At 39.5% G+C, this 121,896-nt stretch overlaps 1 protein-coding gene and 1 non-coding gene across 3 annotated transcripts; one reads left to right on the top strand and one right to left on the bottom strand.

The window, feature by feature from the left end:
- The first annotated feature begins 3,937 nt into the window (after positions 1-3,937).
- LOC124721534 (ras association domain-containing protein 8) lies at positions 3,938-89,282 on the top strand. Of its 2 annotated transcripts, none has more exons than XM_047246559.1 (9): positions 3,938-4,385; positions 36,708-36,818; positions 36,915-37,568; positions 41,219-41,356; positions 47,199-47,300; positions 58,960-59,099; positions 60,016-60,190; positions 80,689-80,818; positions 87,750-89,282. In XM_047246559.1, exons 1-9 carry the CDS (start codon positions 4,314-4,316, stop codon positions 87,848-87,850), a joined length of 1,623 nt encoding a protein of 540 aa, XP_047102515.1. In that variant the 5' UTR covers positions 3,938-4,313; the 3' UTR covers positions 87,851-89,282. The 2 variants fall into 2 exon arrangements, with proteins under 2 accessions (XP_047102515.1, XP_047102514.1); XM_047246558.1 differs by having other exon boundaries at positions 47,199-47,315; positions 87,750-89,280.
- On the bottom strand, positions 20,874-20,947 carry Trnat-ugu. Its single transcript has one exon. It is a non-coding gene; the product is annotated as a tRNA-Thr (tRNA).
- Positions 89,283-121,896: the final 32,614 nt, after the last annotated feature.

Raw genomic sequence — 121,896 nt, 5'->3', positions numbered from 1 at the left:
ATCCAAAAGTGTTTCACATATTGGGCTCCGTTTATGGGTGTTACGATCATTACTTGTTTTATGCCACTGTGTTATTTGTGAGTAAACTGCACTTCCAAATCCGACATTTATGCTTACGCTTCTTCTTATTCGAGTTTTGGCTTAGGTCTGATACCATAACCTGAATGAAAACGCTAATGACTGCACGAATGTCCGCCCCCAGTAGCTGAGTGGTCAGCGCGACAGAATGTCAATCCTAAGGGCCGAGGTTCGATTCCCGGCTGGGTCGGAGATTTTCTACGCTCAGGGAATGGGTGTTGTGTTGTCCTAATCATCATCATTTCATCCCCATCGACGCAGAAGTCGCCGAAGTGGCGTCAAATCGAAAGACTTGCACCCGGCGAATGGTCTACCCGAAGGGACTCCCTAGTTACATGACATTCATTCACTGAACGAATAATTCCAGCTGACACCATATAGGAAACAGTGACACTATGCGAATTCGTAGGCTTTCCCGGCGTAATAATTCTTGAAAGTCTTCGGGTTCGCTGCCGGCAGGAAACCTGAAGAGATTTTCAGTGCCGCAATGGTTTTCACAAGACATTGTGGAAACAGCAGTACATGTTGCCATTGGTCTATCAGTCGTCATTTCACTTGCTGTGGCGTCACTTTTGTTGCATGTGGAAACCCAGCTTTACTTCCTGGTTGAACTATTTATTCATTCATTTGCACGAAACCAGTTTGTGGGAGCAACCAAATGGAAACAGACGACACAGTCCACTGCAGTTTTGCATATTTAGTGAATTATTTTTCTTTCTTTTCATGTTAAACTAGTCTGTAGTTTTTCTGTCAGTTGAACCATGTATTCGTTCTTTTAACTGAAGCCACTCTTTAGTGTATTTGGTGACTGACTTATCCTCTCATTCTTCATACTGAAATCAATGCACAGTTGAAAAGAAGTGGTGGTATACAACAGAGGTACACAAATCTCTGAACGGAAGCCATACCAATGGGTGCATGTGAAGACACCTCAGAGGTTATGCCAAAATTAAAATAATGTTTATACATATCCCTTTAATTATGTACTGTATAGACTAGTTCTTCATTTAATGAGTTAAAAATTATCAATGTATTGCTGTGTATCAAGTTATTCCAGATGCAATTAAGATGTAACTAATTAAGCTGATGTATCACTGGGGACACTAATTTGAGCATAAAGGTTCCCTAGGAGGTATGTGAAGGACAAAAGAACTTTACCAAATTTTAGGGACTGTTTGAATTCTGTTTTATTGAAAAAGTGTGGTGATGTCCATTAATTAAAACCTTTTCAATGTAGCTCTTAAATACTCATTCTGCTATATATTTGTTTAGAAGGTAATTACAGCGTGCAGGAAATTATGTTACCAGCTATGTAAATATAACTCATACATATGCACACAAATCTGTTTAGATTTTACAGCCTTTGAAAAGTATTAGGTCTTGTAATCACATGCATAGTATTTCAGTTTCATTGTTTAGCCTATCTCCAGGAACAACTGTAAACAGTTTGTAAGTACGTTTGACCCCCATAGACCACTCCACGTGACGGTTGGGGTCGCCTGGTTCATGGAGCACTCATTTGATCGTTTTGGCATTGTTAAATCAATATCGTTGACTGCACTTCCTTATCGCCTGTTGTCACTGTTATTGTCATTCCAATATTTACCATAGATTGAGGGCCAGTATATTCTTTTAGTTCAGTCTTTTGGCTTGATTGTGAATATGTCTTTACTTAATAGTGAACTCTGTGTGTGGGTCTAAATGCTGAAACGCTCACAGGTGTGGAAATGGAAGAAGTCTTATGACTGGACACAAAGTGATCCTCAAGATACATTCATTGCTATATATGACATATGGAATGATGAGTCATACCCTGAAAGTGTGTCATATCTTAAACTCACATAGCGAAAAAAAAACCTTCACGGCTCTGGGGGTATTCGCAACCCTCGCCCCCCCCCCCCCCCCCCCCCCGCCATCGCTATATCTACGTCCCTGGTGGACAATAAAGATTAATGTAAGCACTGAAATTAAATTAATTGTGCCAAAGCAATGTTTCATAAACTAGTAAATATCGAGGTTTTCCAACTGACATTTAATAGAGTTCTGAAGGGGATTATGTAGGTGTCTGTTAGAATCCTGCAGTCCTTGGTATGCACTGCGTTCACATTGCATGCCAGTATGGGTAGGGATGGGATGCACTGGACAAACGTGCACTTGAACCATCTCTCAGCATTCTCACCGTGGTCTAGGAAAGGACACACGTCTGCTTGAAGAATAGGAAAATAATGCTTTCCTGATTTTCACGCTGTAAAGCACTTAAAGCTGTATAAGACTACGCCACATCATTTTATGAATTTATTTGTTCATTAAAATTTTTACTCTACTTCTGAAGAACGAAAACGCCTACGTTTCATTTCGCATGATTCTTTTTTTTTAGTTCCATAACGAATCTCAATAGATTTTGAAGAAAATAAATGTAGTGTTGTAACATTTTAGATTCTTAATAAACTATTTAACTTTTTCAGTTTGTAACAGTCATTCCGCAATAACGCTGTTTGTGAAGCATTTTCAACTGATTCACAAATCTTGTATTGAAAAACTGTGCTAGCGTGTAGCTGTCAGTTTCGTAATGTTTTAGAGCACACAATACTGTGAGTAAAATATATCTAAATGCACGAACGAGTTTAAGAAATGGTAGTGATATTGATATCTGTCTTCTTTCACAAATAAATGCGAGTTATTGAATGGCGTCACTGGCACGACTTGAAGCCAGTGGAGTCCCTGTGGAGTGGGCGTAGCATCAAACAAAGCAGGATCGAAAACGAATTACTAGCTATCAGTGCTAGCCTCGTGTTGACCTTCATGTGATTTTAAACATCCATGAGTCACTACTGGATAGCAGATCCACAACTAACATACCTAATGTCAAGGAGTTCACAGTCAGTGAATCAGTTTTGAAATATTTCATACAGTTCACTTTGTGGGTAGGGTAGCCACAACAGTAGAAATCCATTTGAATAAATCAGTAACCACAACAGCTGCCATGAGAAGATTTATTGATCTCCTATTAGTTCACTACTAGTTGTGTATCGTCAACGGCTGTGTATCGTCAACTGTGTGTTCCGTCAGACATGCATGGAAGTATTACAGGCATAAGCGGGCCCATGACGATAACAACATTGGTCTCGATTCCTCGTTGTCTCATTCTACTTACATAAGTAATGTTGCAATAATTACGTGATGGATTTAGTTGACTACGGTATAAGGTTGTAGACAGTGTGACATACGGAAGTTTGGGTTGGTCACTGGATTGTGGGTTAGGGCGTCTCCGAGTATGTGTGTGTATTATTGCTAGAAAAAGACGTAGTGCTCGAAAACTAGTGTGCATGAAGATTTCTGTCGTGTTTTACTGTGCATCACGCACCGATCCGCTGTTGGTGATTGTTTGCCTTTCCCTTATTTTTACATGTTGTTCGATCCAAGAATTTCCATTGTTGTTATTCATTATGTGTGTGTGTATATTTTGAGCTATTTATTTTCATTGTACAAATCATATATAACGGTGATATGATCGCTAAATGAATAAATAAATGAAAGCGGTTATCTGCGGTTCAAGAGCAAAATCCAACGTAGTTTTTTTATTGTTGTATTATCTACAAACAAGACGCCCGTTGTGTTGATTGACATAACTAATATTACGGTATCGGAGTTCAGTGCAGCTACTTCATATGACATGAAAACATCATTTCTTGAGAACTGAAGTAAACACCACTGTTTAACTTACTAGGGTAAACACATGGCCAATATATTGGAACACTCACCTATGGTATTTAGTACACAAAGCCTGATAGAACCAATGAGCTTAAGGGACTGAAAGAGATTCTGTTCACGCGTTGTATCGCTATTGATGAACATTGTTTTGGTTTGAGGGCAGTGGAAGTGAGGACAACATCTTGCTGAGCGTTGAATAGTTGTGTGTAGCTATGGCGTCGACAATTTAAAGCAAATATGTGTAATATGGCTGTGCATCAAGAATAAGTGGATTTTATTTTTTATTTACAATCTGTATCGTGTGTTCTATTTAAATGCCCAAGTGCCTGATGTAACTAAGTCCTGCGTTCTGTGATTGTTTATCGACACAGTTACACATAACATGAAGGCGTTATACTAGTGGCTAGCAATTTTGCTGTGGCAGGGTAGTAGTAATGAAGATGAGCCCAGGATATTGCGCTCAAGCGAATGTATGTAGCCCGAGGGGGGCACTATTTTTTTGTTTTGTTTGGGAATAAGGGAGGATGGAACTAAAAGTTTGGGTGGAAGGCATTCAGCGCATAGTTTGTGGCGTCACTGACAGCACGACTTGTCAGGTGAGTACATTTTCAATTTATAAATCATATACAGTAGTCTTGTTTAGATGTGGCAGGACCAGCTTAATTTTTACGAACATTGACAACAGCATGACGTAATTTACAGGGTAATATGAAATAAATAACGTCTACAATTGCTGTGTATGAAACTGCTAATAGAAGTAATTAGGTATATGAAGTAAGCAATATCATGTGGTAGCCGTATTGTAACTTCACAGTGCTGCTGGGGGGAAAAAAAACTTCTATTGTACTGGAAGGTTTACTACTCCGCGATGTGCTTGCCCAGACCATATTTTGTTAATGAGAAAAAGAGACGTTGAGTTGTTTCAGTTCTTCAGATACCAGTACTCCATATACTCTATTATTGTTGGAAGAAGTATGTGTTGTGTGTGCAAGTAGAGTAATTCTGTAATATGCCAAGTAGATAACTGGTAGAGTGATGGGAGGTATGTTACTCTAATCCTTGTTTGACCATCCTGGGTTACGTTCTCCTAATTTTCATCCCCTAGTTCCAAGTGAATGCTGATAGGATAATGTAAAGCATATGTTGTGTAACTGTCTAATGAGTAAATTTACTCAGTGTAAAGTGAACTTAGTGTGTGAGATTTGAATGCTCCCATATTGGCTCTCACAATACCCCAAAAATAACATTTTTCTAAAGAAATGCATTAACTACACATTTTATTGCCTGTCAGCTATAAATGCATATTTGCATATTGTGGCACTGCTGAATGATTTAATTGTTGATATGAAGTACTAAATGTAATTTATTTTGATAGAAAACATGCAAGCATAATGTTTGTCAGTTATGCCACACAACATACATGTAGACTGATATCCATATTGCTACATGCACTGTAAATGCACTGCACTATGTACTTCCCTAAGTCACTAAGGTGTATGGTGAGATGAACCCATTGAGAAGGCCACAGGTCAGTTTACTGTCCTATCCATGTCCACAGAAACTGAATGATGTACATTTTTGTATATATGCTTGAAGTTATCTGTGATGTCTCGTACTTTTTATGTTAAATGTGCTAAGGACAAATATTAAAGGGGGTGTGGGGCCTTAGAAGGGCTGTAGACTCAGGCCTCCAGGTGGGCAGAGAGAGGGCGGAAGGTTCCACTCCGATCAGAATCTCAGCTAACTGTCCAAAAAAAAAAAAAAAAAATCATACAAGATGCAGTCATCATCATAAAATAAAATCTGAAACAAATTTCTTTGTTACTCCTTCGTCTTAATGAATTTGCGTAAATCAGTTTTAAAAATATAAGATTGAACATAGTGCATTAAACTTGTGTTTAATATTTTCCAGTGAAGCAAGAAGGTAGATAACTCGTAACGGGAATGTCAAAACTTTGTGAAAAATATTGAGGTGATCTTATTGAAGACAGTTTTCATTCTGAAATTCTTCATTTTCGTGAGTATTTGAAGTGTTTCCTCAAAGAACAGGCTGCCAATATTTGACTGCTTGAATTACATGAATTAGTCTTTGAAAAGGAGCTTGGTGATGTTTTTCCACATGTAATGATTGCTAAGTCATGAATTGTGAGGCTGAGAGGGTATCTTCATACTAACTCTTATCAAGAACAAATTGTGTGCTACAATGCAAGAGCAACACATTTCCACTCTTGCCTTGTTGTCATTTGAGCAGGAGGTGACCAGTTCTCTTGATTTCCAAGATGTGATAGAGGACTTCACTAGGCTTAGAGTTTGTGTTTATGTGATAGGGTAACTTTGTACGGTTTTTTTATGCACTTGAAAGTTCTGTTATGCAAGTTATATCATCATCTAATGCAATGAAATGAAATGGCATCGTTGATGTTGTAGAATGACATGTATTCCTTTAACTTTACTACTGTACTTTCACAGAAATGTATTAGGCTTGCTTGATGTCAGCAGGGGCCACACATTGGGCTAATGTGGCCCTGTGTAACATGTTAAGTTCTAGGCAATTTGCATATTTTCCAGATACATGATTGAAATCTGACATGCAAAGAAGTTGAAAATTAGAAACTGCAAACAAATATAATTCTAAATTCAGAAGCTCAAACGAAATTATACGGTATTTATCTAGTCAGATCTGTTGTTACATACAGTAATGAATACTCATTGAAACTGATTTGTACATAGGATACCTTCTTAGTGAGCACCATAACAGAGAAAGGCTTCCCTTAGGTTTGTTGTTGCGAATGACAGTGACTGGAAATCTTTTGTTTCTAGTAGCTGATTTCTGTCATGTGTCCTTTGTTGTTTGTGACATGCATTAATCATCCATTGATTGCTCTGTCACAAAATTTCCTTCTTTTTTCAGTCTTTTTTTTTTTTTTTTTTTTTTTTTTTTTTTTTTTTTTTTGACAAGACAGCTACAAACATGTTTCTGAATCCTTTCATGCTGAAGCTAGTGAATAGATAATTTTTTTTTTTTTTTTTTTTTTTTTTGGGGAGGGGGGGGGTAGCTGTTGGGCCTGCAGAGTTGCACGATTTACTGTGATAATAGTAATAATAATGTTAATGTTTACTCTTACTTTCATCATTTTGTACTCTGCACCCATCCTACACACTCAAGTTAAATCATCGGTATCACTCTTTGCAGGGATCATATCAAAAGTTTGCTGGGTACCTAATTGCACTGAAACAATAAAAATATAGAGGAGTGACAAAAGAAGTCTACTTCATGTGAATATTAGTTCAGTCTGATATAGCATTCTCTTTTGATAGTTGGGCCTTGCTATGTACTTCACCTTTAAAATCATTCCTATTTCTAGTTCCATAATTAGGGATGTGGCTGTTGAAAACTGGAAATTGTCTCAGAAATTTCAGGTAACACACACATTTGTGTGTTTGTGTGTGATTGTTTGTTTGTAATCGTACAGGAGTCATACTTTTAAATTCTATAAAATATTCCAGTCCAGTACCTTGTTGATAAAGCCTCTCTTTATCCTTATTGCTCGTTTTGGACTTTTAAATGATTGTCTTACTAACTTGCATTTCCCCCATACTCTTTAATGGGCTATGCACATTCACACAATAAGCACATAGCACTGCTGGTCTCTCAACAGTCTTTAGACATTGCATGGACCTTTTCCTATTCTTTGTCATTCTTACAAATATATCCACTCAGTCTGGATAAACGTCTGTTTCCACAACAAACATTTACTTAAATACAGAGAAATATACACGTTTGAAAGCACTGTCTGAAGAATGTTCTGATAAGCAACACAATGCAGATAAAGGCTCCAAAAGTACTGTGAAGAACTCTTGTATGTGCTAAAAGTGTTGTACTGGTAGGGAGCCTTTCAGCTCTTAGGTTAGAAAGTTTGTATTGGAGACATTTTTTATTTATTTATTCATCCATCCGTCCAGGATTCATCTGATAATTGTATTGCATTTGTCGTCATAATACAATGAAAATAAGGGAGTTAAAATATACAGATTCATAGAATAGGTAACAATGTTTTTATGAAGGAAGGAAAGGTGGTTGGCCATAGCCTTGCTGAAGGAACTGTCTCAGAATTCGCCTGAAATGATTTAGGAAAAGCTAAATCAGTATAGTCGGACAGAGTAATCTCCATCCTCCTGAATAGGAGGTTCGTGTGTTAACAGCTTCACTGCTTCGTTCTGTTGGTACCTATTGTACAATGGTTTTTTTGTTGATATACAGTTTGGACAAGATAACTTACATTGTTTTGGTCTTCAGTTCAAAGACTGGATTGATGCAGCTCTCCACACTATGATATTTTGTGCAAGCCTTAACATCTCTGAATAACTACTGCAACCCGCATCCATTTGTACCTGCTTATTGTACCAGTATTAATCATTCTTCTATAGAACCGCACTTCAAAAGATTCTATTCTATTCTTGTGTGAACTGCTCATTGTCCACGTCTCACCTTGATACAAGGCTACATTACAGACAAATGCCTTCAGAAAAGACTTCCTAACACTTAAATTTATATTTGGCGTTAACAAATTTCTCATCTTCAGAAACGATTTTATTCCCATTGCCAGTCTACATTTATATCCTCTCTACTTCATCCATCATGAGTTTTGTATTCCCAAATAGGTACCTCAGTCACCATTGCCAAAAGCTTTCTCTAATTTTACAAAACATATGGAGATAGGTTTGAATTTCTTTAACCTGTCTTCTCAGATAAGTTGTAGAGTCAATATTGCCTTGTGTGCCCCAGCATTTCTCCAGAAACCAAACTGATCTTGTCCGAGGTTAGCTTCTAGCAGTTTTTCCATTCTGCTGTAAATAGTTTGTGTCATTATTTTGCAACAATTATTTATTAAACTGATGAACCATGGACCTCGCCGTTGGTGGGTAGGCTTGTGTGCCTCAACGATACAGATAGCCGTACCATAGGTGCAACCACAACGGAGGGGTATCTGTTGAGAGGCCAGACAAAACGTGTGGTTCCTGAAGAGGGGCAGCAGCCTTTTCAGTAGTTGCAGGGGCAACAGTCTGGATGATTGACTGATCTGGCCCTGTAACACTAACCAAAACGGCCTTGCTGTTGCGGTACTGCGAACGGCTGAAAGCAAGGGGAAACTACAGTCGTAATTTTTCCCGAGGGCATGCGACTTTACCGTATGATTGAATAATAATGGTGTCCTCTTGGGTAAAACATTCTGGAGGTAAAATAGTCCCCCATTCGGATCTCTGGGCGGGGACTACTCAAGAGGACGTCGTTATCAGGAGAAAGAAAACTGGCATTCTACGGATCGGAGCTTGGAATGCCCGATCCCTTAATCGGGCAGGTAGGTTAGAAAATTTAAAAAGGGAAATGGATAGGTTAAAGTTAGATATAGTGGGAATTAGTGAAGTTCGGTGGCAGGAGGAACAAGACTTTTGGTCAGGTGAATACAGGGTTATAAATACAAAATCAAATAGGGGTAATGCATGAGTAGGTTTAATAATGAATAAAAAAATAGGAGTGCGGGTAAGCTACTACAAACAGCATAGTGAACGCATTATTGTGGCCAAGATAGACACGAAGCCCACACCTACTACAGTAGTACACGTTTATATGCCAACTAGCTCTGCAGATGATGAAGAAATTGATGAAATGTATGATGAGATAAAAGAAATTATTCAGGTAGTGAAGGGAGACAAATGAAAGAGGAAGCCGCCTGGTAGAATTTTGCACAGAGCATAACTTAATCATAGCTAACACTTGGTTCAAGAATCATGAAAGAAGGTTGTATACATGGAAGAACCCTGGAGATACTAGAAGGTTTCAGATAGATTATATAATGGTAAAACAGAGATTTAAGAACCAGGTTTTAAATTGTAAGGCATTTCCAGGGGCAGATGTGGACTCTGACCACAATCTATTGGTGAAGAAACTGCAAAAAGGTGGGAATTTAAGGAGGTGGGACCTGGATAAACTGACTAAACCAGAGGTTGTACAGAGTTTCAGGGAGAGCATAAGGGAACAATTGACAAGAATGGGCAAAAGAAATACAGTAAAAGTAGTATGGGTAGCTTAGAGGGATGAAGTAGTGAAGGCAGCAGAGGATCAAGTAGGTAAAAAGACGAGGGCTAGTAAAAATCCTTGGGTGACAGAAGAAATATTGAATTTAATTGATGAAAGGAGAAAATATAAAAATGCAGTAAATGAAGCAGGCAAAAAGGAATACAAACGTCTCAAAAATGAGATCGACAGGAAGTGCAAAATGGCTAAGCAGGCATGGCTAGAGGACAAATGTAAGGATGTAGAGGCTTATCTCACTAGTGGTAAGATAGATACAGCCTACAGGAAAATTAAAGAGACCTTTGGAGAAAGGAGAACCACTTGTATGAATATCAAGAGCTCAGATGGAAACCCAGTTCTAAGCAAAGAAGGTAAAGCAGAAAGGTGGAAGGAGTATATAGAGGGTCTATACAGGGGCAATGTTCTTGAGGACAATATTATGGAAATGGAAGAGGAGGTAGAGGAAGGTGAAATGGGAGATATGATACTGCGAGTTTGACAGAGCACTGAAAGACCTAAGTCAAAACAAGGCCCTGAGAGTAGACAGCATTCCATTACAACTACTGACAGCCTTGGGAGAGCCAGTCCTGACAATGCTCTACCATCTGGTGAGCAAGATGTATGACACAGGCGAAATTCCCTCAGACTTCAAGAGGAATATAATAATTCCAATCCCAAAGAAAGCAGGAGTTGACAGATGTGAAAATTACCAAACTATCAGTTTAATAAGTCACGGCTGCAAAATACTAACGCTAATTCTTTACAGACGAATGGAAAAACTGGTAGAAGCCGACCTCGGGAAGATCAGTTTGGATTCTGTAGAAATGGTGGAACACGTGAGGCAATACTGACCCTACGACTTATCTTAGAAAAAAGATTGAGGAAAGGCAAACTTACGTTTCTATCATTTGTAGACTTGGAGAAAGCTTTTGACAATGTTGACTGGAATACTCTCTTTCAAATTCTGAAGGCGGCAAGGGTAAAATACAGGGAGCGAAAGGCTATTTACAATTTGTACAGAAACCAGATGGCAGTTATAAGAGTCAAGGGACACGAAAGGGAAGCAGCGGTTGGGAGCGGAGTGAGACAGGGTTGTAGCCTCTCCCCATTGCTATTCAATCTGTATTTTGAGCAAGCAGTAAAGGAAACAAAAGAAAAGTTCGGAGTAGGAATTAAAATCCATGGAGAAGAAATAAAAACCTTGGAGTTCGCCGATGACATTGTAATTCTGTCAGAGACAGCAAAGGACTTGGAAGAGCAGTTGAACAGAATGGACAGTGTCTTGAAAGGAGGGTATAAGATGAACATCAACAAGAGCAAAACGAGGATAATGGAATGTAGTTGAATTACGTCGGGTGATGCTGAGGGAATTAGATTAGGAAATGAGACACTTAAAGTAGTAGATGAGTTTTGCTATTTGGGGAGCAAAATTACTTATGATGGTCAAAGTAGAGAGGATATAAAATGTAGACTGGCAATGGTAAGGAAAGTGTTTCTGAAGAAGAGAAATTTGTTAACATCGAGTATAGATTTAAGTGTCAGGAAGTCATTTCTGAAAGTATTTGTATGGAGTGTAGCCATGTATGGAAGTGAAACATGGACGATAAATAGTTTAGACAAGAAGAGAATAGAAGCTTTCGAAATGTGGTGCTACAGAAGACTGCTGAAGATTAGATGGAGAGATCACATAACTAATGAGGAGGTATTGAACAGAATTGGGGAGAAGAGGAGTTTGTGGCACAACTTGACTAGAAGAAGGGATCGGTTGGTAGGACATGTTCTGAGACATTGAGGGATCACCAATTTAGTACTGGAGGGCAGCATGGAGGGTAAAAATCGTAGAGGGAGACCAAGAGATGAATACACTAAGCAGATTCAGAAGGATGTAGGCTGCAGTAGGTACTGGGAGATGAAGAAGCTTGCACAGGATAGAGTAGCAAGGAGAGCTGCATCAAACCAGTCTCAGGACTGAAGATCACAACAACAACAACAGTTCGGTAATATTCATAGCTGCCTTCTTTGGAATTGGGATGCTTACACTCTCATGGCTGGCTCTCCCAAGGATATCAGCAGTTCTCAGGGAATGTCATCTACTCCAGGGATCCTGTTTCGGCTTTGGCCTTTCAATGCTCTGTCAAATTCTTCTTGCAGTAGCAAATCTCCCATATTCTCTTCATTTACTTCTTTTTTCATTTCCTGTATAATTGCCTTCAAGTTAATTTCCTGTGTATTACCCCTCTGTATATTCCTTCCACCTTTCAGCTTTCCTTTCTTTGCTTGGTTCTGATTTTCCATCTGAGCTCTTGATAATTGTATAGCTGCTTCTCTTTTCTCCAAAGGCATCTTTAAGTTTTCTGTAGACAGTATCTATCTTTCCCCTAGTTATATGTGCTTCTGTACACTTAAATTTGTCCTTTAGCCACTTCTGCTTAACCATTTTGCACTTTCTGCCAGTCTCAATTTTTAGATGTGTGTGTTCCCTTTTTCCTGCTTCCTTCGCTATATTTTTATATTTTCTCCTTTCATTGACTAAATTCAATATCTTCTGTGATTTCTTCTAGGTCTTACTTTTTTACCTATTTGATAATCTGCTGCCTTTGCTATGTTATCTCACAATGCTACCCATTTGTCTTCTACTGTATTCCTTTCCCCTGTGCCAATCACTGCATGATGCTTGCTTTGAAACTCTCCTTAAGCTGTGATTCTTTCAGCTTATCCATGTGCCATCTCCTTAATTTCCTATGTTTTAGCAAATTCTTCAATTTTAATCTACAGTTCATAACCAGTAAATTATAGTCAAATTCCACATTTGCCCCTGATGATTAAATTATATTCAGTGCAAAATTCTACCGGCAGTTTCCTCTTTCGTTCCTTTCCCCTAGTTCATATTCTCCTGCTACAGTATTTTTCCTTCTCTTCCTCTCCCTATTACCAAATTCCAGTAACTCATCACATTAAAATTTTTCTCTCCTTTAACTACATGAATAATTTCTTTTATCTCATCTTACATTCTTTCAATCTCTTCATCTATGATGCTAGTTAGCATTAGCTTATCCTTTTGTAGTGGATGTTGGCTTTGTGTCTCTCGTGGCATCAATAATGCGTTCATTTTGCTATTTATAGTAGCTTATCGTATTTTCTCATTAATTATTAGACCTACTCCTGCATTGTTTTGTGTTGATTACCTTTTACTGCCTTGACCAAAAGTCCTCTTCATCATACCATTGAAATTCACTAATCCTTTATATATCTGACTTCAATGTATCCATTTCCATTTTTAAATTTTCTGACATGCTGACCCAATTGCACTCTCTAGTCGATAGAATGCCAGTTCTATTTTAGGAAATCATCCTGAGTAGGCCCCACCTGGAGGTCCAAACATGGAATATTTTACCCAGAAGGACGCCATCGTCATTTAACCATACAGTAGAGCTGCATGCCCTCTGGAGAAATAATGGCTGCAGTTTACCCTTTCTATCAGTCATTTGCAGTACCAGCAAAGCAAGGCCATATTGACTGATTTTGCAAGGCCAGAACAGTCAATCATCCAGACTGCCCTCTTCAGGAACCATATTTGTCTCACCTCTCCTCATATATGCCCCTGCATTGTGATTGCACCAATGATACGGCTGTCTGTATCGTTGAGGCACACAAGCTACCCCACCTCAGCGATGTGTGTGGTTTATGGAACAGATAACTTTCGGCATAAAAATAAATTTTCATTGTTTCTTCATATATCTGTAGACTATCACTGCACACACTATGGACACCCTCTGGTGACTCCAGGACCACAAACACTATTATTCTCAATGCACATCTCCATTATCCTCCTTTCAATCTGTCTGGAAAACTGAGTCAACATCGGAAGTAAACTACACCTGCATGCGGTCAAACTATATCTTGATTTTAGTCTGATTAAAAAGGCTGGTGGTTTTATGTAATTGTAGAGAAATGATAATCTGTGTGTTTAGTGTGATTTTACGAATATTGTTCCCTTGACAGCGACCCAAAAGAAAAACATTGTAGTATGTCTGAGACATATCTCAAATGTTGACAGAGTACTCAGAGTTCTAAGGGAATAAAGAAAATGATTAGTAGTGTTTAGAACATAAAATAATATTTATAGCAAAATCTTAAATGCCGTTTCAGCTCATGTATCCATTCTACTCAGTAATATATGAATTTTATTTAAGTCACAAGGTTTTTTGTGACTGACTGAATACTGATTTTTGTTACCTCTCTTTTGAGTTAGGTGTTATAATATATCAACAATTATTCACGTCTGTCTGTACTAACATCTTTGTCACATAATGCAACAGTTAAATATTCAGTAATAGTCTTTACACACAAAAAAACTGAGCAACAACACTCCCAGTACTACAGACAAGCTGCTGGGTACTAAAAAAGACTTGTCCTTCAAAAATGATATCTGGATCAATCCACATCGTGCTCTCTCTCTCTCTTATAAGATCATTGTCAGTATATTATATCCCAATCCTCCTCCTCATAGGTAGCTCTCTACTACTAATGAAAATGCAAGAATACCTATGGCATTTTCAATTAAATCATGTTGAAAGGTGTGACTCGTGTTGTAATAGTACAACTCTGTATGCGGGTCTAGTGCAGCAGGGGATACAACCCGTCGGCTTTGGACAATGGCGTCACAAGTCGCCAGATAGCAGTTTACCATTTTCGCTTTTGCTGTTATGTTTCAGTTTCGTTTTTTTACTGATTGCTTAATAAAGTGGATCTGTTTATTCTATCTCGTGAGATTTTTTTTTTTAAAAAGCCAAAAAACACTTATCAGCCACTGAAGGGAGCTACAACACTAAGAAGAATCGCTTCTCGATTGGCGACTTGTGACGACAGTGTCCAAAGCCGACGGGTTGTATCCCCTGCTACACTAGTCCCCTGTATGCAGTACTGGGTTACACAACACTATATTGCAAAGCTGTGTGGTGACAGTATAACAATTTCTGGTATGAAGTGTGCCAAGAATTTTATTTTGATTTATTCACTGTTAGAGACTAGTGACACAAAAACTGCCACCATGACACTCCATTGCTAAAACATTTCACAGTGGTACCGGGAAAATGTCAGTGCTGTCTGTTCCTTTCGATGAAGAATTACATCAGAGATGCCATTGGAAGCACTTCATGTGGACTCAACATGAATGCTCTCGATGCTTATAAACTTTGGGCAACCTTATTACAATGATAACTAATCAGTGGACTGACAGTTCTCATAAGAGCAACTTTATTGGACATGATGATGAACACATAAGCAGTAGGCACAAACAACTTTGGCAAGTCCCTTATACTTCTTAGAAATTACTACAGCAACTCTTATAGAGTGAGCTTATGCCGTGGTAAGACAGTGTGGACTTGTGTTCAACTCCCTATCTGGGCATCTGGATTTAGGTTTAGGTTTTCTACCATTTCCCTAGAATACTTAAAGCAAATACTGAGACTGTTCATTTGAAAGGGCACAGCTGATTTTCTTTCTCTCTGAATTTTGCTCCACATCCGATGACCTCATTATCAATGGAACATTATACCCTAATCTTCCTTCCCTTTTTTCTGTAACCCTGTGCTTCATTTAATACAGTCACTAAAATAAAAACCAAATATGTTTGCCAATAAAGTACTTGAACTTGCTCCTCCTCAGTCCTGTCATCCAGTCATCACATGGACCGTCAGGATTTTTTTAGAGGGACTGAGTAGAGTACGTTCCGCTGTAGTTACACAAACAAGTGGGTGTCCTTATGAAAACTGCCTGTATAGGTTTTTGTTTTAAATCTTGTCTCTGCCCATTATCATTTAATAGCAATATTCATACATGTAATATTGGGAATAAAAATCACCTCGACTATTTCCAATTTAATCTCAACTCTTGTACAGAAAGGAGTGAATTAGACAGTCTTCATTTTCTGTCCCTTCCTTCCTGTAAAGAAGCATAATCTGTATGCAGATTGTGTGTGTATGCGTGTGCGTATGTGCATGTGCGTGCGCGCATATTTAGCTGTCTTGTTTCATATCATTGTATTACTCACAACTTCTGAAATATCTTTGAGTGAAAAGTCACAGAAGACTTTTGCAGGTTATGAGTAGTATATTGTTTTGAAACTAGAAAGTGAAATATGCAAGGAATCCACTTGCAGAATACAAAAGAGTGTGTTTTTAAAAGTGCAGAAGAAATGAAAGTAGTGAATGGGTGCAATGAAAATTGGCTCTAACTCAGCCTTGCAACAAAACTAAATGCGATCATCATCAGAAAGTGTAATAAGGAACAAATAGTGCTCCTAACCACTGTGAATATTTTGCCACTAAAGGAAAAAAAAACAAAATTTTTAATATGTGGTGTGTGGAGGGGGGAGGGAGAGGAAATAATAATCATTTTACAGCTGCTGCAGATGAAGCCATTTAATCAAATTAATAGTCATACATCCATCCATTTATTGTTTACTGGGTGTATTTCCTAGTCCCATACCTCACTCTATGTGACCAAGCAAGTTTTCAAAACACACCTGACTGTTAGTCAGAAGGCACATGATGTAGATTGTGTTATTTTTCTGTATCCCTTGAAAATTCAAAGATGTTAGTTTAAAAGAGGCCACAACGGATGTGAAATTATGTTCTACCTGTGATGACGTTCTGGGAGTGCCTCTTTATCCCGGGTGAGGGCCAAGCCCCATAGTCTACTGGCCTTCTGAAGATCAGCAACTGTTCCGGGTCTTCTCCTGTGTGGTGCTATTTGTACAGGTGTGTCAGTTCTTGCTGAATATGTTGCATCAATTTTGCTGTCCTCTTCTTATCTCTCCACCTTTCAACTGCATAAAAGACAAGTTGAAGATATCCTCTTATCCTTAAGCCCTCCCAAGTCTGAATTATATAAAGAAATTTTCACTGACTGGGAACTGCTTGATGCTCTTGACTCATGTTAGGACCCCAGGCCTGGATTTGATTCATAATTGGCTAGTCAAACCTCTGAATGTGATTGATAGACTCTATCTACTCAGAGCCTTCAATCATATTTGACCAGAAGATGTTTTCCTTCACAATGGAGAGGCAGTGTAATTATCCTAATCCTTAAACCGGGAACAAATCCAATGTCAGTCGATAGCTATTGACCAGTTAGCATCATTAATGTGCTATGCACATTACTTGAAAGGGTGCGAATCTGGTGATTATGTTGGGTTCTCGGCACAGAGGGATCTTTGTAAATTTTGTTTCTGAAGAACAGCATTCTCTATACATTAGCATCACAGTGCAGTTAAAAAAAAACACTCGTATGGGGTGTGACACCACTTGGTGTCATCTCGTTTTGCTTACCCTCTGTGACTGGGACTTTCAAGGCTCACAACTGGTTTTTTATCATCAGTTTTTATCCCCACAGTTGTTTCAGATCTGAGTTGCTACATTGCTTAGCTCCCCACAAATCCAAGAGAAAAGCATCCCTCAGCATTCTGTGCTGATTGTTACTCTCTTCCTCATTACTATCAATGGGTTAGCGACCTCTTTCAGAACAGTAGTTATCACTGCACTGCATGTTGACTACTTTTGCATTTTGTATAGCTCCAAGTTCGTAGCTTTGCCTGAACTCCAACTTTAGGGAGCTATTAATAGGGATTGTGCTTTTGAACCCTTTCCCATGGCTTCCAATGTTCTCATGTGGAAATGTGAGTTGTACATTTCTGTAGTCATGTATCCTGACCCAGAACTGTGTTTGGACAGCTGTTGCTTGGACGATGTCCCACAGCCTTGAACTTTGGGACTCCTCTTTCATTAAAAACTAACATGGTTGACCCATATTTGTGAATTTAAGATTATCTGAATTCAAAAGCTTAACACTATTTGCTTCCTTGTCCATGCCTCTTGGGGTTTGGATCATGGTACCCTACTCTGTATTTACCAGGCTGTGGTCTCATCCCAGCTTTATTATAGCTGCCAGGTTTATTCATCCTTGAAATTATTGGACCCAGTACATCATTATTAAGACAGGCCACAGGCACTTTCTAGATGAGTCCTGTAGACAGGCTCCTTGCTGGTGTGGTGATATTTTTTTTTCAGTCCCTTGCTCACACAATCATCACATGACAATTTTGTAATCATGCAGTGTAACATCCTTTTCTTTCGTACAAGGGATCTTGAACATGACGTTCTTGGGTGGTTTACCAGTTGACGTGTGTTTCAAGACCCTCTGCAGGCACCTCCACCTGCCCTCCATAGATTCTGCTCCCTCGTGGATTCCTGTGCATTCTTCCTTATTTAGCACCCAGACCATGAATTAGGACCAATCTATTTCAAGGATCTAAAGTTTCAGATGCCCTCATGGACTTTTAGGGTCTATTCCTCTCAGTTCTTCTGGAATATCAAGGTGTGTCTTCATTTACATTAACTGAGACACTGAAACAGTGGACAGAATGGGATATGCTTTTTACGTTGCTAGCTGGTCAGTAACAACACTCACTTCCTAAGGTGTACAGCATTTTTATGACTTAAGTGATGGCTATTAACAGAACCCTACATTTTATTAAACAGTTCTCCCTCAACCATTTTTTAATTTGTAGTGACCAAATGGGCAGTCTCTAGCTATTGATCAATGTTACTCTTGTCACCCTGTGATATCTGCTCTCTGACATGAGTCATACTACCTGTTCATTGGTCTTTTGGTCCTAAGTCATATGTGTTACTCGGAGAATAAACTGACTGAAAGTTTGACTAGAGATGCAATTACTCACCTAACATTCGCTTGGGTGATGCCAGGTGCAGATCTTTTGATGCAAAGAAAAACCCCACTCACTCCGAGATGAAACATCATTTGGTGGGCTACTATCCTCTGTAATAAACTCTACACTATCAAGAAGGCTATGGCTACATGTTCCTCCTCTTTCTGTTCTTACGGGAAGAAATCCACTATTGCATGTTCTCCCCTCCCCCCCCCCCCCATATCAGTCATACCAGAGTAACTCATAGTTTTATCTTGTATAATAAGCCAAACCATCCATATTATTGTTGCAAAGCTTTACAGACAGTCCCTCACATCCTGGTTGAATGCATACCCTGCTTCTGGCTCTTAGTGGATTCTTTGCAGTTTATGTTGGTGGAAAATGTATGGGCAGTTGAACTGTTTTTTCATTTTGTTTGAGAAAGTTGTTTTTATTGTCAGCTGTAGCATTTTAAGCTGATTTCAGGCCAGAGTAGTTGGGTTGGACTGTCCCCCATCGTGTGTGCTGGGCCAAGGGCCCTCCACCCTACCTCTTCTAGCAGCATCATCTATTTTGCACTTGGTTTTAGTTACTTCTAGCTGCAGTTGGTCTCTCTTACTTTTTTAGGAGTGCCCATTATAGAACACTCCGATGAAGGCAAGACCTTAAGGTTTTCTATTCCTTAATGCTAGCTGATAACAAAAGAACAGGTGTTTATGCTTCCTCCACGAGAATGGATTCTATTCCCATCTTTAAAACTCTGACTATAATGGATCAGCATACACTGCCCGCCCCCCCCCCCCCCCTGTCCTCCTCCAAAAACGAGTAAATCCTTATGCTTTTGGTGGGAGAAATTTACCTGAAGATTGGATAGCATATGCAAATGACCTGCTTGTAAGTCATGGTTTCAGTTACAGTTGACTCTAGGGCAGTGTTGAGAAAGGAGTCAAATACAATTTTGATAAGGTATGATGGTTCTGTGGGGGTCTCTCAATTGACAGTTGCTGTTAATAAAACAACATATTAATGCAAAGAGAGAGATTTCATGGCCAGGCAGAAAAAGACTTCAACTTAGTCACCTTTCAAGTCAGCCCAGTCTGTCCAGTGTTTTCCCAGTTAGTAAATTCAATCAGTTAAATGAGATTTTCTAAAGTTTGCAAAATGCTCATCTAGGGCTGCCCTAAGTTCATCATTAATTTCAAAATGTTTCTTAGCCTCAAATTTCTTTTAGCTGGGGAGTAGGCTGAAGATGGAGGTTGCCAATAATTCACTCTGAAAATCTTTCAGTTTTTTCCACTGCCAAAAGGCATTAGTTGGCAAGTGCATTGATGTGATCATCTTCGTCACTTTTACAGTCCAGGCATCTTCTCACATGCTTTTGCATCCATTTGGTCCAGAGGACATTTTTAGTAAATACTAGTTATTGTTTCGCTCTTTGCAAGTTGATCATTAAGAAAAATCTTTTTTGAATCCCAGGACAGACTGGCCTTAGTCTTTATGGCTGGTGATATGGGCTTCTCGTTTGCTGCAAGGGTGTAGATTTTCACTAACTGCCTTTATTGTCATTCGTCTAAGTCGTGAAGTGGTAGACTAATGTCTCACCCACAGTAAAAAACTGGGATATATAATAAGTTGGTTCCAGTTTAGTATAATTCTAACATTGTTAAGAATTCAATTTTCTTTTGGTCAGAATTCACCAAATGCAACGCGTATGTGGCACAAAGCTTTGCAATACTTAAATTTTCGTGTCAAATGTGCAATATTCTTTCTTTTGATATACCTATGACATTAGCAGTTTCACTCACCTTTAATCACCCATCACCCAGTACCATACTGTGTACTTCCTTAATGTTTTTTTCCCATCATTTTTGAGGTGTCATCCACATGGTTTGAGAGAAATATCACCAGTTTTAAATTTAACCACTCCAATCCATAGCTGTCGGAAATGAAGGCACAGACTCATTATCATCTATAAGAAGTATGGAAAAAATTATGTTGACATAAGTGATACAATGAAAACCCTTCTGCTCATCAAGTTGTCACTTGAATCAAATTATTGTCCAACATGTTCCATTATAGCTAAAACACTATTTTATTTATATCAATGCCATTTCATTCCCAGACCGAGGAGTTTTCTCCTAGTCTTAATACATACCACTGTAGTATCCCAACTGTCTAATTAAGGGATAATTCTGTACCTTGTCATCCAGCATGCTAAATCTTATAAATGATGACTAACTGAAACCATCAGCTGCCGACAGGTGTTGTTGATATACCTCGATGTGGACAGCTGAAATTGCGTGCCCCGACCGGGACTTGAACCCGGGATCTCCTGCTTACATGGCAGACGCTCTATCCATCTGAGCCACCGAGGACACAGATGAATAGCACGACTGCAGGGACTTATCCCTTGCATGCTTCCCGTGAGACTCTCATTCCCAACTGTTCACAATTCTACATATGTAATGTACCTTATAGACATTCGCCCATCCACTCATTACTCGCGCACGCTTTGACGATTCCTGTAAGAGTGTGGGCAACCTGTGCGCATTCGCACAGACGAAGGTCAATGGCTGGGTAGCCTTTAACTATATATATATGAAGACAGTAACTGTTCTCGAAAGAACAGATACTGTTGATGACTGTGCAGCTTTTCCCTGGAATAAATGATGACTAACTGAAACCCTCAGCTGCCGACAGGTGTTGTTAATATACCTCGTTGTGGACAGTTGAAATTGCGTGCACCGACCGGGACTCGAACCCGGGATCTCCTGCTTACATGGCAGACGCTCTATCCATCTTAGCCACCGAGGACATAGATGAATAGCGCGACTGCAGGGACTTATCCCTTGCACGCTTCCCATGAGACTCACATTCCCAACTGCCATGTAAGCAGGAGATCCCGGGTTCGAGTCCCGGTCGGGGCATGTATTTTCAGCTGTCCACATCGAGGTATATCAACAACACCAGTCATGAAGTTTTTAAAGATAATTAACTGTATATCAGTTAGCGGCATATTTTGAGCCGCTAGTGCTAGTCGTCAGGCATTGAGGCATACACATTATTTAAATGTTATTTATGCTACTAATACTATTCGCTGGCTTATTGCTAGTTTGTTGCATATCCAGGTCTTTGTTATGCCAATTACATACACTTTCTGCATGTGTGTACAATGCATGCTCCAGTGGTCGAGCATGTGACCTCATTTTTGTATAACTTTTATGGACTGTTTAAAGTCACATTGCACTTTTCCATGATGTTTTGAAAGTGAAATCTACATCTACATCTATATCCATACTCCGCAAGCCACCTGACGGTGTGTGGCGGAGGGTACCCTGAGTACCTCTATCGGTTCTCCCTTCTATACCAGTCTCGTATTGTTCGTGGAAAGAAGGATTGTCGGTATGCTTCTGTGTGGGCTCTAATCTCTCTGATTTTATCCTCATGGTCTCTTCGTGAGATATACGTAGGAGGGAGCAATATACTGCTTGACTCTTCGGTGAAGGTATGTTCTCGAAACTTTGACAAAAGCCCGTACCGTGCTACTGAGCGTCTCTTCTGCAGAGTCTTCCAATGGAGTTTATCTATCATCTCCGTAACGCTTTTGCGATTACTAAATGATCCTGTAACGAAGTGCGCTGCTCTCCGTTGGATCTTCTCTATCTCTTCTGTCAACCCTATCTGGTACGGATCCCACACTGCTGAGCAGTATTCAAGCAGTGGGCGAACCTACTTCCTTTGTTTTCGGATTGCATTTCCTTAGGATTCTTCCAATGAATCTCAGTCTGGCATCTACTTTACCGACGATCAACTTTATATGATCATTCCATTTTAAATCACTCCTAATGCGTACTCCCAGATAATTTATGGAATTAACTGCTTCCAGTTGCTGACCTGCTATTTTGTAGCTAAATGATAAGGGAACTATCTTTCTATGTATTCGCAGCACATTACACTTGTCTACATTGAGATTCAATTGCCATTCCCTGCACCATGCATCAATTCGCTGCAGATCCTCCTGCATTTCAGTACAATTTTCCATTGTTACAACCTCTTGATACACCACAGCATCATCTGTAAAAAGCCTCAGTGAACTTCCGATGTAATCCACAAAGTCATTTATGTATATTGTGAATAGCAACAGTCCTATGACACTCCCCTGCGGCACACCTGAAATCACTCTTACTTCGGAAGACTTCTCTCCATTGAGAATGACATGCTGTGTTCTGTTATCTAGGAACTCTTCAATCCAATCGCACAATTGGTCCGATAGTCCATATGCTCTTACTTTGTTCATGAAACGACTGTGGGGAACTGTATCGAATGCCTTGCGGAAGTCAAGAAACACGGCATCTACCTGGGAGCCCGTGTCTATGGCCCTCTGAGTCTCGTGGACAAATAGCACGAGCTGGGTTTCACACGACCGTCTTTTTCGAAACCCATGCTGTTTACTACAGAGTAGATTTCTAGTCTCCAGAAAAATCATTATACTCGAACATAATACGTGACTTAAAACAGTAAACCTGCCACTAAAATGAGGACAGATGCCGAACCACTGCAGCCCGTGGACATAACACACAGAAAGCGAATGTTCTGGACCTGTCAACACAACAAATTATTGATAATTTAACTAATAGTTTTAGTCACATAAATAATATAACTTTATGCGATGTGGTTCACCAGCCAATTGGGCATAGCACCTGATTGTGAGCTGCTGTTAATAGAGAGGAATATGTGAATCTGGAATTGTTGATTCTACAGAAAATATTGTGTTGAGTGTTAATATACACTCCTGGAAATTGAAATAAGAACACCATGAATTCATTGTCCCAGGAAGGGGAAACTTTATTGACACATTCCTGGGGTCAGATACATCACATGATCACACTGACAGAACCACAGGCACATAGACACAGGCAACAGAGCATGCACAATGTCGGCACTAGTACAGTGTATATCCACCTTTCGCAGCAATGCAGGCTGCTATTCTCCCATGGAGACGATCGTAGAGATGCTGGATGTAGTCCTGTGGAACGGCTTGCCATGCCATTTCCACCTGGCGCCTCAGTTGGACCAGCGTTCGTGCTGGAAGTGCAGACCGCGTGAGAAGACGCTTCATCTAGTCCCAAACATGCTCAATGGGGGACAGATCCGGAGATCTTGCTGGCCAGGGTAGTTGACTTACACCTTCTAGAGCACGTTGGGTGGCACGGGATATATGCGGACGTGCATTGTCCTGTTGGAACAGCAAGTTCCCTTGCCGGTCTAGGAATGGTAGAACGATGGGTTCGATGACGGTTTGGATGTACCGTGCACTATTCAGTGTCCCCTCGACGATCACCAGTGGTGTACGGCCAGTGTAGGAGATCGCTCCCCACACCATGATGCCGGGTGTTGGCCCTGTGTGCCTCGGTCGTATGCAGTCCTGATTGTGGTGCTCACCTGCACGGCGCCAAACACGCATACGACCATCATTGGCACCAAGGCAGAAGCGACTCTCATCGCTGAAGACGACACATCTCCATTCGTCCCTCCATTCACGCCTGTCGCGACACCACTGGAGGCGGGCTGCACGATGTTGGGGCGTGAGCGGAAGACGGCCAAACGGTGTGCAGGACCGTAGCCCAGCTTCATGGAGATGGTTGCGAATGGTCCTCGCCGATACCCCAGGAGCAACAGTGTCCCTAATTTGCTGGGAAGTGGCGGTGCGGTCCCCTACGGCACTGCGTAGGATCCTACGGTCTTGGCGTGCATCCGTGTGTCGCTGCGGTCCGGTCCCAGGTCGATGGGCACGTGCACCTTCCGCCGACCACTGGTGACAACATCGATGTACTGTGGAGACCTCACACCCCACGTGTTGAGCAATTCGGCGGTACGTCCACCCGGCCTCCCGCATGCCCACTATATGCCCTCGCTCAAAGTCCGTCAACTGCACATACGGTTCACGTCCACACTGTCGCGGCATGCTACCAGTGTTAAAGACTGCTATGGAGCTCCGTATGCCACGGCAAACTGGCTGACACTGACGGCGGCGGTGCACAAATGCTGCGCAGCTAGCGCCATTCGACGGCCAACACCGCGGTTCCTGGTGTGTCCGCTGTGCCGTGCGTGTGATCATTGCTTGTACAGCCCTCTCGCAGTGTCCGGAGCAAGTATGGTGGGTCTGACACACCGGTGTCAATGTGTTCTTTTTTCCATTTCCAGGAGTGTACATTCAATATGTACCAAATATATTTACCAGAAATCCCTCAAATGTAATACAGCAGTTAAAGACCCTGGGTTGTATGAAGTTGTAAATAGCATGACATTTGTCTTCCCTAGTCATTTGTGTATTGAATATTTAATTAGATAATTAAGTAACTCACAAAATACACTGCATGAAAATTACACACATTGTGTGATTTTGAGTGGTTACAGAAGTAGTACAGTAGTTGATAGGGCAATGTTGTGTGTGTCAGACCAGTCCTCTTTCCTCACCTTCACATTGCCGTGATCATCTTATAGGCCCACTTTTCACAGTTCCCTGAGAGGTCAGCAGTCACAGGCAGCACAATGAATGGCTTCTGAGCTGACAGACAGCAGTTTAGAATGTAGCATTTTTAATTTAATATAATAGTTTTGCTAATTTAGAAAATACTATAGGAACTTTCTTTTCTCGTTGTAATTAGAGTATGCTGTAATAATCACTCAGACATTCCTCAGATACGATGATGTCACATAGTGTTAACGTTCTCACTCGTATTTAAAGTAGATGCTATCACTTCTGCTAACTCTGGACGTAAGGAATCTCACGCTAACATGCAAGCTGGCCTGAAAGTATAATTGCAATTAACTTCTTTCTTGTTATTAGAATTTATTATGTTGTGTGCAGTCCACCGTTTTAGTTATTTGGCCAACTAATTTTATTTAACTTTAGTGGCTAGATGCCAGCTGTCAGTAATCAATTCCACAGATTTGACTCAGGCATGGCTCACCTCCATGCCTCACAATATAGTCCAACTGCTGTTAAGCTGCATGAACAGATCAATTCAGCAATTAACTTGCATGTGGTTATTAAGAAAAGTGTAATACATTTTACCCTTATTTCTTATACACACCTTACTGCTACTGTCTGAACCTACTTTCCAACATAATTTCTTAAAAATTAAAGCACATTTCATAGTAGCGGATAAGCTCCTGTATACCTTTGTTCGAGAACTCTGCTGTTAGATTAGATTAGTTTTTCATTCAATAGATCCGTGCTGACGAGATCATCACGGATGTGGAACATGTCATTTTTTTAGCTGAAATAACAATACTAATAGTTATGAATATATAAAATACATCATTTGTTTCTATTAAAAAATTCGTCAGTGGGGTAGAAGGAGTTTCAGGCTCCTTTTAAACTGATCTTTATTTGTAACATAAATTTTTTATGTTTGCTGGCAAATTGTTGAAGATGAGTGTTCCTGATTAGTGGACCCCTTTTTGAACTAAAGTAAGTGCTTTTAAGTCCTTGTGCAGATCATTTTTGTTCCTGGTATTGTATGTATGAACTGAGCTGTTTGTTGGAAAAAGAGATATATTATTTAGTACAAATTTCATTAAGGAGTAAATATACTGAGAGGCAGTAGTTAGTATACCCAGTTCTTTGAAGAGGTTTCTACAGGACGTCTGTGAATTTACTCCACAAATAATACGTATTACACACTTTTGGACTCTGAAAACTTTTGTTTGATTTGAAGAGTTACCCCAAAATATTATACCATATGACATTATGGAATGAAAGTAGGCAAAGTATGCAAGCTTTTTAATTTTTATGTCGCCCTTGTCAGCTAACACTCGAATTGCAAATACAGATTTGTTAAGGTGTTTCTGCAGTTATGTGGTGTGCTCCTCCCAACTGAATTTATTATCAAGTTGTAATTCCAGGAATTTAAGACTGTCAACCTCTTCTATCTGCTCTTCTTTATATTTTATGCATATGCTGGGTGGAAACCTCTTACAGGTTCTGAATTGCATATAGTGAGTCTTTTTGAAGTTTAATGTCAGTGAGTTGGCTTTAAACCATTTATTAATATCCATGAAAATATCATTAGCAGATCTTTCTAGAACTACACTTGGCATACTATTTATTGCAATAATTGTGTCATCTGCAAACAAAACGAACTCTGCTTCCGGCAGTGTAACTGATGAGAGATCATTAATGTACACAAGAAAAAGGAATGCCCCAAAGATGTGTCCTTGTGGGACACCAAATGTAATTTCTTCCCATTCTGATGATGACTGCTGACTTAATTCACTAGTCCCTTGCACTGACACCCTTTGTTTCCTATTAGCGAGGTATGACTTGAACCATTTTGCAGTACTGCCCGTGACACCATAGAATTCTAATTTATTTAAAAGGATGTTGTGGTTCACACAATCAAATGCCTTTGACAAATCACAGAAAATACCTGTTGCTTGTAATTTGTTGTCTAATGAATTAAGTACATTTTCACTGTAGGTGTAAATAGTCTTCTCGATATCAGAACCCTTCAGAAATCCAAACTGTGTTCTTGATAACATGTTATTTGTGGTCAGATGGTTGAGAAGCTGCCAGTACATTACTTTTTCTAAAATTTTTGAGAATGTTGGCAAAAGTGAAATTGGTCTGTAATTTGATGGTATTATCCCCTTTCTTGAATAGAGGCGTAGCATCTGCATATTTTAGCCAGTCAGGAAATGTCCCAGTTATAATTGACTGGTTACACAAGTAACTTGAATTGTACTAAACTCACAAGAACATGCCTTAATTAACTTTGTTGATATTTCATTGCAACCACTAGAATGCTTTGTTTTTAAAGATTTTATTGTGGAAGTTATTTCTTTTGGTGAAGTGAGTGACATATTCATGCACCTGAAGCTATTTGTAAAGGCTAGTTTCAGATATTCAAGGGCATTATTTACTGATCCTGACAATCCCATTTTATCAGTTACAGATATAAAGTACTTGTTAAATAGATTTGCCACACTATGCCCATCGGTTACTAATGTGTCATCTACCATTAATGCTATTTGCTCCTGTTCCTTTCTGGTTCAATCAGTCTCCTCTTTCACTATATCCCATATTGTTTTTATTTTGTTCCCTGGCATTGCTGTCTTCTTCTCGTAGTACATTTGTTTAGATGTCTGAATTACATTTTATAATATTTTACAGTATTCCTTGTGTTTAGCTATATCATCAGCATTGGAGATATTCTTCATCGACAGATACATTTTCCTTTTTGTCTTACAGGAAATCTTTATTCCTTGTGTAATCCATGGTTTTATTATAGACTTCTGTTTAATTTGAGTAACTTTTAGAGGAAAACAGTTTTCAAACATGTACTGACATTGTTCATGAATGTGTTATATTTTTCATTCATGTCATGAGCACTGTAAACATCTTTCCAGTTCATATCTTTGAGCAGTTTTCTAAAACACTCAATTTTTGGTTGATTGACTACTCTCCTGTACTCAGATTTAGCAGTCTTGATAATCTGCTTAGAATTTACATCTAAAACAAGTAGCTGCATGTCATGATCTGATAGTCCATTTATTGTTCCTTTGATTTGTCTATAAAAATGTTATCAATGGCTGTCCTTGAGGATTTAGTGATCCTAGTTGGAAAGTTTACAGTGTGAGTTAGATTGAAAGACAACATTACTAACTGCAGTAAATGTTTACTGGAAGATTGCATTAGAAAATGTGTATTAAAGTCACCAGCAATCAAAATTTCTTTGTTTCTTCCTGTTAAATAACCCAAAAGAGCTTCTAGATGATTTATGAATAGAATATAATTTCCTGCAGGTGCTCGGTAAATAGTTACTATTATATAGGATCTGTTATGGAACTTTACTTCTGTTGCACATGCTTCTAGATACTGCTCTAAACAGAATTTATTAATGTCAATGTTCTTGAATTTATGGCAGTTTTTAATAAATGTGGCAACTCCTCCTCCATCCATATCTACTCTGCAGAAGTAGGAAGCTAGCTTAAATCCTGAAATGTCTAACACATCTACACCAGTGGTCACTTGATGTTCAGAGAGGCAGATTATGTCAATCTGGTTAGATGAATTCATTTCATCAATACAAATGAGTAGTTCATCAACTTTATTTCTGAGTCCCGGAATGTTCTGGTGTAATAAAGATAACTGATACTGCATACTAATGGGATTATAACTGCTTTGGCGAAGATGAACTGGCAGTTTCTGATTATTTTCTGTTAAACATTGTTTAAATGGAGGCTGTATGCTAAAATCTGACTCCTGTTCATGTGTGTCTGCCAATCACTCTTAAAACTCGTCTTTCTCCCTTTCCTATCCTAAAAAAGGCATCCCTCTGACACCTGTGACCACTGGTATTTTACCACTTGTGACAGTGTCCTCCCCTTAAGTTTTCTGCAGTCAACCCAGACAGTTTTACCTTCCCTTTCCTATTGAGGTGAAGGCCATGCCTAGTGTAGTCCCACCTATTGATAGCATCCACAGGAATCAAACCAATATGGGACCCTATATCCGTCCTAAGCAGCCACTCCAACTCCAAGCTCACCCTCCCGACGGAAGAGTTCAAATGAGGCTGATCATGGCGTCTCAACACAGACACAAATCCCACACTCGTATGCTTCGTTGCTGATGTTATCTTCACCAGGTCACACTCTATGGAATATTCAGAGTCTCCGCCAGTGCTGTTTCCCGGACCACCCACTATAACCGTGGCATCCTCCTTTGTGAAATCCTTGCATAAAGATCCTACACCCTCTGTTACCTGACCCAGATCTGCACTAGGCTTGAAAAAGTTTGTGACCTGGTACTCTGGACCTAGATTTTCCTGCAGTAGTTGGCCAACACCTCTACCATGGGAGCTACCTAACAACAGAATTACCTTAAACACAATTCAACTATATCTTGAAGTTCATCTTTTGTAAAACAGTCTGACAATAGCAATGATTTCACATTAGCAAAAGAGATCATAATTACTGGAAACCAAAATGTAGTAGTACAGTGAGTGTTCAAACAACTTCTGATGTTGCTCTATGCTCACAACTTGTTAATGCCTGTTGATGAATTACAGTTGGGTATTACTGTTTCATTCAGTGGGCATACTACACAATCTCTATATGAAATTTCTCATGAGCTAGTATTGTTGTGCATCAAAAGTACACTGGATGTCAGTATGCCAGAGTGTTTGTTTTGTAATGTTCTTTGAAGCTTTATTATTAGTTTCCTGCACACTGTAGAATTGATTTTCGTATGTCATTCTATAAAAAGAACAAGCAGCGCACCTGTACTGCCCTAATAGACACCGTTCATTTATTTATTTGTTCATTCATTCATTCATTGTTGTCCTCTTTCTAGATACAATGGGCTGTAACATATCAAATTATATTTATGTGAATTATTGTGACAATTTTTCCCCTATTCTGAAAACTGAAGGAAATTTATAGTATCTAGCTTACTATTCTCTCTCTCTCTCTCTCTCTCTCTCTCTCTCTCTCTCTCTCTCTCCATTTCTGTTACTATCGCTGCAACATTTAGATGGTTACCTATACAATACTCGACTATGTGTGGTCATCCTGTGGCCTCTATTCCCCTCTGTAAGGTCCTAATAGACAGTGACTGTAACCTTCTTCAAAGAGAATGTCTGATGGAATTTCTCAGCCTTTCGCCATGAACTGATGTGAGCTCATGCCGTAGATTGCTGTTTTGTCTTAACGGTACAAAACAGGTTCAGAACCAAACCCATTCTGTTGGTGTTATAATCATTAGAAATAATAGTAGGCATCCAGAAAGCACACACCTTTTTCTTGAGTCAATGATCATTACTCTGTATATGTAAGTGCACTTCTAGTGTGTTGCTGGGTTGACACACTGACAAAGTTATAATTCAGTGCTAATTAAAGAATTTCCCAATATAAGAGCTTGTTGTTGAGCCATTTATGGCAAAAAATATGGCACTGTGTTAACTATTCTTATTCATTGTAGCCCATTTATATGACTTTTTGAATCTGCATATTTAGTCTGCTAGTAACTTTAGATATTTATCTTAGTGCACATAGTGTAACAGTATCATCCCTCCACCTCCTCTCTGTTTTCTGTCTCATTCACATATGCTATGCGGGAAAATGGCTGTTACGGTACTACCATATGGACCCAAATTAATCTGATGTCACCTTTGTGTTCTTTACATAGGATGTATGTGCGAGGAAGTAATAAGTATCTTGTCTCTTAATGGAACATACACTGTTGGTGTTTTGAGAGTAATTGTTTTATCATACATATATTTCTTGTAAAATCCACTGTTAGAATTTGTTAAGCATCTTTGTGGTGCTCATGTATTAACTAAATATACCTTTGACGGAATTACGCAGCTCATTTTGTCATATTTTCTTCCTCTTCTAATTAATCCAACTATTCAAGTGTTCGTGACAGACATCACAATATTGAAGAATTAGTTGAGTGTGAAATCTGTAAGCAACTATTTTGAGGTGTATGTTACACTTACTGAGGTTTATTCCACCGAATATGATTCTGGTGTTCATCTTCCTCACAACTATAGTTATCTAGTCATTCCATTTTAACTCGTGATGGGTGTATATTAGCAAATTTTGACAGTTGACTGATTGCTATCAGTAAAGATGTAAAAAAGAAAAGGAAAATCTGTCCTCAACCAAAAGGTTGATTTGAGGACCATAGTGTTTTACTAAGCGTGGGTCTACTGGAGGTAATATGTCCTTACATTCCTGTAATCTTTGAACTGTCTTACCTAGCCAGCTGTAAGGGAACCTAATGTTTAAAGTCTAATATAAGTCACTGTGAAGCTCTACAGCTCTCATATAAACAAGTAATTACAAAAGATGAAAGACGTAATCAGTGACAGAAAATAATCATACAATTTAACCCCACACTTTTGTATTAGTGGTTTAAAACTGGCTCTAATAGAACTGTATCAGTGGTGTTTGCAGTAGTAGCCTTAGGGTTTTTATTTTTACTTTTTAGCAATCAGTTGATTCTGTAAATAATGGTCTTTCAATCATAAGATATAAATTTGTCACGTCTGTAAGTAGTATTGATTTAAATTTCCTCTGGATATTATTCTATTGTCAATATTATTTGTGATTTCATTGTGGAGTGTTTTCATAATCATGGGTGTGACACATGAACTCCATAAATTAACTATAAAATAATTTTAAAATATCCCATACTAAAGATTTCTCTTTCAATATATATCATTTAAAAGGAAACTGATTATTTTTTTAAGCCTGAATATAATTTTTTCTGTAATTGATGAAAACCTATGTTATTAACCAAAAACAATGTGTCACAGGTGTGACAAAATTCAGGAGTACAACATAACACTTTGACCTTCACCGGACAAAATCTGTGAACTGAGTGATTATATGTAAACAAAATAATAAGTGTATAATACTGAAAACTTACTTTATTAGCCATGAAAATATCAGAAAGAACATAATATTATTTTCAAAATAATAACATAATTTCCGTTGTCACGGGTGTGACATAATATTGTCACAAGTGTGAAAAGTGCAAACTTCTCTCAATATTTCAGAGAAATGAAGGTTGAAATTGGATTAAAATTACATTTTTGGCAATACAATAAATCAGTTTGCTCAATTAAAGTGGTGTTGTTGTTAAATTAATAAAAATATTCAATTCCTTAATAGAAACTAAGGAACATCTCCCTTTTAACTGAAAAACTCTCTTGGTTGGTTGCTTTGTTAGTCAGTTGATTTGGTGGGAGGGGCCAACAACGAGGTCATCGTTCCCATCAGATTAGATGCTCTTTCAAAGGAACCATCTTGGCATTTGCCTGAAGTGATTTAGGGAAATCACGGCAAACCTAAATCAGGGTGGCCAGACACGCACTTCAACTATCGTCCTCACGAACACAAGTCCATTGTGCCACCTCACTTGGTCCTTTGTGTTCTTCAGCATATTACACAATATGGATAATGAAGCACTGTCATGTTCAGATAAATAAAGGATTGAATGCTTAACAAACTAAAGGAACATACACAGAAATACACACATAAATAACTTTGTCATGAAAATAATTAAAAAAAATCAACTTCCTTCCGTTTGAAATGTAGGAGGATTCAAAATTTTAACAACATTCTTTTGTAAAGAAAGAACTGAAATGTAATTTTCATTGATGCTAAACAGTTTCTTTTCTTTCTCACATGGTATTAAAAACATGATCTTGATTTCACCAGCCACACACACTGATTGGCAAACAGCGAAAAAATTCTGTCCATTTCCCCCTCTCGCTCTGAATCTCTGTGATCAGAAAGGTTCTGGCTTTCATATCCTTAGTTGGGCTTATGGTTGCTGTACTTCATTTTCTGATTTTGCTTGATTATCTTCAATATTAGACTCTTCAGAATCTGAATAAATGTCAGAATATTTCAGCTGTTTCTTAGATTTAGTGATTTCCCAAAAGATTTCGTATCTTATCATTTCACTGCCAGATGTTTCTGCAGATAAAATATGATGATTGCCATAGTTTCTAAAATAATGGTTGGAAAGCACTTTAAGAATTGGAATGACATCTTTCCAAAACCTTGACTGCCTTTTCTTTGTCTTGTCTACATCACTGCTTGAAACGAACAGTACTTGAATGTCATTCAATTTACCATTAGCATACTCAGAAAATTCCTTTGTATTATTCACTGCCACTTTCTTACTAATGTTTCCTCTCCAGATGGTTCTCTTCACTGTTCCCCCTATCCCATCAGCAGCCACTTTGCCATGTGGCAAAAAAATTCCACTTAATTTCAACTCTCAAACATGATTTGTCGTGGTAGATTTACAACAATGTAAATTTATTTATCAGAAAACATGATTTTTTGTAAATTTTTACATTAAAGAAAAGTTCTTGGCGAAGTCAACTTGCATGGCAACATCATTCTTTGTAAGCTCTTTCTTACAAGATTCAAAATATTTGGCTTTTTTCTCCTTATCCAGAAATGCCTTTTAAATGTTGAGATCTGGTCCTCTAGTTCTTCAGTGACTGGTTTCGGCGTTGATATATTTTCCATCAACTTTGGCACTCCATCTCAGTCTGTCCACTGCTTCCATGAGAGAATTTTATCTTGATTTTCCTTAGTCAGCCACAATGAGAGGTCATGTTTACACTTTGTACATTTTCCTGCCATACAATCCTCATTTTGTACATAACAAGCAATTTTCCTGAAGCAACTCTTTAGAAGAATTGGGAAAATCTGGAATCACATGTGAAATGCTTTTGGTTGTAAATTTAAAATTTACGTGGTATTTGCAAATGCACACATTGTGAGGTCTTTCTGACACTGCGAGTGTGTGACTTGGCCTTAGTTAATAAAATGTTGACGTTCCTAATGGAGTATCAGGATTTGTATTCTTAAATTCGTCGTAGGCCTCACCAAGTCATAATCATATGCTTCTTCTGAACCTCCTCTCATTTTCCGCTACTATGATCATTAACAGATTTTATATCAGAATACCAAGAATAGTTAGACTAACATCATCTCAACAAAAATACTCAATTAGTTAATTTTTTTGTTGCAGCTGACAAACTTCTGGAACCTTTTGTGGGTCTCTTAACTTTTTTATTTCAGCAAGATCCAGTTCCTAAATCAGTTTCCTATAAGCAGGGGTCTGTTTGCTTGGACTATTTGGAAATGACTTTATTGCCTTATTTACAGCCTTGCATAATGTTTGCGAACATTTGTAACACTGTAAGTCACTGGCATGGTTTGTTTCTGACATATTTTTATGTTTACTGCCCCTACACAACCTTTGTCTAGTTTCATCCTTCTCTGTCTTTTTTAGTAGACTGTGTTTGTTCATCAGCAGTTCCTCCCTATTCCTCATTCTTCTTATTCTCTCTCTCTCTCTCTCTCTCTCTCTCTCTCTCTCTCCTTTTAAGTATTCTTCATTTTTCAGTTGTCTTCCTTCATTTTATGCTGCAGCTTTCTTATTCTTTCTGTTGAAGAAGTCATTATCCAGGAATGCAAGATACGTTATTTACATTTATTTCCAATGTCAGTAGACCTGTATTTGTTTTGTATCTCACCAGTTTTAACATTTCACATGAGCAGAAGCAGCTTGTTTCAAATTTTACATACTGGTATTTCATTACATTGGAATATTTTTAAAAATGTGTGCATATTGTCACACCCATGAAAAATATTACTGTCACAACTGTGACAGCATTCCGGGATAAAATACAGTTATTCTCAAAAAATAATAGTTTTGATTTGGCAATTAATATATTTTCTTAACATTACTTCCCTAGAATATTAAAAATTATGAAGTACTTGTTGAAACAAGAAGCAACTTTGTCTTTTTCGTCACAGGTGTGACAGTAATCCCTGTCACTTTCAAAAAGAGAAGAAAACTCAAAAGAAAAATCACCTGGAAAAAATCATTTAATGTAGGATATCAAGGAAGTCTGTTGTTACGTAGCAAGTTGCTCAATTTTGCATCATCTGTTCCACAGAAAGCAAATAAGTTCAGCCAATATAACGTTTCGTGGTGTTCATCGAGTACATTAACGTAAAATCTTTGGGGTGACAATTCATAACTAAATATCTTGATTACAATAAAAATGAGTTTCAAATCATTAAAGTTTATATTTCATTAGTGCATTCACATGCCCAAATACATACTTCCCTGATTTTCTAAAAACGGCAGTTTGTCTCTTTTCATATAGAATGAGCCTGTGTCCTCCTCTGCATGTTTGTGTGCACAGTACTAAGATAACTGTAACATGATGTATCTGAATAATCTGTCTCAAACAGCTGGATTGGGAGAAGTATTTTTATGAGATATTTGTCACAGAAGTCCGATGGTCATTCAGTAAATGATGCCCCAAATTTTTTTACAGCTGTTAATGTAAATAGGAAAATGTCCCTTTAGATGCTTCAAATTCGATGTTTCTTCTGCACATGGGTGCAGTTTCGAACAGTTCACACAGATGGCAGAGCTGTAGTGAACCCTCAAAATGACATATATGCAAGGCACACTTTACAAACAGTGTGGCTTAATTGAATTCTTTGTTACAGAAAAATACCATTGTAAACATCCATAAATGGTTGTGTACAGTGTATGGTAATGATTGATAGCAATAATCTTGAGCAATGGGTAAAGAGAGTTAAAGCATCAGTAAGTGCAGAAACTGAGCTCCAAGCTATAATCTATGTTCGGAACATCCTGTCACAGCCACTGCTCCTGACTTGGTGAATCACACGGATGCCATTATTCATGCAATTTGGCGCGTCACAACTTGACAGTAGGCTCTGCAGCTACTGGCGAGTGCTGTAAATTTACATGTTGTTACTGAGACTCACAAATATTCAAAGGTGTGCCCAAGGTGGGTTCCATGAACGTTGACAACAGACCACAAGATTCAGAGTGATGCCATCTCATCTGAACTGTTGGAGCAGTTTGGGGCCAATGGGAAAGCCTTTCTTTCATGCATTGTTACAGCTGTAAACAAAAAGGCTGTTACTGGAGTGGCACCACTTGCAGTCACCAAAAATGAAGAAATTCAAGGCAGTTTACATTGTTGGCAAAGTTGTGATGACAGTCTTTTGGGATAGTGGTCGTGTCATTTTCATGGATGAGTTTCCAAAAGGGGGTAAATAATTAATTCAGAGTCTTGTGTGAAGACTCTGAACAAATTCAAGAATTGTTTCTGACCTGTTCGGTCTGACAAGAATCCAAAATAAATCTTTCTTCAGCACAATAATACATGCCCAAACCCAAGTCTCGGAGTTCGGAAACACATCACAAAATTGGTTTGGATTTAATTGCATTATCCAGTCTATAGCCCAAATGACCCTCATACAGTAAATATACTTTTTAAGTATATGTATTCATCTTTGAGTGTACATAGGAGTTTTCTGTAATTAAGGGTGTGCCATTTGTTGCTCAGTTTATGCGATTAACTCCGTAAATTCGTATGCTTCTCTCATTCTTGTTGGAAGTGGAAATGTGTATGTAGATATGCTCCATTTCTTAGAGGTTGTCTATGGTTTCTTTGAGTAACTTTTATTTAAGAAGAAATTATTAGACTAAGAATTGGTATGACATCTACAGAATGTAATATATTAGATTGGATTTTGTTTTAGGATGTTGTTTATGCGCTGGCACATGCCACAGGGAAGACTGGTCGGTTCACTCTGATTGAAAGGTGGAGAAATGTTGATAGACTTCTTGCACCACATGAACATCCACTTGAGGTGTGTTGGTAATGTTGGTACTCTTCAAAAGTATTTATGAAAGCTTTTATTCTCTAAAATGAAAAAATTCTCAAACAGTTCTATTTTGTCCTATAGATCTTGACAAAATGGGGAGAGTATTCAAATGATGTGCAATTCATTCTGGAACGTTCAAAGTTGGAGGGACCAAGAATAAGTGGACAGCAACAAGTACGTCAAAAACCGGTGGATCCCCTACGAGGCCTAGTTACGACAGCTACATCACCATCTTTGGGGCTTAACGAATCACCCGACTGGCGTACAAATTCACCACATGTGCCAGATCGGAGTAAAGACATTAGGAAATCACTGACATTCAGTGGTGGCCATCATGGACATGTGCTAACAGAAATAAGACGGGGTGACAATGTAGGTATAGTTAAAGGTGTACCTCAAGTGAAACAACCACTGGAGGTACGAGATGACCAAGATTTGCCTAATAAGGCATTAGACAATGGTTCTCCTAGTCAGACCGTGAACTCTTCTAATTCTGATGGCACTGCCTCACCTTTTGGTTACCGCAGTACTGGACAGGGAAGACGTGACGCTCCTCCTCCACCATACAGAGAACCACCCAGACCTTCATCTCCACCTCAACGCTGCCTTCCGCCATATCGTGACCCACCTCCTCCGGTACATACTCCACGAAATGGGCCTTCACCGAGCCGAGAGACAGCAGTTTCACCTCCGCCATCAGCTAGCCGTAGTAAACCAAAGAAGAATCTGCTCAAGGTAGGTTACATAAGCAAATATCAATGATGCACAGTTTGGTCCCGTAATACAAGAAAATATTTTCAGATTTGAGAACAAGTCAGAAGTTGGAAAGTGTAATTTTAACAGTTTCATTTACTCTGTAAATACATTGTTTGTTTTCTGTAGCAATTTCATATGTATTTTTTCATCTGTTTTTATTTTGAGATCTCATATTTTTGTAGGTACACACAGTTTGCTATTCTTTCTATCACCATTTTCTTTGGGGAGGGGACAGGGGCTCAACTGTGGTACATGTTGCTGGTGGTTGCTTTACTTTTGCCGGTGTTGTGTACATTTTAATCTTAACAAATTTTCAGAATCGCTGAAATTTAAGAAAGCCCCAGGGCCTGGTGGAAACCTTATCAAATTGTATATCGAATTTGCAGCTAAGTTAACTCCTCTTTTAACCATAATATAACATAGAGCCTCAAATAGAAAAGCTGTGCACAGTTGTTGGAAGAAAACACACATCACAGCCATCTACAGGAAGGGTAATGAAAGTAATCCACAAAACTAGCATCCATTATTATTGACATCTTAGAACATATTCTGCAACCAAATGTAGTGAGGTATTCCAAATAAGATAACCCCTTCTATTCTATCCAGCACGTGTTCTGAAAACATCAGCTATGCTAAACCTAACTTTTGCTTTTCTCACTTGACATCCTGAAAGCCTTGGATCAAGACAGTCAGGTAGAAGCAATCTATTGATTGTGTTAAACGTTTGACTCACTACCATACCAGCACTTACTAAGAAAATATAATCATGTGGGGAATCAAGAGACATTTGTGACTGGGTTGAGGAGTCCTCAGTGGGGAGGGTGCAGCCTTGCAGTCTTAGGTGGAGAGTCAGCAACGGATGTAGAAGTAACATCGTGTCAACGTCGTGAGTGCCCCAGGAAAGTGTGTTCAAACACTTACTGTTTATCTCGTATATTAGTGACCTTGCAGACAATATCAATATTAACCTTAAAAGTTTTTGCAGATTATGCTGTTAAACATGTTGACTTTTGATACAATATCAGTTATTCGCAATTAGAGTAAGTCAGTTTGTACAAATACTTGGGTATAACAATTTGTAGGATTATGAAATCGTTAGTGCGCTTGGAAAGTGTTTTCAGGCACTTGCTGTTTATCTTGTATATTAGTGGCTTTGCAGACAATATCAATACTAAACTTAAACTTTTTGCAGATGATGCAGTCGTGTAGACTCATAGGTAAGGCAGGTGGCAGACTTTGGTTCATTGTCAGGGTCAGGATATTGAGAGAATACAGTCAGTCTACAAAGGATACTGCTTACAAATTACTTGTGCATCCCATCTAAGAATATTGTTCCAGTGTATGGGACCAGTACTAGATAGGACTAATAAGGGATATATTGAGCCATGGTAGACCATTACAGAAATGCTGATAAAACTGAACTGGTAGATGCTTGAAGATAGATGCCAACTATGCATTGAAGGCCTACTTACAATCTAGAAACATACTACAACCCTCTATGTATTGTTCCTGAAGGGACCACAAAAACAAGATTGCATACACAGAGAAATTTAAGCAGTCTGTCTTCCCACACTCCTTACACAAGTGAAATGAGAAGAATACCTAATATGTGGTGCTGTGGGAAGTACCCTCTGGCAAGGACTTTACAGTGGTTTGCAGAATATGGATATAGACATAAAGAACATATTAAAAATAATAATTGTTTGTTGTGCAGCTCTTCATTTTGTTTACAAATTCTTGTATATAAAAATTCATGATTTTGTAAACTTCGTAGTAGAACTCTGACATTTATTTGATACCACTAGATATATACAGTGTGACAATTATTGAACTATATAAATGTAAGTTAGTTACAAGCTAAGGCATGTACACATATTATTCAACATATAAATGTCATTACAGATAATCGAATTTAGGTTATGACATGTTCGATGTGCCTGCCTTCATTGACAACAATGTGATGCAAAAGAATAGCGAAATTCTGCATGACCATCTGAAGTGTAGGAACATTGATGACATCAATGACCTCTTGAATGGCTGTTTTCGGGTCAGCAATGGTTTTGGGGTTATTGCTGCACACATTGTCTTTAATATATCCCCATGGAGTCGCATGTGTTCAGATCCGGATAATATGGCAGTCAATGGAGGCTCATGCCAGTGGCCTCTGGGTACCCGAGAGCCAGAATGCGGTCCCCCAAAGTACTCCTCCAGAACATCACTCTTCTGCTTTGATGGGATCAAGCTCCATCTTGCGTGAGCGACATCTAGTCGAAATCAGGGTCACTTAGGATAATGGGGGTGAAATCATCTCCCAGAGCCTTCACGTACCATTCAGTAGTCACCGTGCCATCAAGGAACATCACACCGATTATTCTGTGACAGGACAATGCACATCACACAGTCACCCACAGAGGGTGAAGAGACTTCTCGATTGCGAAATGCTGATACTCAGTCCCCCAAACGTGCCAATTTCGCTTATTGACAAACCCATCCAAATGAAAGCGGGCTTCATTGCTAAACCAAACCGTACCATGTGCATACTAATTCCCATCATATCCCACAGCCAATCATACAGATTGAACATCTGAACTCAAACCGTTCAGAAGTAATTTTATTTCATGTAGTTGAATAATTGCCACCCTGTACATTTTCCTGGTACACCCAGTGCATATTTTATGTAAATGTAAGTTTTGTTTTGACCACTTTATGTAATTTTGGTACCCAAAGAGAATTTAATCTTTGCTCCTACAGTATAATTATCAAGTTTTTGTTTAATACTTCATTACTCTCAGTACTTGAGCATTTGTTTTATTTGTACTGCAGCCAGATTATTCCCTAAAAATTAAGTTCATTCTGTTTGATAGTTCTGCTAGGTCTTGTTTCATCTTTTTCATTCACTTACTGGACTTTTGACATCATTTACTAGTTTTTTGACATGTACAGTAAACCATTCAGGTGATAATCTGCACTTATTAGAATGATAATTTGTCTTATTTTGTTGTTGCCAACTAGTACACGTGAGCAGTTGTCTGCCTTGCATCTCAATTTCCATTTATCAAGAGTTCTACCATCTTTTCTACTTTTTCACTGTGAAATCAATTTTTCCAGTTGTATGATTCCTTTCATTCTCTGATTTGTGTCAATTCTGTTTGCAATAACTTGTTTCTAATTGTTTCCTCCATTACCACCCTTACTAAAAGTGATTTTGCTTCTTGTACTTCTGGTTGCCTGTTCTGTAAACTAATGTTCATGTCAGTTGTTATTGTTAAAGTTCACTGTAATTACATTTCAGTTATGTCATACAATTTTAAGGTGTTATTTTTCTCTACTTCTCCAAAGTAGATAATTATATTGATTGGTATCTATTCTTTCTTGTGAACCTGGCATCATTGTAATTGTATTTCAGTCTTGTATTTGCTCTAATCAAGGTTTCAATGTGATCAGATGAATGTAATTTCCTAGCTCAGGTACATCGCAACTAAACCTTCCCTTAAGGCCTGATTCTTTGGTTATAATTAAGTTACATAATGGTTTGAATTGTACATAAATACGATGTCAGGCTTTGTATTTAGTGTAAAATTGTGATACATTTTTATTTATTTCGTAGTGATGTGTAAATGTATTTGTAGGATTTTCAGCAGTCTGTGGAGGGGAATGGCGATTGCCATCAAGAGTCTGTTCTTTACAATGCCCAGTACAGAGATCTGATGAGGCTTGTCAATTACCAGAGAGAAAAACTTGCTGCCCAGCAGGCAGAAATTGCAAAGGTATGCAGTTCATTGGAATTTATAGTATTTCAGCCTTTAATATATTGGTATTGCTTAAATATGTCTTTTTATGTTCATAGTGAAATTATTGCTTTTAGGCTAGAAGCACATTTCCCTACCAACGATTTCTATTTAGGTTTTTGTGGCAGCATTGGTCCTCTAAACGACAATATTGCCAGTTGTATCTCCCATCCTTATTCAACCAAATTTGTAATCTGTCTACAATGATCTTATATTTTAAACACTAGATTTACACATGTTTGTTGGATTTGTTGGCAACTGTAACTAAAAAAATTTGGATTGATGATAATTTTATTACTTCTGTAACAGGTATAAGAAGTGCAGCCTTGGGATTTGATGCACAATAGTATGGGAGATGTAAGAACATCTAAAGCATAACACATTAATTTTAATACAAATCTTACCCTTTTAATAATCTGCAACGTTCTCACAAATGCTATATCATCATTAGATGTTTCTCATCTGCAGTTCCCAAGAAGTACAGTGCGTAAAATAAAACTGACTTGAAAAATGTTTTCTATATGTTGTGACAATGTAATCTAAACAGCAAAGAAATAATTAGAAAATCAGCTGACTTGAGTTAGAACACTGCAAAACATTGCTGAAGTGAAAAATAACCTGTAGGAAGATATGGAAAAATTTCTATGCCTATTAGATGTCACCAGTCGCTAAAAATGTGTTTTATCAGAACATTATCAGAGAGGTTCTATATTATTGGTATGTCTAGAAATTTTCTGTTGTAAATGAGTTAAAGTATCCTGATCCACCTTCACCTATTCAGCTCTGTTGGTGATTTCTGAATGAAGTAATAGCAGGACATTTGGATCCTTAGACCTTTAAAGCTACATGGCGGCAGAATACTTCTGTGAGAGAGGCTGGCATATGATTACTGAAAGGATAATCGGTGCCTGCAATGGCAGCTTTAATTGTGGTGCCTCTAGTGGTGGAGCTGGTACCACGAATTACCATGGCAGCTGTGAGTGCGGTCGATAACAGACATGGTGTGCTTATGCTTGAGGTTGTACTGTTTACACGGCATCTCTGTGGGGGTATCGCCAGTGGCCTTGAGGGGCAGCAGCAGCTCACAATATACGTCTGTGTTGTGAACCAGTGACTCCCAGGGAGGATGCTATAGTTGGTTATATGTTTACTCCCTGTACATCACTTAGTTTAAAATAAGAGAAACAGTTCTACATAATTTTCTTTCCATATTACTGGAAAAGTTTATCGTCTCTAATTGTCCACTATAGTTTGAAATTCATGTTGTTCAGTAGATTTTGTTCCAATACATATAAATGCATTTTCTCTTCTAGTCTGGTTATTCATCCCAGCTCTTCAGCTCGAAAAGCAAACAATGTTCGGTGTTATACAGTAGCATAGTTAGCTGTTAGATACCACAGATGTACCATAGATTATCTGTCCCCTTTAGTTCAGTTGCTTACAATACCATTTTTTTCCTTTTACAAGAGTACAATTAAAAGGTCTTGTTTCAGGAATTAAAAAATCAGAAATACTGTGATATTGACCTACTTTACTTGTGCACGTAATTAAGCTACTGCATTGAGATGCTGTTATCAGTACCCACTACTTTACAGAAGCATTTGTGTCACTGTTGCACCCTGCCATTCAGTCACTGTTATCCATGAAATAAATGTGTGTGCCATGAGCAGATTATCCCATTGAAAATAATTTATAATCTTGGCTCTAATCACACTGTTTGCTGCTTTAGAAGTTCGAAAGAAGGAAACGTGTCCAATTGCAATGATTTGTTTTACTGGACATAATATACATCTAGGCCTATTTCATAAGCCTAAATACAAGATGCACATTGTGAAATAGACATCCATCAATCATAAGCGTTAGTCTTGTTAGTGATGAAGCCTATTATTTGCACTCTGTAATGGCCTTAAGATTTGAGCCAGTCAAGCCCATTAAAACAAAATATTGCAACTGTAGCTGATAACCATCCTTTAGTGAATATCACTAAATTGCAATGGAGGTAACACCTGTCAAATAAATTGAAATTTCATTCCATGATATGCTTCTGGGCTACACAATTCACAAGAGCTCTGGCATCTTTTTCTTTTATGACTCGGTTCGCCTAGACAATGCAAAAGCTCACACGTGGCTCACTAACAATCAATCTCCACCATCTCGAGAATGGCGAAGAGCAATTCTAAGGTGGACATCAATGTTACAGTGTGTTTACAAACTATCATGTTACACACATATTGTCCATTCTTCACACATACTGAAAGAAATTTTACTACATTGGGCACTGTCACTAATCAGTCTAATTTTCAGGTATCCATCTTGCACTATGGTTTCCATAAATTAAACCCATGATAATTCATGTTGTATGCTAATACAGTCAAACAACCTACTGAAAATGTATTGTGGTCTACAATTGCATGTAGGTTTTCTCTTGCCGTGCTCTCCACCTGTCGTGTCTCCTGCCTGTTTTCGCTGTAGGCCATGGTTCCCAAACCTTTCCTCAGATGAAACACTTTGAGAATCCTGGCACTTTGATGGAACACCTTCCTTATTATGAAGGTTAATAAAATTATAAACTTTTAAAAATGAGAAAAAAACTTGTTTTATCCAGTGGTTACTTAAATTTAACTCATTACTGTAACACAGAAATTACAGTATTTTTTTTAATAAGAAGAAATGCCGTTTTAATAGTTTTTTGTGGAGGACACATTCACTTCCCATGGAACACAGTGTGATAACCCCTGCTATAGACTGAACGTCCCGTCATGCGTTCTAAATCCTGAGGTGAGGTGAACATTGCCTCCCAGTTCTGCATTGTTTAAAGTAATGAATGATTCTCATATTTGGGCATTTATTATTTTTTAAATACATGTTTAACAAAAACATCTTACCTGCAGAAATTTACTACAGTGTTCTTCTCATCTTTTGTACGCATATCCAACTATTTTCGTTCTGAAATTGGACACAGTAAACAATGAGTAGTGTAGCTTAGTAATTCTGAATGGTATATGAATGAATTTCTGCATTATGATGATGATGATGTTCGTTTTGTGGGGCCCTCAACTGTGTGGTTATCAGCGCCCTTACAAATTCCCAACCTTTGCTCAGTCCAATCTCGTCAGTTTCATGAATGTTGATGAAATGATGTGGACAACACAAACACCCAGTCATCTTGAGGCAGGTGAAAATCCCTAACCCCACCGGGAATTGAACCTGGGACCCCGTGCTCGGGAAGCAAGAACAAGACCGTGAGACCATTAGCTGCGGACTGATATCCTTGGGAGAGTCAGCTGTGATAAAACTTTCAAAAGTATGTTAGGAACAACGGCGGCAATCTGTATCTTATTTTAACGAAAATTATCACAATTAATGATTTATTTCATTACCAGTGACCGATTTCAGTCTTAGTAGACATCTTCCGACCGGAGGATGACACAATTGGTGACCCACGTAGACGATAAGCAGAGCTGTAGTATATGCCGGGAGGCACCAGTTGCCAGCTGATGACTGTTGCCTCCCAGAGTATTCTACAGCTCTGCTCGTCATCTACCAGTCGTCAACTGCTGATGACGGTCACCAGGGGTGTCACCTTCTGGCCTGAAGATGGTCTACTAACACAGAAACTGTTCCACCTGGTGTGTAAAATATGTGAGACCGGTGAAATAATCTCAAATTTCAAGAATGTAATCATCCCAATTCCAAAAAAAGGCAGGTACTGACAGGTGTGAATATTACCAAACTATAAGTTTACTAAGTCTGTTTACAAAATACTAACTCAAATTATTTACGGAAAAGTGGAAAATCTGCAGACTTCAGGGAAGATCAGTTTGGGTTCCGAAGAAATGCAGGAAAACTCTAGGCAATACTGACCCTGAACGTATGTTAGAAAATAGATTGAAGAAATTAAACCTACATTTATAATATTTGTAGATTTAGCAAAAGCTTATGGCAGTTTCGACACTTTATGAAATTCTGAAGGTACCAGGGATAAAATATAGGAAGCAAAAAGTTATCTACAACTTGTATGGAAACCAGACAGTAATGAAATGATAATTAAATGGACACCCTAACTGCAAACAGGCGTTGATGTACTTCATTGGGAACATGTTGAAAATGTGTGCCCCAAACGGGACTCGAACCCAGGATCTCCTACTTACATGGCAGACGTTCCATCCATCTGAGCCACCGCGGGCACAGAGGATAGTGTGTCTGCAGGGACTTTTCCCTTGCACGCTCCCCATGAGATCCACATTCCCAACATGTCCACACCACTACATTCGTAGTGCGCCTAATAGATGTTTGCCCATCATACTCATTACTCGTGGCAGATTAATCTACCAAGTCCCGTACGAGTTCGGGCATATTGTGTGCGTTCGCATAAGAAGGTCAATGGCCGGAAAGCCATATTTTAACTATATATGACTGTAGTGTCTGTATAAAAGGCCATTTAAGCAGGAGATCCCAGGTTCGAGTCCCGTTCGGGGCACACATTTTCAACATGTTCCCAATGAAGTACATCAACACCTGTTTGCAGCTAGGGTGTCTATTTAATTATCATTTCATTTCTAGCAAAGCTGCATGGTCATCCACGGTAACTGTTCTTTTGGGAACAAATACTACCGTCATATATAGTTAAACCAGACAGTAGTTATAAAAGTCGAAGGACATGGAAAGGGAACCACTAGTTGAGAAGGGAGTGAGGCGGGGCTGTAACCTAGCACCAATGTTATTTGATGTGTATATTGAACAAGCGGTAAAGGAAACCAAGGAAAAATTTGGAAAATGATTTGAAGTTCAGAGAAAAGAAATAAAAACTCCGAGGTTTGCTGCTGAATTGTAAATAGTCAGATATGACAAAGGACTCAGAATAACTGTTGAAATAAATGGATAGTGTCTTGAAAAGAGGTTATACAATGAACATCAATAAAAGTAAGAGAATGGTAGTGGAGTGGTGTTGAATTAAAATGGGTGATGTCATAAGAAATAGATTAAGAAATGAGACATTAAAAATAGTAAATGTGTTTAACTATTTGTGCAGTAACTGATGATGGCTGAGGTAGAGAGGATGTAAAATGCAGATTAGCATTAGCAAGAAAACATTTCTGAAAAAGAGAAATTTTTTAACACTGAATATAAATTTAAGTATTAGGAAGTCTTTGCTGACCGTAGCCCTGTACAGAATTGAAACATTTATAATAAACACTGCAGACAGGGTGGGGATAAAAACTTTTAAAATGTGGTGCAACAGAAGAATGTTGAAGAGTAGATGGGTAAATTGAATAACTAATGAGGAAATTCTGAATTGAATTAGCAGAAAATGAAACTGCATGCACAAAATGACTAAATCAATGGAGTGGTTGGCAGGACACATCCTGAGGCATCAAGAAATTGTCAATTTATTAATGGTGGGAAGTGTGGAGGGTAAAAGCTGTAGAGGAAGACCAATGCTTAAATACAATAAGCAGGTTCAAATCAATGTAGGTTATGGTAATCTGCAGAGGTGATGGAGCTTGCACAAGATAGACTAGTGTGGAGAACTGCATCAAATCAGTCTTCAGACTGAAGATCATAACACATCACAACCTTTATAAATTACTCATACATTTTGATTCCTTGTAGCAGTTAGTAAAAGTTTCATTGTATGACTCAAGTATTGCTTGATTAGATTGTGTAATTTGCAGTCTTGACTGATTGATCTGCTTGAAAAGTGGACAAGCAACTCTTGAGATGAATTCACTGCATGAATATTTACATATTTACCTTATTCATGTTTTTTGTGTAAGGCTCTTGGGTAACTTTTCATTTTTTTTTTCTTTCTTACATTTAGTATGATGCTGAAATATCATTTTGGGAAGGTAAAACACGAGAACACCAACAACAGATGGAGTTCCTTTCACAGGAAATAGCAAGATATGAAGCAGCAGCTCGCGTAAGTGAAGAACAAGTGAGTAATGAACTGAATATTGTTATCTTCAAATGGTGGAATTTGTGGGTTACATATTTTAATTTGAATATTAGTCAATAGTGATTTATTCTTCTCATAAAATACGCTTGTTAGTCATGTGATAAAGATATAGGAGCCTCGCCAAAATTAATAATATAATTCACTGATATAAAATTATATCTGCTGAGATGGTACAGCAGTCTAAAGTTAACAATTTTTTCCCCTGAGAATGAACAGTTGTAGTTACAGAATAACGCTCAGTGTCATCCTGCTTAGAGTAGCAGTTCATCATTCAAGAACCCTTCCACCAAATAGGAACATTTCTGTGGGAATGAATCGTGCAGCTTTTATATTTTTTGGTAGACCTAACTTTGTGTTCGGAATGTTTTATCTTTTAGCCTCTTGAAGATTTTTCAGTTCTATCTATTTAGCAATCTCTAAGTATATAATTCCAATCGGTGAGCAAACACATAAAATTATCTTAATTTATTGTACTATATAAATGATCTAAATAATTTTCCAGAAATAATTCTAGTTACCTGTTTTAGAAGTTTGTCATCTCATAGATGTGTGAGGTGGGGACTGTTAAACTTAACATTTTTAAATAATGGGTGACATGGTTTCCTTGGATCCGCAGTATGCACATTTCTGATGACTTTTTTCTGTCTCTTCAGTATACTTTGTATATAACTAGAGCTTCCCCAAAAAACAATGCCATGCCTAATTACTGATTCAAAATAAGTGTGATATGCAATTTTCTGTGCACTGGACAATATTTGCTTTGCAGATGCAAAGCTACATAATTTGCTTGAAAGGTACTCAGTATTCTAGTTCTAAATTGTACCTTCATTTAGTTCTAGAAATTTGCCACATTCGGCTTCTGCTATGTCATTTTTAAGATTTATTTTAATTTCCTGCCATTTTGACTGTTGTGTCCTAAACTGTACCGTATGCATTATCATGTCTATAATTTGTACAAGGTGGTTGGGCCAACCATGAACATGCCAAACATACAATAAATGAATAAAACATCAACATACGTATTTACAGTGTGTACAGCGTAATAAAATTGTACATGTCTTTTGTATAACTGCTTGCTTCTGTTCCACACTGCCCAGGAAATATTTAATAACATCATTCTATTTTCATAATTGCCTCACTGCAAGTGTTCCAAGATCTGGACCGCGTCTTAAAAAGTAGTGCAGTTTAGATGCATTTGCATATAACGAGTGGGAGCAGTGATGTGTGCATTTGTGTGCATTGAGTGGAAGCAAAGACTCCATACTATGGTGGCATTCATAGTGCCCTCCATAAGAATATAGCGAGCTCTGCAGATAGCAGGGCTTGTGGTGGCACATGCTGACAGTGTGTTTAAATGACGTATGACATGTCTTCTAAGGAGATGTGGTTGTCACGTTGTGTGCCATCTGCAATTGACATAGACACCATCAATACTACATTCCTCCTCCCTCCCTCTTGAGCACCCCTTCCCCCCCCTCCCCCAAAAAAAAGGCACCGTCTTCACATAGTGTGGGTGCAGGTGACGATGTTGGGAGCTCTGTGCCATGGTGCAGCTGACGGAGTTGGATGTGGTGCAGTGGCAGATGATGCCAACCGACCTGTGTTTCAACATTTCACCTTGCAAACCATTGGGAACATGTGCCAAACAATTGGGGGTAGGACATACAACCAGCAGCACAGGTGGGTGCAGCAGTGGCACTGTTAAGGATGCTGAAGGCTGGGAGGCTGACTGATGTCAGTAACTGATGTCGCTGTGAAAGACAACAGATTAGTAGCTGCATTAGCAGCTGCCTAGGCAGTCAGGCTACCTCTATGGCAGAGTTGGCTGCTTACTCATATGTCCAGAATCAGGCAATGGCAAAGGCTGCTCAGAGGTGTTTGCAATGTTTCTGAAAAATGATATTATATGGCAGGATCACAATAATCACAAAACAAAGTTGGTTTTCATGCCACTGGTGGGTGCTTGTTTTGCTGTGAACAGTATAGTGAGCTCAAAACTTTGTCCTTCATGTTGAACTTCATTGGAAAGTTAGCATTTGAAACAAGGTGTCTAGGTTGGAATACATGCAACAAAATTACGGTGATGGTGACATTTTAACAATTTTTCTGCTGAGGCATCATGAAAAGACAGAGTGCGAAAGGCACTAAGAAACATTAAAAAAGCATTTTCTCTTGAGTGTGAATCATGAAGTTTGGATGTTTGAGCCTTGAAAGTGTGAATAAAATGTTCAGCTTCACCATCCTATTGAGGAGACATGTTGAATCCTATTTTACCAGCAAAATTTGTTGAAATTCCAATAAGGTAAACTGCAAACCATTGTCCGAATCAATAATTTGTGGCAAGCCTTTTAAACAAAAGACAGAAACAAGTACCTTTGATTGTGCTAGCACTAGTCCTCAAGTTTGTTGGAATGACAAATAGGTATCTACTGGATGCATTGACAATGTACTCGTAATGTGTTCCATAAAAGACTGGTAAAACCAATATGAATGTTTCGCCAAGGACCATCTAATGGGGTTAATTGTAAAATTTTTGATGCGGCACTGCTTGGTTGTCTATGCAGTGGGTAGTAATCTATTCATTCATCGTATCAAGACAGTGCGACATACAAAGCTTAGTGATTCCCTCATGTCCTCTTTGTAAAAATCGGAAAACATTTTGCTGTAATGTTGCGGGAATCATGAATAGAGTTTGTTCATTAGAAGTATGAAGTAAAATCACACCATTTTGAAGAGAAACTTTGTTCCATTGAGCATGATATTTTAGCACTAATGCATCTGAAATTGATTTTGGATTTCAAGGCCAACCCATCTGAATATAGTACTGCAGCAATTGTTTTATAGGGCCTTCAGTGTGATCTCGGCTTGATTACAGGTGCACTGTGCATGGGCATGCAGGAACTCAGCAGCCCACTGCAGCCTTTCAGACCAGCCCCATTCTGAGCATTTGTGCTGAGGATAAAGTGAGCTGCCGCTTCACATTAGGTGATGGCTTCTCATGGTGTAACGGACCTGTAAGAAGCTGTCTATTCGATACACATCTGTGTATCATACCTTTGCTTGGCCACCAATGGAAAGGCTCTTTCATACTCTACACTGAGCAATGAGTCCCTATGGGATTCTTGTGAAGGATTGCCTTTTAGAGATGAGTGTGGCTGGTTTTAGTGTTTTACACCAAGGTCAGAGCAGATCTCCACCTTAGCTCCTACTGAAGCGCAAAATTATTTTAGACATGATGCATTTTAAGAAAGATTGCATTCCAGATTTTATGTTTCAATCTCTGTTTTTTGACATTTTAGATAGGCATCACAGTTTTAAAGTTGTGTTCACTGACAGCTCCAAACAAGGGGACTCTCTTGGTTGTTCAGTAGTATTTCACAATGGTGTCTTTAAGATTTGCCTTCCCTGTAACTATTCTCTTACTGTATTTACTACTGAACTTTTTGCGACCTTGAGGACACTGGAGCAGATGAGGCGTCTTCGGGGCAAACATTTTCCCATCTGCTTCAATTCTCGTAGTGCCCTACAACTGCTGCAGCAGTACTCCCAGCAGAGAAAATTTCCCAGTAAACCCATGACCAACTGTACGTCCTACAGTGGTGAGAGAGGCAGATCTTATTCCACTGAGTACAAGGGCATTTGGGAACTTGGGGAAATGAACAAGCAAAGCTGCCAAGGAGGCTTGCAGGGAATGTGCCATTTCTGTACAGGCTCATTTTGCTGGAGAGTTTGATTCCAAATCTATGCAGAGATAAATGAATCGGTTGCATTTATTACGCTGAATGTGATTGTCAGTTCTGAGTTGAGGGCAAAATTTTGCACTGTACATGTAGCTTTGTGATTCTGGAACTTGTATCTACGGTTCCAATGAGTATTGCTAGGATGAGAGGGTAAGGGTTCAGATCTCTGTGTGTGTGTGGGGGGGGGGGGGGGGGAGGGGGGGGGGGAGGGGGGGGGGGAGCAGAGTTGGTATTCTGTGTGGCAGAAAAAGCAGTGTCTGCAGTCAAGCGTTAAATAACACTTAACCAATACTTCGAAGCACGTGAACTTACAAGAAATCTGGCTCGGCATTTCATGCACTGATTATTCCACTGCTTTTGATGCTTTAAAATTGCTGCCTGTATCCTTTTGTCAGCAAGGTTCTGAATAATTACATTGTAAAACTTTTCATTACATTGTGAAACTTTTCCTCTTGAAATGAAGCTCCACAAGCACCGTTAAATTTAAAATTCTTAGTGATACCCATGAGTTCAGTGTCCATTACTTATAAGACTGATTACTCTGTCAACGGTTATGCAAAAATTTTAAGTGAGCAGCAGCTACGTGGATCTGTGACTCAAATTTATCTGTTTTCCCTTAAGAGTTCCTTGTAAGATAGGGATTGATATTCTACTAGAGGGAACACTTTTTGACACCATCACACAATTTGTACTCCCACCCACAAAAAGAAGAAAGGATATTATGAGTTGCCTGAGATTTTGTAGACTGTAAAGTGCTGCTCCAGTTGAATTTTGTATTCTGTCCATACCTCCTGTTTTGCATCAAAGGAATGGAAGGTAGGGGGCAGTACCTGTCAGCTGGATTTCTGTTCTTCAGTAGTAATTGGCTGCTGGGCTTGTTGTGCTCAACAGTAATGTTTGTATTTGTTGGCTCTGAAACTGAATAAGTGCAGTGAGTGATGGCTCTCCAGTGGTTGCCGTTTTCTATGAAACTTAAGTACACTTTAAGACATAGAGAGAATAAAAAAATTGATTATTTTTCGACACTCCTGGAAGAGGTAATTGATTTTTGTTGACAGATGATGTTTAATCATGTCCCTTCGTATTCATCAGAAATGTTTGTTGTGTCCGTAGTTTGTATGAAGTGGTTGGACAAATCTTGAATACTCCAAACATTTAATAAATGAATAAAACATCAACACATTTATTTACAATATGTACAGCATAGTAAAATTATGTGTATCTTTTGTATTACTGATTGTTTCTGTTTCACATTGTGTAGGAAATATTTTTGCATGTTCATTGAATATTAACATTTTACAGTGGTCATAGTAGTCTCACTGTGAGTCTTTCGATATCTGGGTGGTATAGCTCGGTGTGCAGGGTCTTAAAAAGATGTGTGGGTGGTTACATTCCCATGTAGTGCATAGAAGCAAAGACGGCATACTCTGGTTGCATCTGTAGTGCCATCCATAAGATTATAGCAAGCCCTGTACATAATTGTTTCATGGTGGTGCCTGCTGGCAAGCTTAAATTATGTGTGTTCTGTGGAGCTGCGGGTGGCATGTCACTTGTGATTGACATAACACTGTCAATACCACATATATCTTTGAAACAATAGCTGGAGCCACATTTCTAAACTATTGAATGTATTAATATTGCAGTCAGACATTTTCTGCTTCACAGTTTTCAGTTAAAACAAATGTATATCTGCAAACAGAATTGATGTTGATGAGCAACTTATTAGCATAGAACAGAAAAAATAGGATGGGAAATATTTAGTTGTACATTCAGTATTAGTTGATTGCCTTTTAGATTGATTTCTCAAATAACTTTGTAAGGAGGAAAAAATCTGAACATCACAACTGTTGGGAATTGTGATATTGAATTTTATTGGTCAGTGTTTAGTACGTCAAACCATTGTCTTACTGGATTACTCTTTAAGTTCTGTAATAAAAAAGTGCTTCACAATAACTGTTGCAGTTTGAAATATTGGCAACACTATAAAATTTGTTTGAAATACAACTTCCTCACAGCTAAATTTTGTTCAGTGATACATTGTTAGCACAGATTGCTGCTTTGAAGTACAGCTACTTGAACAGATTCCATATGAACTTTGTGGTAAATGAACTCTTACATTCCTTGAATTATATCTCTTCTTCTTCTTCTTCTTCTTCTTCTTCTTCTTCTTCTTCTTCCATGCCATATTTCTCATGTCTCTTTGGGTCATCCCTCCCAATCTTGTTACACTATTATGATCGTATTCGTGTCATTTCACAATGCATTCCCCTTGTTTTCGAGTAATTCTGTAGGATCCTAATCCATACATTCAGTAGTTATCTGGGCCCCCTTTTTGGTAATTTTATCTCTAGAACTGTTCTTGGTATATGATTAAGTTCATGGTACGTGGAATGTCCATACTGGTGTAGAAGATTCTTTTGGAGCTTTTCCTCCATGTTTGCTACCTTAAACGAGCCCCAGATGTGGCCATATCTGACTCGCTGTCTATTAGGGTCACTGCTCCAGACTAGAGACAGGCAAATTCATTCACTCGTTCACCATTCCTTTTTTTTTTTTTTTATCCAATTGTGGATGCTACATGGATTTTAGATAAATTTCCAGAAAAAAATCGGGTATGCACAGAAATTCATTGATTAGCTTATGTAGACATGTTGTATACTTCAATTTCTATAGCCAAATGGATTAGTCACTTGATGTGATGGACCAGTGATATACAAGCCAAGTAGAGAGAGGCTAGAGCAGTCTGAACAGTACAGATCACGGAACATGCTTACAACCCAGTGCATACAACCCTAATCATTATTAACTTTTGATGGGTGTTTGTAATAATAGAAAGTACAGTGTCTTCATTTTCACATTGTTTATAGAAAATAATATTTACTTCTGTGGGCATTACTAAAATGAAATAATTAGAAGTAAACTGTCATCTGTCAAACCAACATTAGACTTCAGTTTTCTTGTACAATGAGCTGGCGAGTAAATTAACTACACATCAAAGTGTCATAGTATCTATGTGGGAAGTAAAGATTTACTGGGAAAAATCATGACTTCAGCACAGGAGTTGAAACTGTATACTAAAACAGAAGCTCTGTATTAGCAACAGGGGGCAGTTACATAAATATGCTGGGAGATGGCGGAACTTCATAAGTAAAATAAATAAATAAAAAAAACTTTTCCTTATTGAAGACCTTGGCAACATAGCCCACATCATTGCTTCGAATATCCTTACAGTTGGAAAAAAGACAACCAGTTTTTGATCAGCAGTCAGCTGAAAGGGTCTCCAAGGTTCATGTTTGGAATCACTCATCAATTATTTGAGAAAGAGAATTCCTGAACAAGCACAGGCAGCCATTAACAGACAAGACTAAAATGGATATGAAATTCAACAGTTCACTAAATAACATATTAATGTATGTAAAATATAAATTTTGTGTCCAAATTTATTTGAAATGAAAAGTTCACTACTTGCTCAATGCTGATAATTTTAGGCATATTTATATTGTGTAAATTACTGCAGAAAAAGGCATGGAAAAATTGTCCATGAGACTCGCACTGAATGGCGGTTTAGTTAAATCATTAGTGTTTGTCACAACAGCTTAAAATACCCCAACTTTTCGATGAGTGAGTGTGTTTTGATTGAAGGCATTTTGGTAAAAGATCTCTTGTATTTATCTTGAAGGCATAAGAGATATGAAGGGATTATATTGATAAATTTTGAATTAACTGCAAAGACTCTTCTCTTAGAACCATCTCGTAGATTATCTTTCCATGCTCCTAGGGCAGGGCTTAACAACTAGCCAGTTTTGAGTGCGAGTACTCGCGTCTGCTCAGGCACGTGCTTACGAGCAGGTGCAAGGTCCCGGAGTAGGGAGGGAGGGGAAATGCGCGCGCACGTTTGAATAGGGCCGCAACGTGCCTATTGAATTCGTGTGGACTGTGTAACGTTTAAAATACTACGATCAGCTCTAACAGTCACTTCGCTGGTTAAGAATCATGTCAAGTCGCCGTTGTGTAACCCCAACCATGCTTTCGCAGTTCAACCCCCATTGGGAGGAATTGTATCTGTTTACAGAAAAAGTTGGTGTTGCAAAATGTTTGGTATGTCACTAAACGCTGAATTCTTTTAGGAAATTTAATTTGCAGTGACATTATATGTCGTACCATGCGAAAGACTACGGAAGTGGAAAATGTGATGGGCCAGATCGTACACAGGAAGTTATTAAACTGAAAAGGAAGCTATTCGAAGAAGATCTGGATGACGAAGAAAAATCAACTGAGGCAGCTCTCAGAGTGAGTTACAAAATTGCTTTCCTTTTAGCAAAATCCCTGCGGCCCTTCACTGATGGCGATTTAATAAAAGAATGTTTGGTAGTTGCAGCGGAACATTTGTGTCCATCTCAAGTTGAACAGTTTCGGATTGTACCATTATCTAACATGACCATTATGCGTCGCATACAGGACATGGCAGACGACTTCCAGAGCCAGCTTGCAAATATCTGTAAAGATTTTATGGCGTATTCTCTAGCTCTGGACGAAAGTGTTGATATCACTGGAACAGCGCAGCTTGCCATATTTATTAGAGGTGTTAATAGAGATCTTCAGGTGAGGGAGGAGCTCCTCGATGTAGTAGCCATGAAGAACACTGAGGTGATATTTTATGAAGTGTTGAAGAAAGTGTTGAAAATATAGGACTGTCATGGAATTCTTTAGTTTCAGTGTCTACAGACAGTGCACCAGCGATGACAGGGAAAAAATCAGGTTTAGTTGCGCTGTTGAAGGAGAAAATGCAAAAACTGACTGTGCCGAATGAAATAAGGGCGTTCACTGTGTGATCCACCAGGAAAACTTATGGGCAAAGAGTATCTCTCTAAAAAGTGTGATGATTGTTGTTGTTCGTACAACCAATTATATAAGGAAGCATGGGCTACAACACAGGCAATTTAAAAGCTTTCTTGAGGATGTAGAAAGCCAGTATGGTAGCCTGCCTTATTACAGCGAGGTCCGCTGGCTTAGTCATGGCGAATTATTAAATTGATTTTTTTGCCTATTAGATGAGATATATATGTTCATGGAAATAAATAACATGTGTGTTCCTGAATTGAAAGAGCCTTCATGGAAATGTGATCTCGAGTTCTTAGCAGATTTAACTAGCCATCTGAATGCTTTGAACATTTCAGTACAAGGTAATGATCTGCGAATTCTCATTTCATAGATCGAATACGAGCTTTTAAAATGAAATTGACACTTTGGGTGAGTCAGCTGGAAACAGGAAATCTAGCTCATTTTCCTAAATTATTATGATGTTCACAAAGACTGTCAACGTTATTCATATAGTTTAGTTGCTCTTAAGGAAGAATTTGATCTACGCTTTCAAGATCTGACAGCACTAGACAGTGATTTTGATCTGTTCTCCTCTCCATATTCAGCGAATATTGAAGAGATTTGTCCTGAGCTGCAACTAGAAATTATTGACCTGCAGTGTGACAGAGAATACAGAGACAAATTTGAGAATAAGAAAAACATTTTGGATTCTACAGACATTTCCCTCAGGATAGATTTCCTCGTTTGCACAAACTGGCGGCTACAATAATATCAATGTTCGGTTCCACGTATGTTTGTGAACTGTTCTCTGTAATGATATGTAACAAGACGCGCCTGAGAAACGCATTGTCTGATGGAAATTTAAACTGCACGCTGCGCCTACAATGCACAAGAACAATTACTCCAAACATAGACGCAATTGTAAAGGGCAAAAAGTACAAGATAACTGAGAGTCCCACACTTCAGTGACACCTTTTATTGTGTAACAGTTCATAAATTAATACGAATGTAGAGGCATACACCAAGCTAATAAAATTATGTGGCACGTGTACATTCTCCTTTATTTGTTTCATTTGTCGCAGTAATAATTCGTGAGTAATATCCCTGCAGGTGGCCGCGGATTTACATTGACTGGCGGCAGCTTTTGTGTGCCCCACGTGACTCTCCCCACTCTCCGCTCTGGTCCGGTAGTGGGGGTAGCGTGCTCGCGCTGCTCCGTGCTCGCGCCTTGCTGCTCACAGCTTGCTCCGCAAGCACGTATGTTGTGAAGCCCTGTCCTAGGGGATCCATCATGCAGGGTGGATGGCAAGTGCCGTTTGCGTATTGAAAAAGTTTTATGTTCCCTGATAAAGTTGAATTATGACCACAAGAAGAGACTGCAGTTTGTTTTATTGCTGTTTTCCTTACCAGCATGTATCCTGTGCCACTTCCGAAGGCAAACCAATGTAATTAGGTTTCAGAATTCTTTCAAAACTTTCTGTGTGTATATTATGTTGACAGTAGTATACCTATAGTATAGCTTTACAAAAAACTGAAAAATAATTTATGGTCCCTGTCCTGCATTATACTGTCTGAATCTCCTGAATCAAAAATGAAAACGGCCACTACACTGAATCGTGAAACAAAACCAGTGGATAAAAGTATATAAGAATTCACTGAGGAATCTACCAAATCCCAAAAATTGTGCCTAATGGGATTGAACAGTTTGTTTCTAATAAAGTAAGAGTATTCTTAAACAGGTTTGATTTGAGTGAAGAGTTCTTACAATGAAAATGAAGATGATGTCAACACTCTACACCTAGTTACTAAACTAAAGGTTGTAAGTTATCTGGCTGAGACAGTGAAATAATTATGTACACACGGTATTTAGTGCATGTTTTAATGTATATTTTGGAGTGTGATAGTGGACAGATTACTATTACTGTGCCATTGCCAATATTTTGACCGTATGGATCCATGTTAAAGCTGAACTGTTGGTATTTCTGGAACAGGCTCATTTGTATACCTCATTTACACAGTAGTAGTTTGTCTGCTCATGAAATCAGCTTCCTTGTCACTAATTCCCACCTTTTTGATGCCCAACTCATATACTTAAACACATGAACAAACAGTACTTCTTATTGTTGCCACCTTTCCATGTGAAATGTGCCCTTTCCTACAGAAGTTGATTTGTTATGTGAATTCAAAACCAACCTCATCAATGCAACAACTCTTTGAGTTACTTTGTCATCTTCATACACGAGCAATTTTCTTGGCCATCTCATCCACACACAAAACTAGTGAATCTTCTCAATAGTTACATAGATGAGTATCCATAATCATATATTTCTGTTATACCTTGAAATCTATCTGTTAATACTCCCATGATGTGTAAAAGTTTTAAAAGTCAAATCCTGAAATGAGGCCTACAATACTGTGTATTGTCCTCAAACCACCACAAATAGCATTTTGTTGCCACCAAATTGCATAACTTTTTGGTCAGCTTCTTTATCACTTATTTATGTATTCACTGTGTTTGCTGTTTAAAGTCAGTATTTCTTATGAGGAAATGCCTGCTACTTTTATTGACATTCCTATTCAACCTCTGAAACAAGCAGAGTAACTGATAGCTTACGCATCACAAATTCTTATTGAACCTGGTTTTAAAATCTTGATTTACACATGCAGATATTAGATATTACATTCATTTACATTATGTGTCATCAACATTAGTTTATGGTTCTGCTGAATTGGAACAAACCGTAATGTACAACATACTTGAAGCATTAATAGTGATTATAAAAGATACGTTGCGTCACCAACAGTACCTCTCATAGTCATAAACTACACTTTTCCTTGTTTCTAATGAAGTAAGTCAACAGGATATTAAAATTACCTTCCTTTTGGTCTTTTCATGCCCCTAGTTAATTCAGCACCAACAGTTTTACTACTTTTGTATTCCTTACTTATGTATAATTATGCAAAACATGTATCCCATATTACATACACATATAGCAAGGTATTTCTTCCTCATGAGACTCACTTGTAGCTTAAATATTGATAGATTGTCCTCATAATTCCAGTTACGGCAGTTGGTGAATGTAGAAGAAGAGAGTGAGATTGTGCGTCAGCAAGAGAAGACTTTGAAATCTGAACTCACATTGTTACGTTCAAAACTTGCAAACTGTGAGACTGAATTGCTTCAGTGCAAAAACAAAATAAGGTAAATAACAAATGAATTGGTTTTTAAAATGTTACTTTGTATTTGCACTTGTGGTATTGAAGTAGCAGAAACCACATGCTATGTAGCTGTCTCATGCTACAGTTATAATCTGATGATTTTACATAGGAGTAGTGAAATTTTTAAAGATAAATTCTTTATTGACCAAGAGAATGTTTTCTTGAATTCCATATGAACTAATCCCAAAAATGTTGTAAACGGACTTGATTACTAAATTCACTTCTGACGCGGGTACTGCTGACCTTGATGTCATACACTCTAAAACACAGCAACAGTAACCACCAACACCAACACTTCAGGCCCTTATGTTGTTTTGTCTGACCACCTCCATGGTCTAATAGTAACTCACCGGCAACTGATGCAGAGAACCGAGGTTTGATTCCAGGTGACAACATTAGATTTGTCTGTCAAGAAACCAAAACAAAAAACTACTTTGTGTCATAAGACATCTATTTAATTTTGTTTATTTTGGTTCATTACGTTCATCAATATTTTACAGTTTTAAGTTATCACTTTTTTGAGCACTTCATAGAATGTGAGTTTAATTAGAAGCATTCCTGAATTGCCACCTGTGGTTTACATGGTATATATTCTTCTATTGATCTCAGTTTTGGTTATAAACAGGCCTCGTGTGCATTGAATAGCCCTTCATTTCAACTTAGTAGCCCCCCCCCCCCCCCAATTGTGTGTGTGTGTGTGTGTGTGTTTCCCAGATAGGCATATCATGTGTAACCATCTCTCATAAATTAAAATCTGTTAGGTTCTTGTATGGATGAGCCAGTACCATTTTAAAAAGTTTCAGCTTGTTTTCAATAGTGGCACTATATTTCAGTCCAATAAATATAGTTAATAAATTATTTTAATATCATTTAAAAATAATATTTGTGTGCCTATCCAGGCTCTTGCTAGAGGAATTGCAATTGGAGCAAAGATATGTGCTACGGGAATATGAAGATAGACAGTCTCTGGAGCGATCATTGTTGGGAGAGATGGAACGTTTGCAACGGGAGGTGGAACAAGCACGTCAGAATGCTGAGATGTCTGCTCTTTGTGCTGAGAATTTGAAGAGAGAGGTATTAACTGGTATTATGACTGCTTTTATCCTTTTTGTGTTAAATCTTAGAGCTATAAATTATGTTATGAACAGTTTGGTATTACTAATTGTAAGTCATAAATTCTGTTATAATGAGATTTGTAGACTTTTGAAACAGATATACTATGTGAAAAAAAATTGCCATACTTGATGGTCAACATTCAATTCCTCATTCCAGTTCAAAACAAAAGTGTGTCTTGGAAAACATAGTCCTCCCAATGGGTTTAATATAAATGCAAATTAAGAAACGAGGCTCTGGCAATGCTGTAACTGCTTGCAGCATGGCCAAGAACAGGTAGCATGAACTCTGTGCTGTGCTGGAGCTGTCCCATTTGCATGAGGCAATGCAATGGGGAATAGAAATGCAGACTCATCAGTGTTACAGTCAGTTTTACGCCAAACCTTGCAGTTAAAGCATCAAATTGTATCCATTTTACACCTCCACAGTACAGTATCTTGTGTGTTTCTTTCTATTACTGTTACCTTTATTTAAACATTAAGATGTAACATAAACTTCTTGCATATGTAAACGACCACTTTGTTTTGTCCATGACACAAATAAAGCCAATACAAAATAATCATGGATAAATGTATGATACAGTGATGCATTAAAGTTGTTTGGAAATAGGCAAGGGCCCAAAATCACTCCTCCCACAATTCCATCCTACAGGTTTATGCAGTGTGCCTGAAAGTCATGTTCATGGGTTATGTGTGGGTTGTGTTCCGATCAATAATGGCTGTTGTGGGGGTTGAAAATACCATCACAAGTGAAACTAGATACGTCAGTCTGTATTATGTTCTTCATAAAATTTTTGTTATCTTCCACTTGGTGCAAAAGCCATTCACAAAACTGTACTCATCGAATGCATTCTTCTGGCCACTGGTGTTGAGTTAACATGTAATGATACCGATGCAATTCATCATCATGGAACACTTAAACAACCAGTCTGTGAGGTATCTGGAACTGCCTTGCTATATCATGGGTACTTTGCTGAGGTGATAGATGAATGGTTTCAAGAATCATGTCCTCTGTGGAGTACGTCTAGTCCTTGGACAACATCTGTCCATTACTTGTGGATGAAGATTACCGGTTTCCCAAAAGCATTGCTTCAGTTGACATTCTTATCAGGATGCCACCATTGAGGGCACTGTGCATCATATACACATGCAGCAGCAGTAGCTTGGTAATCCGATGCACACAGCACCAAAAGCACATCAATGTATTCATTGCTGCCCTACATGTACTGCACAGGACCAGTTATGATTGTACACTGTGTGGTTAGTAGACTCATGCAGTGTAGTGGTTCCCACTGTCAAGTGATGGGCAATTGTCCTGTTACAAAATGATGTCCTGCTCTTAAACAATGAGAATTGGGGAATGGATGTCTAAAAAATAAAAAAGGAATCTGACAAGGATTCGAACCATAGCTCCATGATGGATGTGGGCTTGATTTCTCAGCAGTCTACTTAGTGAGCTATGACAGCTGGTACAGTAGTGCAGGATGATACACATTTCTCTGTTCATTATGATGCACTGCACAGTGTGACAGTGTTGCCAGCTCCTCGTTTTCATACGTGTGTGTTCAGAATGCACCAAATCTGATTTTGCTAGGTAAACTTTTGTCTTGAATCTGGATGAGGAATCACATGTTGACCTCCAAGTGCTGCAGTTTTTTCTTCAGTCTGTATTATTTGGGAAACATGTAGAAATATAAATTTCACGCCAAAATTTAAGAGTAAAGAAGGAATATAGGGGAATATAAACAAACCATCATTTGTTGTTGGTAAAATATTTTGAAAAGTGAAAGAAACAGGAAATACAAATTTAGTTGAGGCAAATGGCCAGAGAATATGGTCTGAAGAAAAAACAGGGTAAGCAGATCAAGATACACTTAAAGTGTATAAGATGAGCAAACAGATTGGGAGTTCATGATAAGAGGAGTGCAGTTGTACCAAATACCACAGTTGGAATTCAATGACAAGAGCTGCAGTGCTGCTGGTGTTCAACAGGAGCTACTTTCAGTTTCCCATGAGAGCATCCAAATTTATGTTTTCCTCACCACAGATGAGTGATAACCGGGTTATCTTGAATAGTCTATGGCCATTTGCCTACTCAGTTTTTGTCTAACTGATCCAGTGTTCCATCTAATGTCCACGCCAGCAGTGGGTGTTAAACTCTTGTCCCCACCCCCAAATCTAGACTTTTGATAAGTGCAAAAGAAAAGAACATTACTTACTTAAGAGATAAAATTATAGTAAACCACGAACTCTGGACAAAACTAAATAAATGACTTTTTTAAGTTATAAAGTTCTATTTTTAGAATTTTGACCATGATATAACATAAATTGGAAGTAATGATCTGAATAATACCATAAAGTTGTGATAACTGCTGGACATCCCAACTTAGATTATTTCTAACAGCAGAATAATAATTCACACTTTGAAGAAATATAAATTAAAAAATTTAAAATTATGATTAACATTGATTATGGCAAAGCTCAGAAAGTTTTGTAGCCATATTCCCTCCTCCTTTAGCAGCTTTAGAAAAGTTTATCAAATTAATGTCTTGATACAGGCACTGATCATAGAGCCAAGCATGAAAACATGGTCTTGGCCCTAAACTTGCTGTTTTACTTTCATGTACTTCCCAAACTATGGAATTTGGAACAGTTAAACAACCCAATAGAGCTCTACAAACTTCAATATGCACCAAAATAAAAGTCTGAACGTATTATTCTTAAAGCTTTTTGATCACGTTTGGACCCACTCACTGGCATTTCTCCATGAGTTTCAATACTATTGTGTGAAAATAAGTACAATGATGTTCCCATCTCAAGACACTCAAACATTTTGTGAACCAAATTGGTGATTTATTTGTGTATAAATATGCAACCAGTCCCTTCTTTGTTTTTTTAATATGGTTTATTGTACCATTAACTAGTTTTGGAGTCGCCGCAGGCTCATCATCAGATGGACCAAGCATAGCTAGACAGTGCAATGATGGTGCAGGCAAAAATGGCAACGAAACATTTGACAAGTGGAAAGTTTATGTTTTAGGTACTTACAGTGCACTGCATTGTGATATCTGTAGGAAATCCATTCCCATAATGTACATTATCAGGCAATACACATAGATATCAAAGTATTGAATGGCACTTGGTTTTACACTTATTCACAGGAGGTAATCACTGGATTTAATTACAAAGACTAGGAGTATGATAGAGATCACATTTTGCCACTTCATGATCTTTGACCTGGGATGTATTGTACAGGGTGTGTACGACCCAGGACAACCGGGAGATCCGGGAAAAACCCGGGAATATTTTCATCTGGGAGAAAACTGGGAAAAACCTGGGAATTTTTCATTATTTTAGATTCCAGTTAAATTTTTGTGATTTTGACTGGTAAGAACCGATACTCTAACAGAAAATGTTACTGTATCCCGCTACTGCAGAATAATACTTCAACAATAAAACATAAACAAGAGAAAAAAATGAAAATAACTTAAATTGTAAAGGAAATGCACCATATACGACGACACACAGTGCTCATGCAAGTGTCTGCCAACAGCAAAGTGTGTCAAAGGCTTTAGGAAGACTATGCAATGCTTCATAACAATAAATTGCCTCCGATGAGCGTGAAGTCACAACTGTTTACATTAGACTCATTTTTGCAGTTACGTGCAGGCTCCTCCGCATGCACAGTTGAGTCGCATTTGAGTAGTAGATTCTCCCGCTTCCGGCTACAGGAACGTGGCTGTTGGCTGTGCAAGCAGTCACAGCAAGCAGCTAGATGCTACCGGGAAAACGGGGCACCAAATTCATATTCTTGAGGAAAAAAAACTTGTTTCACAAAGTGCCTAGCATCGAGCGCATGTCTGTCTATCGATTATTCATATGATTTTGAAATGCTTCCCTGTTGGTTTCTGAACATTTTTGAACACATTTTAAGTTGGTTTCTGAATGAATCATAAGTTGATTTTTGAATGCGTGCATAGTGTACGTGATGTGTCTGTCAGGAGAATCCTCGTCATATCTAGAAATAAACTTTCCGCAGACAAAAGGGGATGGGGCTATATGAACTGAGCGGAGTAAAGCCGAACAAATGAATGCCAATTGCTGTCTGATTATGTGGTTGACTGGGTTTGCGAATGATCAGCGTTGTTATAATTACAAGCGAAATCCATAGATTCAAACTACCAGAATGGAAATCAATGACTTACGGTAATAACAGGTGAGAAAGATTACATATTATCTTCTCGGTATATCCAAGAAAATGAAATTTTGACAGAAAATTTTTGGCCAGATCGCTACATTAGTAAGGACCAGTTGTACAGTCTCCGGCTAACAGCCGCTTAGTTCTGTTCTGGAAGTAACACTGAAAACGTGTTGTACAAACACGTAATAATGCCTAACCGAAAATAACTGCGGGATAACTGAACCTGTGACTCTGGCAGGGTTAGTGAAGTTAATCAGCGAACAAATTTTGACAGTGGCAGGAATAGCTACAGAATTAGTGATGACAAGATCGTTTGTAAGAACGAGGAAGGAGAACAAATGGGGACATCACACAAATTATGGAAGAATAAAATGATTTCAAATTTATATAAAATTTTCGTAATACTACTTTTTGATCTCATGCTTGAGAAACTGGTGCGTATGAATGAAATGTGGAAATATTTCCTAACATTACGCTTTTTGCTTGTAGTAGGCCTAATAGGCATTTGATATTGGTACTTCATGAATTATATTCTGTCGTGCTATAAAAATAATCATTTGTGCCAAATGTGTGTGTTACAAAATTGCTGCAGTATTAGAAAAGCCTATTTTGTTTTATCTAGCAGACAGTGACAAAATAGACGTAATCAGATCGAGAAACCACACTAGTCTTGGGTATTATTTGTGTTAACAGCTTTTTCTGTAATAGATAGCGATATTTTGATTTTTCATGTAGCAAAACATTTGACGAACTCTGATGAGGTAATAGATTCTTTCACAGAAAGGAAAGCACGCCATGTAAAGCTGTAGCAAGATTAGAGGGAAAAAATGCTAGGAGCTGAGGATTGAAGAAATGTGTACTTTCTTGCTTATCTCTTGTCTTTATTGGTTTTATGTATCCTATATTTAATTTTATGTCACGCAAAACAGCAAGTTATTTGCTAATAGGCAATAAAGAGTCCAAATTTTCTAAAGAGTTCTTGTTCTCCTGATTACAATTAATCCGATCTGCTATTGATTGTGAGATTCGCTGCATTTTAAGTGGATGTTTTCATCTTCTAGCATGTATGGCATTATGCCATAATAAAGAACCAAACATGATATAATACAGTACTGGTGCTCCAAGAAAATTTACATTCCAAAAACTACACTGAAAAGCTTAATATCAGGTTGAGATCTACTTCATTGGGAATCTGGACATACAAATGTGCACTTTAAGTATGCACTTTAAATGTGCACATTTTAGTACGATGCTCTTGGAGTATCCTCTGGTGTCTTGTTTCTTTTATGACATAATGTATGATCTTTCAATGTTTTACACATACGTACATACGGTCTTCCTACGTCATGACAGCTGCGCAAGTGCAGCAACTGCTGAAACGAACCTATTTCTAACAGGTCGTGGGAAAATATTGCGAATGGTGGTTTGAAAAGCGTTACTTTCAAAGTAAATATCCTTTTATGTAAGTTGAACTATGTGTGAGAATGTACCATGAATTTATTAAATCACAGAGCATTTGACTCTCATTTAAAAATCAACTCTTTGATGACGAGCCATTTGGAAGAATTTTGAACCCTGAAAATCAGACATGTATGTCATTATTAAAAATTTTACTGGCACATTTGTATGATATATCTTAAAGTGTAACACGGGCAAAAAAGATCAACATTATATGCAAAAGCTTAGCTTCTCTTGCATCTTATTAACCTTAGAGACCAATATTATATGTGAAAGCTTTGTTTTTCTTGTAGCAACACTATGTATATTAATTTAAACTATTAACTTTCCCTGCTTGTGTGTTCGTGCTTCTTAATGGTGATGTTGCTGTTGGCTTACTACATCACGTGTCCTATGCTCTGAATATCCGTTGTCATCAGCTGGCGAGATCACGTGACGTGAGCTATGGCTGGCCTACAAAAGCACATCACAATCTCGATTTCAATGATTAGGAAAGTAACATGCAGTGTTTGGTGGAATTCCAATGTATACTTTCGTAATACAAAAATACACAGCGTACATGTTGCTACACATCAAAGATATTTCCAAAATGTGTCTTTTTCCCTGAGTTTCATTTTCTAAAGTGCCGAGAATTTCTACGTCCGTGTATAAAACCTAACCATTCAAAGGATTGATAAGGGGAAATATACTGTCACTTAACGTGGAAAAAGCGTCTTTTCACCGGGAAATCCTTGTCCACATATTCACCCTGATTGTATTACAGAATAAATGTTTACAAGTACATATAATGTATTTTAAGTGGATCTTGCTAAATGCAGATGTGTTCTTATATTGGCGGTATTAATGTGATGTTGATTACAAGTTATACAAAAGGTTTACGGATAGGTGGCTGAGAATTAAAGAGAGAATAAGTTACAGAATGCTACAGTTGTTACATGACAAAGAGAGTGAAATATTTGCTATGTAATTAAAGAGTGAATGAGTTGAAGAATGCCACCGTTGTTACATGACTAAGAGAATATAATTTATGCAGGAGTATGAATATCAGTGTTGAATTAATAAGCAACAGTAAGGATCTAACTGTGCCAGACATGGGAACTTTCGCTTCCATTGACATAGTAAACCTCTGCACAAATATCCCTTGGAAAAAGACACACTCAGTACTGGCAATTTCTGCATGTGAAACTATGGTCTGGAAATGAGTAGCAGCAATCTGGAAATGGGTAGCAGCCTTGCAGTTCACAGCACCATGTCTGTTGCTAGCTACATTTGATCCCTCTGTTGTCCATAAGGCCCATGTGGTTATCATATGCCCCAAACACTTCAAGCACTCCTTTGCTCCTCACTTCTCATCGTAGGCCAGAAAGCACTTCTTCCAACCTTCTTACTTTTTATTAGTTCCCATGCATTAAAAACTAACCAGGTGTCCACTGACTGCTGGTGGTTACTACATATTCGTGTTTTGTAAATAGTACTGTGCTCTCCAGTTAATGATCCAGAAGTGCCCACACCTTGCCCCTGATGAAGAGATGTAGTACTGTCATGGCTAGAATCCCATTCGTACTTAACCATAGTGTACAGCAACCTGAGGACATAGACAACAATCACTCTCCCTCCCCCTTAAAAAAAAAGTCTACTTCTGTTACTGGTTTATGCTGTACACACACAAGCATAAAACGAATCCTAACCAAAATACTACAATATTACTACACACATTGCTTGCTATGAAACACAAAACATTACTGCCCATAACTCCTTACAATACCTCAAAGTCTTCTTATCACATGATCACATTATTACAAGTGAAAATACACTGAATTTTTCTCTCATTTCCTTAACCTCAATGCATGTGGTGCCTCTTGCATTGGTTGTTCAATATCCCTGCATTCAGTCCTTTGTTTCTTCTTCTTTATCTGCTTTCCAGAAGTAGTTCCCGACACGAGTGTTAATGTATCCAGAGTGCCTCAGAAAGATTGTAAGCATCCAACATGTACTGTTGTTGTTTTGTTGACAACTGCAGCCTCACATTAACTGGATTCATGATCTCTACCACCTGGAATGGTTCTTGGCATCTTGTGACAAACTTTCTTGTTTTACCCTTCGAGGAGTATCAACTAGGCAATATTACCCATTGCCCTACCCTATAACATGGTAACCTTCATAACCTTCCATTGTGTCCCACTATTGTTTTCAGTCAGTCCAAAGCCTTTGTATTTGCCCTCTGCTCTTGTCTTCACATTTTTCTTAATGATCTTGTGAAATTATGCAGTGACTCTTAGTCTCTAAAGGCCTTTGTTTCAACCATGTCAAGTGGCAGTGACATTTTCGTCCCATATAACACCTTGTATGGGGATAGCCTTGTACTTCTGTAAACCTTCAGATTGTAAGTTGCCACTGTAAATGAAAGATATATGTACCAGTCATAATGCTACAGGTTCACACAGTCACTTATCTTCCCTATCCATTCTACCATTTGTCTGTAAGTGTAGTAGGCTAGTTATTAATTTCCAAATTTGTAGCAACATAAATAACAGTTTCATCAAGTCGGACATGAAATTTGTCCCCTGGTCCACGATTATGGTCTAAAGCACACTGGTGGTATCCACTTCTCAAATCCATAATGGAGAGATACCAGCACTGCCCTAAATTGTCAATGGTCTCCATGATATTAGGAATGAGGTATGCATCAGTCACTGTCTTGCTGCTAAGTCATCTGTAGCCACAGTGAAACCTACATTTCTTGGATGCGTATGTTGATTTCTTTGGCATAACCACAGCAGCGGCACCCCATGGACTAGCACTTTCCTCTGTTATCCCATTGGCTAACTGTTGGTCTATAAAGTCTTCCATAAGCTGCTGCCGATAATGAGACAGCCAATTTTTTTTCTGTTCCGGTCCCTTGCAGATACTCTATCTTCTTACATAATACAATTCTAGCAGCAGCATATGGCTGACCATGGTTCACGTTCTTTGTGTCCAAATCATAGTGTAGGATGTCCAGATTCACTATAATTGTGGTGTCACCGCCAGACACCACATTTGCTAGGTGGTAGCCTTTAAATTGGCCGCGGTCCGTTAGTATACGTCGGACCCGCGTGTCGCCACTATCAGTGATTGCTGACTGAGCGCCGCCACACGGCAGGTCTAGAGAGACTTCCTAGCACTCGCCCCAGTTGTACAACCGACTTTGCTAGCGATGGTTCACTGACAAAATACGCCCATTTGCTGAGACAATAGTTAGCATAGCCTTCAGCTACGTCATTTGCTACGACCTAGCAAGGCGCCATTACCAGTTACTATTGATACTGAGTCATGTACAGTCAAGAGCGACGCTCATCATTTATGGATTAAAGTTAAGTATTCCACCAGCTACATCCGTTTTTCTAAAGTCTAATTTCCTTGTCCTGTTCCAGACCTCATGCCAGCCTGCATGAGCTAAAACGCGTGCCTTTCGGCTTCCTCTAATAATACGGTGTTGGCTCTCCTGCCAACCCACAACAATAATCATTCTCTTCACCAACTTTATTTCCTAGGCACTATAATTATTGAGATTCACACTTACTATTCTCCCACTATCTCCCTCTTGCATGAGTACAATATTCCTCCTAACAAAATGCCATGACATATCCAATATATTACTCTTTTTCAATGATTCTACCACACACAATATACCAACCGATAAGTCTGGCTCCACACTTACCCAAAGCGACTTTCCAGCTCCCTCAGGCACAATATCATGCAAATCAAGCCTTAGTGGTCTTGTATGCAACTTGGATGGCATGTCCTTTAAGATAGACACCACTTTGCGACAACATTCCATTGGCAACAGTTTCCCCTAGGTGAAATGTTGTCTCATGAAGTGTCATCAAAAGTCAGTTTTGGCATCGTCCTCATTCAAAAAGTCCAACCCTGTGATTATGCAGTAACTGTTACTGTGTAATCATCAGCAATTGATACCATTAAGGGGGTATTATTCCACTATATGAAGTTGACCATAATGGTTATGCAGGTTACTACGAGAGGCAGCCATGAGCAATCCCTTCCTCCAACAGCTGGCTGCCTGGGGGACACGCTCCCTTGGATCGGTGCCATCAGCGTCGTGCATCTCGCTAATAAGAGGCCACTGCAATGATCCTCTAGTCTCTAGTGTTCGGGCTCCAGCATTCTGGCTGCAGTGTTTGAGCCTCCAGAGTCTTCAGTCTTTGGTCTATGTCCGAAGTCAGCTTAGCTGAGATAGAGTTGTGAGTACAAGTGTAACAGACTCAAGTCAGTGATTAAATTTCAAGTAGGACTTGTTAGGAGCAATACCCGTACATACTTCCGGCTACTATCTGGATTCATATCAGGATATTCAGTGGAATCATTGCACCATATGAAGTATCGAATTATATTAAACTTTCGCCAGTGTATGTGTCTATATTTGTATGTACATGTCCATATTCCTGCCATAGAACCCAATACCATCCCGACAGGGCACAACAGTTACATGAGGCACCACTTCCCACATTGTTTGTACTGAACTGTCCCAATTTAAAAACTTAATCAATCCAATCCAGTTAATTTTATATCAGTGTCTCCTACCCACACAGCCTGTAGGGTGGTGAGTTCAATTGTTTTTGATTCACAAGGTCTATACTAGCTACTGACATGGTCACCCCAACAAAACCCTATATTTTATGCCCTTCACATCCACTATTATAACACACTCCACCTCTGCTTACATGTTTGCTGCATCAAAATTTACTGGGAACACCACTTGGTGGACTTGGGGCTACCTTTGGTGTTTAACACTTGCCTATTATCTCTGTGTCTACCTCTCCTGCACCAAGGGAGTTGGCATGCATTTGGGAGGACAACGATTCATACCCATGTCCGACTATCCTGATTTAGGGTTTCTGTGATTTCCATAAATCATTTCAGGCAAATTCCAGGATGGTTCCTTTGAAAGGCCATAGCCGACTCCCTTCCCCATCCTTCCGTCACCCGATTCGACCGACGACCTCACTGTTTGGTACCCTCCCCCGAATCAACCAACCAACCATCATCTACCTCTATGGCCATTTTTATTATTCCACCGCTGATAACCATCCTTCCTACCCAGTGAGGTTGTTGACACTGCATCTGAATGTGTGTTGATCAACCTCACTTGTAGCATTTCAAATTATCGGAGAATACCCCCACGGTTATTGCATACATGGGCTGCTGTATTACTTTCTTTGAGTTCTGTTGCTAATCTAACTACAGAATATAGATCTTCTTGGATACATGTCCGCACTTGTCTCAACATGTCAAGTGAAGGCCCCTCAGGAAATCGTCAAGTGCTCCATGCTGAGCATATTGCAGTATTTATTGCCTTATTCATTTCATTGATCTCCCCAACTCATATGTCTGTACATTGACGTCACATATTCTGTCCACAAACTTCTCTATCATTTCACTGTGGTGTTTTTTTATAAACATACTCAGTTGCTCCTGAAGGAACCTTTCATTATTTCTCTTCCTGTACCGTTACAAGAGACCGTGCCTCAATTGTTAAACCTTTTTTTTTGCGCTTCCATACATCTAACAATTGTTTTTGCCTCACCAGCCCATCACATTTTATCCAACCAACTACCCATCTCTACTGATGTCTTCAGGTTCTCCAAAAAAAGACACCATATCAACAGTTGCCCTACCAGAAAAGGGAGTGATCACTGCAGCAAAGGCTGGATCTGCTTCAGGTACAGGTAGCTGAGCAAATGCTAAATGTTCATCCCTAACTTCAACTTGTCTCTAACTCTGACTTATCTGTTGTTAAACTATTTTGCCTAGTAACATCCTCACTGCCTCAGATTTGGACACACCTTTGTCTCTGCATCCTATCCACATTCACAACCATTCATACACTAATAATTATAACCTATTTATAATTCATGCCTTATTATCGACCATGTAGACCCTGTACACTGCCTGGCTGTATGCCCATAGCGGTGGCACATACGACATACTACTGATACAGATTCGGTACATAGTGCACTACGCCATAGCAAGTTACACTGCGTACATCTAACAGCATGTAAATAATTCTCCTTACAGTTACCAAAAAACTGTGGTACATTTGCAGGTTCTATTGTCCTGAACAAAGTACTCTCAGATTACGATGTACTTCTTGTCTAGACCCCACCTCTTCTACATCCAGAAGTAGAACAAAAGTTTTCTCACTCACCGCATTGTGATAGTACTGCCTGCTGCAGTTGCGACATCGTGCTGCGTGCAGGTTGGATCTTCTGACATCTACTGGAGAGGACACCAGCTGAAGTAGATCCTGGGGCGTCGGTGCACTACTTTTATTGGGATAGTTGGCAGCTGCTGGTTGAGCCGATGGTGTTAGACAGAGGCTTCAGTGAAACAATTGCAACAAAACAAGTTCTTTATTATGACTCATGTAACTGCAGACGGTCGCTGCAGTGCAGCGGCCAAGCCCCCCCTCTCAGCATGTGGTCAGTCACTGTGCGCAGTGTGTTGACACTGGTTGCACAGCCTGCGGCTGTGACGTGTGCCCAGGATTACCGACACGAATGTACAGCTTAGCAACGTGTGACCCAGTACGACTGGCTGTGTGGCAAACTGTCAGCATCAGTGGTGCTGCAAGCAGCTGGAATGCTTCCAGGGGAAGCCAGTTTCTTAGCGAGAAGCTTTGCTTCGACAAACGGCAGTGCATGCAGCCACAGCCCCCATACAAATGAAGACAAGTGGGCAGTGACACTGTCCTGGAATCGACCCACTGGCCTGTTGGGCAGGAGTCAGCTGCTGCTGCTGCTGCTGCTGCAGTGGGCCAGGAACAGCCCTCCTCCCCATGCCACACACCCCGTCAGTGGTATGTTACTAAGTCCCAGGAGAGAGATCAGTACCAGTAGATGACTCTGCAGTGGCGAAGGCCCCAGCTGATGGTGGCTGCTGGCTGGTACATGTCCACTTATCACCCAGCTGTCCCAATAGCTGCTGGTGGACTGCTTTGACCTTAACTGAAATCGGAGAGTTTATATACGAGTCAGTAGCTCAGTTTTTATGGTGGTGTACTGCTTTGGGACACATACAGGACAACAATTTCATGCCCTGAAGGTGAAATAATTGCCTGTCTCAGCCTGCTGAGACAATTATCCTCTGTTTCAACAAGAATGGGGTGCCAAGCTTGGCCTATCTCTGAATGAATAAATGACCTTGTTGCTGCAAACGACATGCCAATGTACTGTGCCTGCTGGCTGTCTCTGGCGTCTGCTGTGCTTTACTACTAGCTTCCAAAGAATAACCAGAAACCCTCTGGGGCTGCTACAATGTTAAAAATTGTGGAAAAATGTGATGATCCAGAATTTAATCTATAATAATGTGTCATAAGGATTTTTCCAGAATGACTGAAGTCTGCTATCACCCCCACCCCACCCTTCCCCTTCCGTCCCCCACCCATTTGGTAGTTAGGGGCACATCGGTCGCAAAACATCTACTTCGGGAGGAAAAAGGCCCTCCCCCCCCCCCCCCCCAAATGCCGGAACATCGGTCCTCCCCTCAGCTGGAGAAGCAACAGCTTCCTCCAGCTCCTCTCGCATGGAAGGGGTCCCTTGGGACTCTACCTTCCAAGGTCACCACCTCTGCAAAAGTGGACACCACCCAGTGGCTAAAGGAGTCACAAGCTGCTGGTCAAAGGGCTTCATGGTCATCCTCAGTACCTGAAACTGTTTCAGAGAAGCCCTCTCAGCAAGCCCCTAAAGAGCAGCGAGAGGACAAACAGAGTAAGAAGAAGACAGTCAAGAAATGAGCGACTTCGGTGGCCCCACACCACCGCTCCTTAAAAGTTCTGCTTCTGAGGAAAAGATGGAGAGTTTAGCATCCCACGAGGACCTCGATCTCTCCGACACCTCAGAAGCAACGGTAATGGCTACAAGCACTCAGCCAGTGGCAGTAGGAGACCCTAAGGCCTAAACTCCCTCCTTGGCCCCTTCATGCATTCCCAGACTACAGAAAGTGTCATTCTCTAGTGGAATTGCATCAGTTTTTCTCCCACCTGGCTGAGCTATGACAACTCTTAAGTGTTACACTTGCTTTTTGCATTGCCCATCAGTAAACTTGGTTTCGAGCAATTTGCCCCTCCCCTCCCCCTGAGCAATTGAGACCCCAGCCCTTAGTGGCGGGTATTACGAAAATCGTAATGATTGTAACAGGATATCAGGTGGAGTATGTAAATATGTCCTTATCTCTGTATGTAACGAGCTTGTGCCCCTTCGAACACCTTTAGAAGCTGTGGCTGTCAGGGTGAGGACAATGCAGGAAATTACCAGCTGCAACATCTACCTTGCTCCAGACAGTTAAGTACCACTGCACTAACTTCTCAACTCCCCCACACCTTTTCTGTATCTGGGTGATTTCAATGCCCATAGCCCTTTGTGGAGTGGAACCAAGATTACTGGCCGTGATACTCAACTCAACCTTTGCATCCTTGCCCCCACTCATTTCAGCCACATGCTCGGCCATTGATCTCGCAGTTTGCAGTCCTGGCCCTCTACCGTCTATCCGCTGGAGAGCTCACGACAACTTGTGTGGTAGTGACCACTTCCCACTCTTCCTGACCCCCCCCCGGCATCACCTAGATGCTTGCCCAGATGGTCTCTTACCGAAGCTGAGTGGGACACTTTCACCTCTACTATCACTGTTGGATCTCCATTGCTTGCTAACATCGATGTTGCGATCCAGAATGTTACTACAACCATTGTTTCTGCAGCTGAATTGGCAATCCCTTGTTCCTCAGGTTGCCCCTGGCGGAAGACAGTGCCTTGGTCATCACCGGAAATCGCTGCGGCTATTAGGGACCGTAGGTGGACCTTACAATGCCATAAGCAGCACCCATCAGTGGGGCACCTAATTACCTTCAAATGGCTCCAAGTCCGGGTCCTTCAACTAATCAAAAGATGGAAGAAGGAGTGCTGGGAATGGTACGTCTCTACCATTGGAAGACGAACCTCTCCTTCCCAGGTTTGGACTAACCTCAGACTCCTTTACAGATATCAGACCGCTGCAGGTATACCTGGGATTTCCACACATGGAGTTGTATGTACCGACCCAGACACAGTTGCAGAGCATTTTGCCAAGCAGTATGCTCGAACCTCTGCGTCTGAGAATTACCACCCCTCATTTTGTACCCTAAAACAGCGGGTGGAGCAACAAGACTTATCTTTTACTATATGTCACCCTGGGCCATACAATGAATGCTCCATTTAGTGAGTGGGAATGTCTCAGTGCCCTTGCACATTATCCTTACACAACCCCTGGCCCTGACAGCAGCTATCACCAAACGCTTAAACACCTGTCAGTGGATTATGATCTCCTTGCCATCTTCAACCACATCTAGAGCAATGGGGAATTTTCATTGCAATGGCAAGAAAGTATTGTTGTTGCAGTGCTAAAACCTGGTAACAAACTGCTAGATATGGATGACTATTGTCATATTAGCCTCACTAATATTCTGTGCAAACTGCTCGATCATATGGTGAGCCGGCAATTGTGTTGGCTCCATCCCAGAGCAGTTTTTGCACTGACAACCCGGTGTACCTGGAGTCTGCCATCCGAACAGCCTTTCTCCGCCATCATCACCTTATTGCCTCTCTCTCTCTCTCTCTCTCTCTCTCTCTCTCTCTCTCTCTCTCTTTTTTTTTTTTTTTACTACGAAAGCCTATGAAACTACTTGGCAACACCATGTTCTCACTACATTGCACAAGTGGAATCTCTGGGACCCACTCCCAATTTTTATACAGAACTTTTTGTTACTCTGCACTTTCAGAGTTTGAGTCAGTGCTGCACACAGTTCCCCCGCATATCCAAGAGAATGGGGTCCTGCAGGGCTCTGTACTGAGTGTCCCACTCTTTTTTAGTGCCAATGAATGGTCTCGCAGCAGTTGTGGGGTGCTCAGTATTATCCTTCTTATATACTGGTGACTTCTGTATGCCCTTTTGCTCATCTGCTATTGATGTGGCTGAACATTGACTGCAGGGAACTCTACGAAAGGTGCAGTCATGGGCACTCGCGCATGGCTTTCAGTTTTCAGCCGCCAAGACTTGGATCATGCACATCTGTCACCGACATACAGTTCACCCACATCCACAACTTTACCTTGAAGACCATCTGCTTAATATAGCGGGCTATTGTTGCTTTTTAGGGCTGGTTTTCAGTGCCCGCTTAACTTCGATTCCCCATCTTCCCCAACTTAAGCAAAAGTGCTGGCAGCACAATAACATTCTTTGATGCTTCCCAGCATAGCAGATGGTGGACCCTTATACATCACTGTGAAGTTTGACTTGTGACGGGAGCTTTCCAAACAAGCCCTGTGAACAGCCTACTCACAAAGCTGAGGTTTTTCCATCACATCAGGCGGCAACAACTGCATGCAAATTATACTACGCACATTCGTAGCTTGCCTAATCACCCAAATTACTGTCTCCTTTTCCCTAAGATGGTGAGCCATCTCCTACAACGGCAGCCCAGATTGGGCAGTACAATTGCAGTCTGTGTCTGGTCCCTTCTCACTGAACTCGAGTCTTCCCTTTACCACCTCTCCTCCGAGTCCATTCACGTACATCTCCATGATGTATACCTCAACCGTAGTTTCATCTAGACATCTTACAAGTGCCAAAAGACTCAGTTCACTACGCACATTCGCAGCTTGCCTAAACATCCCAATTACTGTCTCCTTTTCCCTAAGGTGGTGAGCCATCTCCTACAACGACAGCCCAGATCGGGCATTACAATTGCAGTCTGTGTCTGGTCCCTTCTCACTGAACTCGAGTCTTCCCTTTACCACCTCTCCTCCGAGTCCACTCACGTACATCTTCATGATGTATACCTCAACCGTAGTTTCATCTAGACATCTCACAAGTGCCAAAAGACTCAGTTCACCCCGAGTCTCTCTGTCACATGTTTCTCTCTATTCTTGACATCTCCCAGGGTTCAGAGGTAGCTTACAACGATGGCTTGATGGATGAGTGTCACGTTGGGTTTGCTTATGCTCCTGTAGGACATACTGGAAAGCACTCCTTGCCAGATGGCTGCAGTAATTTCACTGCAAAACTGGTACCCATCTCTCACACTCTTGAGAATATCCATTCCTGCATCAGGGAGTCGTCCTTCATTTGTAGCAACTCCTTGAGCACCTTACAAGCTCCCAACAAGTGCTATCCTCACCATCCTTTGGTGGTGGCCATCAAAGAGTCCATTTACATCCTCGGACGACATTGACGCTCAGTGGTCTTCTTATGTACCCCAGGACACATCATAATTCCAGGAAATGAACTTGCGAACAGGGTAGCCAAAGAGATTGGAATACTAGACACTGATCTGTGATCGATATTCCACCACAAGGTTTTGGGCTCTGGAATACAGAATGTCGCTCCCTGACTTTGCGGAATAAGTTACGTTTAGTAAAGCAGACAATGAATGTGTGCCAGTCTGCCATGCGAGCCCCTCACAAGGAATCAGTTGTCCTTTGCTGGCTCCGCATTGGATGTACTTGGCTGACTCACGGTCATCTCCTATGTTGCAAGCATCCACTTCAGTGTTGCTGTGGTTCAAGCTTGACAGTGGTCCACATCTCGTTGGACTGTCCAATTTTAGCCACCCTGGGGCAGACTGTTAACCTTCCTGATGCACTACAGTGCCTCTATGGCTGATCTAGTTTCAAGTTTTATCCGAGAGGGTTTTTTTATCACTCATTCTAAGGGTGGGTGTCTGGCTTTCTATCCTAGGCCTTCATCCTACCTGCATTTTAACTCTTCCTCACTGCCTCTGGTGCTGTCTATTCAACTTGGTGTTCATCTTTCCACTGTCTGTGTTTCTCTTACCTTGTGTTTTTAGGCTGGAGATTTTAGTGTGTTGCAGAGTGGCTGGCTCATCCTTTTTTATTCTTGCGATCAGTTAGCCCAGGCCATCTGCTCTATTGTTTTAACACCTTCTCTTGCTTTTTTTCCTTTTAGTTAATGTTTTCAATTTTGGGTTGCTACTTTTGTTTTCTCCTTAAGTGTGGTTATACTTAGTTTTCCGTATTTTGCTCCTTCCCCAGATTTCAGGCAATAGTATTCTTTTGGGGTGTGGTTTTAATCTGAGACCTGTGTGATTAAGGGAAAAGCGGCTAATGACCATGCAGTTAAGTCCCATTACTGTATGAACCAACCAACCAACTGATCACTAACACTCATATAGTTCCAAAAAAAGACAGCCATGAATCTAACAGTGTGGATTATATGATTATGAAAATATTTGAAGCACAGGTGGTTACAGGAGAGAAGTGAAGAAGATTAAAAATATCATGCCAGTAGAGAAGGAAAAAGGATGACATGTATTATCTTGGAAACTTTCTTAATAATTGCCCTTTACCTTCCTTCCTCTACCCCCTTCCACACTCTGAAATATTGGCCTGACCTCCCGGGGCCCCCGGTATATGGCCCCATTGTTTCACTCTAGGTAATGAAACATTGGTTCACTATTTGAAGATAGAGACAAAACTTCAATCTCTTACGTGGTGGGACACAATACACAATCATCCAGAAACAAGAAATTCAAGGAAGCGCTCCCTGCTGGACAAGACATTGTTATCGTCTTTGGATCTTAACTGTGAATGCAGTGCTAAGAGGTGCAATTATTAATTTACAGGTACATTTCACCACACAGGAAGAGGTCAGTGACAGTTCCAACTGAATTTGCCTCAGGAAGATTCCAGTACAAGTGTTTCTGTAGCACAATAATGTGCACCTTCACTGAACCATTATTGGCCAGTCATCCTATAGCTCAGATGTGGTGCCATTAGACTTGTATCCACATGGCCGTGTGGTTCTAGGTGCTACAGTCTGGAGCCGAGTGACCGCTACGGTCGCAGGTTCGAATCCTGCCTCGGGCATGGATGTGTGTGATCTCCTTAGGTTAGTTAGTTCTAAGTTCTAGGCGACTGATGACCTCAGAAGTTAAGTCGCATAGTGCTCAGAGCCATTTGAACCATTTGTATCCACATGGGCAGAGAACTCCCTTTTGAAAATAACTCCTACTGCTGCAATGAGGGAGTAGATAATCAATCCGGGTTACAACAGGTACCAGTGAAGGATATTTCCACTTCCTGCAACCTTACATTGAAGCCATTCAAAATGAAAGAGACATAAACAAAAACTGTACAAACATCTATTGCCAGCATCACAAGATTAAACAAATCAGTAAATATGTGGGAAAATGGGCAGTGAGTGAGTGGCTGTGGTGGATGGTGTAATGTTACTGTCTGAATGACACTGGTAGATACTGCAGTACTGCAGATATACTTACATAAAAGTGCATGACTTTCAGAACTCCTATATCATTCTCTATGAAGAGAATGGATAGGTAGGGGAAAGTTAAAAAGGAAAGGGTAGGCCATTCAGTTTCCAGGATGAGAAGGGGCCCACCTGTTATGTGGATGAGGGGTCTGGCCAGCAATTCTCCCTCATAATTCTATAGATTTTTCAAATGAATTTTCCTTTTTATACACAAATGAAGGCTTCAGTAGATACATCATGTTCAGTTCACTTTATTGAAGTTAAATCTCCTTGAAACTACGGACACATTTATATTGTTGTTCATAGTTGTCATGGGTATTATTTGGAGCATACTGCATCTTCTTCTTGCATGGTTGGAATGCTCTGTGGAAGATTGTTAACATCAGTGCGCATATTACTTGTACCAAACATTTACCTGAATTACTTGAAGTAGCTTGCCACTTTCATATAGCTTTATTTATGGCAACATGCGTTTTGGTTTCCAACCATCTTGTTTGCATAATACATTTATATCTTCATCAGTACTGTGTTTTTTTATATTTATTTATTTAATTTTTTTTAATTGCAAGTCAGTTGGCCACGTTACAAATGCAGTGCTGCATCAACACATCTGTAAATTTAAAAGTGTGTGTGTGCTATGTATAAAAATGCAAACCATGGAGCTACAAGCTATAGAAAAGAGGCAGATGCAGTCAACAAAGAGTAGTATTGATGAAGTATGTGTGTTATACACCAGTTGAAAATGAGTGAAGATCTGAAACATGTCTTGACATAAATAAGTTACATAAAAGTGGCAGCTTGTTGCATCTTCATGTAGTTTAATTCACAGTCATGGACTCCAACTGTCATCATGATGGACAAATTAAATTCTAACCTGTAGCCGGAAGACCTACATTAAGTCCCATTGTTTTATTAAAGAATTTTACCTGGCTGGCATCGTAAGTAGGCTTTTGCTGTGAAACTATAAATTGGCGATTCAGATAAACAAAGGCCTGCATAGGTCCGTATTACTAGAAGCGATCATTACAGCACAGTGAGTGTGTGTGTGTGTGTGTGTGTGTGTGTGTGTGTGTGTGTGTGTGTGAGAGAGAGAGAGAGAGAGAGAGAGAGAGAGAGAGAGAGAATAAAGCATTTTGATTGCATCATATAAACAGTTTGACTGTATTCTTTTTACGTGTGCATGTAATGTAAGTATCATACAAACAGCTTGACTGTATTCTTTTTACGTGTGCGTGTAATGTAAGTACAAGCTGCAACTCACATATATTAAAGAAAATTTTGACTAATAACAACATGACATTAAACTTAAATTGTTTTGTGGAGTTTCATGTTTTGCTTAATGCAGAATGAACATGATTTTTAATTCGTTCATTTATGTTTTTTAAAAGGTGGTTAGTTGCTGTGTAATAATACATCATAGTCTCTACATTTCCCTGTCACTGATGAGGGACAAATATTAAGTTTTATAAAATATTTTGTTAAAGGTCTCAGCCCTTGAATCTGCAATCGCTGACAAGAAACGTCAGGTGGAGCATCTTGTCACAGAAATGAAAGAAGCTAATTTGCAAAGCCTTGCTATAGCTCCTGCAGATGAAATAAAACACTTGTTGGAAGGTATTTATATCTTAAATAAATGTTGTAATTTAGCTATTATATTATTTCAGCGGTTAACTGGCATCAGTTAATGACATGTGACTGTTGTGCACTATGTGATCAAAAGTATCCGGACATCCCCAAAAACATATTTTTTTGTATTAGGTGCATTGTGCTGTGAATTAGGGCCAGGTACTCATGAGAGAGCAGAATGGGGCACTTTGCGGAGCTTACGGACCTTGTACGTTGTCAGGTGATTGGATGTCAATCGTGTCATACGTCTGTACGCGAGATTTCCACACTCTTAAACACCCTTAGGTCCACAGTTTCCAATGTGATAGTGAAGTGGAAATGTGAAGGGACACGTACAGCACAAAAGCGTACAGGTCGACCTTGTCTGTTGGCTGATAGAGACCGCTGACAGTTGAAGAGGGTCATAATGTGTAATAGGCAGACATTTATCCAGACCATCACACAGGAATTCCAAACTGCATCAGGATCCACTGCAAGTACTATGACAGTTAGGCGGGAGGTGAGGAAACATGGATTTCATGGTTGAGCAGCTGCTCATAAGCCACACATCGCGCCAGTAAATGCCAAACGATGCCTCGCTTCGTGTAAGGAGCATAAATATTGGACGATTGAACACTGGAAAAATGTTGTGTGGAGTGACGAATCACCGTACATAATGCGTCAATCCTACGGCAGGCTGTGGGTATGGCGAATGACCAGTGAACGTCATCTGTCAGTGTATGTAGTGCCAACAGTAAAATTCGGAGGCGGTGGTGTTATGGTGTGGTCATGTTTTTGTGTGGCACTTGTTGTTTTGTGTGGCACTATCACAGCACAGGCGTACATTGATGTTTTAAGCACCTTCTTGCTTCCCACTGTTGAAGAGCAATGTGGGTATGGCGATTGTATCTTTCAACATGATTGAGCACCTGTTCATAATGCATGGCCTGTGGCGGAGTGTTTACACGACAATAACATCCCTGTAATAGACTGGCCTGCACAGAGTCCTGACCTGAATCCTATAGAACACCTTTGAGATGTTTTAGAACACTGACTTCATGCCAGGCCTCACCGACCGACATCAATACCTCTCTTCAGTGCAGCACTCTGTGAAGAATGGGCTGCCATTCTACAAGAAACCTTCCAGCTCCTGACTGAACGTATGCCTACGAGAGTGGAAGCTGTCATCAAGGCTAAGGGTGAGCTAATACCATATTGAATTCCAGCATTACCAATGGAGGCGCCACAAACTTGTAAGTCATTTTCTGGCAGGTGTCCACATACTTTTGATCACTTAGTGTACTTACTGCTTTTAGAGATTGTATTTAACACTTTTGTAATCATTGTATGGGTAATGTAGACTGCATTATGTAAACTGCTGTTATCTCTGTATGGTGCTATATCTTCTAATTTTCCAGATTACATTATTAGGTGAATTAGCACAAATAAAACCAAGAAAAATTGATACAATGGTGGAAAACGCAGGATGGAATATAAAAAGTGATACGTAAAGGAAACCAGTTGCCATACTATCCGATCAAAAGTATCTGTACACCTCTACGTAGTGCGGAATTCGCTACTACATGTCAAGATAGGCAGACCCAACAGTGTAAAAGGAGACAAGGGGTATTGTGTTAGTAAAGAAGCGATAACAGCAGAATGAGTCAGTCAGAAACTGAGTTATTTTGAATGTGGACTAGTCATTGGATGTCACGTGAGTAACACTCAGGGACACTTCAACCCTTTTAAAGCTGATGTGATTGTGAAATGGAAATATGAAGGAACAACCATAGCTAAACCAAGACCGTGGAGACCTCATGTACTGACAGGGATTGTCAAGCATTACGGTAGCACAATGACTGTGTGTAGGGAATTAAAAAGAATGGGGTACAGTGGTCGAGCAGCTTCTCATAAGCCACACATTTTTGTAATCAGTGCTTGTGTTGGTATAAAGAGTGATGGCACTGGATTGGATGACTGGAAACGAGTGATTTGAAGTGATTAATCATGCTATACCCTGTGACAGTCCAACAGAAGAGTTTGAGTTTGTCAGGTGCCTGGAGAACGTCACCTGTCATAATATTTAGTGCAAACAGTGGAGTACAGAGGTGGTGATTTGTGGTATGGGGATGTTTCTCGATATTGTGTATGATCCCTTTATTGCACTTAAGAAAACACCAAATGTGGAAGGATATGAAAACAGATTACAATATTGTGTACAGCTGAGGAACAGTTCAAGGTGGTGATTGTTTGTATCATCTTGACAATGAAGTTGGCTATAAATCAGTAACTATGAGGTAAAGTTTTATGGACAATAACATTCCTGAAATGGACTAGCCTGCCCACAGTCACGACCTGAACCCAATGATACACCTTAGGGATGAATTAGAACATCAACTTTGCTCCAGACTGCAGCCTTCAATATCACTACCTCCTCAGGTTTTGGCTCTTGAGGAAGAATGGACTGCCATTCAGACACCAGCTGAGTTCAAGCTGCCATAATGGCGAAGGGCGGACACATCCCATATTGGTGTCCATTAATAGGTGTCTGGATTTTTGTTGAGACGGTGTATTGTGAATGATCTGTACCATTATCATTATCAGATTAGGGTGTAGTTGCCTGTTGACACATCAGAGAGATTAAAAAACATTCTGCACTTGATATTGGTACTGTCTCTCAGTTTAGTAGGTTTAGATTATGTAACTAATTGTGCAATGGCTACATCAAAGAATCAGTACATATGTGTTGTTATTTATTAATTGTCCAATTTCTTTGGGCCTGCGGATATCAACAATGATGGCTAGTAAGCTCTTAAAACTGTCAGGCATGACCAGAAATAATCGCATTCAAGAATATAGCAAAACTTAATTGTAAGTTACCTAAACATCATTTTAAAACATTTAGTGCAAGATACAGAAGTGCAGTTGCCCTTGGCATAAATTCAGACCAATGGGATTCTAAAGGAAATAAAAATCTACTTAGATGTGACAAAAATATGGAATTTACTAAGAAAATGGAAATAACTATGTAGCAATCAGAAAAATGGAAGTACAGGTAAACCTACATCATCAGTGGAATTCAGTGTAAAGCTGTGTCTCTCCAATCATGAACAGGGCACTGCAGTTCATGTATGTAATTCAGTTTTTCAATATGCCTTGAAGCATTTAAAATTGAAGCTTAGACAGTGTCCATAATGACACATTTCAGCCGGAAGGGTTGTCAACATGCTAAGTAGTACACTGAATTGCCGTCATCCAAACAAAATGACAAAGATCTGCCTTGTAATGGTTACCTTCAATTGGCAATTTAGCTAATGATCTACCCACAAATTATGGCTTGTAGTTACCATGAGAAGAATGCAACAATACTGATGGCTGCCTTTTATAAGCAACTAAAATGGTTGCATTGAACCAGATGGTAGTGACAGTCTCCACATGATAAATTTGGCCTCTATTCATGTGCTACAAACAAGCGTAAAAATTCTATGCTGCTCCCCCATCACCACCACCATCCCCGTGCCACACGCATCCCAACCCCCTAGCAGCACCATGGTGTGCAAATGAGATGGGCTAGTCAATACCTGGAACAAAACCTGGATCAGTGACACTGAGTTATCTTCACTGACAAGTGCAGGATTTATCTGATGTCTGATGATTGTCATAGAGGAGTATGGAGGTTGCCAGGTTCTAATGCACATCTGAGGCATGCAGTCCCTCTTGTTCAGCAGAGATGTGAGTCAGTCATGGTTCAGGCCGTTACAGTGTACTGATGTCGGACACCTCTCATTTCTCTTGCAGATAATTTGAGGGCTGTGAAGCATGAAGACTGGATACTCCAGGCTTTCGCCCAGCCCTACAGTCAGCATTACAGGAATGGGGTTATCATTCCATATGAAAAAGCACTAGCATACCACGCCCCACCCCACTCCACCCACTTTGCATAAACCTTCATCCAGGAGACAGGAATTGACCTAATGGAATGGTCTGCTGCTGTTGTGAACCCGATTGAACATGCCTGGGACCAGTTATAACTTGCAATGCATTGTTACAGAAAGCCTCCTCACACTGAGTGACCTCACTAGGGCTGCTGTCGAAAGTTGGGACAGGCCTGAACAGAAGCAACTTGACCACCTTTTGGATAACGTGACAAGGAGGATCCAAGAGCATATTATTATGATACTGAATGTTATCCAGCAGCAGATTTTGATTCCACTGATATGTGGATTGGAACAGGCTGGCTTCATTTTTGTTATAGTTTTATTTTTATTTCACAGAAATTTTTGTTATACACACATCAAAAAAGTTTTGCATCACTCAGTTCCCAGAACTCCTGAAAATAGACATTGACTGTGGATACTGTACCACAGACACAGTCCCATTGACTGTTCAGAGATGTCACTAAACCAGTCCAAAGATGTAAACAACCATATGAGCACTGCCCATTATATGGAGAGGGTCCGACAGTCAATCAGCTCCAGCCATTCCACCAAGAGGGAGTTACACAGCTCATGTTGTCTGTAGTTCGACAATGCGTAAACGGTCAGTACTGCGCTTCGATCGTGTCCACATTGTTACTTTGTGCCAGGAAGGTCTCTCAACAATGGAAGTGTGTAGACATCTCGGAGTGAACCAAAGCGATGTTGTTCGGACATGGAGGAGATACAGATCGACACGAATTGTCAATGACGTGCCTTGCTCAGGCCGCCCAAGGGCTACTACTGCATTGGGTGACCACTACCTACGGATTATGGCTCGGAGGAACCCTGACAGCAACATGACCATGTTGATTAATGCTTTTTATGCAGCTACAGGACATTGTGTTATGACTCGAACTATGCGCAATAGGCTGCATGATGTGCAACTTCACTCCCAATGTCCATGGTAAGGTCAATCTTTGCAACCACAACGCCATTCAGTGCAGTACAGATAGGCCTAACATTCCGAATGGGCCACTCAGGATTGGCAGTTGGCATCACATTCTCTTCACCAATGAGTGTCGCATAACACTTCAACCAGACAATCATCGGAGGCGTGTTTAGAGGCAACCCAGTCAGGCTGAACGCCTTAGACACACAGTCAAGCGAGTGCAGCAAGGTGGAGGTTCCCTGCTGTTTTGGGGTGGCATTATGTGGGGCCCACATACGCCACTGGTAGTCATGGAAGGGCTGTATGATACGTGAATGCCATTCTCCAACCGATAGTGCAATGCATAGCTTACTGGCGAGGCATTCGTCTTCATGGACAACAATTTGTGCCCCCATCGTGCACATCTTGTGAATGACTTCCTGCAGGATAATGATATCGCTTGACTAGAGCGGCCCCAGCATCTTCTCCAAACATGCCTGGGATAGATCGAAAAGGGCTGTTTACGGACGACGTGGCCCAGCAACTGCTCTGAGGGATCTACGCCCAATTGCAGGTCCCAGTGAAATGCGTGTTTCTGCTGCAAAACAAGGAATAAAAAATGTACAAGCATGCTGTGAGTAAATTTTGTGTGAGAAGGAAAAAGTTTGATGTGCCAGACAATATTGTTAGATTTTTACAATGCCTTCTACATCAAAAAGCTTTGGTTTACATTGTTATAATGCATAATAATGTGTTGTTACATAATTTTTTGCATTGTTTAACATTTTATTAAACATTTTTCTTCTAAATTTCATTGCTTTCTTTAGTTTCTGCTCCAAAATGAATATCATTTGTTTTTGTGTGTGTGTGTGTGTGTGTGTGTGTGTGTGTGTGTGTGTGTGTGTGTAAGTAATCAAAATTGGACCCCGACTTATATGAATACAGTTTATACTGTTGTCGCTCTGTGCTACCTATTGTTTAAGTCTGGGGTATTACTATATTTAGTGTAGCAGATTAAGTTTTCCCATGAACACTGTTTGTCATCATAACTCTGCATACAATTGCAATAAATATCCAAAGTAGATTTGTTAGTGTTCATAAATATGCTGCCATTTTGTCCTTTGTGGTAATGTAGGGTGATGGTACCTCTGTACAACACTTCAGTGATTTCAGAAATATTAACAAGTTGAAACATGTTTAAAGATGTTATAACACAAGGTAAATACAAAAGGCAGAAAATTGTCAAGAAACAAGCTCGGCAAATGAATTCTGGCTTTTTTCTGATATCGGTTGAAGCAACAGCCTTTTAAATGGCCCTTCATATGCACATACCTACTCTTCAATTCCAGATATGTGCAAAGTTACATCAAACTTCTAAGTGTAATAGATCATGTCATGTGAAGCAACCATTAGAGGCAAAATGTTCTCTCATGTTTTCTGGCACACTGGGTGTCCTCTAGTATTTTCTGGCCCTGGTATGATGAAATTTTACAGAAGTAGCAGGCTATACTAACCAAGTGTGCTGCATACTACCTACACCAGTATACTGATAGTGATTTTCAGTAAGAAAACCTTAAGAATGAATGTCTCTCAGCTGAGAAAGATGCTTTAGGAGAGGATAAGGACTTTAATATGGCTGGGCCACCGTGTTTCATGTAGAGTGGATGACTGGATTATATATAACACACAAGGCATATGCACACCTCACAGTGCTTATGCCCTGGTGCTGCTTCTCTGGGGCTTAACCAGTGCAAAAGGAGCCTAGCATTGCCAGGAATTGTCAGCAAAAATTTTGTCTCTAACAAAAGGGGGCAGGGGGGGGGTTTCATTATGACACATATATATAATGTGTGTGTGTGTGTGTGTGTGTGTGTGTGTGACATGCATTGTGAAAACTTGCTTCTACTACCAAGACTTAAATATTTGGGTTAAGTTTAATTGAAAACCTTAATACATTTATGGAATATGGTAGAAGACTTTATTAAAACAATAAATATGTTTTCAAAATTTTAAAACATTAAATACTGTTTGTATTGTGAGGGTTAATAAGGAAGTTGAGTGATTATTACCTTTTTTCGTATTTCAAATTTTCTAGGTCCCCATAAACCAGGAAGCACTCGCAAGATGATTGGTTCTCCCAGACAACTAGAAAATGCTGTTCCTACAAGTAAAAATCCCCATGGTGTGTGGGTGTAGTGGTTTACATGTTCACATGTACCAGATTGTGCATATCTGAAAAGTACTTTACCATAGTTGTGTATTTAATGAATGAAGCTGTATTTAATTTTTTTAATGTTTGTGTATTTAATGAGAAAAAAGTCATAATTTTCACCAGTCTTTCAGCCAACACACATCTTTTTCCAGTAAACACTGAAGAACCAAAGTAGAAAACTTTTATTTTTAAAATAATTTTTGTGGTTCTGTTTAAGATGATTTCTATTTGTATGCTTGTAATTTTGGGAAATACAAGTGTATTTTCTAGTAAGGCAAAAATAGAAACTGAATGCTTCACTTGCTGTCTGTTACTTGTAACTCTGATATTTAGAATTACATTGTTTTCATGTTGATAAAATCAAGTAGACTTACAACGTTAATATCAACCACTGTGGGTGTTATCTGCATTAAGGCATGGGTCAAGAACCTTCAAAACTGTCAGCAAAATTTATATTCTCTCAAGCATTTCTTACATTAAATGCAGAGTAAATTTTGAAAAATGACACGTTTCATTGATCCATATTGCAGACTGCTGTCATCAGTGGTGTATTTTTCTATTTGACTGCTCAATTATGTGTCTTGAGTTTAAACATAGAGATTTAATCCTCAATTCTATTGGTTTTGCACCTACTTTTGCAATATTCCATTTACAAAAATATACTGCATGTAATATTATTATTTCAGTGCACTCTATTGATGAGTACAGGCTTTGTGAGTAATATATTTTGCACTTAGTATGTGTGAAATTGTTACATCCCAAAATTTAGAACTGGTAAAAATATACAATTGCACAAGCATTGACTGTACACACAATTTTGTGTGATTTATTTTTAATTGACTGTTACATGTATTTATATTTTCTAAAGCAATGTGAATATACTTTTGTCTTTTTAAGTTTTTGAAAGAAGGGGGAAGACACCGTGAACAAAATACACCCATTAGAGGTTAAAAAATGCATTTAGCAGAAAAATATTGTTAGATGAATAATTCATGTATATTTACAAATGAAAATGCAATATCTACCATATTTACACCAATTATTTATGACCTGTACAGCTTTTGTGCAGTGTGAAAGGAAAGTTCATATCATAATACGTATACAATAAAAAGTGAAGTGTTATGAAAATTTTTTGTCGTACATTTATGTTGTAGAATACACTGTATGTGCTCCCATTCACATTTGAAAGCAACAGGGTGTTATGTATTTTTTCCTAATGTTAAAAAATTCATAGAATTACTAACAATCTGAAGTGTGACAGTTTAATTTTCTGTTTCATGATATGGGGGAGTAATGTACACACATCCACACATATCATTTCCTTCTTGTTGATGGGGTTGTGAGTTTTCTGTTAGCAAACAAGGTCAACGTTAAAATAGAAAAGACTGTTGTTAATAATCTGTTAGTTGAAATAATGAGAAGATAAGCAAACTTACACCATACTTCATTGTAATTGCAATCATTTAAATAAAGGAACCCTATAGGGATCACAGTTTTGTATTTTTTAATACTAGTTTCAGTCTGCACTGCAGATCTTCTTCACGCCTAAGTTGGAGCAGTAAAAAAAGGCAACTACACTAAAGAATTTCAAAAGTGTGATATTACAATATTGCCACCAAAGGCTGTGCAAATTACACAAGTAAAAAACTAAACATCATTGACAGATTAGGCCTTAAGGCTGTTGTGACAGACCACATGCTGCCTACAAGTCAGTACAAGAAGTAATCTATGGTCATGGGACGTGATCAGTACACTGCCAATTCCGCTAACCATTACTGGCTGTAGATGAATCCCAATGATGTTGCTATTTCTTTGTTCAAGCAGCTCCTCATTTGGTCTCAGAAGGGCTGAGTGGACCCTATACCAGACCCCTCTATTTGTAGCTAACCATTTGGATACTGAGCCTTTTTGTTGTTGCAAATAACAAAAAAAAAAGTATTAGCAACCCATACATACCTGGAACTGAAAATTACAGTTTGTCACAGTAGCGTAAAATTACACAAAACACTATGAATGTGGTAGGGAAAAACATTTTGTATAGTCACATGATGTGTGCATAAGTCATAGGCTGTTACATTAAAAAGATGTCAAAGAGATTCTTCAATCATAAAAGAAAATAAAATAATTAATGAAAATTAAGAATTAAAAAGCACGGAAGTACGTTACAATACTGATGTGTTACACAATAAAAGATAAAATACAAATTCAGCAAACCACCTCACAGTACACTGCATATGGTACATTTTGATTCTTGGTTATATATTGTAGAAAACTTTTGATTTCATGGTTATACATGATGGAAAGCAGTCAGCACAGACTGCAGCCTGATGCATACATAAACACACTCCTGCACTGCTCATTGCTCTGTCTGTGGTGGAAGGTGGTGGACTCTGGGGGCCACAGTTTTATCAAAATATTATCATTTAACATCTTCTTTTAAGTTGTTGTAATTGTGTGCTGAAAGGCATAGTTATTTTTGTAACAGTATTCCTTTTTTTTTTTTCCTCGCAGGAAGAGTCCTCGGTGTATTTTTGTTCCTACTTATTGAAATATAGGCAAATTCTTAAAGTTGTATTTTAACAGATAGAAGACTCAAGCTATACAAATTACATGTATTTGTTAACCTTGGCCTGTTTTCACAAGAATGAAAATATACGATGCACATTGTACTGTGAGGTTGTTTAATACATTTGTATTTTGTCTTTTATTGTGTAACACATCATACATACTGGAGTATATTTCATTAATTTCTCTTTTAATTCTTAATTTTTAGTAATTATTTGGAAAAATCTCTTTGATGCCGTTTTAATGTCCTAGAACACATTATGTTACTATATGAAATTTTTCCCCACCTCATCTGTTGTATTTTACATTAGTTTTGCACTAGAATTGATAAACTGCACTTTACTGTGCAACATACATGTAGGCTTCTAATATTTATTTATTTATTTATTTTAGCCTTTGAGGGTAGTATTGTAATTTCACACTTTCATAGTTCTTTATTGTGGTTCTTCACTCTTCCAACTTATGCCTGAAGATAACCTACAACACAGATAGAAACTGGTAGTCGGTAATAAAAAATTGTGATCCAGACAGTGCTTGTTTATTTATGATAACGAGAGAGACCACTGTTCATAGACATGGCATCAGTTATGCAATGATTTAATTGCATGCTAGACTCTTCTTGTGGTTATCAGCATATCAATGTTGTTAGTATATAGTTTTAAATCAGGTAACTTTCTCAGTCTTGTATATAGGTGTACCCTTTCTGCATTCTTCCAAAACTGATTTAATGGGTATGGTACCTGTACAGTGGTTGGTATAAATGTGCCATAGTAGTTTATCTTGCCCAAGAGCAACTGGAGTGCTCATCCAAATTTTTCAGTGTAAGGAGATTGTAGATTGCTTTGACATGAGCTGACGTGGATCTGAGACTGTATTTGCACAGTATATGGCCAAGGAATTGAACAGCTGGTTGGTAAAAACTACGTTTACCTGCTTTACATTTGGTGCCACTAATGATAAGTTTATTAAATAGCTGTTTTAAATGGTTGAGGTCTTGCTCCAGAGTAGCTCCAGTGATTACAATGTTGGCTAGATAGTTCACAGTGTGTGGTGCCCTCAGTATAACATACTGTAAGTATTTTTGAATACATTTTGAGAGCATTCACTATGTCAATAGGTAGTATATTGCACTTATATAAGCAAAAGGCATATTGCTTGCTACAAAACGCTTCTTAATGCATCTTAGGTAATTGGAGGTACACACAGTTAAATGTTAAATCTATATTAGAACAGAGCACACACCTCCTGCCCCCAGATGATAACTTTGCAAGTTACTCTTTCATATACAAAATCAGGTGAACGTCTACCTTAGATTGAGCACTGACAGGTGATTTAAAATTTTTGCAAATCCAATTTGTACCTCTCGACTTTCTTAATTACAACAGTAGGTCTCACCTGTTGGATGGATGTGATTGGTGTCACAACACCTGATTTCTCTAAATGGGTTGGGTTACACCTTAACTACTTCCTTCATAACAGAGGGTATGGACCTAACCCAGAACAAAAGGAGATTAGCATTTGGTTTTAGTGATGTGTGTTCATAAAAGATTTCTGCACAATCTTCATTATACCGTATTTACTCGAATCTAAGCCGCACTCGAATCTAAGCCGCACCTGAGAAATTTGACTCGAAATAAAGGAAAAAAAAATTCCCAAATCTAAGCCGCACCTGAAATTTGAGACTCGAAATTCAAGGGGAGAGAAAAGTTTTAGGCCGCACCTCCAAATCGAAACAAAGTTGGTCCATTGTAATATGAGACACAATTTAGGTCGAATGAATGACGAAACAGTTACAGTAGTTTGGTTCGAGTCGAAAGCTTAGCAGTTAAGCTTTACCAGGTAGCCATTGCTATGCGTCAGGCGCTCCGTCCGTATTTATACGGATACCCTTCCTTTTTCACGTGCTTCGTCTGGTTTGAATCGATTGCTTATTTTGCTTTGATCTGATAAGTGCCGTTTTCTATGTTATAGGTGTTTACGTCAGTTACTCTAAGCTGAAAATGCATTACTATACTGTCATGCATTGTTTGTCGCATTCTGATAGTGCGTGTTTACGGCCTGTCGCTGCTCGCGGCATGGCTTGCTTTTGTGCGCGCTACCGCCGCCTACAATTAAAAAAAGAGAGGAATCGTCTCATTAGCGAAACAATGGCAAGAGACTGCTATTTGTTGTTACTTACACTGCTGCTTTCTTTGATAATGATCAACAAGAACCAAATAATAGACTGCGTATGATAGAACATGTTCTGAACGAGAGTTTGGCGAAAATTTTTCTCCGTTTGAAACTCTTTGCGGCCGCTTCTTTAGTACATCAAATTCTGCACAGAAATTAGTCATCTTAGATTTAAAAATCTAGTCTGTTGCCGTGCTTCATTTCTGACTATCACTATTAGGCATAAGAGTAATACGAATATAAACGTGACACGATACGTATATTCTTCCGCGTTTGCTGTTGTCTCACTCTAGTTTCGTAGTTTATTTGGCAGACAGGATTTAAATGAGATAGAAGCAAACACGAAATAATACATGGCAAAATGTTTATATTCGTATTATTCTTATGGTGAAGAGAATACTGCATGTGATTCACATTTCATCAGGTTCCTATTAGCAACCATCTCTTCTCACAGGAAGAAAAAAATTCAGAACGTAGAGTTGGCCATATTGACAAAAATCCCAGTATTACCAGTCGGATTTTCGTAGTACATTGAAATTCGAAGATGAACAATACGGAATTTGTATTTACTTCGTTGGATAATGTATGAAAAAGCAGTGGTCGAAACTCGGGCGGAGAAAAAAAACTCGTCTTCCAATTATTATTTTTTATTTTATTTACTGACGCAGAGGTTTTGGCGCCAGTATTTATCTTTGTGCCTACAAAGGATGCCTGTGTAGCGCTACATATATTCGACGGCAGAAGTTAGTTGTGGCGGCACCTATCAAAATTTTTCAGAACTTCCGCTTGCTTTGCACTCGATTCTAAGCCGCAGGCGGTTTTTTGGATTACAAAAACCGGAAAAAAAGTGCGGCTTAGATTCGAGTAAATACGGTACTCAAAGAAATCAGAATATTCCTAACATAAAGTATCCAAATTACTTAATGGAATACTATTACAGATTACATTAACTGAGTCTTGTATTTGAAAATCAAAGGTGTTAGACAAAAAAATTGAGTTACTACTGGTGAAAGCACTACAAAAACTGTTATGGTTTACATACTTGTTTTTATGCATCATTGGCCATTACGTGGCCATTCAAAGCAACGGGGTAATTACTGTACTTGACTACACTACATTTAGTTGCCTCTGAAGGTGATGAGCCATACTCCAGTATGTTTCAGCACTGAGGAGGATACAGAAACTCCAGTATCCACTTGAAAATCCATGCCCATGTTTTTGTGGATCATCACTTTGAGTGGAGTTTTGGTATCAGGTGATGGTAGTCACATGTTGCTGTACAGTTGAGTGCCACACTGTGGTGAAGGTTGTGGGCAGGTTTGACAAAACACTTAGCATCTGGCTGTGGGCAATTGTGTCAGCTGCAACACTTCGTGCAGGATATACTTGTCTTTGCTACACTTTGTGAACTATCAACAATGATAACTGCCACTTCTACAACTATAATTTTTCCATGACACCCCATTTTTGCATAAGCTGGAGTAGAGAGAGAATTTATAATTGCATCCCTAATCAGCCTACTTGCACCTTTGTGTGATGGTGTTTCATAATCTGGAGAAAAATGACCTTGTCTTATAATCAGTTGACCTACAGGAATGACATTCTCTAGGATGCACTGTGGCCACACCTAAGTAAACACCAGCTGATGAGTCAACATCAAACGCACAGTATGCTGCTGCTACACTTTCAGATCACTGGTCAAGGTGCAGAACCTCAATTAAACTACATTCAGACCTTTGAAGAACACCAGGCTATAACTTCCTGTTTGGAATAAAGCTATGCTCAAATGAAAGACACCATTGTTTTTCTCACATAATACTATATCTGTTTGGTATGTAACATAATCCTTTCCATTTGAAAATTATGAATTACATCCAAGATTACAGTTTCCAAATTGGCTGCCCTGTTGGTGACATAGCTGCACAGGTTTTCCTCTCTCCAGTATCACATGTGGTACAACCTGACTTTAAATTTCTGTGTACTGACCTGTTTTTCTTTTAAAAGAGTGGTTTCACACCTATGTACCACCGTCTATTCCAAGTTTCCTTTTAATAAGCAAATGTTGGAAATGTAGGTGCTGACAACATTGACATAGATACCAGTAGTGTTGATGCTGTCGACACAATATTGTCCTGTTTTGCTATGAACTTCAACATGTTGCTCCAGTGCTCCTGTAGGATGTCAAACTGTCTCTGAATTTCCTGTCCTTGTTTGTATTGCTGCTGTTGCAGCCTCCACTGTTTCTGCCACTATTCAATAAATATCATGTCTACATTGTACAAATAATGTGCAAGGGTTTGTGTTCCTTGTAGCCACTTAAGTGTTGTGCCTTGACAATAATGAAGCAGGTCAGTGCCACAAACCTACTGGCATGTGGAAACCAAGGCTGATGCTAATTCAGTAGCTGAAAACACAGTTGAAACTGCAATTTGTGGCTTCAAGTAATGAGAGTCCAAATCAGTACTGATGAAGAAAAGCCAGAATTACCTTTTATGACAATACACAACCCATCAGAGTTCCAGACCAAAGTCCAGGTTGGAAAACTGTGGTAATAGGTGTATAATCAACATTACTGTGGGTTCAGCAATGAAATGTGATCTGTTTGAAACAGCTATTATGCTGGCTACATATATGAAATAGAGAGCTAATAGCCATCCTCAGGGGATGTGTGAAGTACCTGATTGCAGACTAAAGTATTTCATATAATGCAACATGTTTGTTCTCCCTTCTCTCTATTGCACTCCAACAGTTACTATGCAAACACCCATCAGTAAGCGAAATGGCATACTTCACAGGATCACGTGAGCATTACATGCAGCCAACGGGATGGGAAACAAGCTGGCATGTTTCTTCATCATGTGGTAATTGGACACGACCACAAGAGTAACAAAATTCATGATTTCTGAAGAGCAGTTCGTGCTTCAAATACACTCATGTCCCGCTCGAGTCGGACCTGGAGTGGGAGGCAATTGAGCAAAATTTGAAGAACTCTTAGTACATATGCTCATTCAAAGGAATTTATTTACACTCTTTATATTTATTACAAACATTCCATACCTTTACAGAATCATACTCGCTTTTGAGATAGTCAGGTGGGTGACAGATATACATTAGTACAGAAATAAGAAAAGAATTTCTCTCTTCCTGCAAAAACAACACTAGTTGCCCAGTAGTTTTTGCTGATGGTACAATGTTGCTAAATGTCAGACTGGTTTCTGGTGTCATCCTTTTCTAATATACCGGGTGAGTCGAAAAGGACTTTTCAACTTTGGGACGATATAGAAATTTATTGAGATAACTTACAGAATCAGTAGATATGTCATTTTGTGGGAAACAACCGCAAGTATCACATAAGTGTCAAGTGTTATTTTGGTTGTTGGTTTGATGTGACTACCACTTGTGATGCAGCAAACATCCCACTGGTAATCAATTTCTTCCCACACTTGTCGCAGCAAATCGGGCACAACTTGTGCAACAAAGTTCTTGCGCTGAGAGTAAACTGTAGGCCTGCTTGGAGGTTCTTTAGCATATTTGGTGTAACACTTACTTGGAACAGTTGTTGCAGAGTTCGTTTCATGAAACCAAAGCATACAGCGAGCATGCTGCGCACCACTGAAAGCAGCCACCACTGAAAGCAGCCATTTTAACTGTGCACTATGCTGGCACTCCTGGTGGTGAAATGGGGTACTGATGCACTACATGAATCAAACTTGATGTTGTTTGCTACCAAATGACACATCTACCGTTCCTGTTAGTTACCTCAGTAAAGTTCTATATCATTCCAAATTTGTAAAGTCCTTTTTGAGTCACCCTGTAATATTGTGCATTCTGCCAAGACTCTTGATGCAGATAATTTCTGGTTGAATAATGTTTTGGCTATGTGCCCTACTAACTGTCCCTATGTGTAAGGCCACATCAGGAAGGTAGTGAGAGAGATGCTTCATCTACCAAAAATAAGTTGACAAAAATGGAAATTGTGACACCATCGCCACCTTGACCGAATGCTACCAAACTAATAAACAAGTGTCTACATACTGTATATGGCATGAATGGTAAACCATTTCCATACCCTTCATGACCAGAATACCAAATGGCACATTTGAGCAGCTTAATGCAAGACACCACACTGGAGCTCACACCAAAAACAAATGGAGAAATGTATGGATCCTTGTCTGGCCCACCTGGACCCCTGATTTGTCATCCAGGATGCAATGGGAAGACGTATACTTCATACAAGCATCCAGCAAGCAGCCTTCGTAGACTGACAAAACAGGTGTTTCAGACATTGCAATAAATTCCTCAAGATGACATCTGATGGCTGTTTGTAGTGATGGGACAAGCGACTGGTTTTAACAACTGATTGATCGGTCAGTTGCTTTTTCATTCATTCACTTTTTTTATTAAATGAAACTAGTCTTTTCAACCGTGTCCGCTATATGAATGTTTTCACCCACTTTTCAGGTCTGAGCATTTTCATTTACTTATTTTTTCAGCCTTTGTGGTTATACATGAACCATGACTAGGGCTATCAACATTTTTTAGAGACAAATAACGTATCTTATTTCAAGGAGAGTATTTTAAAAATTATATATTTATTTACTTAAATATGAATTTTTCATACTCAGACTTCTGGCATTAAAGAATGACTTTTGGATGGTTTTAAATAGTGAATAACTGATGCTACATTATAAATGTGTATTTAAATAAATGAACAATTACTTTTTTATTTAAATTTATTGAATCTCTCTCTCTCTCTCTCTCTCTCTCTCTCTCTCTTTCTCCCCTCCCCCCTCTCCCTCTCCCACCTCCTTCCCTATCTCCCTCCCTCCCTCCCCTCCACCCTCCTGGTTTGCACCCCAATGTATGGTGAGGTGACATGAACGGAAAGCATATGAAATACAATTTTTTTTTCAAAGTGTTAGGTGACTTAATTACTTGCTTTTTAAGTATACACCATAACTTTTCTGAATTAAGTTTTTCGCAACTAATATTTGTCATCATTTGTTAATTTTCTTTCAATTCCTTTACATAATATAATTTCATAATATAAATTACTCTTGCTGATACTGCACGTCACATTTAATTTATCTCGAGGGTCAATTTTTATCCAATCATTTGATTTCTTTCATTGCCACACTACTAAGTGTTTTGGCGTTCTGACCCAGACACTAAATTCACTATTAAGGAAACACCTACTTATAAAAATGGATGGAAAGGTGAACTAAAAGGTGCTTATTGACACCCAGTAAAAAGAAAATATCTGAATGACAGTAACAATGCAACAGATGATTACAGAATGCGGTAAACAATGGTGATTTAACAATGGTAAAATGATTAAATATTTCTATTTAGAAGTGAATGTGACAGACTGCATCGATTGTTTTAATTTAGTTGCTGTCACAGACTGGTTTTGTTCAAAAGTACAAATGGATAGACCAACCTATACATAAAACTACAAGCAAATGAGTTGACTATTTACCACTAACAGACTGAATCTATTTTTGTCTTCTATTGTTCCAATCGCTATCTGTCTGTTCCATGCTGCAACAAATACAACAGCATATTCTTGCCAGTAGGGGTCACACCTTGTGCTGTTGTTGGTATGAAACATCATTTCAGAATGGAATGAAGAATTTGATAAATAATGGGCTAGTGCTTCATGGTGTAACATTTTGTATTTCCATCAAAAGTACGGTGCAACAGTGTCAGAACTGGATGGCAACTTCAGTCTGCCAGTGACAATTTCTTTGAAATGTATAGTGTTATTTAGCATTATACTAATGTTCTCTTTATCATAAAAACATGTGTCAAAATTTATAATTTTAATTGGAAACAGACAATAAATAAAATGTTTGTGTAATGGTAGTACATACTAGCAGTTTAAGGAGGACTTTTCAAATAAATATGCTTTCCCTCAAGACTGCCACAACAGTCTGGAACCTTTTTCAGTAAGGAAGAGGCTATCTTTGTTGAAGTCCTCTGTGGCTGGAAATTTTCCAATGCCTTTTGTATAACTACTTCCACACAGCTTAACAAACTACTATGACATTGTTTTCTACAGTCATTTCTGAAAACCTGGCTGGGAATACAAACTACCAGAAAGTCAGACCAGTAAATAAATACCAAGAAGAAAAATAAAGGAAAATAACTATGTGAATAAACAATATAAACATAGTAATTATAAGTGTAAAAGGCAAATTATTAACTATGTTCTATTTCATTTAAGATGCAACAGATAAAAGAAAATGGAACTTTTGAGGGATGTCTTCCAGAAGAAATTCAAAAATCTGTAAAAGAAAAAAGGTTCATTCTGGAGCTCACAGGAGCCCAAACAACAATAATTATATAAAAAATGGGCTTATTTGAATGTTCTGTAATTTCTGAAAGACATCCTGAAACTTCACACTACTGCATTTTGAAACACTGTTGAAGTTTTTTCCAAATACCTCAATAAACACATGGAAGTATGATTGAGAATAGCGTGATGCCCAGTCTGAAGTGTTCTGCTTTTTAGGGCTGTACACAGAACAGATTATACTTTCAGAAAAGCTTTTGTCAGTGTCTTGAATCTATGTATATTAGAAAATTATTAAAATTAAATGAATTAATTCGTCTGAGCTGAATAAACAAGTAATTTTTAATTACTGTATTCACAATAACTACATAAAACATGAGCTCTTTATTATTTATGGCATCATCCCATCAGTGATGAAAACAAAATAACTAAGCATGTATTAACAAAAATGTGATAATCTCATCCTGCATTTAATTTACAAACTTGCTAACAGTTATGAGTTCTGTCATTCATCTTATGAAGACACAGTAACAAACTTATCCACTCAGTGTGTACAAGGTATAGTCTAATCCATAGATTACACTTGTTTGTATGTAAATTACATTGTATGAAAAGAAGTATAATTGGTTAATTAATAACAGATGATTGTTTCTAGTTTCCAGATGGGTTATATCATTCGTGAATTGGAAGTTAAATAATGTTCTACTGTTAATGGGAACCAGTCATTTGCTACTGGTAATTTATTTAGATTCTAGCTGTGACAGCATAATCTGATTGTAAGTGCATATCAACACATAAAAAGTGGAGTCTTGAAAGAATTCGTGTAGGTTACAGACAAAATAATTCCAGTTTGACTTAAGCTCCTGGTTTTGGGACATGAAAGTATGTATTAGCCTGTTTGTATTACTGGCTACATACTGACAAAGTTAATGAGTGAAGTTCCTTTTGTTAACTTGCAGAAAGCACCATAGTTCAAAATTAGCTGCGGGATAACAAATTAAACTTTGCATTCTTCTGTTTATTTTATACACATTATATTTTTGCCCATAGTGCATTTTTATATCCAACATTTGTTTTTTCTATTCTTCTTACTTATTCTTTGATACAGACTCAATACTGTAACCTGCACATTGACATTCATGTCTGTCTATATGATTTCAGTTCCTGTCATACTGAAAATGATGCCCCTACAATTTTGACAACAGCAAGTGGAGATGGAATGTAAATTGGCTCTGATGCCGCTTGAGATGGCATCACTGTAATTGTCTGTGGAAATTTCACTTTAATGCTAAAAACTACAATCTAGGTATTCCCACTTTCCACACACTATCTGTGAATATCACCACAGAGAATGTTGCGTACCTTGCCTTTAGAATATACGGGGCGTCCCATTCATCTTGACCACCCTAAATAACTATTTGTCCAGATGGAAATTACAAAATTTTTCAAGCAAATGTTATTTAGCCATCAAGGGGGGACAAATCAGCATGACTGCCTTCATTGTAGCTTTGTTTTTTTACAAAGATATGAACAGTGGTATGATTTTTTAAAATGGTACCCTGTATTTTTTATTCGTTAATTCATTTCCTCTCCTAAAGACCAATTCAAAAATGTATCACAGTGTAACATTCACTGAAACACAATGTTATTAATTACATAACACAACAATGATGTTGACGCTCCCAGCACTTAGTGCAGGTACTCGGGGTAATGGAACACGTCCATGTGCTGACATTGACAGAGGACAAATGTAAACATAAGTAGAATGCACACCCATCATTCCATCAACCATCGTCAGTTGAAGAGCTGTGTGAGTACAAAGTACACCAACGAAGAGAAGGTAGAAATTCTACTCACCTATGAGGAATGTAAGTTAGCAGAACAGTAATTGCAGTACTGTTTTCTTATGTACAGTTACATTTAGTACAGTAGCTTCGTCCTTTTAAATACTGTTGTGTAGAGTAGGCATACAGTAAAGGCTGTCCTCAATACAAACTGCATCGACATAACGTTTCTTTTGTTGTTGTTGTTGTTGTTGTTGTTGTTGTTGAGGGTAGGCAAAATGCTACGCAGTCAGCAGAACTGTACAGAGAGCAATATCCTGACAAGAGCCCACCTTCCTGACAGATGTTTTCTTGTCTTGTGTTCCGACGCTTCAGGAAACGGGAAGTTTCAACCCACAACAACGCAGTCGTCATAGCACTCACACAGATAAAGCTGCTGAAGTTACTGTTCTTGCTTCCATTGCTATGAATCCACATGTGAGCACACGACAGCTTGAACACAAGATTGGCATTCCTAAAACCAGTGTATTCTTATGTGTCACCATTCGTATTCTTATGCATATTCTTACACATCACTGGTTCCATCCTTACCATGTACACCTACATCAAGAATTGCACGGGAAAGATTTCCAGAATCGTATACAGTTCTGTCAATGGGCACAGCAGCAAATCCTCGCCAACCCAAACTACATCTACAATGTTCTATTTACCGACGAATGTTCCTTCTCAAAAAAAGGACAGGTAAATACAAGGAACATGCATTATTGGTCCAGTGACAACCCATGGTGGCTTAGACAGGCGGAACATCAGCGTCAATGGAGAGTTAACATCTGGTGTGGGATGCTTGGTACTACAATTATTGGCCCTTATTTCATCAATGGTAGTCTAAACGGCGCAGCATATGCCACCTTCCTCAGAAGAATTCTTCCTCCTCTTGTGGATGAAGTGCCGCTAAGAACCAGAATGCTTATGTGATATCAACACAATGGATGTCCAGTGCATAATGCCTTTCGTGCACGTCGTGTTCTGAACCGAAGGTATCCTGCCAGATGTATTGGTTGAGGAGGAACAGTTACTTGGCCTGCTAGGTCTCCTGATTTAAATTTCTCTGGACTTTTTTCTTCGGGGATGCATGAAAGACATTGTCTATCGCGATATTCCAACAACTCCAGAGGACATGCAGGAACGTATCGTGCTTGCTTGTAATTCTCTTCAGCAGGCAACACTGGAAGCAGTAAATAATTTTTTCATTCGACAAGTGCACCAGTGCATCGGTGTCCAGGATGACCACTTTGAGCACCTTTGAATGTTCTACTACTGGGCAATGGTACAGGAGAGTAAAAGTCAATTTTGTGTTATGTTTTTACTTGGTTTTCATTTGTTTTCTGACAACTCCAGCAAGGGGACGAGTTTCTGATTCTGAGCACCCCAGACCATTACTCTCAGTTATCAGGTAATATGGCGGGTGACAGACAGGTTGTATCCCACCACTGTTCAGGGTGTCTCCAGATACGTCTTTGCTGATCATCGCAGCTTAATTTGAAGTGTGACTCATCCCTGAAGACAATTCCACTCCAGTCAATGAGATTCCAGACCAAAGATGTGTCTGGAGACAGACCGGTCAGTGGTGGGATACTAACCCGGCTGTCACCTGCCATACGGCACAGCAACCAGAAGTGATCATCTGGGGTGCCATTTCTTTTCATACCAGGGCCCCTTTGGTTGTCTTCTGTGTCATCCTTGCAGCACAGCTACACATCAATAATATTATACACCTCGTTTTGTTGCCCTTCATGGCAAGCTGCCCTGGGCTTACATTTCAGCAAGATAATGCCTGCCCACACATGACGAGAGTTTCTACTGCTTGTTTTCGTGCTTGCCAAATCCAACCTTGACCATCAAGGTTGCCAAATCTCTCCCCAGTTGATAATGTTTGGAGCATTATTGGGAGGGGCCTCCAACCATCTTGGGATTTTTGACAATCTAATGCACCAATTGACCGAAATTTGTCACAGTATTCCTCAGGAGGATGTAAAACAACTTTATTGATCAATGCCAAAACGAATAACTGCTTGCATAAGGGACAGAGCTGGACCAACACATAATTGATTTCCTGAGTCTGTGAAGCTCTTTATCTTGAATAAATCATCCAATTTTTGTGAAACTGTAATAATTTGTCTGTATATGTACATCATATCTATCGATTTCTGTCCCATTCAGACAGTTCCTTTATGGTGCATCATTTTTTTCCAGAAATGATGAATACTAAATAACAAATAATTGCTTGTGGTCAGGTTTCAAATGGCAGCTCACAGAACACCAACCAGTGGCACTAACCAGTATGCCACACTAAGTACATCACAGCTGAGGGTATTACTCCCTCTCCTGGAGAAAATGTGTCATGCTGTTTCAGAAGTTCTTATTGGAGATGACTATAGAGAAATGATTCTAGATCTTGTCAATGACCCTCCGTATCACATTGTTAGTGGAACCTCATTTCTTGTTGTGCTGTTACATCCTTTTCGCTATGATGAGCACTGAAGGTAGCCCCTCCCATTGAGGCTTTGTGATCTTCAAATGCTTCTTCAGTTTCCTTGAACCACCCAAAGCCAGTACAGTCCTTTGGACTGTAGTAGGGCTTCAGACAGAGGACACAGATGATGTCTCTGCACTTTTGTCCTCATGATGAAAAGTCATAATCCTTGACTTCATATGTGATATCTGACAAGTGACAGAGGATATGATATAGTGCAAAGTAGTGCTTTAATATCTTTTCTGATAGTTCTGTTTTCTGCACAGATGTGAAAGTGCTTACCAAATCTCCTGGACTATACCTCACTGTCTGGCGCTTGGTGTTATAGTGCTCTTGGTCTTTCTCACGGGTGAGCCAGCTTCCTTGCTTCTTTGGTCCTGATGATGAGGTTTTCCATGTAATCATCTTGAGTTTCATCTGACTGAAAAAGAAACAATGTATCTATTATCAATTTGACCTCGCAACCATGTCACAGAAATAACGGTGTGAAGCCTGTAATATCTTGCTTTGCTGCTTTGTATGTACATGTCACAATGGGTAGTATTGTATCCCAGTCTCTTAGTTCAGTATTAATGTGTATCAAAAGAAATATGCCGATGTCTTATTAAAGTGCTATGTACGGCCATTGGCCATAGTAGGCAATTTTAATCCTGCAGGTGATGTTGCAACATGAAATTACCTCAGATACATCTCAATTGGAAACTTTTCCACGTTTCAGAATGATGTCTTCTACAAGGAACTCTGCAGTTTCCAGAGCTTCAGCAATCAGCACAGCTTTATTGACATCATAGCAGATGGGATAATCAGTGCAAGCTATTATCCAGTTCAAATGATTCCCATTTGTTCACTTCAAGAACCTCCAAAAGAGGTCAATCCCAATGAGCTAGAATGGCATTGCTATAGGTGGGATTGGTACCAGATGCCTCGAAGGTAGTTGAGGCGTGTGATTCCATTGTCAGCATTCCTTACAGTGGCTCACATAGTAGCTAACAGAACAGTAGAGATTTGGCCTGTGATACCTGCATCTAATTCTGTCTAGTCTTCACAAATCTCAGGTGTCTAGATGTTGGAGTGTCATGGTAGTACTTCAGGATACCTGGCTGTAGATACACTGGAATGATGAGCAACCACTACAGCCCCCTTTGATCATAGTTTCCCTCATACGATGTTCCATTTATTAAGTGGCATTCTCCTTTGGTTGGTTCCTCCTCCTTCAAGGCTTCTACAGTTTTCAGTAATACTGGATCTGCCCTCCGTTCATTACCAATGTTATTTAGTGCAGCAATGACTGAGGTTTCATCGACAGTGCTGTTTCACGCAGGGATTCCTTGATAGGCAGTTGACATCCTTGCGTCTGCATCTGCTTTTGTATACTACAGTGATGTCCTATTCCTGAAGCCTTAGTGCCCATCATACAAGCAGACCTGATAGATCCTTTAGGCTAGTCAGCCAGCATACAGAGTGGTAGCCCATCACTGTGGTTAATGGTTCGCCAAATAAATATGGCTAGAACTTGTTGATAGACCAAACAACTTCAAGGCACTCTTTCTCAGTTACAGAATAGTTCAGCTTGGACTTAGAGAGTACTCTGGAAACATACGCTATTATCTTTTCAGCTCTGGACTATATTTAACTGTCTGAACAGGCTTCAGAAGACCCAATGGTACTGACTGAGTGCCATGTCATCCTTGGATGCAGATATGGGGGGCGTGTGGTCAGCACACCGTTCTCCTGGTTGTTGTCAGTTTTCATGACTGGAGTCACTACTTCTGAATCAAGTAGCTCCTCAGTTGGTATCACAAAGGCTGAGTACACCCCACTTGCCAACAGCACTCGGTAGACCTGGATGGTCACCCAGCCAAGCCCAACAGTGCTTAACTTCAGTAGTCTCACGGGAACCGATGTTACCACTGCGAGAAGGCCACTGGCATTTTTTCAGCACCTCCCTGAATCTACACTAGAACTCCATCGATCCCATAACCTCTAACACTGGTGTGAATTTCCATATCAGCATTCTCGTCATACAACAATAGGACTGGAGAGGATATTAGTGCCTCCTTAATGACAAGGAAAGATGTTACTTGTCCCTCATCCCAGGAAAATTTGGCATTTTCTTGTTCTTGCAAGTTCTTGCAAGAGATTTGTCTTGGGACACAAGTCCTTTATGAATCAGCAGTAGTACAAGGATATTCCAAAAACGCTTTTCATATCAAGAGTGTGCTCGGGAGTTGGACAAATCTGTGACTGCTCTTATTTTCTGTGGATTAGGACAGATGCCATCACTATTCAGTAGAGCCCAAGATTTTTATTTTTGAATTCAGGTACAGATCTGCAATCAGAACATACTTCAACACAGTTGTCAGGTGACTTAGATGTTCTTCAAATGTCTTTGAAAAATGACAATGTTGTCCACATTGGAAATACATGTCCTACATTGAAAGTGCTGAAGCAGATTATTCATCATATGATTAAAGGTGATGGGAGTGTTAGACTGTCCAAACAGCATGACTTTAAACTCATAGATACCATCAGGAGTTGTGAAGGTTGTCTTTCTCTGGTCAGCATCATCAGTCTCGGTTTGCCAGTATCCCGTCTGCATGTCCATAGTTGAGAAATAATTTGCGCCTCTCTAGCATTCTAGGGTGTCAGCAAAGCACAGCAATGGATAGTAATCATTCTTCATGATTTTGTTCAGTCATTAGTAGCCGATGCAGAAACGTCATATGCTGTCACTTTTCTTCATAGGTACCACAATCAGTAAGAGGACCAAAGACACTCTGAAGGTTTACTGATGTCATTTTGTTGCAGGTTCTCCACTTCCTCACGGATTATCTGTCATTTAACTGGTGACACTCTATATGAGCAATGACTAATTTGTAGATGATCCTTGTTGTTGAAACAGCATTTTACCATGAGCTGCTTGGTCTGTCTTTTCTCCACTTCAGATTTGAACACATCCAAAAATTGATCTCGAATGGCTATCACTTGGTGATGTTCAACCTCAATCAGAGCAGATCATGTTGGTAGTTCAACAATAGCTTCCTACCCTGCCTTTTCTGTAATGGTAGTGGAGCACAGGTCTTCATCAATGACACTAAACTGCCCTTCCTGGACTGCTGTGGCTGTCACTGTGAGTAGTGGAGCTGTGCATGTTTGGAGACAGAGGCCAAATTGTTCTGCTTCTGTAAACAAACCAGCCACTTGCCATAGCCTCCTTTTGTAATAAAAAAAAGCTATGCAATTTATGACCCTAATGTTAACAAATTGCTTGCTTGTGCTCTTGGCAATGTTTATTTAGGATCAAATTAAAGGCCAAATGATTTTAGCTTAATGACCCTAATGTAACAAACTGCTCATTTTGCTGTGGGCTTTATGTAAATAAAATGGCTACCAGATGCTTTTAGACTAATGTAAACAAACTGTAAACTTATGCTCATAGTTACCTTTATGCAAGTCTAATTTATGGACAAATGATTTTAAACTAATTTTAAGGACCATAATTTATTACCCACTATAAATACATAACTGTCGTCCTAATTCCATAATTTATGAGCCAAAATGGCTGTCACACCCTCTGAGTAGCCCATGTTATGTTTATGTAAATCTAGCCTTAATTACCATAATTTATGATCCCAAAATGTTCATGTCTCCTCCTAGAGGTCAAATGTGTGATGTATAAATTCCAGGTTGGGCTGAATTATTGTAATTAATGTAATTTGTAACCCAAAAATGATGTTAGACACTTTGAGACTACACTTGATGTGTGATATTTGCAGTTTAGTCTTTTGCATCTGATGTATTTGTAATTTAGTTTTTTGCAGTTTGCTGTAGAATATCGTGTCCAGTGGCACTTTTTGGCAACTTATGACCACCTATCATTACTATTTACAGTTTTGGGGCAATTTGTTACAATTTTGCAAATTTTTTTCCCAGTATTCCAATTACCCCACTTTTCGAGAAGACACACACAAATACAAGACTTTAAATGTTTAACATTTACTGCCACAGTGCTTTATTGAAACAAATGTAATGATATCCCACTAATTCAATGTTTAACAATTAGCATAGTGCAACAAATATGATCTTGCTACATATCAAGTCTATGTTTCACTGTAAAGACTTTGTCCCTGCATTATTAGTGTGTTAAAAACAATTATTTCACTATCAGACTGCTTTAGAGGACTCTGACAGTATAAGATTATTGTTGACTTGTAAATAATGGTGGGAAATCCAAGTAGGAATGATTCAAAATGCATCCATGTAAACACACAAGACATCACTAAAGTACACATAAACAATTTACCATACTTGTGCTGCTGCTGCCACTTAAGAGCCCCCACAAGGATGAAGGGGGGGCCAGTAGGAACAGCATCCCCTTTTGAAAATTCATTTAGTGTATGAATAAGAAAAATGATCTGTAACCACAGGGTCTGAATTTTTATGACCTAAAATACCTGGAGAATTATTTCTAAAATTACTCAAAAATATGGATAAAGTGATATAAAATTAATATAAAACATATGTAAAATGAATTATATATTGAAGCGCAAAGAAACTGGATAGGTATGCATATTCAAATACAGAGATATGTGAACAGATAGAATATGGCACAGCAGTTGGCAATGCCTATATAAGACAACAAGTGTGTGACAGTTGTTAGATCAGTTACTACTGCTACAATGGCAGATTATCAAGATTTAAGTGAGTTTGAACGTGGTGTTGTAGTCGGTGAGCAAGCGATGGGACACAGAATCTCTTAGGTAGCAACGAAGAGGGGATTTTCCTGTATGACCATTTCATGAGTCTACTGTGAATATCAGGAATCTAGTAAAACATCAAATCTCTGACATCACTGTGGTTGGGAAAAGATTCGGCAAGAACGGGACCAACAACAACTGAAGAGAATCATTCAGTGTGACAGAAGTGCAACCCTTCCACAAATTGCTGCAGATTTCAATGCTGGGCCATCAACAAATGTCTGGCTGCGAACCATTCAATGAAACATCATCGATATGAACTTTCAGATCTGAAGGGCTACTTATGTACCCTTGATGACTCCACGACACAAAGTTTATGCCTCGCCTGGGCCCATCAACACTGACATTGGACTGTTGATGACTGAAAACACGGTGCCTGATCAGACTAGTCTCATTTCAAATTTTATCAAGCAAATGGACGTGTATTGGGTATGGAGACAACCTCATGAATGTGTGGAACCTGCATGTCAGCAGGGGTTGTTCAAGTTGGTGGAGGTTATGTAATGGTGTGGGATGTGTGCAGTTGGAGTGATATGGGACCCCTGATACGTCTACATACTCTGACAGTGACACATACATAAACATCCTGTCTGATCACCTGCATCCATTCATGTCCATTGTGCATTTCGATAGACTTGAGCAATTCCAGCAGAACAATGTGACATCCCACACACCCAGGATTGCTACGGAGTGGCTCCATGAAGACTCCTCTGAATTAAAATACTTCCACTGGCCACCAGACACCCCAGACATCAACATTATTGAATATATCTGGGATGCCTTGCAACATGTTGTTCAGCAGAGATCTACGCATCCTTGTACTCTTGTGGATATGTGAACAGTCCTGCAGGATTCATGGTATCAATTCCGTACAGCGCTACTTCAGACATTAGTCGAGTCTGTGCCACGCCGTGTTGCAGCATTTCTGCATGCTCGTGGGGATTTTACATGATATTAGGTAGGTGTACCAGTTTCTTTGGCTCTTCAATGTAAAATGAACTAGTGTAATGCAAAACTTTATAGGAAGGCGCCTTGTCAGGGTCTATGAGGCTCCCCCCAATTGGGAGGTTCAAGTCCTCCCTTGAGCATGGGTGTGTGTGTTGTCCATAGCATAAGTTAGATTAAGTAGTGTGTCGGCTTAGGGACCAATGACCTAAGCAGTTTGGTCCCATAAGACCATACCACCAATTTCCAATAAAATAGAATAGCTTTCAAGTTTTTCACCTGCTGCTAGCCATCCAAGTCAGAATAGTTTTCAAGTGTATTTGTATCTATATAGCTCACAGTCCATCAGAATTGTTATTGTAAAAACCTTTGCTATTGGGCACTGTTGAAATTAGATTCTAAGCATGCACAGTCCATCAGAATTATTGTAAAGGCTATGCTACTGGGGCTGTGGAATTTAGTTGTAGTGAAGAAAGTATCTCCCCATTAGTTTTTAGCGTAGATTTATAAAAACCAAATTCCTACCAGTGTTACTGTTGTAGCAAGAAAGTTAAAAGTATTTCTGCATTGGAATAGCAGAGTCAATTTATACCTCAAGAATACTATATTGTACGCCAAAAACTACATTGTACCTCAAAAATTATATTGTACCTCAAGAACTATATTGTATTTGTGTCAACTGAATGAATGAAGAAAAAAATTAGTCACCATACATCTTCGTTGTTGTTATTTACAAAAAACCCTATCCCCTACTGCATTATGTATGTATATGTATATGAAGGCTCTGCATGTCTCAAATGACATCAGTTTTGCTGAAGATGAGTACTATTATGGAGGTGAAGTTTAAGACGGAAGATAACAAAATATATAGAATGGTTGCATGGAATCACGCCTATCGTGCAGCGTGAATTGGGTTATGGGAGCAGGAGGCATGTGGTGGTGTCCGCTTCCAAAAATATATAGCAGACATATCTAAAACTATATCTCCTGTGCTTGAAGAAAACCACAGGCATAGTGCGTGGTTAAAACTGCGCACTGTCAAAGCGGGAACAGGGTTGAAAAAAAAAAAAAAAAGAAAAACACATGGGTTGTGAGGCAAAAAGTCATTCACTTCTTATCCAACTTAGGCAACAGCCTTTGCGCAGTGGATACACTGGTTCCTATCAATTCACCGAAGTTAAGCACTGTCAGGGGTGGCTGGCGCTTGGCTGGGTGACCATCCAGGCCGCCATGCACTGTTGCCATTTTTCAGGGTGCACTCAGCCTCATGATGGCAATTGAGGAGCTACTCGACCAAATAGTAGCTACTCCGGTCAAAGAAAACCGTCATAATGACTGGGAGAGCAGTGTGCTGGCCACACGCCCCTCCTATAAGCATCCTCATCTGAGGATGACATTGCGGTCAGATGGTCCTGATGGGCCACTTGTGGGCTGAATACGGAGTGCTTATCCAACTTAAAAGTAATTTTACATTTTCATAAGCAGACACAGCAACACTATTTTCATACATCTTCTTCATGGGTCGATGGAGAGAAAGACACCCATAGAATTCTAGGTCTTGAATAGCATCAAACTTAAAGATTCGATGCAACCATAAGATCTTCTCTTTCCCCTTCACATAGATGATGGTATCTGTGTGTTCAAATAATTTAAGCGTAGTCACCATATCTTTATAGGGTATGCCAGGATCATCCCAGCGAATTCCATGGTAGAAATGTGTTAACCACTCTGCACTCTTCCATGTCTTAGCACACTTCGCATACTTGAAAGACCTCAGTGATACAATGTTTGCTGAGAATGTCTCTATAATTCCTGCAGCTTCTGTGTACGCCATATCTTTAAATATTATCTGTCTACGCTCATCATCATAGAAACCATAAAGTAAAGAAATAAGTCATTAAAAAGTAAAAGCATATTACTTGGCTACAGAACATACATTATTATTATTGATCTTTTCAGCTGTACACTCAATACAATAAATTTTAATTTATGTTGGCTCATCAGTGTGACATCACGCATTTGAGTCAACAACTGTGTTGAAGTGTTGTAGCTATGTGTAATTTGAGGTGCATTTTTTGTCATGGATGCTGAAGTCAGAAGGCTGTTTCCATTTTGCGGGAACAAATTTCGTACTTCGTCTTTTTCAGATCAGTTCCCTGAATGGTATTGCCTAAATATTGAAGCTCTCACGGTTACCCCTATTTTGTTTTTAGCGTGGGTCATACTTTGGAAATGCGTCAGGTGGCAAATAAAATATATATCACATAGTAGTGGTAGAAGTTGTGTAGGGGACATGTAGTAATCAAAAGCGTTCACCTGGCGATGAATCTTTATCAGTTTCATATAAATATCCAAGAGCACATTACATGCATTTCTTGATTTCAACAGCTCAAAGACGCTGTAAGCTATAATATTCTCTTTTCCCTTGAATCCGTAGTTCTCAAGGTTAATTGCTCTAACATATTAAAGAAGTAAGAGCTATGGAATATTGTTTCTAATGTGTGGCTGCAGCTCTGTTGTTGAATAGGCAGAGCTGCGCAGTCGCTACCCCCCTTTAATAGTGATAACTAAAGCATGACCATACTTTGCACACTACACTCACTACCGCTCCTCAAAACTGCGGCATTACCTTATTCACAGACATCCAGCACACACTTGAAATTGAATAACTGAATGACAATGGATTCATAGTGATTATTCAGTTACATACAGCTAGTGTGCTGAAAGAGACAAACAAAAGTCTATTGTACGCTTGTAATAAAGTATTCCTTGCACTCAGGCCTATAGGAGGTTTCTACATAACATGATATTCCTTTTTGAAAATTCAGCTCTCGCGCACACGCTGTAGGATCTAAGTCACCGTTTCTCACACACGTAACAAACAAAATCTTTGTATGACACTCTAACAGGCTCTTTAGTTTTTCATAAAAAACTCAATTCGACAGTTGAAACAACAGATCCGTCTGGCAGTGATCCTCCCCATGCTCCAAAGTGTTAAACAGGTACAGTGCTTAGCAACATGAACTTCAAAATGCACTTGGACTACAACAGTTTTGCGGTTTATCCACTCACCTGCTCCATCCGTGAAAATTAACTCCAAATGAACATACTCTAGTCTATTTTGCACTCACAATGATTTCTTAGTCAGGGGAAAATTGTGTGATCTGGGTGGTGGAAGCTATGCATGGAATGCACTAACACAAACCCCGACTTGGTGGTCTGAATATATAAAAGACGCCACTGTGTGTTGGCTGGATTTACAAGTATCGAAAATACCAAAAGGTTTCGTGGAGGTGGTGAAATCGATGAACCGAAAAGACTCTAGGGCTCTTTTAAATTGTAATTACATCCTTTATTCATCGACAAGTATGTGATGGTGGGAGGCTTTTTTGCAGTGGGAAAACGATACCCAGCTGGTGAAAGTATGGTCGTATTATAATTTTTTTATACACCTATAACTGATAGTCAGAAATGTTATGCTGCTGCTTGAACGTAAAGGTACATGGCTTATGTTCCAACATATGTTTGTGTGAAGTAATCAGATTACTGTTCACCTAAAAACAAAAAAAATTACATATGTCTAGTCGTAATGGAAAGATAGACTGGACATGGTGAATTGTGATTTCAATGCAGTGGTGACGTAAGTGGTGACAGATTCATTTCATAAACAGCTGCACAATATAACAATGCAAGTGTTCAACTGGACCTACTATAGTGTACAAACAGGACGGGCAATACGGTTATAACAATACGTCCCCTCATCGGCACCCCTAAGCGTACCTTCACATTTTCCTTTTTGTTCTATCGATAGTGGTGTTCATTACAGTACGCCAACCCATGTTGGTGATGTCTTTCCAAGCATTACGTCCGTGGGGGCGGTTTTTATTATCACATAGTGCCAGACGCCTGTCCTTCATAACACTTGTTTGAGAGAATCTTGGCAGGATGCAGCACCTTCCAGAAGCGCTGATTCGTAGGCTTTGTCCAATAATTTCCAAGGACTGAGGAGAATCGAGACAAAAAGTCAGTGTGAATGTAAACATACTATAATTTTTTTTGGGCGCTGTACAGATATAAAAGATAACTGCACTGTTTGTGTGAAATGTGTATAAATTGCAGTGTAATGTTACTGCGGCATGACCAGAGGAAATGAGTGTGTTTCCTATCGTGAGGGATGTTTAGATTCAGAACATCAGTAACTGCGAGGGTATGAGAGAGATTTTTACTTGGAAAATTATGTGCACTATAGATACTTAGATTTGTTCCAGAACCACAGATGGCAAAAGGAGACATTACCTGTACATCGATCGGTGTCAGACTGCAGCAGCAATCCTAATATTTAATTGTAGTTACACTGGTAAATATGTTCCTGCCTCCCAATGTTCTTATGAGTCTTGTATGTATTTAATGACCTGTAGACAACTTTTGTGGGGTTTAACTATCAGTACAAATTAGCGATCTGTACAAAATAGTTCTGCCACTGAAATTCTTGTCTGTAGAAAACAATGGCGGACCGTTCTCCCACATTGGCAGCAGCAGCAGATTGACAGGTAAACTCAGTGACGAACAGGCTGTCCCATTAGGATCGCTAGGAACAATGCACCCTGTGCTATTCTGGGAAGCATTGGAACATCTCTCTTGGCGCTGGACCTAATGTCTAGGTGAACATATATTTCAACAGGAATTTCACAGATATCAAGTATGAAAGGGATGCCACCGCCTCATGCTTATGGAACCCGAACGGAAACCTGTGTGTCGCTTGTCAGTTGACGGCCACGTCGTCACTTCACGGGGGCTGCCAGTGCACTCCGGCCCCTTGGGGGCGTGTGGAGTCGACATCGGGCATTGGGTGGCAGAATGTATTTTTTACTAGCGACCTTTTGTTCAAATTATATTCCATTGATTTCACCGACTAACAGGATACTGCCAATTAAAAAAACTACCCCATACATGTGAAGAATATCAATTTACTTAATTTGCATAAATTTTTTATATCAGCATGGTGTTAGCGGTACAGCCGGCCGGTGTGGCCAAGCGGTTCTAGGCACTACAGTCAGGAACCAAGCGACCGCTACGGTCGCAGGTTCGAATCCTGCCTCGGGCATGGATGTGTGTGATGTCCTTAGGTTAGTTAGGTTTAAGTAGTTCTAAGTTCTAGGGGACTGATCACCTGAGCAGTAAAGTCCCATAGTGCTCAGAGCCATTTGAACCATTTGTTAGCGGTACAATACTTAAGAGGTGGGTATGTGTGCATGGGTGACATGGAGCAGAACAGCAGGTTAAGCGCAGAGCAATAGGTTAATTTCCATAATTTTTATGTAAAACGCAGTACAGTAGTTTAAGGGGGTGGGTGATAAAGAAGAATGTGCCAGAAATGGCGTTCAAAAGCATGTGAAATTCGAAAAGTGTACCAGTAAATGGTAAGAGGATGTAACTAATTACTTAATTTGGTATCAAAGGCGGTACAATAGTTTAAGAAAATCGAGGTGACATGGAAAACCACTTAACAGAAGAAACAATAAAATAAACAATGGAGCCAACAAAGGGCCAAGCATTAGCTTATGACACCCAGAGTACAGTGCCGAACATTAGGTTATGCAACATGTTTGCCCCATGTAATTATTTCTTACAAGACCTACATGTTTCCAAACAGCAGAGAACGATGAGCAAGAGAAATCCAACCCCCACAAACTGAATTTTTTATAAATAAACAATATAGCCTTGAATTTCTTGTTATGAGATCCTCTCCACCAAAGAGCCACCAGTTTCCATATATCCCGTACACTACCTTGAATCCACTAAATTGTTTAAATAAACAATATTCCACACATTGTCTAAATTGTTTAAACAATATTCCATACACAGCAATCGATTTCCCTCCAAATGACCAATCAACTGAGTCTTTTTCCCGCCAATTTCTGGGAGGGAGTATGGGAGAGGAGGGTGCTTTGCCAGAGGGGGAGAGGTTAATTAATTGATCAAGTTAATTAAGTAATCAATCAAACTGATAAGAGTGAGAGGGGCTATTCCAACAACTCAGACCTGAAAGTGTACCTGTAGCAGCGAGGGGGAGCGGGTGAGTTGGAGGCTTCTTGAGGTGGGAGGAGAGTGAGAGGGGGTGGGGGAACAATAGGTAAAGTGCCTGTCAATCATAAGGAAGGATCCTTTTAGCAGAACAATAGGTTAAGTACCTATCAATCAAAGGAGAACAATAGGTTAAGTACCTGTCAAACAAAGGAGAACAATAGGTTTGCCCCTGAGTGCATACTTGCCTCTGATGTAGGCAACCCGCACTAACAAAAGTGCTGAAACATAGTTTGTTCCACTACTAGCATTTGCATTTCCTTAACCAACTGCTTTGGGATTCTGGAATATGTCAGACTTAAATAAAATACACAACACGAATATGGCGCCCAAAACACAAGTATCTTCGAATTTCATATCCCTTCCCACAGTGAAATCGCTCAATATGAACATTGTGTTTGGCTTTACTTTTGCTGGTGGAGGCATATCAGTGCTTTCACTGACTGTCATGTACATCACACCATCAACCCCCTGCAACATCTCCTGTGATAGTTGGTATTTTAGCTGAAACACAGTTTTTTAAAAGACACATACATGTTCAAAATTGCGTCCATCTGTATGTATTAGCAGCGACATGAGAACATTTGTTTAGCTGCAGTTGACTGGATTCACAATTATAGCTCATATGTTATCAGGAAGGAGTATCCCAATTTTCTTTTTCTTTATCAGGACATCATCACAGGACCAGTCGCTTACTACAAAGTCTTGATGTTTCACCCACCCTGCCATGATACCAACTACATCAGGTATTAGTGGGCAATGGCCATTTATAGAAAAAAAGGTGTAGTGAAAATACATGTTGTATTATGAAAAAAATAAAAAAACACATACATGGCTTGAGCCCTGGATAGCTGATGCCAGTAGGAATCAAAATTACTAATGTTCTGTAGGTCGACAACGCACCATTTTTAAACTACAGAAACTTGGTGCCACGCGCTCCGATTGGCCATTGGTTGGTAGACAGGCAGGGCTATGGTTGTCGGTTCACACATACAAACGCCCTATCACTGCCCCAACCTCATACACACACGTGTCAAATAGGTCTTGCCGTTTGCCTCCACCTCACGTCAGCGGCATCACACATAAGCTTCACTTTGGAGCACACACACGTCACCTGTGATTTCATCATACAGTAAGCATGGTGGCACAGTATTCGCTTGAAGAAGAACGAGATATGATTTTTGTTTATGGACTAGCCAACAGTAATGCACATGAAGCTCGACGGTTGTGTGAGGAATGCTGTCCAGCAAGATGCCACTCATACACGCAAACGTTTACAGCAATTTACCGGCGACTTGGCGAAACAGGCTCGTTAGCAGGATATCATGGTGATGCTGGAAGACCTCAAACACGACAGGATGCTGCATTTGGAGAGACTGTTCTCGAGCACTTTGAGGAAGCACCTACGAGTACTTGAGTAGTTGGACACGACATGGGGGTCACTCATCGATTAATCTGGAAGGTTTAGAGGGAATACGGCCAGCATCCATTTAGTTTCCACCCTGTCCAATCTAAGGGTGAACTATGAACACAGTCTAGGGGTTTGCTGGTGGTTTCTGCGGCATGTTGCATGAGATCCCAACTTCCCCACCGTAGTGTTGTTTAGTGACAAATTCACCTTCCATATGGATGGCCTTTACAACACTTGAAATGTTCATTACTGACAATGGGAAATCCTCACGTCACGTATGTCCACGGACACCAGGAACGATTTTCGCTCAACATTTCGGCAGGCATAGTGGGTGGCCATCTACCTGGGCTGGTCCGTCTATCTCCTCGACTTACCGGGGCAAATTAGCTTCACTTTTTGCAAGAAACCATACCGCACCTGCTGGAAGATGTTCCCTTGGACATAAGACTACGCATCTGGTTGCAGCATGGTGGGGCGCCAGCACATAACAGTCGTGCTGTGAGCGGATATTTAAATTAACTCTTCGACCGTCGGATAATTGGCAAAGGTGCTCGTATTACGTAGCCTCCGCGATCACCAGACCTCACGCCGCTGGACTTTTCCCTGTGGGGATTCTTCAAGGTTCTAGTTCACCCACCCAGATGCGAACCACCTAGAAATGAAGAGGAATTAATGGATCGCATTCAATATGTCGCCAGTCACATCTGGGCAATGCCAGGAATCTTTGAAAGAGTGCGGCAAAACACTGTTCGACGTTACGAAGCTTTGTCACGTCAGAGGGTCGCTTGCTTTAAGTAAACAATGTCCTAGCTACAACAATGTTCCAATGGACATAGGCTACATTTTTAAAAACATTTATTATGTAAATATCTACGACCTAAAGGGGAATCGTTGTTAGGAAAATTCTCGAAAAGTTCTTGACCAATTTACTTCAATTTTTTACATGATGCTCTAATGAACATTCAACCACACCCTGTATATACTATATAATAAGATGAAACATTGCTAGCAAATATCTCTAAAAGTTATTGAGTGGTTTAATTCAGATCTTCAAGCGATTCTCTAATAAATGTGTATATATATGAAGAACCGACAAACTATAAGGACGGGTTCCTGAATCGAAATGGAGAAAACAAGATTCTATGGACATAGGTCTGGAAATGGACGGTCTGTGTGCAACTACAGCTAATCTCCTGGAACACAGTACAGAGTTGCAACACATTCACGTCACAACAGATGTTCAACTCATTGCAGGGGATAGGGATGGTAGCCGTTTTCTTGCAGGACACACATAATCATACTTTGGCTTAACCATATTGGAGCGCCACTTGCCTGGAGCTTGTACTAGGGCTCGTCTCAGTATCCTGTAGAATCTGGTCCTCCAAATCTGGTGTACACACTGTCGGCCAACTCCCTGAAAATTCGTCTGTCTGAAATGATCCATGATCGCACAAACGCCCAGAAAGGGCTTAAATTTTGTGTGATGTGGTTGATGTCTGTAAGCTCAGTTGTTTTGGTATAGCCATACTATCTCTCGACTGTATCCGTTTTCTTGGGCTCACACAGACATCATGTCGGCTTGTTCCTGACATCAATATCAGACCATTATGCTACTTACAATAAGCTGCATCAATCACCCAGCTTGCAACAGACAAGGAACACACGGCACATGAAACAACACTGCACAAGTTTTCTGTTGAAACAGATTGCGAGAAGTAAAATACTGTCTGGTTCAAATGGCTCTGAGCACTATGGGACTTAAGATCTGAGGTCATCAGTCCCCTAGAACTTAGAGCTACTTAAACCTAACTAACCTAAGGATATCACACACATCCATGCACGTGGCAGGATTCGAACCTGCGACTGTAGTGGTCGCGCGGTTCCAGACTGAAGTGCCTAGAACCGCACGGCCACACCGACCGGCAGGAAAATACTGTATTGTGCTGTACTATGAATATGTAAATTTTAGTTTTCTTTCCTCCACTCAGTTTTAACTACAATAGTGCAGTTTTTAAACCATTAGGCACACTGTTTCTCCTACATACAGTATTTTTTCCATACCAGGCGTAGAAGCATGAAACCGAAATTTGGTTGCAACAATTACACGTCTGTTGTTTGAAACTGATAAACAATATTTTATACAAAATAATCTTCATTGCTATTTATACATTTCTCCCACCTCTCCGGCAGGCTATGAATGCCAACCCCCCCCCCCCCCCCCCCAAAAAAAAAAAGTTCTTCTTTTGAAGCGAACCAGTAAGCGAGCTATTTTCGTACAATTTAATACGAATTGAAGCGTTGTTCAGCGAGAGCGTGACCCAATGATGCAAATAGATAATAATCGGATGGAGCCAAGTCTGGAGAATAGGCCGCATGCTCTAGTATTTCCCAACTGAACGCTTCGATCGTTTTCCTGACGCGTTTTGCTGTATGTGAGGAGGCGTTACCATGGAGCAATATGCCTTTGTGTTGCCTTTTTTCACATAATGCTCGATTAAAATCTATCATTTGCTGTAGGTAGCGATCAATGTTAACGGTTTCACCGGGTTATGGCAGCGCATAATAGATGACACCCTCCTGATCCCACCAAACACAGAGCATTGTCTTCTTTCCAATGCGATTTGGTCTTTCAGTGGATGTCGATGGTTTGCCTGGATTCACCCATGATTTACGACGCTTACGATTCTCAAAATAAATCCATTTTTAATCAGCTCTCACTATTCGATTGAGAAACAACTTTCTTTTGTATCTGGCGAGCAGCATTTCACAAGTTATCTTTCGATTTTCATTCTGTCTTTCTTTCAGTTCATGCAGAACTCAATTTCCCTCTTTCCCATAGCTTTTAACCGATGAGAAACGGCTTTCTACTTAACATTCAATTATTCCGCGAGTTCCTGTTGAGTTTGAGTATCAACTTCATCCAATAAAGCCTCCAATTCGTTCTCTTCGTACTTTTTTGGTGGTTTCCTGCGGTCGTCGTTTCTCACGTCAAAATCATCAGTTTTGAATATTTGAATCATGTGAAACATTGTGTTTTTCCAACAGTATGTTCGCCGAAAGCTTCGACAAGCATTCGATGCGATTCTGGGGCAGTTTTCTTCAAATGATAACAGAAAATCAAGGCTGTCCGCAAATCGTAGTTCGTAAGCACAAAACTCGACATGTTTACGGGTCTTCGACACTTTGTTGTAAGATACCTTCATTGTTCCATGCGTCCTGTATCACTCCTTTCACGTGATGCACTACCTTCTGCCAGTCTTCCGATGTCACAATTTCAACAACCTCTTTCAAAAGGTGTTCCACTTCGATCAATGTGAATTTCTAATTTTCTGCAGCAGTATGCCGTTTAACGTGAGCCCAAATCAGCTCTATTGCGTTGACATGGCAATGGTAAGGAGGCAATCTGAGCACTTTATGCCCGTATTTTTTTGCTACTTCATCCGCAATGCAAATCGGGTTCTTTGGCTTGTGTTGCGATAGAAGTTCTAATAATTCTGCCCTTGTCAAATTACTGTCGAACTGTAGCTTATGTTTCTGTAACCAGCTAACAATGTCGTTTTTCCTCGTTGCCTTTGTGGGTGCTTTATCTTGTATTACTGAGTGATAAGGAGTGTTATCCATAACAATGATAGAGTTTTTTTGTGAAGTTCTGGAGCACACAGTCTTCAAACCATTTTACAAATGTATTGTGATTCATCTCTTCGTCGTAGTCGGAGGTCTTATTTGAACTGAATAGCAACAGACAAATTGGAATGAAACCTTTTGAATTTCCGGTATGTGCTACAATTATCCTATTCCCTCTGCCGATCGGAGCTGCCATACTACCGCTGATGGTATCGTCTGTCCAACCTTTTTTTAAACTGTGTCCTGCATTCACCCACGTTTCATCAAGCCAAACGATATCATCAAAATTTCTCTAAGCTAAGAAAGTGGCATCGCCAGGCTGCAATATCTTGGCGTTCCATTAGTAACTTTCTGCCAGAGATGGATTTATAGCGGAATCCTAACATTTTCACGACTCGTAACAAAGGCGATTTACTACCCTGAAACAGGTCAGCCGCTGTGAGGGTAGCATGTAGTTTTTTGAGTGTTGGATACTCCTTCCTCGAATAAAATGCGTATATTTGACGACGAATGGCATCTTCCTGAAAAGAGTCAAGTTTTGTGACCCTCTTATCTAGTCGCCTCTTTTTCCCAGGTGTCTCCAATTTAGACGATTCACTTGGGCCTTCTTTCGTGAATTTCTCCTTGCAGAGTCTTATTACTGATCGTTCGCTAACTTGCAGAGCAGCTGCAGTTCGCTCCACCACCTTATCCAAAGGAACGAGAGGCCCTCCTGCATCCCTCTCTCTCTCAAAATACTCCCTTAAGGAACAAACGTATTCACGCGCCTGACTGCGTATAACGACGCCATGTCCGCCACTTTTTGGAGGTTTCCGAGGAGTGCGCAGCCTCGGCCTCCCTCTCTTGCGACTGCATTCATCAGACATCGTAAACACGCGAAGCTACAAGTCACTCAAATCTCTCACCCGCACGTCTACAACGGCTCGCTGAGGACTGGCTGGCACAATGCCTTAGTCAGCTCAGCAGAACGAAGTGGTAACGCAGTGGCAGCCGACAGCGGCGGCTGCCATTGGTTTATTGGTGGCGGGAGCGCGTTGCCTGTCAAGTGACAACTAGGTTAAATAATAGTATAATTTATGCTAAGAACAACACACACACACACACACACACACACACACACACACACACACATGCCCGAGGGAGGACTCGAACATCCTGCGGGATGGGCCGCGCAGTCCATGACATGACGCCTTAAACCGCGCGGCCACAACGCGCGACCAGAATCTGTCACAATTCGCCATTGCACTGATTTATACAGGTAACAGATGCACTTATAAAAACAGTGTACAGGGGAAGTAAGCTTAACTTACAACAGAATGTCTCGTGCTTTGATTTAAACGTTATACACAGTGCAGTCACATTAATGTGAGCACTGTCTATATTCAAAGTCAACGTGTAATAACTACTCGCAGACGATAGGTGGCAGCACTAGCATTGGAAGGTCTATCAAGCGTACTGGGAGAAGGCGGAAAACAGTTCAGCCGTTGGCATAATGCAGAAATGGAGCAATTAATTCGATATCCAAAAGAGCACCGTCATTGGCTTTTGGTCTAGGGTCAGGGTGCGATTTGTGCTTTTACCAGTGGGGGGGGGGGGGGGGGGGGGGATGTCTTAGGGGGTTAGTAGAATTATATATGTTACTAACATCGACCGTGGCGTTACGCATGGTTAAACAGCTATTTATAAATAGATGTTAATGCCGAAACTCACTATTGACGCGTATGTACTATCAGAAATGCCATCCCCTGTTATATCTTTAAAAATATATTATAGGTAAAGCTTATTTACAAAATCATCTACATACGGGTACAGATATACGAGGGGAATTCAAAAAGTAGAGGCACATTTGTGAAAAGTTGT

This window comes from Schistocerca piceifrons, chromosome X (genome assembly GCF_021461385.2).
Source record: "Schistocerca piceifrons isolate TAMUIC-IGC-003096 chromosome X, iqSchPice1.1, whole genome shotgun sequence".
Lineage (NCBI taxonomy): Eukaryota > Metazoa > Arthropoda > Insecta > Orthoptera > Acrididae > Schistocerca > Schistocerca piceifrons.
This window is presented reverse-complemented; position numbering and strand designations above follow the sequence as displayed.

What these genes read in the sequence shown, in the direction of transcription:
- LOC124721534 (XM_047246558.1), top strand. Translation starts at nt 4,314, where the DNA reads ATGGAACTAAAAGTTTGGGTGGAAGGCATTCAGCGCATAGTTTGTGGC. An exon ending in CTGACAGCACGACTTGTCAG is followed by an intron (nt 4,386 to 36,707) that starts GTGAGTACATTT and finishes ATTTTGTTTTAG; the next exon opens with GATGTTGTTTATGCGCTGGC. An exon ending in CACATGAACATCCACTTGAG is followed by an intron (nt 36,819 to 36,914) that starts GTGTGTTGGTAA and finishes TTTGTCCTATAG; the next exon opens with ATCTTGACAAAATGGGGAGA.